The sequence below is a fragment of the Genypterus blacodes genome, unplaced genomic scaffold (assembly GCF_046128005.1).
Source record: "Genypterus blacodes isolate CSIRO-AG114 ecotype Tasmania unplaced genomic scaffold, CSIRO-AGI_Gbla_v1 ptg000030l_1, whole genome shotgun sequence".
Taxonomy (NCBI): domain Eukaryota; kingdom Metazoa; phylum Chordata; class Actinopteri; order Ophidiiformes; family Ophidiidae; genus Genypterus; species Genypterus blacodes.
This window is the reverse complement of record NW_027466843.1, coordinates 5,163,991-5,308,169: the sequence shown is the minus strand read 5'-3', so window position 1 is coordinate 5,308,169 and position 144,179 is coordinate 5,163,991. Positions and strand designations below refer to the sequence as shown.

At 44.4% G+C, this 144,179-nt stretch overlaps 6 protein-coding genes across 9 annotated transcripts in view; 3 read left to right on the top strand and 3 right to left on the bottom strand.

The window, feature by feature from the left end:
- ugt8 (UDP glycosyltransferase 8) overlaps positions 1–15,254 on the bottom strand; it is a 16,940-nt gene extending 1,686 nt beyond the window's left edge. The window contains exons 1-6 of the mRNA XM_076145449.1: positions 15,028–15,254; positions 9,367–10,199; positions 6,708–6,850; positions 3,965–4,041; positions 3,217–3,436; positions 1–1,538 (exon numbers count right to left, since the gene is read on the bottom strand). The exon at positions 1–1,538 is cut by the window's left edge and continues 1,686 nt beyond it. Coding sequence (XP_076001564.1) covers positions 1,169–1,538; positions 3,217–3,436; positions 3,965–4,041; positions 6,708–6,850; positions 9,367–10,197 — 1,641 coding nt within the window. The 5' untranslated portion in view covers positions 10,198–10,199; positions 15,028–15,254 and the 3' untranslated portion in view covers positions 1–1,168. The remainder of the gene's footprint in view (positions 1,539–3,216; positions 3,437–3,964; positions 4,042–6,707; positions 6,851–9,366; positions 10,200–15,027) is intronic.
- Positions 15,255–22,987: 7,733 nt separating this feature from the next.
- On the top strand, positions 22,988–35,684 carry spock3 (SPARC (osteonectin), cwcv and kazal like domains proteoglycan 3). 2 transcript variants are annotated; one of them, XM_076145802.1, is made up of 11 exons: positions 22,988–23,116; positions 23,329–23,451; positions 28,799–28,838; positions 29,982–30,090; positions 30,860–30,968; positions 31,192–31,300; positions 31,453–31,566; positions 31,882–32,103; positions 32,908–32,970; positions 33,089–33,226; positions 33,449–35,684. In XM_076145802.1, the coding sequence occupies exons 2-11, from the start codon at positions 23,329–23,331 to the stop codon at positions 33,625–33,627; spliced, it is 1,206 nt and encodes a 401-aa protein (XP_076001917.1). In that variant the 5' UTR covers positions 22,988–23,116; the 3' UTR covers positions 33,628–35,684. The 2 variants fall into 2 exon arrangements, with proteins under 2 accessions (XP_076001917.1, XP_076001916.1); XM_076145801.1 differs by having other exon boundaries at positions 33,089–33,247.
- Positions 35,685–39,041: 3,357 nt separating this feature from the next.
- slc44a1a (solute carrier family 44 member 1a) lies at positions 39,042–46,322 on the bottom strand. The gene is made up of 16 exons (XM_076145800.1): positions 46,054–46,322; positions 45,671–45,757; positions 45,105–45,247; positions 44,135–44,271; positions 43,546–43,639; positions 43,019–43,188; positions 42,424–42,513; positions 42,095–42,237; positions 41,726–41,912; positions 41,077–41,245; positions 40,828–40,984; positions 40,646–40,729; positions 40,401–40,538; positions 40,007–40,243; positions 39,669–39,743; positions 39,042–39,484 (listed from the first exon to the last, which is right to left on the bottom strand). The coding sequence occupies exons 1-16, from the start codon at positions 46,075–46,077 to the stop codon at positions 39,461–39,463; spliced, it is 1,959 nt and encodes a 652-aa protein (XP_076001915.1). The 5' UTR covers positions 46,078–46,322; the 3' UTR covers positions 39,042–39,460.
- Positions 46,323–52,386: 6,064 nt separating this feature from the next.
- dlc1 (DLC1 Rho GTPase activating protein) lies at positions 52,387–122,587 on the top strand. Of its 2 annotated transcripts, XM_076145200.1 has the most exons (18): positions 52,387–52,918; positions 53,755–55,680; positions 60,436–60,570; positions 60,847–60,984; positions 71,564–71,597; positions 106,280–106,351; positions 108,115–108,196; positions 109,367–109,430; positions 111,770–113,424; positions 114,072–114,251; positions 115,850–116,009; positions 116,718–116,925; positions 117,483–117,699; positions 118,120–118,234; positions 119,090–119,305; positions 120,134–120,351; positions 120,458–120,631; positions 120,761–122,587. In XM_076145200.1, exons 2-18 carry the CDS (start codon positions 53,770–53,772, stop codon positions 120,858–120,860), a joined length of 5,679 nt encoding a protein of 1,892 aa, XP_076001315.1. In that variant the 5' UTR covers positions 52,387–52,918; positions 53,755–53,769; the 3' UTR covers positions 120,861–122,587. The 2 variants fall into 2 exon arrangements, with proteins under 2 accessions (XP_076001315.1, XP_076001317.1); XM_076145202.1 differs by lacking the exons at positions 52,387–52,918; positions 53,755–55,680; positions 60,436–60,570; positions 60,847–60,984; positions 71,564–71,597 and adding an exon at positions 100,133–100,395.
- A 4,909-nt stretch (positions 122,588–127,496) lies between these two features.
- lonrf1 (LON peptidase N-terminal domain and ring finger 1) lies at positions 127,497–137,503 on the top strand. 2 transcript variants are annotated; one of them, XM_076145516.1, is made up of 12 exons: positions 127,497–128,294; positions 129,675–129,793; positions 130,411–130,533; positions 132,118–132,315; positions 132,440–132,653; positions 132,959–133,064; positions 133,268–133,382; positions 133,495–133,616; positions 133,739–133,897; positions 134,031–134,193; positions 134,323–134,475; positions 135,353–137,503. In XM_076145516.1, the coding sequence occupies exons 1-12, from the start codon at positions 127,655–127,657 to the stop codon at positions 135,509–135,511; spliced, it is 2,271 nt and encodes a 756-aa protein (XP_076001631.1). In that variant the 5' UTR covers positions 127,497–127,654; the 3' UTR covers positions 135,512–137,503. The 2 variants fall into 2 exon arrangements, with proteins under 2 accessions (XP_076001631.1, XP_076001630.1); XM_076145515.1 differs by having other exon boundaries at positions 129,672–129,793.
- A 1,260-nt stretch (positions 137,504–138,763) lies between these two features.
- cabp4 (calcium binding protein 4) overlaps positions 138,764–144,179 on the bottom strand; it is a 12,406-nt gene continuing 6,990 nt past the window's right edge. The window contains exons 3-6 of the mRNA XM_076145715.1: positions 144,026–144,169; positions 141,955–142,064; positions 140,292–140,439; positions 138,764–138,792 (exon numbers count right to left, since the gene is read on the bottom strand). Of these exons, the coding sequence (XP_076001830.1) occupies positions 138,764–138,792; positions 140,292–140,439; positions 141,955–142,064; positions 144,026–144,169 (431 nt within the window). The remainder of the gene's footprint in view (positions 138,793–140,291; positions 140,440–141,954; positions 142,065–144,025; positions 144,170–144,179) is intronic.

The window sequence follows — 144,179 nt, the reverse complement described above, 5'->3', positions numbered from 1 at the left end:
CTAAATCCTCAGGAATGTCTAAGGGAGAGGAGAGAGAGGTGCATCATTGAGGCGCGATGGTAAAGCAAGTCATCATAAATCAATAATGCTATGACTGAATCCCTGATCACCTGACAGGAGGAGGATCTCGGCCCCGTCCACAGTATCCTCCACAAGTTTCCGTCACTCTTTTAATATTGACGTGATCTCCGTTTTCACACCGACGAGCCGAACCGGAGCTGAGGCCGCTCGGACGCAGGGCGGCGGAGCGCGGGGTCGGAGCAACCGTGTGAAAAAGGGACATCAACATTACGTCAACGTGGGAAAATGTTCTCTGGTGCTGATTTGTTTAGACCACTCTGTGTGTGTGTGTGTGTGTGTGTGTGTGTGTGTGTGTGTGTGTGTGTGTGTGTGTGTGTGTGTGTGTGTGTGTGTGTGTGTGTGTGTGTGTGTGTGTGTGTGTGCGTGCGCGCTGTGGACTCCAGAAACCACAAACCATAGTTTAAAAAAAAATAAAAGAAGCCGTGGGGATTTCGTTTTTATATCTTAGAGGATGGAGTGTAACCATACGATCAGACCGCTGATACATGAAATAAATTAAAAATAAGATAAAGGTTAAAAAGGTCCATCATTTGTACAGTCATAAATAGATTTGTCCTCTATTTACATGTTGAAGCAGTGCTATAGTGTGCAGTTAAAAACATTAATGTCTAAATATTTTCAAAAGTCATTTTTCGCTGTTTTGTTCCGAGGAGGACGAGGGGTTGGCGCTCTGTGTTTCCCCTCTTCGTCATCTTCCCTCCGTTGGTGGGAAGGAGAGAACAAGCGTCTCCTCCTCCTCCGACGTGTCGTTCCTCTACTGGATCCTCTATGACTTTCCAATTTGGTGTTGTATTGCTCTAGCTGCTATTGTTAGTTTATCGTGTTTTGTTTTGTTATGTTAAATTCGCCTCAGTGCACACATACACATACACCCCACACACAGATTTTGAGCACCTCATCCCTTTTGCTCTGTCCTCACACGATGCAATGTGTATCCTCCAACAGACTCTTTGCTCGGTCGGAGTAGTAGTTGCCTCTAAGAACGGCTTTCCCTCCAAGCGACATCATTTATCAGAACCACTAAACCAAACCTAGAACCGAGTCCGTGGGGCAACTTCTTCCTCTTCCCTCTTGGCCTTTCAAAACACTAATTCATCTTCTTCTCGTTTCTCAAGGAGCCATTGCCTTTGTGCTTCCCGTTGGCCATGCTGTCACTATGGCAATGTCCGTTGGCCATGGTACCTTCATCCCTTCTCCTGCTCTGGTCCCCGACCTTTGCCCTCAGCAATCGGCCCATCCGGTAGATGGCGAAGCCGGCGAGAGCCAAGAGAGACCCGACGGCGAGGATCACGTCGAGCAGGAAGTACTGGTAGAGGGACACCTCGTATACGGAGGAGCGCAGGTGGTTGGCACCGTTGTGACGGAGGATGTAGCTGATCCAGTAGACGGCCCGCGTCACAGGGTGGCCCGGCTGGTCTTTGTGAATAGTGGAGAGGAGACGGGCCTGCTGGCGGTACCTGGGTAGGAAGGTTTGACAAAGGTAAGTCTAGAGAATACACACACACACGCAGATACACACACACATAGAACAATAAGGATGGCTGAGCAGTGTAATGGGTTCTGTGACACGAATGAAGTTTTATAATTGCACGGTAAAGCTCCTCTAGTCTCATTAAAGCCGCTGTCCTCCGCACACGTTTGAGAGAAGCACTGATCCGTTTGTCTGTCACCTCATTTGCTCTCTGACGCTCTTCTTTGCTTGTATAGAGTCGGCGCTGTGTGATCACAGTTTGGATTGGGTAACCGGCTGTGATAAAGTAAGACGAGATCGATGAAGAATCTGGAGGAAAAGCAACTCAGATTCTCCCGCTTCTTGTTTGCTGCCTGACACTCCTCCACCTTAATTGTTTGCTTTGTTGCGCCACATCACCACTGTGCAGCCGTTGGTTTCTGCCCTGCCTTCGGTTTTTCCGGCTCCTCTCTATTCTCCTCCCTCCGCTTGCCTTGTTGATCAGGCGCCGTGTCACGCCACCAGCTTCTCCCAACCCTGATACCGTCATCATATTCTCAGGTCTTGCTGTTGTTTGACATTTCCCTCCTGGGGTGGGGGGGAGGGGGGCCTCTCTCCATTTCAAAAGGGGTTTGAACCAATAATACTTTCTTAGAACACTTCCAAAATAAGTTGACTGTGGAAAGTTCTCTTTCATTTGATTCTATAAATGTGTACATTTCTAAATAGCTACATAAAACTCTGCCACCTTTAATGCTCCAGATGTTGGATTTGGGTTTGAATAGGTGGATTTTGCTGCTGTGCTCTTGAATTTCATTCTGCCACTGGTAAGAGAGAGACAGTGTGTGTGCGGCCGTACGGAGGAATCCTGCTGACCTTGGACAGGGAACAAAGTCTGCAAATTTTCATTTAGACAAATTTCCCCTCGGACTCTTTTACTGGAGTGGCTTGCGGCGCCTCACTGGAGCAGCTCACCGACTTCACAACATCATTGTGATCTTTAAGACCTCCCTGCTGGAGAATCCCTTATCCTACCATAAATCTTCTTCCATTGTCACAACTTTGTCACCTCTCTCTGTAATCTGTTTTCCCACCAGCAGCTGCCACTGCACACCTGACCACTGGAGAACAGCGGCTCCTCTCTTTGAATGGCCACTCCTGAGGTTTCTTACATGATTTCCTTATATGTTAATGCTTTGAGGGAGTTTTCCATGTCTCCTCAGAGAGCTCGCACTCAGAGAGCCAATGTTGTGTGTACCTGTCGAGCCCTTTCAGACACTGTGCGTGACACCGAGCTACACAAATAAAAGAAACACTGCCCGGCTTAATGTGAAACTTTGCGTACATCAGAGGTGTGCGTGTGAGTGTGTGAGTGTGTGAAATGAGTCAGACATGAGGCAAGAGTTTTCCTCTTTGAACATGCAAGTTATTTGATTTAATGTTTTCGTTGCTGTGGCTGTCTGTAGTGCAGTACTTCGATATTTAAAGAGATATTAGAGATAGATAGAGTACAGATAGAGTAGAGATAGAGTAACATATTTATGTGCAATCACACCACAGGCTGAAGACTTCTGGTGATGCCACAAACAGTCACCAGATGGCAGTGACAAACAATAGCACTGATACACAAAGCACTGCTGTGGTGTGTGTGTGCGTGCGTGCGTGCGTGGACTGACGAATCTAACCTGCTGTCTTTAATGACGCTGCTCAGGGCCGTGTAGAGGTCATCCTCCGTCATGCTCTTCCAGTGAATCATGATGCCCATACCTTTGGCTGCCACACGGGTCATGGTGTCATAGTGGTCCCCGAACAGAGGCACGCCCACCACCGGCACCCCGTGATACATTGCCTCGTAGATGCTGTTGAGGCCGCCGTGGCTCAGGAAGGCCCGCGTGTTGGCGTGGCCTGGGTGAGAGGAGCCATGAGGAGATTCAGTCAGAATGTATGTGAAATCGTTATTGTGCATATACCAGTGTTGTGTTCACTGGTTGCTGTTGACAGGCACTTATTCAGCTGACACTTGCATAATCAGCAGTATCGAGGGTGGGGCTTTGAGGGCTCGTACTGGAGGACTGATTACAATAACTGCACATATGAAGGTGTGTGTGTGTGTGTGTGTATACGTTGGTTGACAAGGTGACATTTGGAAAAGACATGATCTAGAGCTTTTGTAGAAGCGAATGGCAACTACTTAAGCAGGAAAGAGCCCTCAGCAAACCTTTGTAACACACGAGGTCTGCAATTATTTATGAGCTATAACTAAGTCATTATAGGTGGAAGGACATCTTTTCATAAACCTAATGGAACTTAATGCAGTGCCTGTAAATCTCTCCCTCTCAGCCAGTTGCCAAGACAATTATTTACGCAACAAACAAGTGACAAAAGAGTGGAAGGCAAAGCATCATCTATGTAGAGTCCTGGCATTGTACTCACCCAGTAGGTCATTTTGAGGCATCCATTCAACAAGTTTGGTGTTATTGCCAAGGTTACTGGGTGGAACTCCCGAGAATCTGAGGAGGGTAGAAAATGTTGAATGAATGAATGAATGAATGAATGAATGGAGAGACTGAAACATGAGACATTTTTGTCACCTGTTTCCTGTTCATGTTTGGTAAGGCAGATTTCACACTGCTCGTGTAAAATCATAACAAATCATTAACAACGAATTAACGATTGTAACAGTTTATGTTTATTTTTTTACCACTGTACAATGTACGTTTGAAATGCCAACATAAAATCGGACTCTTTATTACTGCAATAGAGGAGCACCGGTGTTATTTATGAGTAATTCAGTGATTCTTTATGTACAGCTTACAGTCGTCTTCTTTTGGAGTGTAAGCAGCTGCTTCCTGCCGTCTCTTTGTGTGTGGAGATACTACATATGCGTCCTACATTATGGCTGCCATCCTTCCTTCCTTCTATCTCTCGCTTTCTCTCTCTCTCCCCTCTCCAACCCCAACTCTTTCATCTTTCTTTCCGTCTTCAACAAAGCCGCAATTCACTGTCCTGCCAATCAAAGCCGCAATTCATGCAGCCAATTATCAATGACACGATTCATTTGCCTTTGTCCATCTATCGCTCTCAACAGAACCTCTTTCCTTTGGCTCTTCAGCCAGAGTACATCACGCATCAGTGATATTACTTTTCACTACAAATTGTGAGTTCAAGCTCTGCCTTTGCGCCAGTTTAGATTAGTTTAGACTCGTAAACTCTCAAAAAGCCTATGAGTCATACGATTGTGTGGCCCTAAATCAATGTCATTTGTTTGAGAACTGAGGAATGTTTTTCATTTGCTTTATCGTCCTCATCTTACCTCAGCGCACACTGACCACACCCTCTAGGACAAGAGCTGCAGCTATTGTTTGCTTTCAGTGACCTGAGGTGTAGTTTTCCTTCCACAACTGAAAGTCGAACATCGTTGACGTTTAGTTTGTGATTTATCTCAACGGAGATTTAATTTCAATAATCTGAAACCATGGAATTATCAGAGCGGATAATACAAGGTTTTCAGTTTTAGCTATTGAGACTAGAGTGCCAGAAACGTGAATAACAATAAACAGAAAATACTCCCAAACAGGAAACATTGAGGAGGATTTGACTCATGACCTCAGCGTGGCTCTGCACACTACTGTGTTGTTCTACCGATGTCTACTCCTCCATCATAATGAGTAATGCCCTCTGTATGCCCTCTCGTGAACCTCTCCATCTCAACTGATATCCTCCTGGTGACTCTTCGCCCAGAATGGCAACAGTGGCCGCAAGGGGCCGCCGCTCACATTGAGCAGATGCAGCAACAATATCTTAGGTGTGAACTCAGTAATCCCCACCTGTTCCCACCAGGGACTCCTGCTTTAGTCATTCCCCATCTGGACATCTCGTCACTCCCTTCTTTCTACATTTCTATATTCCTTCAACCATTATGATTCGTCATGATGAGTCTTTCGACCTCCAAAGTTCAGTCAGATAGCAGTTTGCTGCTGTTGAACCCTGCTTCCTGAATGTGGGATTGGAATGGGACCTCATGTCATTGTGCTACAGTATATTCTCCTCTCCACACAACTGAACTGAACCGAGACAGTGGATTCATTTCATTGATCTCATTTTGATGCTACTAAAGTTTTTATTATTATTATACAATTCAATCTATTGTCTCTGCGATTCCATGGTAATCACTAAATTTAAAACAGTAAAAAGTACATTTTTTAACTATAAACCTCCTGTGTAGCGGCACAACTGAATAAATGAACCCTTATGCCATGACCATGGTAACGCAAACATGAGTTGTTATTGTGACGTCAATGTAAACAGTGCAATGTATATTTGCACAATGACGACCTGCGATCCTGGAACATAGACGTCTGACAAAACATTGACAAAGAGAGACCATGAGCCTATAAAAAGTCATTTATCAGGGCCGCATGAATCCACGTGAAGTGTATCAGGATGTGAGCTTTGTAATGCTGGACATACCAGGAGAGGATTGTGTATTTGACCTATTTACACAGTCTATTGTGTGATAAAGGATGACGCAACCTCAAGGGGAAAAAGGTACCCAATTATCTTTAATGATTGGTTCAAAGCCTCTGTGTGAATCTGGTCAATGAGTCATGAACTGCTCCAGCATACCCAGATAAGAGTTAAGCATTAACTCATTAATGGAAGGTTAAAGGTTCTCAGTCAGCCTCAGTATTTCTCCTTTTCTGGTCCCACTTCTTATCTTGTTCTTGGTTCTGCTCACAGTAAATAATCATCGCTGCTGAGGTATAACTGTGGTATGTTTACCATTCAATAAGACAAGCCAAGATTTCAATCATACCCATCTGCTGACTAAGAGCGCACACAAACATTTAGATACTCCCTTATTCAGTCATTCATCCGTTAATGATTAAATAAACGTGTGCGTTCAATGTAAATGCCCGCAAGGCTTTAGTTGCCAAATCATATTGTTCCTCCCATGGCTGCTGCAAAAACCCACAATGTCATGCAATGTGGCTCATAGGTGTGTTAATGTTTGCATATATTCAGGTTTGTGTGCGAGACAAACCTCTTCAACTGAGCAATAAAATAGCTGCCCCGAGCAGAAGGCTACAAGGCCATGGGGCAGGAAATATTCCAAATAATGGAAAAGCTGAGGCCTGTGTGTGCTTAAAGACAGACATCAAAACGGATACTTTACCTCCAGACCACACGCTGGGGCAGCCTGGCGAGGGCTCCTGCAAGTTTATGAGCGATGTCATGGGAAAGATACTTGACCCCGGCTCCAAATGACACAACCACAAAGCCGTGCTCCGCTGTGTCGTTGACCCAGGCCTCAAAATCCTGCGGGAATGTAAGAGAGGCAAACAGAGCTAAAAAAAAACCACACACACAGCAGGTACAGCACAGTAATATGCTATTCAAATAGTACAAAGTGTATACAAAGTTAGGTTTGGTGCAGAAATTGTGTTCAGACTCTCCACTTTGTCAAAACTTATTTCTTCCTCCTTTTATTTTGGAAGAACTTTTTAGTCCTATGCAACCATTCCAATTTCCCAGCAGTTTAATCTTGTTTTGTTCTATATGAACGATAAGGGGCAATAAAAGCAGAACCTTCACAATACCTTTGCCTAATATTTTACAGTCTTTTAATCACTTTACAGCCGGGCAACATCGTCATTTCCTATCTCATGTCATGGCTGATGTAGAATTATTTGCTAGTTCATGAATACCTAAGAGATATACTCAGGTCAAAATTCGAGATATTTGCCAAATGAATAAGTAATGGATGAGTGAGCCAAAAGACAAAAGGACCATTCATCCCTCAGCAAGTGCAATATTCATTTACTTACCATATTTACACTACCAGTCAAAAGTTTGGACACACCTTCTCATTCCAAACTTTTGACTGGTACTGTATATTATATATGTCCACTATTGAACAAATAACAAACGAGGACATTTCACATTTGCATTGTGCTGCTAAATGTATGCAAAACCGCAGCAAATGGTGAGGTAAGCCATGCCTTCAAAGCTTGGTACACAGTGCTGCATCAGCTAGTAAATCAAACAGAAGTTGTGCTATACGTTTAGAAGAAAAGTATCTCCATGTCATTAAATGATTTGATAAAAAACACTAAACTTAGCTTTGATTCATCAGCGCCACAAACTACAGGATGACTAGCTTACATGCAAAAAGCTATTTACATCACAGTCCCTTGCTGAAAAGTCATTAGGCAGACAACTCTGGAGTATTCCCCATGTCAGCTTAATGGCTAGAAAAAGAAACGAAAGTAAGCCTGTGCTCATCAATTTCCCCCTCCAGAAATCTGGATTGAAAATGGAGTATGAGCCAGGCCTGTATGAAAATGATGACAATACTGAAACGAAGCCTCCTCCTCCTTCTGGCAGGGAATTCCGGGTATGTTAACCCAGCATGCCATTAGCTAATCAAAAAGGCTTTTCACTTGACAGATGATAGTGTCACTCTATAGACCATGAAGAGGGAAGAGGCTGGAATGGGGCCCTGTGAATGCATAAAAACATGTATACAGCAGGCAGAATGGTAACATATTCAGTCGAGATTTGCATAGGTTGAGAGTGGGTGAGGATGGATAAGGGAGCAGCCATGTTGGGAGTGATAGACGCAGAGGACAAGTAGAGGGAGGCGGCAAATGGTCCAGCTGCTGCAGCTAAGGCCTTGGCCTGGCACGGAGCAACCTAAGGGGCACACTGGCCTCTGTGTCCCAGCAGTGCAGCCCTACTGTCCCTACAACGCAGCCTCAGTGTCCCCATAAAAGAGTCTCAGTGTCCCCTGAGTTCTGCCCAGAACAATGGCCTCGTTCTCCCTCCACTTCCATTATGACTCCCTCTGCACACTGTGGCACAATGCTCCCTATTGGCTGGAGTGGCATTCCAAAACCCCCCGCAGTAGATACCGCAGGCCCGCGCTCTTGTCGTCCGAGCGCTAGACTAACCCCCATCGCCACCTGCCTCTGCACTCCATGGCTCCCCTTGCTCGCTCCTCAAACTCTACCGTGTGTCCATTCAACCCTCACCCATCCCCACCCAGAGCCAATCAAGGCAACATCCATAAAGGCGTGCTTTGTAGATGTGAGAATAACAGATACCAAGTGATAGGAGAGACACTGGAAACAAGCGCAGAGCAGAGATGAAAAACTACTGGCACTGTGAGACTGAAGACGGACAAAGAATGCAAATTGAGGGAGGAAGGAGAAAAGATATGTAAATGAAAGCAAAGAGAAGAAAGGAAAAAAACTAATTGTTACATCCAAGTAATTTAGTATGAATTTCAACTCATAATGAGCTGAACACAAATGTATTAACCGAGTCTTTGTAGTGGCTCAATTCTCCACATTAAAGCAATATTTCCGTGAAAGGAACACGAGAATTAACAACCTCATTTCCCTACAATGAATTTGAACGTGCAGGCAGAATGGTTAGCATACGCCAAGGACAAAGAGTCGTCATTGAAACTTAGCAACGCGACTTTCGGTTCAGTCCACCAAACCTTCACATTTGCATGAGGAGAACATCAAATTTGGGTGCCACGAATTAGCCATTAGAATGCAGTAACCTTCAGTGCTGTCGCTTTCCATTCCTTGATCATGGAATGACTCAGGCAAATGTGTCCATACACTGTGGACAAACGAATATATAATCATTTAACTTATTACACACAAAAATGAATATGAGTTATTCCTCATGAAAATGGGTTTGAACGAGACAGACCCTGTCACCAGGAAGCTACCTCTGTCTTGAGATCAAACACTTTCTCTTTGAGCTGAAACATTGTCTCGGCTATATTGTCTGTGCCTTGTCCGTTTCTCAGTACTGACCTGTGGCAGTGGGTTGGGGGGCTGGGTGAGGATCCCTCCGATGTATACCACATGTGGCAGGGTGGGCCTGGGGAACTCCAGAGCCAGGTCGGTGCATAACATCCACAGACGGCTGCCCTGCACCAGGTCAGCCATCGCCACTTGAGGTTTCACCCCGTACTTCTTCATAATCCTGTCGTATTTGGGCAATGCAATATAATGGACTCCAAAGCGCTGCACCAGGTAAACAGCTGTGTTGGCAATTCGTTGGAACAGAGACATGCGGTCTGTCAGCAGGGAGTTGAACTCAGGGACGTAGGAAAGTGGAGCCGGGGCACCCACCTCGGCGGGGTACCACAGGCCTGTGCTGAACACGGCATACTTGACACCCAAGATGTGAGCGATCACAAAGCCACACATCTCATTGGGGTCCACCAGCAGCAGGTCAAACTTGGCTTCCTTGAGGCGGGTCATCACCTCAACACTGCCAACCACAGCATCACAGTTTTGAGAGTAGTGATCAAGTATGTCAAAGAGTTCCAGAAATGTTAGGCGGCCTGAGAAGATGTTGCTGACTTTGGATTGCAGGAAATTGTCCGCCGTGGTGCTGTTGAAGATTCCTGGGTAGCGCTGTAAGTGGTAGTGAGGGGAGTAGGGCACCTCCCGACCCTCTGAAACTAGAAAATGGGTCTCGTGGCCCTCCTGGTGCAGAGCTGTTGCCAGCGTCTTGAAGATGTAGAGATGTGATTCAAACATGATGGGTGGGACCACGATCACTTTAGCAGCCCATGACCCACTGGGACTCCAGATGAGGAGGCCGAGGAGGAAGAGAAGTGATGGGGGTAGATGCATGGCTGAAATGACAAAGGTAGGAGCAATGTTAAGGCTGCATGACATCAGCTCATTGGGTTCATGTATTCACTTCATATCTGCAGGGTGGAGCCTCATATACAGGCATGCAAACGAAAACTCAGATTAATACCAGAGATGTGCCTGACCATGGTTTATCTATATCATCTGTATCAGACATGTTTATACACTTGGATCTTTGAAGCTTTCTCTCTCAGCCACACGATACGCTTGGACGTACATAATTGGACAACATAGGCTGCACGCTTTACATTCAAATCCTGTTAACAACATTGATTCTGTCCTCAACTAAGCTTCAGGTCTGACTTGATGGAGACAAACTCTGACTTCCTCAATAGGGATACAGGGCCATATAAATGGTGTTTGTGGTTACCTTAATGCCTCTCTTCCCCCCCCATCCCTCCTCACTCTCCACATAAGCATCACTGACATGGTGTGGGTAGCACCAACGTCATTCTAAACCTCCAGCCGCTCTATTCACAAACGCAAACACAAAGAACCATTATCATGCCGCCATGTCATAGCCTGTGTCCTATATGCCCACGCTCATTCTCTCTCATTTGAACTAATCATCCGCAATAGAAGCCACTTTCTGTAAACCCATCAATTACCAAGATTTTACTAATCTACACTGACCATCTCTCTCCTTCCACGGGGTATAGCCATACCATGAGACATGTGCTGACCGTTGGAAGAGATTGTAGAAATTATTGAGGCTTGAGCACGTTTGAGGCTTTGGGGTGGGACATAAAACTTCACAGTGACTTATACAACTGTAGCAGTAACTTATTTAAATGAGAACCACAAAGAATAAAATGAAGCGCAACACAAAGAGTGTTCTCCACACACACACCCAGTCCAAAAATTTTAACATAGACTATTTAACCAACATTGGCAGCACACTTGTGATTTTCTTTATTTGCAACAGGAGAATTGCTGTAAACCAACTGTTGGCACAGACAATTTAAGTCTCTAATTTCCCACAGTACAAATACAAGCTCTAAACTATACCTTGCCGATAAATGAGAATGTCCCCATGAATATCTTTGTCTGGTTAAAGCATGTGCGTTCAGATGAGCAATATCTCCTGATGTCACCATTACTCCTGTATGTATATCAAATGGCACGGTCCATACTGCTTCTGCATCTCAAGTGGATTTTAGAGCACATCAGCCACCTGTCAGCAACGTGGACTTGCTCCTGACAAACAGCTGGGGTCTGGTAGGCAAGGGTCAAAGTAGCCACAATTTAGCACAGTTCTGAGGATATCGTTTCAAAGACTTCTCTGCCCAGACTGTTGACTGTCGCTATAGAAACCAGCCACCGTCTACTGAGGACTGTGATGCGTCATGACTTAAGTTACTAGCGATGGAGTCGGGTTACCCTGTGTGCCGGGAGGTCTGAGGGAACAATCTGGTTTAAGAGAATTAGAGGACGAGAAATGATGGACTGACCTAGGTGAAGACAAAGAAGAGACAAAAAAGACAAAGGCACAGAGTTCCACCGCCATATCAAAGTTACGATCAACAAGTTTCCAAATAGAAATATGTTAATGCAGCACTATTTATGTTTTTAGTGCCCTCTAGCACTGTACTCTTTTATTTGTTAATGACAATGGTGCACTGCAGCCAAGAGGATTTGCATTTTAGATTGGGTAATTCCCGTTTGCTGAACATGATCGCAGCAAGATTTACCAGAAATCTTGGCATTGTGGTTGTGTCTTTAGGCGGTGAAGCCTGCCTATGCAATAGCCTTCCCGGGTTGTCGCCTGGCTGAGCCACATTTCACAAAAGCATATCACGCAACAGTCTAATCTACCGCCGTGCAGTGATCCGTCTGAAGAGATCATCCATTTTACTATCAAATCCTTGTACCTTGGACCAGAGGGTTCACGTGCCTCAGGTGGCCAGGCACCAGAGTCTTTGCTCAGTGTCTCGCCACTAGTCTCAAACTAGAGACCTGGTTGTGGTCTTGTACGGCTACTCGCTATTAAAATCCACTCTGATACCGAGTTCACTCAGATGCAAGAGTGTGTCCCGATTACTTTATATGAGCAGTACTAAACTTTATATGAGCAGTCATGAGTAGAACTAGAAAATTGCCAACAATATCAAGATGACAGTGGCTAATCTTTACAACCCGTCAATGGCAAATAATATTGTGAAACCAAGGCGCAGAAGAGCACCAAACCAATTTCCTTCACCCATAACTAAAAAGTTACGATGACGCAAATATTTTGGGCTCAAAATGTAACATACTGCCGTTTTAATATAATATTGACACTTTAGTATGAGATATACTATTAAATATATTTGGTATTACGGTGATTTAGGCAATATATCTTAAAATTACTGAAAGCTATTGTTTACTTAATTCTAATTAATCCACACCAACATTACACATTGATTTACTGCTAATTGTTTTGTTTAAAAGTACAAAAAATAAAAATGGACATAAAAGGACAAGAATTAATGTGAGAACAAGTAATACAAGTCACAAATATTCAAATATAAACCTTTAATCTACAGGATTCTCTGGGATTAGGCCTGGTTTACCACCTGTAAGGATGTTTGCGACTGTGTATTTCCAAACCAATCATAGCAACCCCAGAAAAACATCCTTATCCATTTAGGCTGAGTTAAATTGGTAATTATACAGTGATCATCGCTCCCTAATTTCATAATTTAGACAAATGTTCTCTTAATCTAACACAGTGGGAGGGGCGTCATAGCTGCTTCCACAGCGGGGGTTCATTATCTCAGTGCCTCCTGCTGGGAGGGAAGTTCTTAACTTGCTGTAAGTGATATTAACTAGATGAAGGCTAATAGCCATACAAGCATAAATCTGTCCTCGTAAACCTCGATGAAAGGTTAAGCCCAATGCATTTCTTCCTTAATCCTTCTGATGGAATTAAGAGCCTTAAGGTCTCTAATTTAGAATACAGCAAAATGAAAGTAAAGAGTATTTCAGTTGCCACGCACATGAGGTTCTGGATCAGTGCAAGTTGTGTTTGAATTTTGTGTAAAGATTTTATTGTCCCCCCAGGATATTATTGCAAACACAGATCGACGCTGGCAATGACAAATGCAAATTGGCCTAGTAGGAGTCCTTTAAGGTCTCGGCATCGTACCACAACACAGCACATAACGTCACATAACGTTGGTTTTTACGTACAAGTGACCATAGCACTGTATTGTGGTCGTGTGGTCGTGTCTCCATTCCTTCCTTCCTTCCTCCCTGACGTCCTCTCTTTCTCTCTCTCAGCCGTATTGGCAATAAAATAGAGGTGATCAACTTGGAGATAATCATATAAGAGGAACACCAATCGAATTACGTAACATTAAATTGCAATAACTATTAAAGCTCTGCAAATCATACAGTAGCTAATAAAAGGAGCTACTAACAAGAGGCACTAGACATTTCTTATGGGTTTGCCTCAGTCTCGACTTCCAAGGCCGCGGCAGTTGCAGGCCTTTTTGAGCAAACGCTTTATATAAACCAACAGGGAAACACACCTTAGTCTTACTGTGATATGAGGTTGAGATTTTGGGGCAGGGCTGATGCTTATGTAGACACCTTCTGACCGAGGAGCTCATTCCTACACACTCAGATTGAGCAAATTTGTGTCCGACTAATTATTATTATTTTATTGAAATTATCCAGCCACATCCTTTCAACCCCTATTCCACCTGTGACCATTTGATTTTACAACTCCTTTTTACTTTCATTACCTTACTCTTTGTCTGCTACTGTATAAACACAAAAACTGGTCAGACAGGCTCTGTCCTTTCCGGTGTCATTCCAGATAAGCAAATGAAGCTGGTAACAAACAGCACAGGTATCACCAGGAGAGCCATACCACCTGATGATCGCTTAAAGAGAACATGTAAATCTGACCCATCCTCAAACCTCACACAGCACAGGCATCACTTGGCCATAATTAAGCTTAATGGTGTTTATTATCAAGTTAGGCAACCCAACTTCAATATTTCACAATGTCCAATCTGGGTTATCCCTTTAATCCTGGTTTAGGTTTGTGTAAAGGCACGCCTTTCTGCAAATAGTCAATATGAGACCTATGAAAAACAAGACCAGACATAATTAATCTGGATGAGTATTAAATGACAGGGCGTTGACGTATTTGGTGGACAAATATTAACAGAACTCGAGTGGCCTTAAGCCTGTAGATTCAAATGTTAAGATTTCCTTAAACATCAGCCGATCTTGTGTGCGCCCTGAACAGGTGCCTTTAAATGCGCTCATCGGAAAAAAGAGAACTTGGGGTTTAAAGGGCAGGACAGAACCTTAGCCTGCCGGTAATACAGTACAGGTCCGGTGCCAAACGGTAAAAAACTGAAAATACTGGAGGATCCGCTACACACCATTTCATTATATCATCACATTTAAACTGATCATACAAAACGACAAAAGTCAAATATACCGGGAGCTCAGAGCCCTTTCAGGTATATAATCACGTATTTAAATTTAAGGAGTAATACAACAGCACAGCGCTAATACTGCAAACTAAATATGAGCGGGTACAAAGTACTAAATTGATTGACATTTGTTACGTTGTAAAGGAAGGGTCGCCGATAGCGATATTTCCGTTTGGCAGAGAACCTGAACGCTACACCTGTGTCTCCGGAGGTTTCCACTGTTTCACCTGAGCTCCCAAAGTAACAAACCGAGACAAATCCGCACATTTACTAACTACCAACTAAACTATCACGTTAGTCTCACCACCGAGTCGGTAAAATAGATACAAAGTACCGAACAGACCAGCTTGCACCTGTCGCACAAAACGCATCTTACCTGTGTTGGTCACTTTGTTACTTCAGTGGAGGTGCGGAATAGTCCTAACTTATTTTCTTCAACCGGAGTTTTTTTTTTAAATGATACGAAGTGGATGAAGGATAAATATTTTTTAAAAAGTGGGCAAGTGTTAGGAAAAAAATGGCTGTAAAGTAAAATGGGTCCCGCTTTTGGGAGCCGGTCGGAGGGGACGTTAACGCCGCAGTGGCTCTCTGAGAGGCGGGATCAGCGCCGTCGCAAGATGGAAGGAAGGGAGTGGCGGATAGAGAAAAGGGGGGGGGGGGGGAGGAGGAGGAGTTGTGTGTGTGCGTGTGTGTGTGCGTGTGTTTGTGCGTGTCCGCGTGTGTAAGTGTGTGTGCGCGCGTGTGTGTCTTTGTGTGTGTGGATGGTGGAGACGGAGGGGGAGAATAAAGGCCCGCACAGGTGCAACTTGGCCTCACCTGTGCTATGCTGCAGGTGGCCGCGTCCATGTTGATATCGCCAACAATCACAAAAGGTGAATGAGCCCACAGCGGCCCGACTGGTTTGGATAAGCTGCTCTAACTTCCCAACCCGTGACATCATATTTGTACTGAGAGTTGAATTCATGGTATGCAGCGTAGTAACGTATAATTAAAGGTTAATTTGAGGTTAATTAAAAGAGATCAAAACAAACAAAGCAATAAAAGGCCTGTATGAGCAAATGGTATTTCAGATTCCATTTAAATAGTGATGAATTCTTTTAGAGATGGCAACCTTTCCTCCCCTATTTCACAGATCTACAGGCTATGCCAGACCAGTGACTGAATACCAGAGCACAGATCAGTTCCTTTTTATTTTATTTTATCATTTTATTTTGCATTTCAGGCAGTCCAGGATGGGGGTGTGTGAATGCGGGGGTGTATGGGGTTGGGTGGGGTTTCAGGGTGGGATGCCATCTCTCTGTTTTTTTCCTTTCCTGTTTGTTTCTCCCCTATCTCTCTCTCTCTCTCTCTCTCTCTCTCTCTCTCTCTCTCTCTCTCTCTCTCTCTCTCTCTCTCTCTCGATTTGTACTAACCTACATTGCTGTTTGATATCATCCTGTAAGTTCTGTATGTACCCTATGACATCATTGCAACTCCAGCCCACTTGTATTCTACCTCAGGGTCTATGTATAAAGTTCAACAATAGTAGGGATATCACAACCCTCCTCCCTTCTCTCTCTATCTCTCTATCCCCTCTTTCTATTTGAAAAAATTATCTCCAAAATTCCCTACACCTGTATGCACAATGTCATGTACAATATCTGCTTCAATGAAAACAAATTGCAAAAAAATAAAGTAAATAGTGATTAAAGGACATTTGTTAGTGTTTCAGAGGGAGAGGAAAGACTAAACGTGAAAATATGAAAGCTGTAGGGAAATTGTATTTACACAAGGAAAAGGGAGTTTATAATTGACCTGTTTTCTGCTTATTCGTGCTGACTGTTTATTTCTAATGGAGCTACAGTCATTAAAGGCTGAATTAAACAACAGTTTGCTTCTACATTGAGTTCATTTGTTGGCTTAAAAGAGTGTGAAACAAAACTGACTAACTGGTTCTTTTACAAAGATAATTCCTTTAAGGCATGGCAAATATTGTAGTTATCTATCTATCTCTCTATCTATGTGTGTGTGTGTGTGTGTGTGTGTGTGTGTGTGTGTGTGTGTGTGTGTGTACGTGCGCGCGCCTTTAAAAGTTTGATGAATGAGGACCGATAACCGAGATAACGTTTCTGATGTCACTGGAGTTCAGAGCTTTGTGCTACTGAAACCATTTTGGGGGGAATGTGCTCTTATAACGTATAGATCTACAATCAGCAAGATACTGAAGCATCCACAGAACACTGTTGAGCTGCAATCTGTACCAATCCTTTCCGTGTGTGTGTGCCTATAGCCTATATGACAGAAACATCACAACTGCAATACTGCAAAAGCTCAACACACCAAATCGACGGCGTAGGAGTACTGCACAGCAGATGGGAAGTTGTGAAAAAAGTTCTCTGCCTTTAGGCAAGGCACTTTGTAATGGATGATGGGTGAACCTTCCTCCACCAAAGAGGCTAGATGATTATCAAGCAGATAAACAGTTGGAGATAACACCTTTAGGGGTGTGTGCACTGTGCTTTTGCTGACACTGAGGACTTGAGGACAAAGAAGTAAGTCTGTTTACATGGTAAACAACACACAGACACACACACACACACACACATACATATGCACACACTTAAGTTATGGGAATGCAAAGTAATGGTGGGAGAGAGAGAGAGAGCCATGATGTTTGTAGTTAAAGACAAATGGCTGATTCTTTTCTAACACTGATCCAGTTGTTTATGCATCCACCCTCCACACACACACACACACACACACACACACACACACACACACACACACACACACACACACACACACACACGCTGTTCAACCTCTTTCAACTACATTCACTGCCTTCCCCATCCCATTGCCTCAGCTATGCCCTGACTCATCACAATATACAACGACTGCTCATGGTGACTGGGTTTGTGCATCCACCCAGTCCTCCAATCCAAACAGGCACGTTGATGCATGCAGATGTCAGAGTGTGTGCATCTGCTTTCCTCACAATATCTCTGCCTTGACTCTCTCTCTCTCTCTCTCTCTCTCTCGCTCTCTCTCTCTCGCTCATAATTCGTGTCATTCCCACTTTGCCACACTCTTTCGCTTTGTCTCACTCTCTCTTTCACCCCCTCACACTCTTCCTTTGCTATTCTCTTTCTCCCTGTCCCCTGTCCCCTTCCCCCCTCTGTTCCTTTCCCCTGTCCCCCTAGATATCAGGTGTGTTACCTGAGCTCCACATCAATAGTTAATCACCCTGGGACACCCAATCTATACAACATGACAGAACTCTCCTGTGGCAGGTTGTGGTGGTGGTGGTGGTGGTTTTGTGTGTGTGTGCGTGTATGTGTGTGTGTGTAAAAGAATGAAAGAGAGAGGACGGTTGCTAAGATCTGCATATTTCAGTTAGAAGCTGCTGAGATAGCTGGGTGGAGAATAGGAATGACAAGGGGAAGAGGGCAAACAAAGGAAGGTGGCAGAAAAACAGGCGTCGACGAGGAGCCAGATGGACATTTCATTGTGCAGGGCCGGGGAGGGAAACTGACACAGTCACTTTGGGATTATCAAGTCGCCATTACCCCTCCTGCATCTCAGAGACAAGTGAAGGCGTTTGCTTGTCTTTGTGTCAAAATGGTTTTAATGTGGAATATGCAGCTCCTTGAGCAACATGGTTCCAAATTCAAAAGAGCTTGTCAAGGTAGAGAGTATAGAGAGTGTTTTGTGTTTACATTATATAGAAATTATAATCATAATTTCTGGATTATACTGAAGAGTCAGAAGTGTCAATTTTCCTGTTTCAAATGTCGCTGCTTTGGTAAAGATTCTCTTCTGCTCTCTAGTGGAGATGCGGTAGTAGTACAACAACATGAACTGAATAGGAGATCAAAGGACTATAGTTTTATGTTTTTTAAGCAAAGTACACACAATAACTTTTTTTATGAAGGTGATGAAGGTAATTGTATATTAGGCCCCTGGGAGGTGAGGTGAGGTCCACAGACTAAAAGGTCTATAATCAGTACATTTTCCTCCAAGATGCCTTTTCATATCAAAATGGGCTTTGATTTCCTCTGAGGCAGGTTTATGGTCAGTGACACACTCCTGTATTGAAATGAGATGTATTAGCTGTAGATGTGGTACAATACATCGGATGTTCTTATTATGTATCTTATTATATTGTGTTTCTAGGAGTAAAGCTACTGGCCCCTGGTAAACCTGGAATTTCATCATTCATTGGGTTCATTCAGGCCATTTTGGGGTTTAGAAACAACAAATGTTAATCCCCCTAAGCCTAAAACATATGAATTCAGATATATGCTCACCAATAACAGTGAGCTCATCCTATAAATTGCTTAGTTATGGTCCAGTATCTTAAAAGTCAAGTTGGCCTCCATGAATATATGTGTGGGGTCATTTAGGGTTAGAACCAATGATGTGTGAACCAATGCAGTTTAATGTTTAGCTGGACCACATTTGCAGACACTAAAACATAACAGACCAAACAAGGTCACATCAGACACACACACACACACACACACACACACACACACACAATTTTTGAAAGAACATGGCTCAAAATATTCCATCGTGTGCTTCCTAGTGTAATGTCAAGCAATCGCCACAAGAGGGAGAACAAACACAATAACCAAAACACTCACAGGTTCCATCTGTTTGACTTGAGGCCCAGCTGAGGACTTCAACAGAAGTGGTGCACTTCTCCTCATCATCACATCTGATCTAACTACTAAGCAACAGATGAAGCATTGTGTCCCTGACATTTATACAAGAGCATTTTGTGTACCGAGCAAGATGTGTTTAGTCCAACCAAACCCATCAGTGCTCCGACTAAACTGGCTGTGTATGCAATGCAGCACAGAGAGCAGATGGTTTGGGATGGTTCAAAGGAACAGTCGGTGTATCAGAGTAGGGCTCATAATGTCAGCTGTACTGCCTTCACGTTGTAATAAACCATAAAAGTGTCACAGATTTGGAAGTCACAGCAAAGTCATCTTCAAACACATCACTGGAAACTCCGGGGCTGTAACTCGGAGGAGTCGGTGTGTCAGACCAATCTGAGTAAAATATTATAGCTGTCTTTTATTTCTCCCTCCTCTCTATCTCTCTTCGCCCCTTTTCCTCTCTCATGCTGGCGCGCTGGCTTTGTAATCAGCCCTCTCGGCGATGGCCATTTTGTGTCTGTCTGCCTTATCTCCTGTTTGCAGTTTCCCACTCTGTCATTACTCTGCTATTAGCTTTTCATCCTGGGGCTAAAACACAGGACTCACACTGACCTTATAGTCAGCTATGCTCAAAACGGCTGCTATGTGAGATAACGCACTCACCCCCCCGCTCCCCTGTGCTCTCTCTCTTTCTCTCTCTCGCTCTCTTTCGCTTTCAAACAAACACACACACACACACACAGAAAACTATGTTCAAACCAAGCTCGGCCATAGACATGTCTGTGTATACATACACACACAGGGCGCATCCATACACACATCACTCTGTTTCTGCAGAGGGTCGTAAAATAATAAGTTTCCTGTTCCTTGTGGTGAAAACAAGCATACTGAAATGTTTCCTTTCACTGAGGAACTGCTTACATGAGGGTTTCCAATAAAAGAAGTGCACCTGATTCTCTCCACTTCAGCTTCTTCTTAATCTCCTCTCACATCCTGATAGACTGAGACACCAGGGGAGGAAGAGAGAGAGGGAGAGAGAGAGAGAGAGAGGTATTATTATCTTACCTGCTCACTTTGGGCATTGGAAATTATGAATTAAATCTTTTGAAAGTGAGTGATGCTCATACAATTTAAGTTCAATGAATGGGTCTGAATTTAGAGCGACCGGCCTCGTGTTATTATGTAACCTGTTGTGGAAATGTATGGGACGGTGCGGCAAACCTTTGGACCGGTTTGGAATCTATTGCAGGACTTTCATTGCAGTATTTTCTATCAAAGTACCACCGGCACTTCTATCTTAATTCCCTTTTGATGCATTTTTCTACTTCCTTTCCCCCCAAAGCCTTCACCTCCCACTCCTCTACTCCTTTCCTCCCTCCCGCTGCTTCAGTGAGCAGGTGCGCAGTGACATAGTCACTGAGGTGTGAAATCTCCATTCCCCCCCCAAAACCCTCCCATCCAAACACACACACACATACAGACAAGTACACACAACAATACATCCTGTTGTTTTGTTCCTATTTTTCTTATTCTCCTCCTCTCTACCTCTGCCTTCACATATTTTTCCTCTCCTTCTTTATAGCGATTACAGTCAACAATGGACAAAGCTCGTGAGTTTGCTTTGAGTGCGTAAAGAAGGGAACAAAAGCCAAACTATGCTGGAATGAAAAGTCTATGGGGACTTTCATTAACAGTCTCTCTCTCTCTCTCTCCCTCTCTCTCTCTCCCTCTCTCTCTCTCTCTCCCTCTGTAAGTGTGTGTGTGTTTGAAAGAGAGAGCAAGAGAACATTATGTGTCTCCGTGTGTCTCTCCTCCATATGCCTCTGACCACATCTACATCTTTAATGTCTGTGACTGAATAATGTATGAACCCCTGGGCTGGAAAACACACACACACACACACACACACACACACACACACACACACACACACACACTTGTGCACTTGCAAAAACAGCCTCAAATTGCACTGCTTCAGATTACACTAATTTTATAAACCACAATGAGCAGCAAACCTCCACAGACTAACAGAGTCATTACAGGAGAAGGACCCATCACTTGCATTTACAAACCACTTCCAATATAATGAAGTCCGATGTACACGACCACTTGACTACAGCCATCGAGTTCGGCGATCAATCCCATCCCATCTGACAGTGTCAACAAACCTGGACTGTGTGTGCAGATGTAGGAGTTGTAGTTGTATCGGGCCTAATGTGTTAAACATTGTATTGCACGTGCCTAATAAAGTGGTAACTCAGCGTGTGTGTGTCACCTTGTATTGATCTGAGAGAACATGCACACGGCTCAAAGTGGATCCCAACCCCCTGCTGCTGTTTTTTTCTACGACACGTTTCCTGTTGACACGCTGCACGCTTCCTGTGTAAGTGTCCTCATTACTAACAGCTTTTCACCTTATTGGCTCTTATGTGCGGTTGTGGTGGCATTTAGCACACACACGCCATGTGACACACACGTTCACGTTTCTGCAATGCAACGCTTCACACCATAATATGACTTTCAAATATCTGTGACCTGACGTTCCCACACACTTCCCCCACAAAACGCCACCCACCCATACACACACACACACACACACACACACGCTTAGATCTCATCCATAGAAGCTTGTGTGCTGTGTATGAATATGGAAAGTTGAGGTCAAGGCTGGTTTCTAAGCAACTGTGCATGATAATGTCCTGACCTACCTGACCACCAAGCTTCTCTCTAAAGAGCATCTCTGCACTCTTGGTTTGCCGTCCTTTGCTCAGTGCCTTTTCACACACGTTTCTGCAGTTTCCCTCCGTCCATCTTTCACGTTAGCCCTGGCCCTAAATTCTGTTTTGCCAAAGCTACACAACAGTCCAAGCATCCCTGAGGTATTAAGCTCAAATGGAGGGGACACAGTACACATTGTCCCTCATTTGAAACATCTTCAAAATACACACACACACACACACACACACAGACACACACACACACACGCACGCAGGAAATATGTCAACCCACTTCCACAAATCACCCAGAATTGGCCAATTAAGTGCATTTCTTATGGAAACCATAAGAAATGCACTATCTTATCTTCTCGCATCACTTTACAGTCCTGAGCTAACCTCTGCCAAGAATGTGAAGCAAACACTCTCATGAGTCACTACTGTACAAACAAGCCAGAGCAGCTCCCCATGTGATGCTTGTAATCAGATCATAAAGATGGGAGAAGTAAAGAAAAGCAACACACACACACACACACACACACACACACAGGGAAACCCACCCACATCCTTCATTTAGGCAAACAATCAGTAATCTAATCCGTTTTTGTATTAAGTGGACTTAAGGGAGGTATTGTAGTGTTTGAAGCTGCTACCGAACGTGTAACCTTCCTATTATGTCCTGGTGTCGTTTCGACCGTGAAGGCATCACATCACCGGCCTGTAACCTTTATCACCGGGCCGCCTCATTTAGTTTAACATGACGGCTTATCAGTGCCAAACACTCGGCCCCAGCGCACCGCCGCGTGTGGGTATGTGTGTGTGTGTGTGCGTGTGTGTGTGTGAGTGTGTGTGCGTGCGTGTGTGTGTGTGTGAGGCAGAATCAAAAAGACGAGAAACGAGGGGCACAGAGCACAGAGAGGGGGGGGGGGGAGGGGGGGGGGGGGGGGGGGGCGTGCACGCTGCTCTGCGCGCTCCCGATTTGCTGCGTTCAGACAGCAGAGAGAGAGAGCGAGAGAGAGAGAGAGAGAGAGAGAAACGGAGGCTATTACAAGCGACAGAACACGGCAGCGAGCACATATACCGTGTGGAGAGCGGCGGATGCGACAAGGTAAGAGACAGAAACGGGAGAAACGGGAACACGTCCGCCTCTTTTACACGCACCGACGGCGGGATTCGATCTCTGTTGTGATGGAGAATTTGGGGGACTCTGTTTTCAACGCGACCGTGCGGGATTGTGTGTGTGTAATTTGAGTGTATCCCTCTGTTGTTGTTGTTGATGATGATAATGATGTTGTTGTTGTCGTTGTCGTGTGTCCGCAGATGCTGAGAGTCGCCCTGCTGTGTGTGTGCGCCGTCGCCTTCGGACGCGTCTCCGCTCGCTCCGACAGCGGCAATTTTCTGGATGATAAGTGGCTCACCGGCAGATGGGACAAATTCCGGGATGTAAGTTATGTTTCCCGGCCGCGTTACCTATGTTTCCCCCCCTCTCATCATCCTCTCCCATCACCCCCCATCTCTCCATGCAAGCTCCCCCCCCACCCTCATCCGTGTGTGATCATGCGCTCCTCGTTCGCTGCTTATGTTCGAAGCGGCGCGTCACGGGGCCCGCTGTGTTTGTCACACGTCCATCCTCATGGCGTTTAATACAGCGAAAACACACACACACACACTCACACATATACCGTCTATATACTGTATATTTATACATTAAAATCGGAATTCGATTCGATTCGGCCTGATGAGCAGGGACGAGCCCGGCTGTGATTGTGTGGTTTGATCGAGGGAACGAAGGAGCTAGAATGGAGACCACCATGAGACCATCTATGTTTGTGCCATTCATTAGTGTGTGTGTGTGTGTGATGGCTCAGTTTTATATGTTCAATTCGTAAATAGTCACGGTTGTTCAAAATGAGACAATTATGCATTTGCACTAAACATTGATCAAATAGCATCAGACTGTAAAACAAGAGAAAGAAGAAAAAGAAGAGAGAACAAGAGAGAAGAGAGAGCACAAATTTGATTAAAATGTCTATCATTATAAGCCATATAACCGGAGTTCAGCCTGTATAGGAGCAGATATGAGCGCAGTGATCCCAGGCTGTTTGTCCAGTTATTCCTTGGTTCCTCTTCACTTCCTCTTCACGTCCTCTTCGGTCCTCACTTGGCCTTGCTGCCCCAAGGTGCTGTGAGCCACCATGGCCCTGACATGTTTACATAAGGACACTTAGCCTCTCTGTCATGGCACATACAGCCTGCTGAGCATGGAGACTAGAGCTGCCAGGGCACTGGAGAGAGGGGAGAAGTAGCTCACAGCCCTTCACTCTGATTCTCCACTCTTCTCTTCAAATCTATATTTTTAACTTTTAACAATGCGCCGGAATATTATTATCTAGTGTCAGAATATAAACAATTGAAGAGCGATGTCAGTTCTATTGTTGTGAGGGGAAAGTCTGTGTGTGTGTGTGTGTGTGTGTGTGTGTGTGTTAGTTCTGTTGTGTTTCTGGCTCTATCAGTTGACTGTGATTGTTGGTAGGATATCCTGCCTGTAACCGCAGATTAAATGGGTTCGTACAATCAGCTGTTACACACACACACACACACACACACACACACACACACACACACACACACACTCATGATGTGACATTTGTGTAGCTATTCTTTAGCACAAGGGTGTATGCAAAGTGAAATTATTTTTAAATCGCAAATGTTGCAAATGTGTGTTTCTATTTCTATCAGTTGAATGTGGCCTGCTTCTCTCTCTCTCGCTCTGTTTCCTCTGGCACACATAACGTGACGCCGTGGGCTCAGGTAGACACACGTGATGCACCTAAGGCCCAACTAGGGAGCGGGATTTGGATTATGCAAATAGGGCTGCTGGAACCAAAGGCTAGAGAGGAAACGTGATTGGCGCATGTGCTTCAGTGATGATGATGATGAGGATGATTAAGATGGGCTGAACTTGACATACAGGGAAAGAGAAATGATTGTGTGTGACAGAGAAAGAGAGAGGGAGAGAGAGGGAGGGAGAGAGAGGGAGAGAGCTGAGTGAGCTTGCTGATTGTTAATCAAATGGAAAATGTGGGAAATGAGAGAATACCTATTTAGAACAGAACCATAGGAGAGAGAGAGAGAGAGAGAGAGAGAGAGAGAGAGATAGATAGATAGATAGATAGATAGCTTGTTTGTGATGAGGTTATGTGGTCATGACTCCACCACTAAAGGCCCTCGACCTCAGTAACCACTCTATGATCTACTGCACACGCCGCCTCCCTGACTTTAACGTGCTTACTTTTCATGTCATTTACATCGGAGACTGTCAATCTCATTTCCACCATTTGAAGCGGATGCCGAACACCGACACCCCCCCCCCCCCCACCCCCCCACCCCGTCCCAGGCACCTCATGCACTTTCACTCTCGTCTTCCAGCGAGAGCCATAAGTGGGCCTCCAGCTAAGTGTGCTCGATAGGATCCTGGTCAGTGATTTAAGTCCTGTTGGAGGATGGAGGCTGGAGAGGCTGGGGGGCTTTTTCTGCTGCACTTGTGCCATGTCAGTGTTTTTAAACATTCTGTTCTGCTTACGGCGTCGGACCGGGATAAAGAAGAAATAAGATGTAGAGCAAGATAGGTTTAATGCAGAAGGAGGAGTCACAATGGACTGGACATATGATGAAGAGGGTGAGGAGGAGGGAGTATGCCAATCGCCTCTCCTCTCCTCTCCTCTCCTCTCCTCTCCTCCTCCTCTCTTTGTGTGTTTTCATTATGCCTGCCTGTCCTATTTTGTTTGTGTTGTGGAGGGTGAACGATTTAGAGAAGGTGCAGAGCTTGAGGCCCTTTCCACTTCAGAGCACTTCAGTGTCGACTTGCCTCGCATAGATGCATGCGACAAGGTTGAGGCACGACAAACGGAAACCACAACGGTCAAAACATTCATATGCTTATTGCTTCTCTCGGTCATTAGGCGTCGCAGGAGGGAGAGAGGGAAGGGAGAGAGAGGGAAGGGAGAGAGAGGGAAGGGAGAGCCATTAGGAGCGGAGATAAAATTAGATCTGTGAAAATGTGAAGCAAAGGTGAAAAAGAGAGGGTCAGAAACAGTATATGTTCTAATGAGCACATATTTATAGGCCTGCACAGCCAACACGCACTGAAAGGCACACACGTTACAATTACGACAATATACACACTCACACACACACACACACACACAACATCAGACAAGGATGACAGCCAACAAAGCTTTACAAAGATACTGTTGTGTCTGTGTGTGAAATGTTGACATGTGTGAATACGATAGCGGCGGGGAGGAGAAACACAGACGGGTTGAAATGCTTCTATATTTAGAGGACACAGGAGGCGCTCAGACCTTTGGTAGAATATAGTTTTGGAAGGTGGTTGTGTGTGCAGTGAGGTGCATTCATCCGCCTATCTGATGTTGTGTTCGCTCATATTTTTAGAGAGTTGTGCTGAAAGGTTTGTTTATGGCTTTGTGTGTGTGTGTTTGGAGCATGGATGCACGCCCGCCCGTGTGTACTTGTGTGTGTACCTGCACGTGCGTGTGTGTTGATTCCATTAAGGAAGCAGATTGCAAGCGCAGTTGTTGTCTTGACTGGTCTAGAGGGCCTTGTCGCCGCCATAATGCTCTCATGGGGAATTCGGAAATCCATCCAAAACAGCAAACAAAGTGCCTAACTGCTTGGTTTTGTCGATGCTAAATCTTTATAGCGATATGTGGGATGTCTCTGTGTGATGAAGTGCTCATGGTGCACATCCGCTGTTGACTGTTTCTGTTGTATTGTGGCGTCTTGTAGCCAACTAAGAGTCTTTAGTGCTGGTGCAGAGGCCAGAGCTTCAGCGGGATGCAGGGTTGCCTGGGTTTGACAATTGAAACCCAGCTACAATATACTTTAAGTTTGAGGCAGGGAGTGTGTTGAGAGCTAATAGAATCTAAAAATTCATTCACTGCTTTGATGCCCCAGTCACGAATCATTCAGAATCAACAGCACCGAGCGTCTGAAAGAATAAAAAAACCCTTAAAGCAGTAAAAGGCCTGTGAGCTTGTGGAGTGGGTGGAATCACAAAGGAAAAGCAAACGACTCCCTTCCTCCCCCTTCATACACACATATACACCTGCTGTGCGGTGAGGTGAGGAGAATGCCCGGAAAATCTGACAAAAAGTGTTCCAAACATTCACATACCTTCTGATTACATCGAAGATTCAATATTTTCTACAGGAAATTAACTTTATCGCACAAACCCAGGAGCTTAAATTGAGAGACTAAACTACAACGGGGCGCTAATATTTCCAGCCAAGTGTAAAAGCAACAACTCTGCATGATGACAACTCCTGCACACACAAAACACACCATCACATACTATTTTTCTGGGTTTCCTGAGCAGCGAAAGATGCAATAGACACCGGTGTCTCAAACTTGCTCACACACCCACTCACTCACACACACACTCGCTCCCTCGCTCGCCCGCCCGCTGCTTGCTCACTCTCCAGCCTGCCCACTCCCACGTACGCCGCCCACCCTGCTGCCCTGACAGTAATGGAAAGTGGAAATAGGTTCTGCCACGACGTTTATTACCGCTGCAGAGACGAAGCTGAAAGGTCAAGATCGTTCAGGGGGGACGTTATTGAGCTTCTCGCTTTTGTTTGTTTTTTTTTAAATGTGGAAAGATTTTGGATCCAGTTCAAAATATGTTGAATTCTTAGATTTATTCCAGTTTGGAAGGACACAAAAGGCACTATTTTCATAAAATATCTGTAAGATTTTCCGTATTTTTCTTTATAGAGTAAAATCAACAGTTTTGTTCACTTTGGTTCAATATTTACTAGAACACCTACAATTCCGCTCGTCTAGTTTCGCTTTTTTATGCGCATTTCCTGAACTGCAGCACCTTTAGAGTAACTCGGGGACATTTACGGTTACGACACAACGGATTTGTTTTTGCAAATGTACAAATCTACACAAGGAAAGAAGACGGATGAGATCGGAGTGACACAGAGAGAAAACAATGTGCTGCATCCTGTGTTTCGTATCGGAGAATCCAGAGGTTGTTTCTGTTGTGTTTGAACTGATGTCCAGAGGCAAAACAGAGACGGGAGCAAATGGAAGAAGGCTGGAGCTCTGAAATCAAATTGAGGAGGAAGTCAAGTAACAAAAACACATTTCTTTTGCTGGGTGTTTGTCCTGTTTTCTCTATCTGGACAGGTTTTAAACAGAGTTCCTATCATAGTTAGTTAGTTCATGTTCGTGTTATCCTGACTTTAAGTAGAATTCTATGACTCCCAACTTTTCCAAATCTGTCACTGCATGAAAATGAGTACAATTACCTTCGCAGATGTTTGAATTTCAACACCATACGTGTGTCAATACGTAAATGATGTGTTTATGTGTGACATCATCATTTTACATCTTGTAATCTGTCACTCTGTCATCCTCTCCAAATGGTGGCACAGATCTGCTCATTAAGCCACAAAGCAACGCTGCTCTAGTTAATTGAAATCACGTCCCATATGTTTGCACTTAAAGGTGTGCGATTTGTGTGTGTGTGTGTGTGTGTGTGTGTGTCTGTGTGTTCCTTCCATTTCCATCTGTTTATTCAATGATGTGTGCAAAACTTTTACTCAACAAAGTAAAAACCTAATCTGTCCCTCTGTCTCTGTAATGCTTCCTCCTGAAGGAAGTGGAGGTCTGTATGAAGGTTTTCCTCATAAATTCAGCTGCATATTATTTATTCCAGATGCATTTTGCAGACATTAATACATTCTTATCCCTCCTACAGGAGCCTGGAACGTGGACTCCATCCAAGCCCTTTGATCAAGGTGTGTGTGAGAGTCATGCTGGGAGTGTAAGCCCGTGTTGTCAGTTTCATCTTCCTTGAACCATTTAAGAACGTCTTGATTCACATCTCCCCCTGAGAGCGTAACCCACCTCAGGCTCTAACATATGAGCCCAGTCAGTCCACAGTGGCCTTTCAAAGCTCTTCATCAATGTGGACCCGGAAACTGACCAGGCTGTCATTTCCTTACATTCATAGATCCATAGATTCATACCAAAGTAGACATTTTGTTATTAATCTTGCCATAAAATAGATTTGGACTTCCAGAAAAATGTACAAATTGGTGTGTGTGTGTCCTCGATTCCTTTCATTGTACAAACAAGCTGATTAGAAACTGGATGACCTTCATAATCTTCTTCATCTGATGCTACTTAATTTTCTCATCATATAATACAGACGGAGATAAGCTCAACAGACATGAACGCATTCCCTCTTAACCTTAAACACACACACATATTTCTGAAGTCACACACAGACAGATACACACACAGACATGTCAGGGAAACAATTGCACATGGGAGGATGGGACGCAGGATAATCTGCCATATAAGCTGCTGGGGGATTACAGTAAGGTTCTTTAGAGCACAGGTCATTCACATGCCGACACCGGGGCCGCGGCTCCTCCACGCCGATGGTGGCCCGTGTGGGGGTCGGACACAGGCGGCGTGGAGGAGCCGCAGCCCCGGCGTGTTCCTCTCATCTAGAGTGACTTCTCACCTTAAAGATTCAAACATGGTTCTGACCCGCTGTGGTCGGGAGTCAACTCTCTCTGAACAGCTATGTCTGTTTTTAGCTGCAGGGATTCGTAACCGCATTACAGCTTACGTTACCAGTGTACTGTAGGGACAAAGCCAGTGAAAGGAATTAACACACACACACACACACACACACACACAAACACACACATGCACACATCCATAGCCAGAGTTCTGACATCCTGGCCAATAATAAAGAGAAAATCTAACATGGTTTTTGGATGATATTTCGATAACATGATAATTCTGCTCCTCTCTCTTTGTCTCTCTGTCTCTGTCTCTCTCTCTCTCTCTCACACACACACACACACACACACACACACACACACACACGTGCACACACACATACAAATACTTTGCGGCGTTTCCAGGCCTTGATCCAGCCAAAGACCCCTGCCTGAAGATCAAATGCAGCCGCCACAAGGTGTGTGTGGCTGAGGATTATAAGACTGCTTCTTGTGTCAGCCAGCGGGGAGTCAGGTAGGAAACACACACTCACACACACACACACACACACACACACACATAGAAACAATCATGCCGATTTGAAAGCTTTCTCTCTAATTTGTATTTTAGTGTGTCTGTGATGAAGCTAGCAACAACACATAAGTGATTGTAGATCAGTAACAAATGAAATCTCTTTATTTATATTTTCCACCTCTTTTCTGTACACGGAGAGAGAGAGAGAGAGAGAGCATGGTAAACAGTGCATCAAGAGGGATGGCTGTTTTTCTGTTTTTCCAGCTGGTTTACTGGTTGCCCGGCTCTCTGTTGACTGTTGTGTGACATTACTGTTTCGTCCAATTACCCGAGGACTGGCAGTGCTTTACAACAGACACAGAGTCCTGCCAAGTGATATGAATGGGCTCTGTATTTGTGTGTATTCGGGAGAGAGTTTCTGTGTGTGTGTGTGTGTGTGTGTGTGTGTGTGTGTGTGTGTGTGTGTGTGTGTGTGTGTGTGTGTGTGTGTCTGTGCGTGTGTGCGTGCGTGCGTGCGTTGCTGTCTGGGACACTGCAGACTGGAGAGAGGACAGTAGCACCAAAGTGACCTGGTTTTCTCATTCTTAGCAACCGACACAATCACCATTACACAAAACATCACACATGCAAATCCTAAATCCCTCTCTTAATTCTGAAACCACGTCAGTAACTGATGGGATTGGATGGAAAAAAATTCATAGAAGGCATAATTTTCTGAGTGAATGTCACTCTCAACATCCTGTTTGTTTGCGGCTTTGGTGTCTCGCAGCTTTAGAGAGCCCAGTGTGTACCAGAGTCCAGGGTCAAAGTGCAAACCCTGCCCAGTGGTTCACCCCGCCCCCGTGTGTGGAAGTGATGGACACACCTACTCCAGCCAGGTGTCTATACACACACACACACACACACACACACACCAATTTCTCTGTCTCTTCTTTGCCAAAATAGAAACAGCTGAATACACACAACTCACATTTTCATTTCCTCTTGATGGGACACACATCCTGATTTTACTGACACTTCGTCTTCTGTCTGGTCCCATCTGTCTCTTATCTCTCTCTCTCTCTCTCTCTCTCTCTCTCTCTCTCTCTCTCTCTCTGTCAGTGTAAGTTAGAGTACCAGGCATGCATCACGGGTAAGAAGATCGCTGTTAAGTGCCCTGGCATGTGTCCATGCCCCTCTCAGCCTGAGCAGAGTGCTGCAGAAAAGAAAGGTACGCACCAACACACACACACACACACGCGCACACACACCACGGTTCCTAAGGTTCCTTTTTAGAGGAATCATGCTTCTGTAAGACATCCACAGCGCTCCCGTGCTAAGCTTCTGCCCTGCTGAAGTGCCCTTTGTGTGTGCGTATCACAGTGTGCAGTGAGTCAGACCTGAAGGAGGCGGTGAGTCGCCTGAGAGACTGGTTCAGAGTGCTGCACGAGAACGGCAACCACAAGAGAGTCAAGATCCAGAAGCCGGAGAAGAATAGTAAGTCACCGGCCATTTTGTGTCACCGCTTGTACTCTCACATCTCAGAGTGACAGATTCTGCTCTTCACTCCTCTCCGTTCTTCTCTGTGTGCTGTAGACGCGTTACTTTGCAGACTGTAAGGTGTCTCAGCTGTTTAAGTTCCTCACAGAGTTTTGGTACTTCTTATGTCATTGATGCACGTACATGTTCACTCTCACACAGGCTCCAGTTCTTCAACATAAGCACTTTTACTTGAGTACATGTTAGTAGTATTGTTCTTCCTCCTCTGGGTGCAGGCAATCACCGTTTCTCCTCTTTGACCTTTGCATCCAGAGTTTGACATTGGGGCATCACCCATCTGTAAGGACCCTCTGGGCTGGATGTTCTCCCGCCTGGATATGAACTTTGACCTCCAGCTTGACCAATCAGAGATCAGGAGCCTCTACCTGGACAGGAATGAGCCGTGCTCCGACGCTTTCTTCAAATCCTGCGACACGCACACAGACAAATTCATCACCAGCTCCGAGTGGTGCACGTGCTTCCAGAGGTACACAGGTAATGTTCACACTCTCACACACACACGAACACACACAGACACACACACACACACATTTAACATCTGAATACACACAGCCTTCAATCTGTTCTTCTACTACTGAAGTTTTCTCGATTTTAATGAGACGGTTGATTCCATTTTACCTTTTTAAAATGATAGTGTGAAGATTATAATTAGAATTTTTGGACTCTTTCCAGTGTGGACGTCCTTATGGGGCCTGAGGGCATTAACATATTCAGAACAGGTTATGGCCCATTTTCATGTCTACACTGCAGAATCAGGCTGAGCCCATTTTTCTAGTCACAAACATTTTTTTGTGGGTAGTTTCTTGAACTTGAAGCGTTTTGTCATCATCCTCGTCTCACATGAAGCCAAATGGCTATTTTAGGGTGTGCTTCATCAGTGAGTTAGGAGACTGTGACGCCCTGACACAGCACTTATGGCTACTGTGTGTATGTGTGTGTGTGTGTGTGTGTTAGAGAGAGAGAGAGAGAGGGGTGATGTAACACTATTCCATCTAATCAGAAAGGTGTCGTCTCTCAAACACATCACTACATTCCATACAACAACACTGCGCTGTAACCCACATTGCCTCTAACGAGCATTGTGAGTTATCCGTCTAAAATTTTGAGTATTTTCTTAAAGGTATTTACAGAAGATTCACAAAAGAGTGCAGGGAAAACAGATAAAAAGGACAAAGGCGACAGAACACAAAGGAAGAAAGGCTTACACACACACAAACAGCTGCATTCCCACAAAAGCAAACCTCTGCAGTTTGTGAGTCCCCTGTCTCTCCCTTTCAGACTCCCCTTGTAAAGCAGAGCTGTCCAGTATCAACAAAAAGCAGGCAGGCAAGAAGCTGCTCGGTAAGACACACACACACACACACACACACACACACACGCACACACATGCACACAAAGTGTTACCAGGACTAACTGTATGTGTTTGTGTATGTGTGTTTGTTTTGTCTTGCGTGTGCAGGTCAGTATCTTCCATCCTGTGATGAAGACGGCTACTACAGGTCCCACCAGTGTCACAGCAGCAGCGGACAGTGCTGGTGTGTGGATCGCTACGGCAACGAGGTGGCCGGCTCACGCATCCACGGCCCTGCAGATTGCGGTAGGCAAAGTTGTAATCACCGTACTGTCACGTTTCTGAGATTGTGGAAGAGAGGAAATCATTTTGTGGGGCTTGTTTAGTTACCAAATCATATTCCATCAGCAGGAGGCGCTATTTTTCACAGAGCAGTCACTTTATGGATTCCTAAGAGGGTTAATAAAAAGGTTAAACACTGCAGCTTTAACACACACAGTTTCATTCTCTCTCTTCGCCGTCGTGTAGGCGTGATTCTGGAATCTTCCGGAGATCTCGGCAGCGGAGACTCCCTTTTCTCCGACGACGACGACGATGATGAGGATGAAGATTCCTTCGTCCTCAACGACCAGGCCGGGATGGACGACGAGGACGACGAGGACGAAGACGACGACGACGACAACGACAACGACGAATATCTGTCGTAATTTTAAAAAAAGATAAAGAGAAAACTGTTTGTTTGGTCAAACTGCACGTTTCTAGGTGACTCCCCAGGCAGATACTTACTCGTACTAACAGCCTATGGACTACTCTCTGTGTATTGTTTGTTCATAAGTAAAAAAACAGTATTCCTGGCAAACGTTTATGATTTCTCTTCCTGTCTAATATAAGATATGATTGGTTCATGGCTGGTCCACTTGTGTGCCAGCCGACCAAAGAATATGACAAGGACTAAACAACAGCCAATCCAGTGCTTTGGATATGGTGCGTTCAAAGACCTCTTCCTTCATTGGACAGTCCATGTCTTCTAGTGTGTCCTGTCCTTGTGCAGCACTCTGATGCCTGACTGTGTTGATGCCCGAGGCCGCCATGTTAAAGAGACACCCCCCCCCCCCCCCCCCCTCTCATCTTCATACCTCCACCCCTGCCCCCCCCTTCCCCCCCCCTATCAAATGTCCCTGTGTATAGGTGCGATGTTGATGATGTAGATAAGAAACATATTGCACTCTTTAGGTTTTCTTTTCATCCTGATTTGTAACTGTGACTGTAACTGTGTGGAAAAGCCGGCAAGATAAGAGTTAGACAAACTTTGTGGAAGGAATTCATGCAAAGACAGAGTTGGAGTTGGATAACGATCAGAGCCGACACGCTGGCTCATTTTCTCTGCTACAACGCAAATCAAGTGGAATCATCTCAAAGGCTCAGCGAGAGGGAAAATCCAAACGACTGCTAAAACATAAAACCCGTCGCGATGGTAAACTGCTATAATCTATTTTTCTAATCAATTGTAATACAGAAGATGAAACAGATTTGTGGTAGCATGGCTGTTACTGTTACTGCTGCAGTTTTACTTTGCAAAAGAGCAAAAATACAAAAGGAACCTTCGAAAAAAAAATAGAAAATAAATCCCTCAAGTGTGATGAAAGCTACACTCACATAATGAAAAACTGCTTAAGCCGCAGCTCCTTTTGTAAATGTGTGACACTGACCTTTAACACACCAGTGAGCTCAAAGGAAACCTTATCATGGTGCAGAATAAAAAGGCTGCCATTGATATGTGTTTTCAGGTGTGAGCGGAAAATCTGATATTTAAACAAAGTCTTGGACCCTTGCATGGTTTTGCGACGAGTGTAAAGGAATCGACTCTCTCTTGATATTGATAAGGCCGAGGTGAGAGGGAGGAAGGGGGAGGAGGGGGGCGGGGGGGAGGGGGGGGGGGAGAGAGAGGCGAACGTACAGTATGCGGGACCTGAGCAGACTCAGACGACGTCATAATGTCACAGCTAAGATACTGTTTGGGGTGTTTGGGTCTCTCTTCACATTTCAGATCTTCTGTTTTGATTTGTTTCATACTTGTAGAATAGCTGGAATGTAGAGAAGCAGCACAGAGATACTTAGCAGTTAAGGTTATAAACAAAACAAAAAAAGAAGAGGTTGTTCTGGATTTGAAACTGTTTTCTATGTAAGTCCACTGGTTAGAGACAGCTTTGGTTTAGACAGCTTTATATCAAATAGATCTTACAGTATTTGCTTTTGCTTTGGTTCTGAAGCTTGGTTTGTACCTGATTTGCTCTAAGTAAATACATATATATCTGTCAGGGCTAAAAAAAAGAAAAAAAGAATAGAAAATGGATCCCAGATTTGTATATTCTTGTCCTGTGACTGTAACTGTTCTGTTTCTACAGACCTGGGACTCGCTGGGCTTGTACCTCTTATTTTACTGTTGGGCTTCATTTTAAGTCAAATATCTCTTGAAATTCCATGTTAAGACCTGAACAGTGCCATCCACTTCTCTCTTTTTTTGTTCGCCCAGTCCTTTTAACTTGGAATTTCAATTCTGCTTTCGTGTCCTGGACTATATTCCGCTTCACGAGTGTGATGACATTCAAATCATTAACTGACTCCGGACACTGTAGCCACGCTCCACCCACCGCTCACTGTCACCACAGGTCTGGTGTAGTATTGTTTTTAAGGTTATGAAACAGATGCATTTTTTTTACAGTGTATGTATGATTTGCTGAAATAAAAGCTATATTGAACAGTTTGATGGACTGGATAGTCACGAGTGTTCACACGTGGCCTCTTAGTTTCAGGTCGGCTTCCATTCCATGTTGTGTTTCGGTTTGTCTCTACTAAATGTAAGAGACAAACTGTACGATTGTCTGAACAGCTGGCAGAGAGAGACATCATACATGGCTATTGAGGCAGAATTTGTTATTGAAATGACTTTGGAATTCTTAAGGTGAAGTGAGCATTTGATGCAAACAATGAGACTTCAAACTATTTTAAACTAAACTCCCTGAGGTCAACAGTGACAAACTTCACCACCCGCCTGCCCGCCTGTCTGTCTGTATAGGAACATTAATGTAATATGTAGGAGGACAAGAGGTGAATATTTCATGAGTCACCGTCATACCCACACTGCATGCATGCATACACACTGCACACACACAGACGTTCATACACACTTCATTGACCTGGAAACTGAAGTACAGCTTTTTCTCATGGCTCAGTTAGAGCTGCCTGCAGGAGCTCAACGGTGTGTGTGTGTGTGTGTGTGTGTGTGTGTGTTTGTGTTGGCAAGGTGCTGTCAGAGGCCTCAGATTGGGAAGTCACTGGGTAAATATCAAACGTTCATTTTCACACCGTTTTCCTCTTCCTGTATGTGCTGCGTGTGGAAGTGCAGAGCGATAGCATCTCTATGACGGCTTTCCACACAGACCGGCCTGATCTTGGAGGCGGTCCAGCTTTAAAAGCGATCTACCAAAGTACGGGGAGACAGTATGACTGAGCACTAGAGGGAAATGCAGGGGGAAAATTGCAGGAAGCACTTTTCATGTTCGTAAATCAGGTTTCTTGGAAAAGTAATTCGCTATTATGTACTCTGTGATCTTTTCTCTTTAATTCCATGTACTGTTGCCTGATGAGATATTCTTCCTGTGAGTTGCTATCGCCTCCTGAGCTTGGTTACATGCATATTTTTATTGACTGATGTTTCCTGTGTGTTTCACACGGCACAGACTCTAAAGCACCTTGGTGTAACGTGGGGCATCTGCAGATTGCATCTTCTCCACATGGAGTCTCTGAAGGTTTTCCCACTAAGATCACATCTTTTGGCTCGTTCCATCCTAAGGACAGATTTCGATGGACTCAGCTGTTAGATGATTCACATGATATTTGTCCGACTCTGAGTCAACTACTGACTCTCTATTTAGCAGAAAGTTTACCTCAGAGTGGGTTTTGCCATCGCGAACATTAACTAATCTTAATTCTAACGGGTATAGTTGCAACATCCCTTAGACCCGCATGTACGAGTCTAAGGGATGTTGGTTAAGCCAGAGAATGTGATCGAGCGTCAGACGTCCGGGTCACTGGATCTCCAGAAGGTGTAGCTCAAGGCAGCTAGACGCACTGTTGAGTTGTAGATCTGCAGCTCATCCAAGCTGCTCAGTAAACAGGCATTTAGTCTCTAAGGTTTCATTCTGAGGGTTCATTTCTGTGGGCCTTGTGACCTCGGGTCACATGGGATTCACATGATGGTTATTTGTGTAGATTCACATGACAGCAATGTGAAAGTGGTTAGAGTGACACGAGTGGGGGGACAAACTGCTCTGCAATTGAGGACGCTGTTAGGAGAGCATTGTAAATGGATGATCGGTGGTGCTGCAGCTCATCTCCTCTGCTGAGCTTGACATAGATGACCGCTGCTCTGTCCAATATACCTGCCAGCAGTAAAAGCCACAAGAAGAAATGTTCTCACTGTCGTCGAATACAACAGCTGATAACACTGTGTCGCCCAAGAAATCCTCTTTATTTTTATACTGCACAATATACTGGCAACACATAAAGAGATACGTGCTGATACGTGTCTGCCTCTTAAGACGCTTTGCAGGACACAAATTAAACATGGTCTATGTAGGAACGATTGGGATCTATGTCCTTGCTCTCTACTCTTTCAGCTCTACGCTCTGTTTACATGTCTACAGCAGCAGTGTGTGTTGTTTCATTGTTCAGGTGGTGTTTGTGTACAGATGCAAGCCCCCGCTGCAGAGGCAGCCCGAGCTGAGCGTACAGGGCAGCCTGCTGAGGAAGGCAGTATTGCTCACCTTAATGGTTAAGTCATTGTTGGCCAATACACACTCTGACATACACACACACTTAGCGCTCTCATGTTACTGCGGCTGAGTCAGCATAAGTAACAGACACAGTCATATAGAAGAGGCGAGGGGCCGCCTTAATGGTTGTAAGCTATTTACCAGTTGAATCAGGGATGCAGAGCCAATGATTATTTCATAACTACGCTGGAAACACAAGAGGATGACATAAACTCCTCGTGTAAATCTAGGAAGAGCATTGAACATTATTCATTATCAACATAACAATATGGATTATAAATGAACCTTAATATGAAGTCGATAGGTTTCATTTGTCAATAAAATCAAGCTATTACCTTATCATTGTCCTTTGTGCACATCAATGACTGATGTTATCGTCATAATAATTACGTGAAGGAAATACTACATTTAAGAAACAATCCCTAGCATGTTCTCACATCTTGCTGCTTCCTGCCGCAGCAGACGGCGGCCTTTTCCTGTCTTTCTGTCCAATAACAAAGTCATTTACAGCTTCCAGGAAAGGCTACTGAGCGTACTGTAAGTACTGAGGGAATCACTTAGGTGTGACTCACTGCCAGCCATCGAGCTGTTTTCCTCCAGATTCCTGTGTTTTATGGAGGCGGACAGCAGTGTGCACAGAGAGCTTTTCCCATCAATAACTGCTGACTGCTTAGTGGCTTCGTTCCTGCTGCTCACTGCTGGATTGAAAAGAAACTGGAAGGGAAGATGTAGTGATCTATACATCAGTAGACTGCAGATCCACTCATGCCGACACACTTAAGTTTGCCTCCATGGTGATCAAAATCAAAATCTATGGGATATCGTAATAAAAACTTAACTTTGGAAAGTGCCTGTTTTGCTCCTTTATTAGTGTTTACAGTATTCATGGAGATTACAAACTAGGACAATTCCGGCCCTCAAAGAGATTTTTGACCAAATCTAGCCAGTGTCCTGCATATTTCATTCATTAGTAGTTGTATAATTTTTAAAAAGGTTATACGCCGCTTCTCTAACAATCAGAGGTACATAAATATTACAAAAACGAGGTGCAGAAGACAAAACCCAATGGCCAAGTGGTTCACTTCATCTCTTGAAGGTTTGCTTTCTCTCCATTCAGTTATCCTGACTAGGGAAGAATATTTGATTCAAGTTAATTGAAATGTGCATTTGCTGCCCTCTGGTGGTTGAAACCCAGCTTTCAATTTGCACCAAAGTTTCATTTCTAGAGTTCAGTCTGTGGTTAAGACATGCATACAAGCATTCCACAAGGACAAAAGTCAAGACAATTCAACTTTGTGTTTTGATTTATTTAATTACAAAATCTAAGAAATAATTGACAACATGAACAGCCCTTGGCAAAACCTGGTTAGCTATTCATTGCAAAACGTGCACCGAAACATTCAGACTGCTGGCCAACACTGCAGCCCATATTTAAGTTAAAAAACAGCAGACATGTTAAACCAAGTTAAAATGGAACAAACATGGGGGGCAACTCTGGTACATGGGTGAAAAACACTAGTAGGGGGAAACAAAATCTCCTTTGACAACAACACAATCCAATGCAACCGATGAAAGCTTAAGCTCATGTATTAAGTGCACGGCTGTTGTGCTTGTCGTCCCTGGAGCGTATTGCTGGTAAACATAATCCACAGTGTTTGAAGCTTTGGAGCCTTGTAGTGCATTTGGCATTTGTTATTTTATTTGGTCAAGCTGAAGATCCTCCACGTGTCTGCCAAGAAAGAGGAATAGTCACTTAGTCACATCAGGGCCTCATTCACAGTTATAATTTAGAATACCAGGTTGTTTTTATTGCCACTTGAGGCAGGGGTTTGTGGGTTGTTGTCCATGTGCTTTCCAGCTGTACTAAAACAGTTTACACAACATCAGCAGAGGAGACTCGCCGCTCAACTCACCATGGACTTCATTTCTCGTCTGTCTCCCTGGCCTTCCTTAAGCCATCCCATTTTCTTACTGTTCTCAACAAACTCCTGTAAAGGAAAGAATGGAAAGGTGAGCATTTAGAGGGACATGGAATTTAAAAAAAGCACCAAAACAGAAAGAATAAATGGATAGGAAAACAAAACACAACGGAAACTGTGACACAGTTTCACACAGTTTTTAAGTTCCATATTAGCATAAATCATCATGGAGAATCAATCAAGGAAACCCACGTATTTCTTTTCAGCATTGTTAGTGTTTTTGTTTATCATATTTAAAGTCTTTATGTATTATGTAAAGCCTCTTCTCTCACCATTAGAGCCTTGTCCATGTAGAACTCCTTCCCGGGACTTCCATCATTGTACTTTGAGTCAATGGCGAAGCAGAGGAAGAGAACGTCGACCACATTCTCAAAGACGGAGAGGAAGCAGTGGGCCACCAGGAAGGCGAATATACAGACGATGAAGAGAGGTAGGACCCATACGGTGTAGTCTCTCTGATAGTTCAGTGCCAGGATGCCGGCAAAAGCTGTACAAGACACTACAAGCACCTGAGAGGAAAGATCAAATACAGGTGAGAGAAGATAGTAAATCTACCTCCAGACCAGCACGTGTCAAGGCCAGGAAGTTATTCACCCATTAAATCTCTAAAATGATTACAGTGCACAAACTCCGGATGTCCTACGGTGTCTTTATGATGTAATGTACCTTCCCCAGAAAGAGGACAAAGTCGCCCATAGTGTTAATGGCGGCCACTCGTAGGGCGTTCTCCACCAGGATCATGAAGGCATCACGGGCTGAGGTGCAGAAACTTGTGCTGTTGATGGCTGTGGCGGTGTAGGCGTTCTGAAAGAGCACAACATAGACAGATCCATCATCTCATCATCTCAATCACTGCATCTTATACGGAACCAATGTTGGATTTTCTTCAATGAAAACCTGAGATTTCTTACTTGGTTCAAGTATGCCAGACACTTCTCAAGGCACCACAAGCAGCACACGCAGGTTTTCAGCATACAGCGAGCACAGGCGTTTTCCTGGGCAAAAATAAGGAAATTGAAGACACAAACAAATCAAATATAGGAGACAAACAAAACTGCAGCTACATGAAGTTTTGTGCCGTTCCACTAGTCACCTTTCCCTTGAGCTGGGTGTGGATGTATGTCAGGATGAGACGAGGGATCTTAACAAGTGTGATAATGAAGGCTCCTTTGGCCAGAGTACCCATGTGGTAGCGGAGTGTTCGCAACATAGATGACAGGATGGGGGTCAACGGCATCTGAGACTTGTTCCTACAGTCGACCACAAACACAAGACATTAAACCAGAGCCCAGTGTGTTTATGAAACACTGGACTTCTCTCAGGATAGGACGTCTTCCTGTACCTTGTGAAATAATAGGTGACCACAGCTCCGGCGATGGTCATCTGCTGGAAGGCCAGTATGAACTCGCTGATCCAGATGAGTCCCACGGCGTGATACCACACCATGTATTGAAGGGGCTCTTTCATCTTATACTCAACCAGACCTGTAGAATTGTTTCTTATTGGTGACCCTATGAGGAGATACAAGCTCGAGTCAAGGTTGGACATGAAGCAAGTAAAGAGTGAGTGAGTGAGAGCTAAGACTCAACAATGGGTTGAGTTCACCAAGCTCCAAACGGTATTTTCACTCTAGAACACTTACAGCAGAAACTTGTTTGACATTTTTAAAGTAAATGTTTTAATTCACTTGAGGTGCAGTGTACTTTCTAATTTAGAATAGAGAAGTGGGAGCTGAAGAGAGAAGTGTCCCTTTGACAACATCCCACATCATGTGACTGGCACGAGATCTAAATATACGTGGGAGTGAAATCACGCCACCAATCTGGACTAAATGTCACAACAGACAAACTTTGCATTTGTCCTTGAGGTTTGGAGATGACGTCACCGACATTTTATCCGTCAGATCTGCGCTGCATTGAATGAATTTTGATCCGCCCAACGTTTTGTGACAGGCGCAAGTGTCAGAGCGCTCTACTAGTCTTCCTACTAACCTGCAGTCCCGAGGAAGAGGAGCACGGCGATCCAGTAGACCCAGAAGAGCATGAGGCTGATGAAGGTCCAGAAAGGCTGCAGGGCCAGCAGGGGGAGATGGGTGAACACCTTACCAGCCACATGGAAGAGGGCGATGGTGAGAGCCACACGCTTCCTCATGAAGAACATGATGAGCAGGATAATCACCTGGATAGTTGGATGAAGATTTTTCTTTACAATAAAACCATTGAATATGAGTTTGGGTTAAGTTCAAACCAGATCTGCTGCTTATCTTTTCTGCCATACTGTTTGTTTTACATTCCTGATTGAGAGCACATGAATACATTGTGAAACCGTGAATAACAGATATTACCCCCCTGAAGAATTACCGTAAAAATAGTAGCGCCGATTGCAAACACAAGCAGGGCCTTTACGTTGTCTGCGGCCACTTCTTTCCCAAACACTGACTGGGTGTTACTACTAAGAGCATTCTTGTGGTCCACGTACAGCCACCAGAGGACGCCTGTCCCACCTACAAATGACCAGAGCTCTACGTTAACACCATTAACACGCAAATGTTCACACATAACATGAATACAAAGCTTCCAGAACTGTATTGCGTTGTGCCAGGACGATTTAAAAGAGTTAAACGTCAGTTGGGGAGAGGCGTGTTATGCAAATATCAAGGGTGCTGGAAAAGCTGCTTGTTTAAAGTCACCTATGGAGCCGATAACGACCAGAGCGGTAAGGATCCAGACCAGTACGGTGGAGATGTAACGTATGACAATCATCAGGATGAGGGAGAGAGCTGGATCAGAGATAAAGCAGAGTTGACATTACATTAAAATCTCATAACATAAAGGAAAAGAACATGAAGTATCAAAGCACAAACATAAGTCTTGATTTCACTAAATGATGTATACACACAATACGGCTAAGTTTGTGTGTATTAGACCCACTTGCCATGAGTCATCTGGCCTGGACAAACCCCCACCAACCAAAGAGGTTAAATAACTGAGATGTCACGTGAAAAAGAGTGTGATCACTTCTGTTGGTTCTTTGCTACACCAGTGGGAGGAGGTAGAGTGCCCTGACGCCCTTGGGCCAAACTTCAGTCGATACAATGGCTGTAACCACTCAGGCATTTCCTGTTGTAATTTCCTGACGTAAATAACTTCCTAAACTTATCTTCTTCCGAAATCCCCATGAGCAAATAATGCCCAGTAGCTCAATGAGAGTAGTACAGAGTAAAGTCAGAGTCAGTCCACCAGACACCATGTTGTTGTGTTATCAGATGTGATCGTGTTTTATACCTAATGCCAGCAAACAGAGGCCCATGATGATCTCCTTGCTGGCCATAACGCCAGCGATGACACGATGTAGGACGCTGTTGTCGCTGACGAATGTGACGAAGCCCTGGGCAAACTCGGCGATGCAGGTGGTGTCCATAGGGAAGCAACGATGGAACACCGGCACAGATTTACTAGCAACAGGAAAAAGATTAAGAACATTACTTCAGCTCAATGACAGCACTGGATTTCTGTTTTATACACAGTTGAAGACTTGTGACCTTGTGTCCTACAATGTTGTCTCTCTGTTTACATTCAGAATTGCCTGGCAACAGTAAAATTAGACCTAAAATACTATAAATATCCTCATCATAGTTTGAACAAACCCTTATTTAGCCTTTAGTGCTCATGGCTTCAATGCATCTTTTAGTAGGACTGTTTTCAGAAATCCCTAACTACTGTATTATGACTTGATGTTTGTCATGGCGCACATTGCACAGGTCACTGAGTATTGTTTTAATCAGTTAAATAACAGATTTAGGTTGAACTACCTTGGTGGGACAGGGAGTTTGGGGCATTTCGTGAATCTGTCAGAATGACTTGTGTATCTTGTAGGAGTGATGTCATAGGAGCAGAGTTCAGATCCTGTTAATAAGAAGGAGAAGTAATCATTAGAAAGGCATTTCCCTAAGAAAATGATTCCAAAAGCTGAAAATGTTGTGCCTGAAAGAATGAAGGCCTGAAAAACATCTGAATGGTGTGTGTGCCTGAATGAATGAAGAAGTCACAAGCAGTTTAAGTGACAGCTAAAGCTCAAATCCTTTGAAGCAACCAATTGTTTGTAAACAACAGGTGCAGCCAATTAAGCAGAGACACAGAGCTGAGAAGGCAGAAGATCCCTTAATACCACATGTGGAACAACTGGCCCTCACACAAATACCCTAAATCCTGGTATAATGGAGTCATGTAGTAGTCTAACAATTACATTGCAGGGTCTGACCAACCAATAACAAGTCTGAAATATCATTCAGTTGATAGATGCAACATATATCCAGTATATTTCCAACAAATATTACAGATATGTCATTTTTAACATACACAACACATACTCACACACAATTTGGCACATTTTTTTCTCACCATTATTCAGAGCAAAACTCTTTAAATCATTGTAGGTCTTGAGCTCAGTAGCCGGGCACATGGAAACACACAGGGCAATGGACCTGAACTTCCTGTTAATAACGTCGATGTTACACGGGTCTATAAAGAAGACATACCTGATGGAAAAAAACAAAAAATGGGTTCAGTATTGTTCCTCCATACAGTTCCTTTGATCAAAACATCTGCATATTCAGTTACTCCTATGCCAGCTGGATTGTTCTGTCTGGGCAGAAAATGAAAGATGGTGACATTTGCCAACTTGATGAACAGATCCCCCTTTGTGACAGAAACGCCTCTTATACAAAGCCTCCATGGGCAATCGGCCCATCAATAAAGCGTGACCCATTGTTTCAGTTCAAACTGGCAAACGGGCAGAGCGCTGGTGGGAAGCCACTGCCTGGAAAGACGAATATATAATGTGAATACATTTGGTTATATACGACAATTAAGAAAGACAAAACTAAGGAATGAACCTAGTAATGCCTCATGGGATATATTTCTAAAATAGCTTTGAGTAACACAATCAGCAACGCGCAATGTGGCAAGTCCCTTGGAATTGACAACTTCTTCTGACATAGAAATGTGGATCTTACTTCTTATTTCTTGACCGACTCATCCTCTGTCGATTAATAAATCCCCTTCTTTATCAGGGGGAAATGTCACTGTGCTATTTTTCATGTATAATCTTAATATGTAGTCTTCAACTAAATGCAAACCAGTCACAAACACCAAAACATCCATCCATCCATTAAGTAATGAGCCACAACAGTCAGACAGATGTCTGTGTTTGCGTCCTCTACAGGTGCAGTCAGGGATTGTACATAGTAAATCAGATTAGTATTACATGGTGCAATCCTTGCGTCCCTGCATGCAAACAAACATGGCTTGTTTTCTGCTACAACAAATCTGGCGTCTGGTGTAAATATGGCCTCTAATGCCTTTGACTTACTTGTTCTCCATCTGGTCCCGGCCACTTAGATCTACTCCTTCAATTTTGGTGTTCTTCTGACCGCAGGTGTTGCCATAGCTGTCATATCCTGAGATAAGCCTAGAGGCGGCTCCTGTGGCGATGGCAAAGCCGCAGATACACATCTGCAAATGACACAGCTTGGGTGAGATATATTCTCCATTTGTTATGAAAATGTCTGAGTGGTTTGTAGGTGGACGGACATCTAATGCTGCTGGTTATCATCTGTACATATTATATCTTGTTTGAACTGGCTGGTGTGTGCTTGTGGTTCTTGCTGAAGTTGAGTCAAATGTAACTTTCTTCTGCTGTGCTCCTGAACACATTCTGACTTCCTATGTCTAGTTCCCTGTAAATAGTCATAACAATAGTATTTTCAGCACTTTGTTACATACAATGACACAAAGACAGTGCAGTGTTTGCACTACCATAACTTGCATTAATTCTGTAACGCAAATTTTGAGGTAGGTTCTAGTTTTGTAAGTTTCTATCCAGCCATCTACCTGTCTATCTATCTATATATCGATCATCCAAAGATGAAAACTTACCATCCCCACAGAAAACAGAGAGAATATGATGAGCCATGGGATGTCCGTGCAGCAGCGCTCCTCCAGCGGTTTCCAATCTTGTTTGCCCTGTCCAGGCATAAATCATAAAAAGTTATGGCTCACTTTAGATGAAATTATTCACGTTTTCTGCACTGTGATGTTCAAAATTGCTGCAGCAAACTAGGTGTCGAGTGAGCAGGCAAGTAAGTGACCGAGCAGGGCACTCTTGCGCCCCGCCTGGAGCACAGACAAACACGCCCGTTACGCACTTCACAAGCCCACTCTGTGAATCACAAACACGCTCAGGGACGCTTCAGTTTGCAAGTAGCCATTTTAGCTGTTTACACAGGGTAATATGTGAGCAGAGTTCGAATCTAACTCACCTCTGTGCTGCTGCAACATCCCATAATGAAAAGAAAACACGGGACAACTTCAGGCTAGACGAAAACTCAACTTAAACGGCCGTTCTTCGGTTAAACTTTTTCAGCTCTCAGTCATTTGTCTTTGTGCGAGCAGAGTAGTCTCCTCTATCGAAATTTCAACAAATAACCTTTGTCTATGCGCGTTTTAGGTCGCTAACACACAAACACACACACGCAGACATTTGTCAACACCGCGATTTGGAAGGTAAGTAAACGCGGAAGAGGTGGTAAATGTTGCGTTGACGTGCAGAAAGAAACGTCGGAAATGTGAAAGATCGAAGTTACCTGAGGTTATGAATACAACAATCACACGCATATACAATACACAGTCACAACAATTATATTATGTCTCTCTATTAAAGACTTATATATACGAAGTCTTTACTTGGGTTATGAGTGTTTGTTATTTAAAGGCGAATTGTATAAAACTGCTCATTGACAACATTAACCTTCTAGTTCACACCTTTACAAATGTTGCCAATTTAAACAGGTATTTATTAACATTAAAACAACGCAATGTTATTCTTAATATATATTTCCCTTTTTACCAACAACGTGCTGCTAATTATGTTTACTGAAACACTTATAATGCACGTCATAACGTCATATACACGTTTCTGTAGGTTTGAGAGTGAAAAGCAGTGAGCATTTTATTGTTGTCATTCCACTCAAACGTAATAACGTAATTTTCAAATGTAAAGAAAATGATAGCGTAGAGCGGTGTAGGAAGGAAAAATTACGACGAGCCCTAAATGTAACATTGCAGCCCTGGGAAAAGTCTCCGCGGAGAATTTGGCGCTATCCAGTGGAGGGATGAAGGAACTGGAGAAATGGAGTTAATCTCCAAACACACTTCATGTTGTTTAAACGAAAACAAACGATCTAAAAACGGTAAGCCAAACTTAGCAAAAGCTAGCCTCATTGAAAGTAGTTCTTACTTTTAATGCTAGCTCACTGGCTCCTGTCCCAAATGGAACAGAGCTTTTGTTAATGTTATTAATTACACCCGTGCAGTGGTGAAATGCAAGTTTTGGGTCCCTCACGATGGACACATATTTATAAATCCAAGCAAAGAAGTTACAAAGGTAAGACCATCTCTGAATGAAATCCTTCGATTTTTTTGTCAAAGTAATAGACTGCTACTCTGCTTGTCCTTCTTGGTCCCGTCTTCGTCAATGCTAGCAGTACTATTCCTTGTCAAATCCTTGAGGTGTGTTCTATGTGTCATGCTCCCATGTTGGTCGGACATATCATGTAACTCCTAACCAGGTTCAGATGTTTGTAGACACATCTTTTTCATGCAGGCCAGGCTTGTTGTTTCTACTGGGGTCTCTTTACATTTCCTGGCCGGTACATTTCCTTCATGGGTTGGAATGGCAAACAGTCTCTCAAAGAAGTTGTGATTTGCTTCTTTTTTAACCTCCTTCTACTATTGCACTATAATCGTTTCTCCTCCTACTCGCTCTCTTTTTACTCTTCGCTAATGCACATGCACAGTTTCACAAAGAGGCACCTTTCCTGCCTAATAGCAGCTCTTATTGTGTCAATATGGAATAAAATAAAGAATAACAAAAAGTTACTACAGACAAGACAGGACCACAAGACATGATAAGTTACTCCTCAGTCTAATGTGCATGTGGTTAAGAGGACAAGGGCAGATGTTGGGAGGTTACATTTGGAACTGAAATGCAAACGCACAGTGGGTGGAAAAGTTACCGTCCAGAGGTCTCTCATCTTATGATGAAACAGCTCGCCGTCCCTCATCTCCTGACTCTTAGACTCAAGTATTTCCGGCTGATGCTGCTGTGGCAACCGTGTCCAAGGACAACACATTTTTCCTGGATGTCTCCTGGAAGAGGCCATGCGAGTAGAACATATGCTGAACAGAGTGCTGGAGGGGAGTGGGGCGGTACGTCACTGGGCTGGCCTTCACATCATCTGGTCCAAGCTCAAGATTCATTCCCCATAAACAAAAGGACAAGAGAATAAATATTATTTGTTTAAGTCCGCAGATCCACGGGTGGGACCCTGTAAAAAGTGTTTTTCTGCTTGGTAAATGGCTCTGCTTTCATTCTGAGAGCCTGCACTTGGTTTGTTCTGAGTCAGTTGACCTTTGTTAACACAAACAAGAAGAGCCGCTACAGCAGATGCCAATGATATCAAATATTTCCAACTATCTTTGTATTTGTGTGCTCAGCAGAAGTACTTTTACATTGACTTCAAACTAACATACAATTGAGTCTGTCAAGCAAAATACTTAACCCTTTCCATATTAAAAAAGTCCAAAAGGACAGCGTTAACAAATCCATCTCCCTCCTAAGCATATTAGAGCACCATATACATACTCTTTGTAGCTGTCAATGTCGATCTGCGATACAATTTCCATGTTTAATGCTGATGCATAAGAGGGTTATGCATATGCGTAGGTATAGTGCATTCCTGCACATACTTCAAGGCTACAGTGTGTGAGAATGTGCTTTGGTGCAGGTGGTAAATGTTATAGGCCTGTGTTTGAGTCAGAGAGCACAAATGGAGTCCATCTGTTGTTGCCACCTCGCCATACTCTGACCCATATGGACCTGCCTCGAATGCAAACCTCTTGGCTTCTCAAAATTGGAATAAGGCCTCATCCAGATTTTTATACGCAGTATAATATGTTTCTAAATGGCAACATAGGGGTTTTTCCAACTTGGACCTGCTGTCTCTCCCAAACTGATGGAACTTAAACTGGAAAACAGAACGTTATACATTTTTCTGATACTCTTTGTGGGCCAAAGAAGTGTACCGCAAGTCTGTTGGTTGGTTTGTTGATTGCTTGGCAGTGTGAAAACATGGACCATATGGGCAGGATGTGTGTATTTCCTTAATGGGATATTGGCATGGATGCATACCGAAATACTAGACATATAAACACTAGACAATACTAGAAATGTCCATATTGTGATTTTTGGAATGACACTATTGTTATCTCAGACAATGGTGTCCGTCCACAGTTAAGCGGTCACAGTGTTGTGTACTTATATGGAGTTTGCAGCAGTTTCTTATGTGTTGGCGATTGTGTCATCCACGAAAAGCAAAGGCCAGATGCCCCAGAACTGAAATCCTTTAGGTCACGTGATATTTGTTTTGTGATAATAACATACTTTTAAAATGGAAATGTCCCTTTCACCGATCCACCGCTGCTCAGCCAGAAGCTTTTAACCGTGTAAGTCCTCCACAAAGACCAGATGGTACACAGCAAACAGTGGGACTTTCCCAGTGTGTGACACAGCATTATTATCGTCATAAAGATGGTGCTCACGGGTGTGTTTGTGTGTGTGTGTCATTTAAATTAATGAAACGGAATACAAAGAACACACACACACACACACACACACACACACACACACACACACAGAGGAGGCATTTGGTCCTCCCTTGTCTAATACACAGACCCCCTCACAAGAAGATTAGTTAGATTATTTTAGCCTGGAGACTGTAATGGTCTGTATCCTCAATAACTTCAACTTCCTGTTCCCACGGTAACAGTCACACTATAACCCATGATCACTGGCCAAGTCCCCCTAAGTTCTTCCCACAGCTCCACACTCATGGACGGCCACTTCCACACAAGCAAAGTGGGCTGTAATCCACACATGATTAACAGCCCTCTAGTTTATTTTTTATACGCTCTTAAACTGCATCATCACTTCACATGTCTACAGACGTTTCATTCAAGCAGTAGTGATTGTTCCCACCCAGGGTTTCAAACACACGGAAACCGCCATGACGCTGGGTTTTGTAAACCACAGGGCATCGCAAGTGACAGGAAAGCATTGCCAGGATCTCAGTGTGGTTCCTTGATGTTATTTTTAGATGTCCAGATGAGATTCTGAGATTGTTTAGTTTTCTTTTTGAGTGTAAATCAACCCTCAGCTGTGTTTTTATAACTTCATATAAGTAGTAGGCAAGGAGAGTCAAATGGTTATTTGAAGAAGCCTTAAAAGGGTGCAGCAGAGTGTTGTCAAAGCATTCTCTGTGTGAGCAATAACTCAAAATGACTCAGTTATGGGAGGGACATGCTCTACAAGCATCACCTACATTTTCCACCATGGGCAAACACTCTGTGTCCTCCAATGCCCATGATTTAGACTGGCTTTTTTCCAATAATAAACTATATCAGTGAGGAATGTGAGGCCTGTTTCCTTTGGACCCTCACTGCTCCACTTAAGAGACCGAGGGGTTGAACAGTGGGGGATTATGGGTGAATCATGAATAGGTCTTTCTCATCATGTATTTGACCGCTGCAGACATGTGAGCAGTGATGCTTCTTATCAGAGTGTTTATCCCCATCGTCTGCGATGGAGGAAACAGTCGCAGTCTGGCGGAGGACAGAGATCAACTCTCACGTATTCATTTACACAGATTACCAATAGTCTGCACTCATTAATACAAATCACCACAAAATACTGCTAAATATGGAAAATGTTTCTGTTTACATGTGACCTCAGACAGTCTTGTGATGTCATCGTCTGAGGCTCAAGGCTTGCAATAATCAAGAGGAAAGCTGGTCTGAGAGTAAATCAAGTTTCAAGGTACATTTTGTTTTCATGCTCCAATTTGAATGCTTCACTACTGTTGCAGCCCCTCAAGCTCCTGTGCCCACACACACACACACGCGTACAGACACACACATAGCCCACTGACATCTAGACTCACACGTGTTGTTGATTTAACATGTGTTTGCACAGCGTCGCCTCCTACCGATGGATCAAATCGTGACGCAGCCCGGTTGCCCTGTGACCACGCAAAGCATTCTGATTGGGGGAACTGTAGCCTCTTAAATTATAGGCCCATGTTGGAAGTCCACAGGAGGTAATGAGTGGATAGCCTGGCCCCTGCACTTCAATCATCAGCCCAATCCACATGGAAGCTACCATGACCAACAGGATCTGCATTCTGTTACACTGCACTTGGCGTGACCACAGCACATGTGACACGCTACAGAGGAGTCTTGTCTCACTCGGTTCCTCCCCCTTGAGTACGACCATCTGTGTCCCTGGAGAGCCAGCATGGACAGCAGAGTGCACATTCCCATCACAGCCCCTAAGAAAAGACTCATCCACAGCTTCTCCTCACATCTGGTTGACCTAGAGGGTAGAGTTGGGGGTCAGAGGATAGTCGGAGGGGGCTTCATTCCAGTCCTCATTTCTGTGTTTGTCTTCTCTCTGTTGCTTTGACCCACTGCAGATCTGAAAAATCCGCCCCAGCTTCAGTTTGAGAGAAATTTGACCACATAACCTTTTGGAAAGCAAAACAAGACAATAGACAGTGATGTTGTCAGGACATTAATGCATATTGTGCATATTTGTGCCAATGTGAAACCCGAGCCAACAATATGGAGCTCTGTGTTTTCAGGTTTGAATGTGTGATGCACTGTGTTGTATGTGGCCTCAGCTTTATTTGAAATTTAAAGTCAAATTTTGCTGATTGCTTTTGTCCTCAAAGTTCTCAGTGACATTTCATGCAAATATCACTGGCTTTGCTTTTTTCCTTTTCTGCTCAGCGCCTCTGACAAATGACTATATTAGGAAATGAATGGCTGGCATTTGGGTGCTTAAATGTGTTCTTTTTTCTCTGAGGTCTCCTTTAAAACAAAGATATCATGCAGTACTTTGTGAAAAGGTCTATGTTCGTACATTGCAGATGAAATGAAGGCTTCTTATGTTGTCTTCTTCATTATGACCACAGAATATCTCCCTTTCCAGGTTTATTTGTTTTATTTTTTTAAACTTTTTCTCAATATGTTTGGATACTTCTTGTGTTACACGATGACAATTTTTTCTAAGCATGCCTGAGATATATAACTGCCAAAACATAAGAACAATCTCACTTGGCTCACAGCCAGGGGTCTTACGAAGCAGCATGTCTGTTACTAATCAAAATCAACTGGTGGGAGCCTTTCCCAGCTCGGTGAAATAGCGAGCTGAAGAAGAATGAAGGAAAGAGTCCAGTGAGAAGAGGAAAGAAAACAGTTTGGAGAGGGAAGGTTTGCTGAGAAGGAGTTTCTAAGATGGTGAGGAAACAACGTGAATTAGAGGAGGAGTGAATAAATGGGTATAGTGTGCTTGGAGAGTTGTGAGAAGGGGGATGGGGCTCCAAGGATGTGACTCAGACTCCTGTCAAAACCAGGAGGGAGGGGACCTGATGAGAAAGGGATAGAACGGAGGAGAGCAGGGGTGGAGTGGGGGAAAGAAAACCCGGCCCCTCTTACGGCACCTCAGCTCTCGGCATTCAGCGTCAGCAAAAAGCCTAATGTGATCAAGATGGAAGTTGTTTCTGGACTTTTCACTGCTCCCCGGCGCTCTGCTTGCGTTTGGGGGCTGCTCTGTTTTTCCCACCGGTTTACAACGGACACACTGACTGGGATCCAGAAAAAGGCTTACAGAAAGTTACAATAAGGGCTGCTTACAATAAAGGAATACGTCAAGTCACTTGGAAAGAGATGGATGCTTGTGTCCGACACTCGGACGGACGGCTTTAGGATACCTTTTTAACATCTCCGGATAACGACTTGGAGCGAAAACTGGAAATGCTGCCTGGTTTTTATTGCAGAATATCCTATTTCTGGATTACATTGTAAACATTAAGTACATATTGTTGTTACAATATGAATTATCACAAGCGTGGAGGTGCTGTTGTTGGTTCCATGGCATCTTGAAGGAGCAACTTCTTTGGGACGTCGTTACGGATCTTTGATGTTTGGGTCATAAGCGGGAGCAGGTTGATGTCAGAGGTTGCAGATGGCAGCTGGTACCATCCTGCTGTTTTCCTGAGGAAACCAAAGGTGCAAAACGGAGGAAAACACAATTTAATATTATTTTCACTGTTAGAAAATGATTCATTAAGGAGTGTATGATTGGCATGAGATGTAATGTGCAAAATAACAGCATCTATGAATGTTCATTTATTTGGTGTTTAAATCATGAATCACACTTGTAGGTCTTTGAGTGATTGAAGAATAACTGAAATTATAGTTCAAAGTTATATCTAGTTTTCTTATAAGCAGATGCTCAGCAAGAATTGAGTCGTTCTTGTGTTTCAAATAGAACAACTGAGAATAAGTGCAGTTCAGAGGAATATAATGAAATAATGTTTGCTCTATAAGTAGTTTTTTTTAGTGTGAAATGACATATACAGTCTAGAGACCTTCAGTAACGTAAGGGTTAAAGATTGTTGATGTTATTCATGCTTCCAATGTCATTATTAGAGATCATCACTCAGTGTTCTCATTTCTGTGGTGCCATGGGTGGGTTCAGTTACAGTTATTGTTTTCAGAATGCAAGCCGCTCTGTTGGCTTTACTCCTCAAGGTTTCCCAACGCTTAAGACCGGAAATAGTTCTCCACCAAAGTCGTTAAATACAGCTAAGTGTGTTATGTTGTGAATCTGAAATATCCATATTGATGAGATATTTTTTTTCCTGGTGCCAGATTAGCAGAAACCTTTACAGACCATGCAGAATACAGTTCACACTTTCCAGGAGAATCCTAATAGAATTAGGATGCTGTTAATTCTGAAACGGAAACAGAAGTTATCCCATTGCCATCTGCAAGTTCAGTTAAACCCATTGCATCAGGACATTAATCGGTTTCCTGTTCTTTTCTCCTCTCTTCTCTTCTAGCATTAGCTGTCCACCATGCCAGTAGCAATACGCAAACGAAGTTGGGAGGAGCATGTGACTCACCCATCAGGATTACAGTACAGCTATGACGATCTGGACTTGGTCTGCTGTCATGGGGTTGATAGCGAGGGACGGTGGACAAGTTTGGCCGGTTCCAAACAAGGACGACGGACGAGGTGTGCATCTATGCCAGAGTGCTGCCACCAACCCCCCTCAGAGGACCTGCCTCAGACGTTTGAGGTGGAAACTTCAGTTGTGGAACACGAGGCAGATGAGTCAGAACAGTTGGAGCTAGATGGACCACCTGTGTCTCGGGATTTACAAAAAGAACTGTTGCATAACGCTGACAAGTTGGTTGATGCTGACATTCCCCAAAGACCCCCTGAATCTGAGCATCTCCACACAGGAGACACTGCAGATTGCGGAGGGTCATACTGTATGTTGAGCAGTGAGATGTGCGACGGAAATAGTTCTTGTGCAATTGATAGCAGTAATTGTAATAGCTCAACTAGCAATGGCAAAGGTGAGTTTGGCACAACGACTAATCAGGATCATGACATCTGCGAGGATGATAATGTCTTTAGAAGTATAGGATATATCTCTGCTGAAGAGCAACAATGCATCTCTATCTGTTCAAACAATGGGCCCATGCTGTCTGAAACTGCTGGTGAACCGTTTGGCAAACTTCCAGATGACAAGGAAACAAAGGAGAGTCATACAGAGGATCACATCTGCTCCCCTGAAATCTCTGAAGCCACACTAACCCAGTCCTCTGCTACTGAACTAGAACCTAAAGCTGACCTGCCAGATGTTGAGGAAGAAAAGATTTCCAGCAAGAGCCAAGCTGGTGCAAATGCAGCTTCACCTCCTGGTGTGCTGCTGTGCCCGCTTAGTATCAAGGAGAGTGGTGATGTAATATCAAGACCTGACAAGACTGTGGAGGCAACAGCAGAATGTGATGGTGCAGTGAGGAAACTCTGCGACATAGAAGCTGACGAGCTGGAAGATCCAAAACCTCTCAATGAAAGATCGGGATCAGACCTTCACTCACAAGCCACTGAGGGACGTTCACACCAAGGAGAGAAAGATCATCCTGCATGTACGAGAATATTGGATCAAGCTTGTGATTCTAAGGTATCCTACCAGACATTGCCTGAACAGCACAATGTTGAAGTGACAGCAGTGAACGCGGCTCAGGGAGAGGAAAGGCTGCAAGAGGACAGCAGAGGAAAAGCAGCAGAAGTCATGTACGGGGGAAATTCATCGTCTGATATTTGTATCAATAGCAATATGTCCTCTGAACAGTCGGCTTTTGAGTGTTTGAAAGGAGACCACCCAACACTAACAGACACTACTCAATGTGCAGACCAGCATATGGCAATAAAGAGCTCTGTATGTGGAGAAAACACTGATGGAAGCACGGCATTCAAAGAATCAACGTTTTGTGAGGAGCAAACTATCACGGATCAGTTACAGCTCGACAACAGCTGTACAAAACTGGACACTATCCACGAGGTCAGGCTCACCGAGGCAGATGACAGCGTTGTACCGTACACTCAAGAGAACGTTGCATTGGATGTCACCCACAGTCCAAAGGTTCCATCATCCCATACGAGCGATGACCATACAGCTGAGCAACACACCCAAAACCTGCCATCATGTTCTACAGTGGTCAGTGAGGAACTCTCACCAGAAGGACTCCATGGCAACCAAGCCCAGGCTAGTTACTTTAGTGAGTCACCTGCCTGTGAGGTGGCAGATGGTCAGAGTGAACGCCACAGGCCTGGAGTCACATTCTCTGCAATGGAGGAGGCAGCACAGACGATCATTTACAGTGGCACACAACTAGCCAATCCAGTTTTAGATCAGATGTGTGAGGATGGAGATCAGAAGGAGGACAACGTGGTGAAAGTGCGTACCAGAAAGGTAAGACTCAATACATCAGAGGCAGATTATGTAAATACATGTAAGTTTGTATGGGTGCCATTTGCCGTCAGAGGTGAGAGAAGATGTTTTCTGCTTGCTTTCTGTGAAGTAGTCACACTTCTGGCGCCGTAAACCAAAATGCAGCTCTGTTTTACATGGACGGACACTTACTGGTCATTACACAGCCTACAAATAATTTCTGTCCCACTCTCTGGCAAGACGGTTGGAAAACAATGACTTCACTCTCACATGCTTACAGATCTGTGAGTGGGGGGATCTGTGAAATGTTTTACTCTTTCTCAATCGCTCACAGCAAAACAAGGTCCTATAAGGGCATGGAGATTACCAACGAAGGGGCTTTGAGAGCTCACAGGACATATGGACCCTGCGCTGGACAGCAAAATGATCTCTGGGGCGAAAAGCGTAAATCGCAATCTCCAAATGTCCAGTAGTGTTTACACAGTGTGAGCCAGCATGCGTGTTGGGTACAGCAATGTGCCAAAAATGTCACAGTATTAATAAGCAGCTCACGAATTTTGGCTTTTTGTAACACAGCAAAGGCCAGAGCACTGACACAGAATTTATGAACTATTAGCAACTGCAGTGTTCGTCATTCGGAAATAAAAACAAGCGATTCTTTATTTAGGCAAGTTGTTTGGACACGCACCATATTGAGGGGAAGTTTAACTCTTGTTACACTTGATAGTTGACGATGATCATCCAGTTGTAAATAACAAAGCTCACAGTGTTTAATTTGGAAAAAATCCCCACGTCAGTTAATTTTAGTAATGTAGCTTTAGACAGATGCGGCGAAATCTCAGCCAACAAATGAGTGAAGGGTGGAGTTTGTGTTGGCGCGCAGATGTCAGAGGGAAAATTGTGTTCCTGCATGAAAAGTATCATCAAAATGCAGTTGGCATGCAATGTACACATCGATAAGATAAACACGTTTGCATTTTATCTATGGTGTATCTGTAGAAGGTAAATAGGTGAGTCAGCTATGCGGTGCGGTTGATGCTTTCCTCTGCTGTCATATTGTGTACTGTGCACTTTTACTACACTGGAGTGTGTAATGTGAGGGCCTGTGGGAAGTTAGCCGGTCCATGGTGTAAATATTGTGACAGCGTATGGTTTTGTAGCCAATTCTGTGGTTTGGCGAGGTTCTGTTGTACTTGCTGTAATATTTTCAGTGTATTTGCTAATGTTCAGTGCCATTTAGTCATAAGTACTGATTTCTCCACTATTTTCCTAAAGTAGAATTTAATAAATGTTGCGCAACATTTGCTGCAACGCTTGGAACCAGCGACGGTACTGAGTGCGTAACATATGAGCCCACTCACTCGCTGACATGCTTTGGTGGTATCCGCGGTTGCCAGAGACTCGTTCTGTAATCCCTGAAGTTGTCCAGTATTATCATTGCATTATTTGAAAATAAATTCTGTGTTTTGCACGTTGGAGGCCCCTCTTAGTCAGAGCAGCATGTTGACGTCACCTCATCAGCTGCCAAAGATGAGAGCGGCCTCTGAGATCATAACCCAGTGTAGGGACATGGAAAACCTATGCCACATTTATTACTGCTGGCTTTTGTTTGAATCTCGGGAAGACCTAAAACCTTTGTATTTCATATCCAAAAACCTGGCTCCTGGAACTTGAAAAGATGAATCCAGCCATAAAACTGGAAGGCGCCAAGGCAATTCATCCACCATATGGTAATGGCTTGAATTCTCTTTGAGAGCACCACAGCGTTTCCACCACAGGGTGTATTTTCATACTGTATGCTCCCAGTTTACCCAGAAAATGTGCTTTGAAGAAGTTACTGTAATGACATACTGGATCAATCTTATTATACTCTTAATGCAATCATACACTATGAGCATGCATAGCATTTATTGATGCATCGGCTCATATCAGGTACACAGAGATGGATGCCATGGTGACAAAATATGAATTAACATTGTCATTATCTTCCAGGGAGGTCATATATCTTCAAAGGAAATCACAAAACATTAATTTCTTTAGTGGACAATGGCAGCAGCAGCTAGGAATTATCTCTGACAAAATGAGTACAAGGCACGAGTTACATCCATTGTAACTAATGATAATGTCTCCATTGGACCGTGTTGTTGCAGGATCACTCTGTAAATTGAAGCCATCTGGTTTACATAATGGCCTGAGATTAACCCGATATCGGGCTTTGTTTCTCTGTTTATTTGTTTTAGCAACAGGACCTTATCTTGACCTCAGGGCCAAACTGGCTCAAGTCTCTTTATCTGCTACCAGACAACTTGGCAACATCACTGTTATACTGATCCCTCTCTCTTTCTCTCTTTCTCTCTTTCTCGCCCTCTCTCACTCTCGCCATTTGTTAAATCTTGTAAATGCAATAGTCTGATATGAAATTGCACACAATGCAGAGGTCATCAGAGAAAGAGGCCCCCGGTTCAGTGGACAGGTCTGACAAATGGGATGCAGGCCACTGTGAGTGTGAGACGGGCATGAAAAAGAGAGTAAGGCAAAGGGAAGGAGGGGTCTAGCAGTTCAGACAGTGTGGGAACTGTCTCCCATCTCAAAAAACAGGAAGTTGAGAGGAATGTAATACAAACCTCAAAGGATGGGGATGGGAAAAAGAGAAAAGAAACCTTCTGAGAGCATCCGGACCACCAGAATGCCCCCTAAAAGCATGGCTCCTCTGCTGTGCCTGACATTGCAGTGCACTTGTTTTTTACTTGGCTTCTTTTTACAGTTGTTGTTGCCATCTCCATCCAGCTGCTATTGTTCATTCACTGTGGCCTCGTAAAGATGTCATTGTTTTACCACGACACAATGAGTCATTGTGATAGTTTGCCAAGGAGACAGAAAGTAGTCATGTGCGCTGCGACTGGCTAAGAATGCCAATGAATGCATCAATGTGAGAGGCATTTCCATGGCACACATGGCCTACGTGTCTATTTGCTCCCTCAGCAAATCCAATAGGAAAGGCTTTTGACAGGCTAATTGGGCTCTAACTGGAAAATAAATGTAAGCACCAGTCATAAGACATTATTAGGGTTGGAGCTTGGAGCCAGGCACAGGGCTGGAGCTGTAGCCTGATTGCCATGGCGCAGATTCTATCCAGAATCCACGAGCTTGTCATCCACACAAGCATTAGCGTTAGTCACAACACGGCTCATATGAATGCTGCCATATGTACACACCCACTGTAAACTTAACACACACACCATCAAAACAGATCAGCCTCCTAACATGTAATGTTTATGATATCTGTCAGGAAATGATCCATCGACATAATCCAATATCAAATTTCAATGTTGCACACCTACATATTGACAAAATCCATCAAAACAAGGTCAACTTCAGGTAAATATGTTAACATGCCTCCGTACGTTTGCACAGACATGCAGTCAGAGTGTCAATGTGTCGTATGAGCTCACTGTCATAAAATCTTTAACAAGAAACAAGTGTGTTTGTGCAGATTGTAACATCTGTTTGGGACCAGTGATGTCAATTCTCGGGGTGCTTCTTCAATCTCAGACAGAGAGCCACACCCGGAGCCAGAGTAAGAGACGAGACGGCGAAAATGAAAACAAAATGCTCTCAGGACAGCGTTTACAAGTTGTCGGATGATTGCTTGTATCCCATTAAACAAAATGGAGATAGCAGAGAGTGCAAGGATGAGAGAGTAGCTCAGCTCAGCATGTCTTACTGGACTCGTGCCACTTGAGGTCAGTATAAGTTAGTAAGTCCTGTTATCAGACAGTGTTGGGTTTGCTAATTAACAGGACAGATTGGAGGAATGAGGGGCAAATATAGGAAGTAAGTCCAAGACATGGCCACATGGTTGAAAAAAGATATGCAAAGAATGTAAAGGATGAAGATGGAATAAAAGCTCATGTAGGATTGCAGATGGTGACACACTGTGGATATACATGTATGTTATCACCAGGAAATCTTGGAAAAGGAGGTGAAAGAGTAGAGAAAGGCAGTGAAAGAAAGATGCCGTTTGTTTGGCATGAAAGGCCAAAGTGTGTGTATGTGTGTGTCATGGTCAAGATGAATCAGGATCGCCTTCATGTTGATTGATATAAAGGACAGCGTGGATGAGCTATGTCTAGGCCAATGTATTAGCCATTCTGCTTCATCTTGTTGTTCTTTATTGAACAAGAGCCTGTAGCGATGACCTTTATCATCTGAAATGTCACTTCTCGGTCCAGGCTAGGGTCCATTTGTCAAAATAGAACAAACTGCACCCTTGGTCCAGCTGGCAGTGCTTTGTCCTGCCACGCTGATGGGCAAAGGGAGCGACAGGCTGATGAATTGCCACAGTGTGTGACCAGTGTCACCTCATGCCTCATGACTGATGAAATGATGGAGATCAGATGAGGACAAGTGCGATGCCTTCCATTTAACGCAAATAGTAAATGTTTCCAGTTGTCTAGATGTTAAAGAATGACCAGTAGAATGCAGTAGAATGTTTGCTTCACTTCTCCATCGTTATGTTGCTTACCAGTGCTTATTGGATCCTTGATATAGTTCATATTAATATACCATACACTATTTTAATCCTATTTTTATGTTAACACGCTTCATCGTATCATGCAGCAGCAGCAGAGTGACATGCTATGAACCCTTGTGTAGGTAAACATATACCCTGCTGTAGTGCCCTTAAGCAAACCACTGTACCCCATTGTCGTTGCGCCCGCCATTGCATTTTATCTCCAGTATTTGTGTTTTGAACTTGCTTGTCTCTTTCTTCAGCGTGAGCATGCTCGTCTGGACTCCATGGTGCTACTGCTGATGAAGCTGGACCAGTTAGACCAGGAGATTGAGAACGCCCTCAGCGCCACCTCCTCCATGGACACCACCCCTATCCTCCGCAGACGCCAACTCCTGGTACCTGGTCCTGGTTTCTATATGATGCAATGTTGCATTCGCGCACCCACTTACTGGCCACTAGAGGGCTCTATAACTCCTGGGGTCTTGTAGGAGACGTCTGAAGCTTCAGATACAGCTTTCATTCATTCACTTTCTCTCTGTAACGCCTCCGAGCTGCTTTGCATGTCACTATGTTCATATAATGTTGGAAAAGATTTACAAAAGCACACTGTTTATCCCAATAATTTAACCCCCACATTATGCTGTAGTCATCTGTGTGTATTCTCTGTGCAGGAGGTGGATTTAGGATCTGTACCAGGAGTCGCAACGTTGCAAAGCTCAAACCCTCTACATTCACACCTGCATGTTCCTGCTGCAGTGGCTCCAACCTCAGAAGCTGCACCAGTCCTCGGAGCAAAACCGAAGAATCGAGTAAGTCAGGAAATGTTCTCTATTAAATCTTTAAATGTGAATACCAAAATCAGCAGGACATTAAGTGAAATTGAACAAAAAAGAAAGATGTCCTGGCTGAGGTTGAAACAGGTGGCTCAGCTCCCCACAGCCTCTTTGAATGAGCAAATACCAGCTGCATCATTTGAAGAAAGGCCATGGGTTTACTGAATATTTTATTTTTCCCCTCACTCACAGACTTTTCTACCTGCTGTGTTTCTTTTTCTCTGAGCCGTTTTGTGTCGTCACATAATTTGAGATAAGTTTGCCAAGTTTAGTGATGAGGCATATTCTATTCTTCTTATTTTCGTTTTGTTTGCACAGGGACAGACTTTCTCCAACATTACAAGGTTTAAAAAGACCAACAGCCAACACAAAGGGAACAAACATATACTGGCACACTCATAGTGACGCTGCCAATTGCAGGAATGTCCTCCAGCGCTTAGGGCTTAGCCAAGCAGACGTTAAACTCTATAATTAGCTGGTTCCAGGGATCTAGACCCCTTCGCCCTAACAAAAGGGTCATAAGAGGGGTCTAAGAGGTGAAAAGCCAGGGCAGGGGGGTCAGGGGGGGACATGGTTTAAGGGAGACTTGGGTCTTGAGACCCCTTGCTTGCACACTTAATGACTTCGTCAGCCCTGCTTTGCCATTTCCTTCAGTGCAGGACACGTTCGACGAGGTGGATTGTTACAGAAGCAATAGTTTGTTACAATCTGAACAGAGAAATGCCAGATACTGACATTAGCAGTTCCAATGATGTAGTAATGAATACTGGGGATATCCTAAATCCAAAACACGATGTTTCTGTTAAACTATCTTCTCATCTTGGTAGAAGATAACATTGCAACCTGAAGACATTTCAGAATTCATAGACAAAAGGGGGCATCTCACATTCCTGAATGATCTGTTATTGTTCACGTTCACATTATTTGAGCCTCTTGCGTGCCATAACTCTACTGCTGTATCAAAAGCAGGCTGTATTTCTTTATTTTGTTCCTACCACTTTACATGGCACTGAGTAACGTACGCCATGATGGGCTATTTATTATGGCCGCTGTTCACAAACTCCACCCTGAAGTAGTCAAAGCTTGAGTAAACAGTGCTTTCACTGAGCCTAATGGGAGACGTTTTACAGTGGAGGCCCAGCAGGGTGATTGATTGAAGCCAATGAGACAATGACTTCATGAAAAGGATTCTCAGTGCTTCATAGCTGTAGAGGGCTGTTGAGTCCTTTCAGACGCGGGTCGTGACGCCCACTTAATCTTTTCACGTAGACAATACAGATCCTTTAAATGATGTAAACAAGTGGCAGATGGGACGTAGATGTAACAGGTTTGAGATTGAATTGAACCACATTTGTTCATTTTACAAGGTTTGAAGTTGCTGGAAACAATCAATTATCCAACCTCAGTAATTACTAGAGACAGATGAATTAAATCAAATTATTACTCTAAGCGTTGGTTGAGAAAATTCAAATGGAACTAGTTGTAAAATGGTAAAACAGATCCTCATATTGTAACAAACCTAATACATTAATAAGTGTTGCAAAAGTCAGCCAATCACCAGTGTGTTCAGTGGCATGTTCAGCCTTATACATGTCCCGACAACCGCTCGCTCTTATTTGACAAGTTCACACAAGTTAGGAAGCAACATATATCTTTTAAGCAAGTAAATGTGAAGAGCAATCATTTAAGGACTAACGTTAACACACAAACCGCTACTGTACACACTCTCAAATAAATGGGAATTCCAAGCAGTTGAGTGTAAAGGGGTCGTATGTAGGACGATTACCACACAAACCTGACAAATAACGTACAAAGATAAGCAGCTCCGTGTTGAAGGTCAGTCAGAGTTCAAACATGGAATTCTGGGAAGAAGTAAGATAAACTGATGCCAGCACCACCAAAAATAAATATTTTTCACTCTGACTTTGTAATACTTTTTCTGTCAGCAGATGTTCAATGGAATCTCATTCTTGAAAACTTGAAAATGTGTAATCATGTCTTATCATGCTGGTGGCATGGTTTGGTGTGTGTAGCTTGTGTGTGTGTAGATTCATGTTCTAGAGGCTGTCAGGACATTTGCTTTTGCATTCCGTCCATCTTCTGCCACATTAAGGATCCCAGGTACCATTTCTGTTACTACTGTAGATCGAACAAGTAAAGATATGCACACACACACACACACGCACACACATACATGTTTCTGAAGAATTCATACAAGAGCTTGACAGCTGTAGCCTTTGGGGATGATTGTACCAGGCACATAAACAACATACTGTTCTGTCTTTTATGTAACCCTGATAAGTGTTAAGTGGTGCTACGTGGATTTGCACACTGGCGATGAGTGAACATGAGTACAGTATCACTCTCTCGCTGTTACACACACGGCTCAGGGGTGAAGTGAATAGATTCTTGGCTATTGTTAGCCTTCAGCAGGTGGCTGTTATTCTCGCGTGGAGTGTAGGACCAGCTTCTAGCGGATGTTGTGCCACAGCAGGTGTTTATTTCTCATGGTAATTTGCCATTCTTTGCCCAAAGTGTTTTTGTTGGCAGGTTTCTGTTACTTAGAGTAGCAGGTGTCATATAATGTTGTTTTCCTTTGGCATTGTTGTGTTGCAACAGGTGGGTATTGTTTGGAATGTACATTGATCCATCTACGGTTTGGCTCGCTCGCTCAAACTTCATTTCAGAACATGTATTACTGGTACTCAGTGATGAATTTAGTGCAGTTAAGTGTAATATGTAGTGGCATTCCACAAATATGTTCTGTTGTGTGTGTGTGTGTGTGGTGTGGCAGCCATTTGTTATGTGGATCTATTTTTAGTGGTGTGTGGCCACAGAGGATGTGCCAAGTCAGAGCGTCGGGTGGAGGTCTGACCGACACTGACCTCTGTCCACCTTCCTCTAAATGTTACAGTCGGAAACAACATATCAGTCACCTTCAGTCCTGAACGTTCCCACCAGCAAGACACAGTTAGAATCCCCCAAAGACTTCTACTAGTTTACGAGGCCGAGGCCATGACAGTGTGTTAAATTTAGCACGGGAGTGTTTTACATGTTATGTATGGTGACAGGGAATGTGCTGCCCGATACCAGCGCTCATCCTTTCCATCTTTAGGTAAACATTCCATAACAGGGCAACCTTTGACCTTTTCATTTGTATCTGTATTCCATCTCCTGGGCAACAGTGCTACAAACAAAACTTCTGTTATCTCCTTTGGTTTTGTCGGGTTGATGGTAATGTTGGAGCCGCTGGAGTTTCCATAACTGTGGATTTACCGAGCTGATTCATAGATGAGACATAGAGGCCTTTTTTTAAACTTTGAAATGATGGAAATACTTCATTTGTTATCAGCTGGTTATATTTGCACGTGGTTATTTATCTGTCTGTGATTTGGGGGACAATAGCAGCGCTGTGGTGTGCGTGCTAAGGTCACTAGCAGATCTGTGCTCTGTCCTTCCTCTGTGTTCCGCTTTGGCAGCCTCACAGTCCCCAAACATCCTTTATCACAGCCGCACCTTGTCACTGTCTCACTCAGATAAAAGATTTACTTTGCTACTTTCCCTGTTTCACCTTGATTTTTCCTGCGATCTCCTGTCTTTACGTTTGCTCTCACTTACCGCCGTCCTTGGTCCGTTGTCAAATACCACTTGTAGCAGCCATAATTGCATCACATTCCACCCACATATGCAGCCTAAAGACCGCAGTAGGCCGTAATGAGTCAGCGAGCTGTGAAACCAACCGCCATTAAGGCTGACAAGAGGTGCCAGTAATGGTTCTGTCCCTGGTCATGGCTAAACTAACTGCTTTGTGTGGTGTCATTGTCCTCAGGGTCACTGCTCTGCTGAGCACAGCTGCAACAGTGAGGCAAACACAGCAGTTGTGGTTAAAAAAAAAGAGGGTAAGAAAAAAAGAAGACGTGTGTTTGGGACAGGATGTGGAAAATTAAGTTCTCCTCACTACCCCACAAGGAAATCTTGTTCTTCCTGTCAAATCCAAGAACAAAGATATAGAACAAAGATCCAATCCAAGAACAAAGATATAGAACAAAGATCCAATCCAAGAACAAAGATTTAACAATCATTTAATGTATATTGTGTCTGTTTTTGGTTGTTATTAGAGAAGCATCATGAAGCAAAAACCAAACAAGAAGTGGAGCAATAGTGCGGCACCTTGGGACCAACCCACAAAAACACAGACGAGAACATGGAACTCCCACACAGACCCTTTTTTTTTTTTTTTTTTTTTTTTTTTTAAATATATCCAAATCTAATATAAATGGCATATCTTCGTGTTTGAGTTTGGTGTATGGCAGCATTAAGAAATAAAATACTTTCACCCCTGGCTCCACACATCCACCAACTGTAGTCAGACCCTTAGGTTGTGCGGTTGTGCTCACACTGTGGAATGACAGTTTTCTCCTCCAGGTGTTTTGTCTACCTGACTGTACCGAGTCAGTGAAGCCCAACACCAATATATTACGTAAAGGAGACAGTAAAAAATTTGCAGAGAATATTTTTGGGATGATGCACTCGTTGACAATAAATCTTAGGGATGACTGGAGAGCGCAGCCATCTGGGAACACCCCTGCAGCCTGCTGATAATGAAGCGCCATAAATCACAGAACCAACAAACAAACTGATTGATGCACAGACAAATATACATACATACACTGTCTGTGCACAGTTCATAGATGCTGAAACATGTATACACAGGAATGTAGTTCACTTGCGGCAACGGTTATTCCAGACAACAACTTTCCCTCAGGTTGGAGCACGACATTGAGAGGCAGATCGGTGTAGCGTCTGCAGTGATTTGGATGCTGTAATCGATTTGAGTTCCAACATTTACCTACAGAAGCGAGCTATAGAATGAGGAAAGCAGGTGGTTGGTTTTCAAGGAGTTCGCTGCAATGAGGAGGTTGGAGTGTCTAAGCAGGTTGCTTCCTGGGAAGGTTCCTGGTATGTTTACCTGGTTAGAGACCAGAGGGTATAGACCCAGAATATGATGGAGGGATTATGTGTCCCTCCAGGTCTGGAAACATCTTGGAATCCCCTTTAGCTCCTTTGCTTTGCCTGCTGCCCAGTTAAGTGATGGATTGATGGATGAATGGATGGATGGATCAGGTGGATGGGCAGCAAAGACATCCTGTCTCCCTGAGGGACAATTTGGATGCAGGATGTTTTGGTTGCCCTTTATTAGTCCCTGCCCCCTGAATTACAGAGTCTTGTGTGCATTTAGTGGTAAGTCAGTCTGGCGATATCACAGAGCTGCGATAGGACCACCCCAGCCTCGCACAGAAGACGGCATAATCTCTCTGTGTTGTTAGGCGACTCTGTTTTCTCTCATTGTCGATGGTTAATCCACAGCCAAGCATTGTTAGTACAGTTCAGGGTTCAGGGTTCATAGAGCTTATTATCCCTATTACCTCTGGTCCAGAAGTCAAATTCAATCGACTGGGAAGAACAGTCGACCCAGATATCACATCATTTGTTTTTATATAATATTACACCACACTTGCTTAATTGTTATCATACTAACTGTTATTACACTCATGCTTAGACCCAATATCCCTTTGTTACATTATTCCTTTAATACATTTTTTAAGCCCTAACATGACATCTTGTTGTAATTGATGATTTTTGCTTTTGGTATGATTCATAGACAGGAACAAAATCCAAAGCAGATTTGATTGAGTGCATGAAAACACAGTATGATTCAGAGAGACTTAACTCCTACATATATGAGAGCAGACCTCCTGTTTTGCTTCAAAACAGAGACCACCTCTGGTTATACATGGCTACCTGCGCAAGATGTGGTGATTATTTTGCCTTTTCGGAGGAAGAGGCTTATAGTCAGACAAGTTAAGAGTTATTGTCTTGTCTGGTGATGGATTCCAAGGGCCGGCCGACAGTTCACAGCTTATGCTCCAGGGGCCCCAGCACTAAATCCCACCAGACACTGCCTGAAACCAGAAGCCTGTTGCTTTGGCTTGCTCTAGTAAACAAAGGCAAATGTGTGTGTGTGCTTGTATAGGGGGGGTCCCATTTTTACTCTTTTTCAGCGTCCCCCTCCTGCCCCGACACAGATCATATCTCATGACTCAAGGTTGCGTCAAGAGGACCAAGTCTCAGCTGGCGGCTACCGTGGAGATGAGTGTGTGTCTACATGGAGTGTGTGTCTGCATGGCGTGTTAAAATCATTAAACTCTGAAACACTTAACAAACCAAGATTCCCAGTGTTATGAAATAATCTCTCTCTTTTTTCTGTCAATCCACACTCACTGAGACCTTTTTGTCACCACGTTGGGCTGAGAGCCGTTCTGGATCCAAATGGCCGTTAAAGCGAACATCTGGACACTTCTGCAGGAAATGTTTCAACACATCATTTCACAGAATCTTTCACAGAATCACTTCCTGTTGACACACTTCATGTGTAACATATGGAAACTATTAAAATGTGGAAAAGGGATGCGAGGGAGAATGTTGGGGGGGGGGGGTTCCTCAAGGAGAAGGGTGAAATGGAATTGTTTCCCACGTTCCCCTGCACACGTGCACTCGGGGGTCGATAGAGCATGAAGAATAAATTCCTATATAAGTGCAGGGCAGAAAGAGCACATTCATGCCAGTCAAAAAACATAAATGAGGTCCAGATAACATCTCCTGGGGCTCTGGACACAAACACATGGACACACATACACACACACACACACACACAATGCCTCTCTCACACACAATTACCTTTTACATCTAGTGCCGGAGCCGCCAGCTTACCTGACCATAAGCCATCTGCACCAATTTAGCCATTTGCGCTAAGTGGTGGAGAAAAAGGTTTGGGTTAGACTGAGCCCCCTAATCCTTGGCCAGCAGAGACCATGGGTGGTCACACACACATACACACATACATACTGCAGCTGCATTGCAGAGGGTGAGTGGGTGGGGGGGCTTGGGGAAGAGAGGGTGGCGGGGGTCGAGAGAGGCATGGTGGACTGGTTGGTGTTGTTGTGCAAGAGCCACATGCCAATGCCTTGCTCAACATCTCCTGTTATCTCACACAGAGAGGCTTGTGCGTGTAACCACAAACAATGTGGGTTTCATTCTTCACATGTTACCGATCCGTTGCCTAACAGTAGCTGTGACATGTGCCTGACCAGTATAAACATATTGTTGATGTTACGCTTTATAATAGTGATTGTGGTTGGAGTTTCTCCATCCAGAGAGAGTAAACTCTTCTTATTTATATTGGTAACTGCACTATTATTACTGAAATCAAATGGCTTGTGGTAAAACTACTCCTTCAATAGAAATGATAATAACCATCCAGACAAGCCAGCCACCAAATAAATCACATCCAGACACACACACACACACACACACACACACACACACACACACACACACACACACACACACACACACACACACAGCAAAGCAAACACATACCATACCCCCCTGTGCCCTTCCACAAGCCATTTCCAGTAAATTAGTGGCAGTAAATGAGGCAGCTGACGCTTGTGTGCTCTGCAGCCTACAGCTCCCCAGTGGACACCTGACACGACCTGTGCAACCCCACACTGGGACAACCTGCACTGTGGCGTGCCAGGGACAACGCAGGGAAAATATGTGACCGTGGTGCTATGAAAACACTGGTACTTACTGGTACCCAGTCATTCACATTCTTGTTCGGCTCTGTGCTCCGTTGCTCGTATTTATTCAACTAGAATCGGTATTATGACGGAAAACACGGCATTGTGCGAGGGTGAGATTTACATGGTGTGTAAGTGACTTCATGGGTCATTGACAGGAACCAGTGGTGTGGTGTTTACACAATAGGGAGGGCGCCCACTGGTGAAGTGAAATGTCTTGTTAGTGGAGAAGGCACATGGACCTCCCATAATGAATCCGTTATGTTCTGCACATTCTCGCTGCAGGTTCAGGTTTGTAGATGAGAATTGAACCTGAGGGGTGTTAGTGAGGTTTTTGTTTGACGGCTTGTTTGTGTTATTGAATCAAATAATAAGCTCTGGGACAAATCCACACACAGACTGATGCAGCACACAGGGAACTGTGACAAAGGTGCAATACTTACACATACTTCACATTGATGATCTTTAACAATTGTCGTAGAAAGATTGGAGCCAGTTTATGGAGCCATCTTAAATTGGACTGATGAAAAGCAAAAAAGGCAAACGGCTGTAACTGTGATCATGATGAAGACTGAATCATCCTCCTGCACACACACACACACACACACACACACACACACACACTGGGGAATGCAATGAGGACACTGTTGTGGCTGAAAAAGCAAAGCTAATATTACTTCTGGCCAACAGCTGAAACAGCACAGAACACATCTATCCCTGATTCCAGCTCACTTGTTGTTGTTGTATTTGTGCAGGTGATTTAGTAACACTGGAGTGTGTAGGAGTCTTTGACTGGCGCTTCTCTCTTGTTTTGTTTTGGGTCATTATTTGGCAATAAATTGTAAAGCAATCTGTCCTCGGAGGGAATTTTACCCACTATTTTTACGTCTGAAATATGACCCATGAAGTGATTAAATGCTGGCATGAGTCTGGCTGTGCACACATGAACACACACACACACACCCACAGAGGCCCTACCACAGGTGAAGGAGCTGTTTGGAATTCAGATTAAGCGTTTAAGGTATTTATGCCAGCTCACCCAAAAGGTTTCTGAAAGATCTGAGTGGGACAGATTGGGACCAAGACAACGCCTTATCCGGCCTGAATCAGCCAACATGTTGACTATTGCAATCACAAGTATGAGCCCGAGCATTGCAGTCACGCTCCACGCTCTCCTGCCACGTGAAATGCTCATTCGCAGTTGTACTTTTTATGATTCAGTGAGTGAAGAATTTTTAAATCTACATAACAACAGGAATATTCTCTTATCAAACAAAGACCTTTGCTCTTATAGAGTTTTGTTCTAAGCTCTTGGATGGGGAAAAGGTGCTTGGTAGTCCTTGGGGGCCCAGGTCAGATGTTAGGGCTAAGGTTAAGTCAGCCGTAGGATCACTTAAAAACTCTCAAAGGTCTAAATGTGAGTTTGGCAAGCATGAGGTGTGCTTTAGAGATGTAGTGCTAACGGCCTGATAAACACAATGTTGTAAATTCATAAAAGGTTAAACAGAGATAACGTTCATTTGGAACTGAGCTAGATCGACTTTATGTTGCTTGTTAAGTTGGTGCCAAAGTGTAAAGAGGCTTGAAAGCATTCACTAATGACTTTAATGAGTCTGCACAGGAAAATAAGAGACGGGGAGAGAGTTTAAGCTTCATAGTGGACAAATATGAGTGAGAATGTCGCTCGTCCTCGTCTCTCTCTCTCTCTGATCTATTCCAGGGCAGCGTGGATTAAAACAGGTCAGGGTGTGGAGGTCAGTCATGTAACCTGGGGTCAAAAGTCAGAGGCAAGAAAGACCTCTGCATTCCAAATGACTGATGCCCTACACACACACATGCAAGCACAAACACACACACACACACACTCGCGCGTTCCTAATGAAATAACACAAGGCTACTGTTTTTTCCAGAAACCCTTCACTGATGCTGCAGTATTTCCTCGAATCCAAAACAAATCCAAAGAAGGAAATATAATATGCACAGAATGATGACATTCACCTATGACTCCACGCTGTGATTTCACCAGGAATGTCTGACGTTAACGAGCTCTGAGTCAACATTGGATCAGAGGCGAGACACGTTGCTGTGACCTCCAGTGTTATATTTGTTCAAAAGTCTCTGGTGGGCTCACTATCATTTGTGACCATTTATTTAGCCATTTGCACATTGGAAAACTATGCATGGACGCTCGGTGTGTTGCTATGATTAGACTCCTAGGACTCGCTGCATATTTTCAACGTATTTAGTGTTGGTCATCATGCTTAAAAGAACAGAACAGCACAGAAAACGATACGTGGGACCTTTTGGACTCATACATGCACATTCTGTACATGGAAGCGTGGTCACATGCTGTATGCAGAACCTCTGTGTTCTTGTCTGTAGAATCGGATGTTCTTCCGTCATATCTCTCTACACTAATCGTATTCATTTGTACCGTCTGCAGAGATGTTATCCTCACTCAGAGAACACAAGTTACCGTTGATAAATCAGCAGATAAATTCCGCACTAACGTCATTCTGTTCTATTACACAAACACACTCTTACATGTTTGTTTAGGAGTTGGATGTTGCAGTTGGGGAGCATTACTCAGCATGTGAAAACAACTTGATGAAGGTTCTCATGACAGCTTTGACGTTGCGCAAAGGGGAAATGATTTGTATTTGTATTGTATTTGTATGTGTAATGAAGAATACAAAATTAAAAAGCTAAAAAAGAATCAGTTAAGTCTGGATGGGCTGCGTCGGAGGAAGCAAACTTAACGTCTTCAGCACCAACAGGTAGTAAGTAACGCCTGTGATGTCATAAGAGTCAGATTCCCTGACATTCACAGTTTCCTCTTTGCGTTTGCTCTCACATGCTGAATCCTGCTGAATTGATTTGATTATAAAATCATGTTTTCTTCTCTTTCACAGAGCTCGACTGCCTTTCCTGAGAAAGAAAAAGCAGGTGAGTCCTTGACTTTCCTTTCATTGTGTCCTCACACACATGCTGGGTTTGGTTTAAGCTTTGTTTGAGCCTCTGCACACCTAAAGCAAAGATAATGCCATATCTTATTTTTCATGGTTTTACAAAGGCAATTTAGGACAAGAGAGGAGCGAGGCAAAAAGGTGGCAGGAGAAAGAGGGAGGGAGGGAGTGTGTGAGAGGAGGACAGGAACTATGAAACACACGATGCAAGTCCAGATAAGCTCCTAGACTCATCTGTTAAACCATCCAGCCTGTCGCCTTTCCAAGATAACAGCCAGACTGGGTGTCTTGTCTGATCCCCGAAACTTTTGACCCTGTGTTTATTTAACTTTTCACCTCAGCTCTTAGTCTTGGTCAATTTTCAGTTACATTGCTGACGTTTCTACCTGCCACTTTGGTCGGAAATGAGTTAAGCGCATGTGCTTAGTTCATAAAGGATGCTGGTTGTCGTGGCGTTGTCTTTGTATCAGATGCTCCATGACCAAATGTATTCCCTTTATCGCACACACATTTAACTTTAAACACTCCAGACAGCTTTTTAGCGATAAGAGAATAGCTTCTCTGCACTGTGTGACATCGTCCACATTCTGCACTCCTGATGAACCAGCTCAATCTGTGGTGACCATTTGCGCCATTCTGGCTCCGAAACCTCTTTGCCAGCCGTCTGCCGTTAATGCCCGGGGTCATCAGGAAGCTATGGATGGACAGAGCCGCATTCAGACAATCAGCAGGGGGGCAGTGTTCATTAAACACCCCCCTGTGTCGTCCGTCCACTGGTAAACAATAACCAGAGGGGCGGAGAGACGTGGGGAGGATGCTGTCATATTACCCCCTGTTGTCTCCCAGCCTGCTGGGAGTCCTCACTCTCTCTCTCTCTCCCTCTCTCTCCCGCTCTCTAATTACAACCACTCGCTGAAATCCTTTCATGGGAAATGTGCAGGCTGTCAGTATGTTTGTCCGTGTGTGTGTGTGTGTGTGTGCACGCCTACCTTTTGGCCAATGCTCCCTCCTAAATGTTTTTTTTTACAGGGGGACTAAAGCTGCAAAAATGTGCAGCGTCAACTTCAAAGAGGTCAAAGGCTCTCTGCCATTTTTCTTCAATTAAATCACTTCGACTTCCTGTAAGCAAGTTATGTAACAGCCTATGTGATGGAACCCAGGTCTTTTGGGGGTGGGGGGGCGGGGGGGATATGAGTTTTGGGGGGGGGACTTGACTGAGCACAAAGCCCAGTGTTCATTGTGACACTTCAAAGCCCCGTCTGTATGTCCACCATTTAAGCCCCCGGGAATGGCACATTTGTGACAGTGTAACATGGCATGCAACGCCCTGGAGGCTCCCGCTGCTCGGCCATGAAAGGCGGCTCATTCATGGTTAATTTTACTATCTCTGCCACAACACAAGCGCACCACTGATCAACAAGAAGTTTCCAGAGACCGGGCTCTTTAACGGCACAGTCGATCTGACCTTCCTCCGGCACTCAGTGTACCTTCGTGAGCAGTCAGTGTCGCGGCTTCCCGATCACAAAGAGGATGTTTCTAGTTGCAAGCGGTTGTTTAGAGGCGTTGTTAATGTGTCAAGAAGCTCTTAAAAAGCTGAAAATGGATATCTGAAGCTTTAAGTGTCATTGCCATAATTTTCAACCATCACACTTTTCTCATCTTTCGCATTCTTACTTTGATGCTGTTGGTATCTTCTGTACAATCAGCTTGTACATTATCGCTCCTATAGGCCCAAACAATGGAGCCGGTTCACTCCCGCCCTCCTCTTCCTCAGCCTGTTACAGGAGCCCCCCGGAATTATTAGGGTCAAGAATTAAGTATTATTGGAGCTTTGTGTACCGGTTGAGTGGAATGAAAGCATCTACTGTTGAGGGAGTTTAAAAGTGTCAGGATCATCACCAGGCAGATTATAGGTTTCTTTCATTTCAATAGGTTTTCATGAAATTTTCCTTCTGGATGTTCTTGTGCCTGACTGCACGTGTATACCAGTATATATTTGTGTTCATGTTATCCTTTTATCCCCCCCTCCTTACATTACATTACATTACGATCATTTGGCAGACGCTTTTATCCAAAGCGACTTACATTACATTACCACCCTTCGCAGAGGGGGGAGCAATTGAGGGTTCGGTGCCTTGCTCAGGGGCACCTCGGCAGGGGCTCGAACTGGCGACCCTCCGGTTTCCAAGCAGAAGCACTACCCACTGAGCCACTGCCTCCCCTCCTCTCTCTCTTTCTCACACACACACAGACACACTCTCTCCTCACACCAGCATTTTAAAGCCTGTTGACACCACACTTAAAAATTCCTGGTTCCAAGAGTGAGGGGCCATCTTTTTTTCCTTGATTGTAGCTGAGGTTAGAGGCACCGTGCTGGGAGTGCCTTCCTGATCTAAATATAAACTATTGGGAATATATAAACAGAACACAATGACGGGCATCCACCCAACAGCTTGACCTTTTACCTGGACTCCTTTTCTTTCAGACTTAAAGCACATTTGCAGCACAGGAGGAGGGTGGATAGAGGCGGAGGAAGAGAAAACCCAAGGAAAGAGGAAGTGGTTTAGCACCCTGGGTCGGGTCCTAGGCAGGGCAGAGCGGAGTTGGCGGTTCCTGTGATTAACTGGCCCGGCCTCATCTCTTCTCCTCTGTCTGTCTGGCTCTTCTTACTCTGTTTCCGTTTCTCTGTTCTCCCAAATTTCCTGTCTGCCCACTGTTCTTAGGAATTAGGTGACAAACTGGTGTTACTGGTATTGAAAGTTGTGTTATGTGGAAAGTGTGGACTGGGAATTGACCTTGGGGGATCCCACTGTGAATCATAATGTTACACACTTTCAGAAGTCCCCCTTGATGCCTCCTGACCATTGTTCAGTGCAAGCAATACAGACCTATGTAGACTAATGACACAGCCTCTGTTCCAACACTTGGCCCAGTTCTGTGAATGAGATGTGGTGGTATGTTAACAAGTAGTGGCAAATTGAAACATGGTTGAAAATCTGCTTCATCAGATCTGATAAAGGAAATCATTTTGCTGTGGGGATTATCCGCTACATTTGACTCTCAGGGTAAACAACTGTCTAAGTCATTTCAGAACATATGGTATCTGAGAGTCACTGGTCGCCCACGGATCTCGTGACTGACTTTTCGGCTTCCTCAGACCATCACTGCATTCCTCAAAGCCGGCAGAATTCCACAGCAATTTTCACTTATTAGAGGCTGTTAGTGTAATCAGTTACAGCCGACGCGGGATGACTTGCCTTTCCTCTTTGTGACCCGTGCTACTCTTGTCTTGTGTTTGAACCCTGCAGCTACATGGACGTTTTTTTACTGCCACCTCAAAAGGTTCTTTGACAGATTTCCCTGAAGCTCCTTCAGCCTGCAGTCACGTCAATAACAGCTCATGACTGATGTTTGTCTCTGTGTTTTTGTCTTTCTTGTTCCTTTTGCTGCTTTGATTGAATCTGCTTCATCCCACTTTTCTTGCCACCCCTCCATGCACAGTATAGGAGGCGCTGTGTTTGTGCAAGGTCACATTCCTGGCCTCCTCGCCAGTCTACGCCAGCCTCAACACTCCCCCCCCCCTCCCTCCCTCCCTGAACCAGCCCCTCCTCTCCTCTCCCCTCCCATCTGACACACTTTCTCCTGTGTTTCCTGTGTGGCAACTTGTCCTGTACTGTACCTTAGAAGGAGTTCATTCCATTTATATTTCTCACTTCCTCACGTTGCTGTGTGAATTAATAGATGTGAGGTTCACCATCAACACAGAGGATTTTCAAATGATATATATGTATATAACATCTTTATCTTAAATGTGAAAACCTCCTGCATTGTATTTTATATAGGTGTCACACAATTTGGCAACGGAAATCAGATTATTTTTTCTATATTTGGTCTCATGTTTACAATTTTCCAGAAAAAACTATGACTAAGTTACTGACGTCGAAGTTCATAAACTCAACTTTCAAGAGCTGTTTCTTTGGGCATCCGCCTCCTTGGCCGTGGCGCTCTGAACAGGAAACCACTGCATAAAGGGGAATTTATGACAGGAAGTCAGCCTGCCTGACTGCCAGAGTCACAACAACAAACGTCTCCCCTGTACCGAGGACAAGAAGCTTTAAACGGCCTGTGTCATGATTCTTACTTCAGCTAATACCTTCAGTTAATGAATTAGAACATTCTAATCTCGCTTGCTGAGCACCCTTTATAGGCACAATGAGCCGATTACAAATGAGGAATTATTTCTCTGTATTTGGATCGCCAACCGCTGTGTCAGAGCTGATCCAGCACGTTCTTCCAGTGGTAACCAGGGGACTGTAAATCTCACAGTGTTGATGGTGTGAGATGCCCGTGCTGTCCCCAGGCTAATGAATCAGCCAAGGCCCAGCAGCCTCTGTCACTCCCTGGCTGGTTGTATTCCCTGTGTCTGGAGGGGGGGGGAAGTAATGTGGAGCACGGAGGGGACAGAGGTATCGTCTGTATGGATGTATTACATGTGGGATATTCTGTGTTTTGGTATCTTGAGGTGTCTGGTCTTCTGATATCTTGCTATCCGATTCAGCTTGTGTCTGTTGCGGGGCGTACTGTATGTTTACGCACTTGTGTTTGTGTTTGGGTAGGAGAATAGAGTTGTATGGGAAAATGGGGCAGACAGCGCGGCCAGGGACGGCATCTTTGATAGCAGAGTACGACCTGGAGCAGATGGTCACATCAAAGGGACTCTCACACTCAATTACAGTCACGCACGGGCACTCCCACACATACATGCTTCAACGTACCGACACATTTTTGGCATTGCTGAAAAGAATAGACTATAGTGCATTGTTTTTCAAAGACATTTTGATGATAGACTTTCATGCCGTGTTTATATTCGGTGTTTGAAGTCCTCCCAGAAACGCCCTCACCCTTGTTTTTCATCTCCGCTGTCTCTTCCTCCGTTTCTAGGTCAGTATTTTGGCAGGTAACTCTCCCCTGACTCTGTTCTGGAGAAGTTGTAGATACACACTCCTGGCACGCTGCACAGTTGTTTGACAGAGGGGCATTTGGCAAAGCTTTCCTTCCTGAGGCATGAGAACCCCATTGTTTCATACGGACTGCCCTCCCTGCTCCCCCCCCTGTGGGACATTTCTCCTCAAATCCAGGTTACAGTATGTGTTTTGCCCCCCTATCACACATTTCAGGTATAAGAGACACTGAAGGTACAGTGATATGTTGTATACGCGTGGTGTTGTGATGGGAACCCTGACCCAGTTGTGTGTCTCCATACGCACACATATACTTGCATGCAGGAAAGTGATCATTCGATTCAGATTTCACGAAAATTCAAACAGCCAGATAGATCAAATCCCAAACCTTTTCAGGATGTTTGTTTTTCAGTATAGCGTGTTAATCCTATTTTACAACGCCATTAGAGGGGTCATTCCAGATTTGTACAAGTTTATTGGCAGACTAACGGTCCTGAAAAAGCAAAAACGCGGGATTCCACCCTTATCAGTCTCAGCAAACCTCGGGAAAGCCATAAAGTCAATTGGGCGTGATGAGTACAATAGTCTCAACAGGCTGCAATAACACAGCGCTGGGTACATTACCTTCACTGGCTGTGGTAATCTGCACGATTAGCTGATTCTTGTTTGAGCTTAGTGTGGAATTTAATGAAGGGCAATCTGAACAGCACATACTGCCAACATAGAAGGCTTATCTCATACACCCGAGGTATCAAGGTGAGAACACTGAGAAACACACGGAAACATCTTTGTAAGCTCAGTACATTTTCAGAAATTTAAGAATGTGGAATTACGGGAAGGAGCTCTCTTAGCCAATCAATATGTTAACATGCACTCAATAATAATGATTTGACCTCGCTGTGACTAAAGGCAATCACAGTATGAGTCTGCCCATTGAGGAAATGCATGCAGAGCGGCCATGCTACACTTAAAACAGGTCTAGGTCTTGTACTGCTGAATTCAATAACAACAATGTGCAGGCGACATTTGACAGACTCCATTTGTAGAGTCAATTGCATTGTAATCAATAGTGCATCGAAACATATGACTGAACTTCATCACAGACCCAGAGAGGCCTGCTTGCCTAATAGAGGCTAAATCATTGTTATCCGATCAGCTCAGCGGGGAATGGATGTAATGGGTTGGATTGTGTTGTTTTTGTTATAGCTTAACTTGTTACATAAGGTTTACTGCAATGCCTGTTTCTTCATAGCTGACAGCTGTGTGTGTGTGTGTGTGTGTGTGTGTGTGTGTGTGTGTGTGTGTGTGTGTGTGTGTTGGAATACTCTGTTCCTACTGTATTTATAATAAAGTAATGTCATGGGTCGGGTCACTGTTTGACTGAACGGACCGCTAGCTGTGGGAAACACATGTGGACCCAGTGGGAGCAGAGCGTTAAAGCCTGTCAGCTCTTTCTCCTTCACTGGTTCCTGTTCACTCCTCTGACATGAACTAGATCAAGGCTCACTGAATTAGTCGGCAAATGTAATTGTCGACAGCGTATTTGAAAAATGAATGAAGTCTCCATTAAATGCATGCTGGGAAATTTTGCCTGGTAAGGACCAATAAATGTTTTGTAGCTCTTCATACGAGTAAGAGACCGGAAGTTCATTCAGTCAGACAACACACAGGGTTATTGCAACAAAGTGTGTTCTTTTCAAGACATTTCATTGTAGTTTGAACCCTGCAGCTCATTATCCCCAAGAAAATTTAAGACCCTCATGTCTTCTCTCATGAATTTGACATTTTTAAAGGTGTTTTTTTCAACAAGACGGGGAAAAAAGCAAAAATGGAAAATGCACCATTCTATTCAATTCAACGTGCCAAAACTTGCAAATTCCATATCTAAAAGAATGTTCTATGTCCTTTTGGTGCGCCCCTCTATGTAATCTATACCTCTACATCTGTAATATATTCACTATTGACCATTTTTAGGCTTCAATTGCTAAAGTACTTGTACTTGAAAGGACGTGAATGTTGTCCATGATCATCTCACATCATCTCCTGTATGCATTCAGTTATGTGATGCAGACAGACAGGTGACACTCACTTACCTGTTATATAACTGATGATGATTGATGCTGTCTTTGTCGAGTAAACAGATAAGATGAGAGGAGGAAGGTGAAGGAGAAGGGAGCTGAACACAAGAAGGGAGAGATGGTCGTGATGCTAAACCACTCAGATATTCACAGAGAGCTGAAGCTTGTGTCAGAAAGCACTTACTCACACACACGCACGCACACACGCACGTTCACACACACACACACACACACACACACACACACACACACACACACACACACACACACACACACACTGGCAGAATAGAATATGAGTGCATTGCAGCACTGGCTGGATGTGTTCTAGCTGCTACCGCACTGATGCTCGCTGCAGCAGATGGGAGTGTGCAGTCCAGACCAGAAAACAACAGAGTGAGGAAGAGAGGGATGCAGATCACAGCCCGGTGCAGAGCTCAGAATCATCCAGACACAGAGAGGAGCAGAAACGGCTTATGTTTGCCTTCTTCAAACAGATGTAGACCAAGCTAAACCTGAACTCAGCCACATCGCAGCCGTGGAAAGATACTGGATGGACAAAACTGAGAAACACTAGAATAGTAGTTGATAATAGCGGGAACAGCTCTGGGAACAAGTGGGAGCCATAGTACAGTGTCCGTCAGGTCTGTATTGGATTTTGAGCCAGCATGTCTCGCTCCATGAGGCTGTTGCTGCTGCAGAGGTCCTTCAGTGACCACATAAGGTTTTCAACCTCTAAAGCCCTTGATATGCTCAGCAAGAGTACACGAGAGAGTCGACTGGCAGGTGAGTGACAGAACCATAGAGAGAGCAAACAGGTTAACGTACTGTATGTGTCAGCACTTACTGTGTGTGCGTACGCGTGTGTGTTTATGCATACGTGTGTATGTATGTTACTCTACCTTGGATATGTCAGTATGTTTGTGTTGCTTGTACGGGACGCGCTGCACAGCTGCAGTTACTAAGACAATGCAAGATGTGAAACTGCATTGTCATCCTGGTGTGAAAAGAAGCTCCACCACAGGCTTCAGTGAAGGGGAGGTGTTATTGGAATCAATAAAGGGGATTAGATGGATGTGTGAGGATGCTGACTCTTCAACTCGTTAAAGCCACTTAATAGCTGAGGTGTTAGGCTGCGTCGTGCGTCTGGGATGTAAATTGATGGGATGGATGTGCAGACATGTGCAGTATGCTGAACATGCCTGGATTTCTCCGTGCATGCAAGACTTGAGATTGAAGCGTTGGCATTTCCAGAATCAGAATCCAGAGTTTATTTGGACAAGTATGTTCTCACACAGGAGGTATTTGTCCTGGCTTGACAGCAGCTGTGGGTACACATCACACGTTCAAACACACACAAACGAAAAGCAGCATCAATTAGATTGAAATGAAATGAGGATAAAAGGTCAGATAGAATAAATAGAATGGGATGATGTATCCTGTTTGATTCAGGCTGTATTCAAGAGGTAGATGTGTGTGTGACATGGAATCCATTCAGATTATTCTTGATGGATTTTGTGTTGATATTGCTACGTTATAGTGGTAGATTCTCCATCCTACCTGCTTCTGCCACTGTGGTTAGAGTACTGGTCCATGTATTACTCATGAGGTGGATGTCCATTAGAATACACACACCAACTCCCTGGCTAGCTACTCTAGCAGCTTACTTCTAAATAATACAGACAGCAGCAAAGAAAATGGAGGAGCGTTGGCTGTCAAACGGCTGATATCTTCGACAGGTCAAGGCTACTTCAAAGGGTTTTACAGCTGTGATCATCCTTAATGTCTGTAAGGGAGTTTGACCTGCTCCATGATTGAAATCGCTCAATCTTCCAAGTCAGTACAGGTCCTGATGTACTCAAAGAAAACATCAGTGGGAACAATTTTCCCACAGAAAATGAGGGTCAGTGCCCCGTGGCCTAATGTCTCTACTGAAGAACAGTAAGTGATGAATATCCACTGACAAACTCCTGTCAGGCTGTTGCCAAATAGCTCGCTGTCCTACATGAAAGAGGGAAGAGCTGAAAAGTGGGTCAAAGATGATATGACAGGCTCTAATTACTGCTCTTTCACCTACAACAGGGGCCCTCAAACCTTTTCACCTAGATGGACCTTCATGCTGCCCAATGCCCACAAATCCAGCAAATATTGTCTTGACTTTGGTCTTAAACAGCAACCATCAGCTTCTAGAGAGTCCAAACAGTACGAACACATTTCAACACTTGTATGTTGTTTTTCTTAATTCAGTGGAAAATATTGGACAAATCAACCATTCCAAGAGGTGCAATGTTGTCTTGCTGTCTGAGTGAGTAACGTTTGAAATGAAGCCCTGATGTGAAAGCGCTCAAAGCCACAGATGAGGGCTGCACCACATACTTTGAGAACCGCTCTTCAACAAGATTTCGCCAGGATTTTGTGGCTTTGACAGAAATGCACATTTAATGAGAAACATGTCAAGTATGAATTCATGCCTGTGTGTTCCAGCACTCTGTGGGCTGGAACACACTGTACTGTACTGAGAGGGTGTTAGAAATTCTTATTCAGCGTGTGTATAACCGCTTGGATATAGCACTTTATGAACCTCTGAAGGAGTTGGATCGTAAAACACTTAACCATAAATTACAAATCATAAACTGTCCACAACCTTTTCATCTGTACCATATACTTTATGGCTTTGCTATGACATAGTTTAACAGTATATCCCAGTTGAATATGGCTTTAATCTGGATAGTTAGCACCCTGTGTAAAATAGGCTCCATCCCTTTGACTAATTCCGAGGTAAAATGAGCTGTTTCAGAAAAATCAGCGAGGTGTTACCTTGGCGATTATTCACTTTAACATGTGAAGGTGTCATGAGTGTAGTGTGTGATCATGGATGACGCGTGTGCATGGTATAATGCCACACGTTCTCAATGACAGCTTGTCTGTTCTGAGCTGCCTCACGCGTCCTGAAAGCCGATCATCCTGTTGACATTTCCCACCCTCGTCATCTCTATGATCACATCACATATTTAAGCAAGTGTACAGCTCAGGGGGGGAACATGTGCCAGAGAACATAGGATTAATACACTGACCAAACCCTGCAGTCAGAATAGAATGGGATAGATCACCGTTTCGTCAGGCTTTTGTCCCTGGAAGCCCCCTTAAATCAATCCTCTTTTTCAAGAGAAAGGTGTATGAGTGGAGTCTAATGCCTGAGGTTTGAAATCCCAACAAAGCAGAAACCACCAAGGCTGAAAACGAGTGAGTCAAAGAGCTCTCATGATATATAGCTGTGAGAATTCTATTGCACTTTTGCTCAAACTAAAACCTTCTTAAATATCTAAACAGCCCCATCATTCATCTCGTGCTGTAACGCACGTTTAAATGCTTCACAACTGCGTGAAAAAGATGAAAGAAAGGTTTGACCTCTCGATTTTTGCGAGGTGTAAGTCTAACGATGTCTCCGGAAAACACTCAGGAAGAGAGGTGAGCCTGGAATGAGCGGCATGTCTTCTGCGCCGTTTTAACTGGTTGTTGGTAATGACCAGAGAGGTCAAAGGGTGTCAGGAAGTATGAGGCCAGTATGAGAATAGGAGACATCTCACACAAGTACCTGCCTATGAATCTCTCCCAGTTTGTCCCATTCAAGATCAGAATATACATTTTGTGTAATGGTTCATATGAACAATGAAGATTCTAAGTGATTTTAGTTTTACTTGGGATATTCACTGGGTAGTTTTCAGCCACTGTGTCATGATTCTCCCCTGTATCGGGTGACAACCGTGAGTGTTTCGCTGTGCTGCAAGTCGGCTACGAGGCTTTAGTTTGGGTTTCTCCCGACTCCACATGTTGCTTTTGACATGTGATACACCTGAAGTCATCAGTAGCCCTCAGTGGCTCTGCTATGTCTGTCAATGAAAATCAAAGACTGGTTTTGCAGGTCTCCACTTTTGTCACATAATATCTGTGTTTCTCTGCACGTTATGTGTTTAGAAAGCAGTGACGTAAATAAGTAATAACGCAGAGAGATGCTCGTATACTGAATTGTAAACTTGTGCACAAATAAGCTTCACAAATTGTGCATTTAAGCTTTGCAAGATTGATGTTTAATGTCAACACACAAATGCTGAATTTCAAAAAACAAACAGCAAAATATTTGATCAGAACAATCTCAGGGTGTGGCTAGATGAGCTGCCCTGATTGGTTGCTGATCCACAGCAGTAGCATCCGGCGAGTAAGTACAACAAATGTTTTCTCAGAATGTCTCGAGGCCTGATTTCTTCTTTCCATGCCGCGTTTTGCTGACATATTCTCATTTGTTTTGATTATGTATTGGTTCACCGTCCTGTTCTCGCACTGAATATCAAGTTGACCCGAATGTTGCGTAACCTTCGGTTTACCATCTTGTTATCTGCCAGTTCCGGTGTTGTTGAAAAATGTATCTGCCACTGCCCGTGTGATGTAACCATGGATTGCATAAAAGTGAAGGTCATTGCTTTTCCCTCTGTACACTTGTGCTGGCTGGTTACCTGAGAGGCCGACACCGTTTATTATGTCTATCATAATGCCAACTGGCTAATACTGTAATTTAACAACCAGAGCTTTGACAGCCAAGGTCAAGGGAAACTGTAGATTCAGTTTATTTCCTTTAGATTTAGAATGTTTCAGTAAATGTTTAAATATATTGTCGTCTTTTATGTGGCTGCAGATAAATGTTAGCTCAGCTTTTCTGGGCTTCTCAGTTTGAAGGATATTGTGCACAAGCATTCTCATAATGTTTTTTTTTAAAGTATTTCTTAAGTTAATATATTTTTGATTACAATGGATACAAATATGGTTTAAATGAAATGATCTTATTAGATTTCTTTCTCTTTACTCGAAGGCTTTATTAATGTTTAGTGAGCTTCGTCCTGCTGCTGCTGCTGCTTTTACATAACACAGTGTTCCTCCACACTGAGTCACTGAGTTTGCACTTTGCTCTGGTTAGAACACACCAGAGTGGAAAAGGCTGCTGAGGGATTTTCTCTTTTCATGTTTTGTCAATACTTAAATATACAGTATTCCTCAAATATTCACTGGTTAGATAGAGAGAGAGAGAGAAAATAGTTTGGATTATACATTTGTCAACCTGTTTTGTTAGTAACAGTAGCAGTTTTATTTTCCAAAATCTTCCTGTAAAATGACAGAAAGTGTTTCCTGTTTTAAAGGAAGTAATTAGTCATGGAAATCTGAAAACCAGATGTACTTACCCTTTTGCACTTTGTAGCGGGTGCATTCTGAGACCTAGAGACACGCATGTTATTTATTATACAGACACACTTACCTGGAGGCTCAGTTTGCCTGTTATCTGAAGCACGATCTCCGTGTAATCAGTGAGGTTCACCTCACTCCTTAAGCATTTAAGTGAGGATCATGCAAATGACAGGATGGGACATAATGACTGTGGATGGTTGTGCATTCTTTTGACTTTGTTCATGCAATGTGCACAGGTCAGCATTACATGGAAAATATGTGTAAGAATAAAGTCATATACTGTATATTACAGGACTTTTGGGGTAAGCAGAAAAATGTTTTACATAAATGTAATGAGTAATGGTAGAAATGTTATTTTGTTTAGGATTGAATGAAGGCACCCTTGCTGTGTTGGGTGTGTCATTATGCAGTTCTTTTGAAATGCACGTTACTTCCCTCCAATTAAAGACTGTAGATGAACTCTCATGCCGTGTCAATCCCTCTTCAACAAAAAGAGATTTAATCTAGTTAAAAAAATGAGGACATTGGAGAGAATCATCTGTAAATTTGACTTAATTTGGCATTTAATAGAATTTAAATGTGTGTAGACCTATTTATATGAGAGTGAACTGTGGTGTGTATCTGCCAGTTCTTCTTGGGCCACAAAATCCCTACACATGTCCATGCAAACTTGTATTTGACGAAATTGGAAATTCGCCAACATTTTCATCACAGATTCTTTGCTTTGGCTTTGCGCCACAATGAAAAAAAGAACTATGAGATCATGTTGTTCAGTTTGTCTCTGTGTCGTTTTTTGCAGCTAAAGTTTGTATTTACCAAACACCAGTAGCCGTGCTTGTGTAGCATTGGATGTGCATTTTTTCTGCGAGCACAAGGTCTTTGTGTGCAGCTGAAAGGACGGGTCAGTGGGAGGTTCATAGACCTGTTCCTGTTTGAGTCAGGCCTTACTCACTGCTAAACCCACACAGATGTCCAGAGCCTATTGTGGCCCTAGAGAACTCTACAGGGACCCTGCAGGGCCATTTCACGCCTCAAGGATGCCCAAAGAGGAAGTCAAAAGGGGTGTGCCAGTGTGAGATTTCTTTGAATAACAACGCAGCAGGAAACATGTAGCAAATTAGCAACTACAAGATACTTTCACTTTAGGAATGGACTTTTGTATAGGGATGTTTCTTCTTTAAGCTTCAACCCAAAACCTCAGCATATGTTGGGATAAAGTAGTTCCAAGAATTGTTTTTAAAAAGTATCTAACCGTTGACATGGAGCCTCCTTTGCTTTGCTGCTTTAACTACTCATCCCTCTCATCATCCTTCGCTCTTTGTTGGTTTGCAGCATACGGCCATGGTCTTAAACTGTTTGTGGTTTTGTTCCATGCGTGTATTTCAAGCATTGTTAGATTGTGTAAGTTCTTGCAGCTGTCTCTCTCCCTTTAAGACCGCCATTATCTTATCCTAGCACATCTTGATCTGAAAGAGACTTCAGACCACAACACACCAGGCTTTAATTGGTGAATCTTCAAGAATCAGCTTCTGATGTTTTACTATGCGGTTGCCCCCAGTGGCTTTATCTGAGCATTCTCCTCCTCCATTGTGTTGTGAAGCGTTCGCGCTCAATCAGTGGTTGTCACGTTTTAGTACGCCGGTACATTTAGGTCAAGCCGCTGAATTTGCGTGTCTTTGAATAGCAGCTCCTTATTATTTCATCAAGGCTCATGAACAGCACTACTGTGTTCTCCGGCAGGTCAGGAGCATAAAGAGCAAACGGAACATCACAGTGTCTCTGTTTGTCTCCCTTTGAAGCCTACGTGTGTGTCTCTTCAGTGAATCGTGCCACACTTTAAGTATATACAGTATTATCTGATCACCCCTACTGGATCTGTGTGTGTGCCTTTGTGTGTGTGTGTGAGTGTGTGAGTGTGTGTGTGTGTGTTAAGTGACTGCCTCATACCTAAAAGCATGCATGGGCTATGTTTATGTGTTAGCACATGTACTGTATGTGCGCCCTGTAAGATTACCGACAATCTCGACGAGACACGACTATGGGACATGTGCCAGGGACATATTTTCTTTCTGTGCCTCATCCTCCACCTTTTCCTATCACTCTGTATTTTCTTTTTTGTTCCGCAATCTGTACTTCTGGACTGAGAGCTTAGTTCCAAAACATGTCAGTCAAGTGCTCTTTATACTCCCTGACTTTCAGCTATGTGCGTTATGGACCAGGTGCACTGTGACTTTTTTATCCAGGATGTTGTGATAACTTTGTCCTCATTTTTCATCTTTTGGTTGGAATTGTTTTGTCAGGTGGACTTGATGCACACAAACACACATCTTTGAGTAAACACATGTTGATGGTGTTGTTATTGGATATTTCATATCAAGCCACTGGTGTAAACACTGCGTCTGGTATCAACCTGTGTGAGGAGATATATTGGGTTGAATACATTGATTTTTCTCTGCTCCAGTCGGCTTTTACCAGTGAACCAAATTGTCCTTGTACTTGCAGCTTTTTGGGTTGACTGCCTGCTGTGATACATAGATGACGTGTCAGTGTGTGAGGGTGAACCCACTTGAGAAATTTATGATTGAATTAGAGTCCTTCAATGATGTTCCTGTTCAGTGATTTAAAGCCCCCTTCTTTCTGCCCCTGTGCACTCACAAGGACGCTTGTTACGAAGTCTCTGGAATGTTTTGCTAAACCCAGTGACTCCACCAAGCTCACGCCAAACTTATTTACTTTGCATGTTCTGCTCTACGTGCTCTCTCTCTCTCTCTCACTCTCTCTCTCTCACCTTCTCTCTTTAACACCTTGCTTCACTCAATGCTTCTTTTCACTCTCTCATTATAAGACCTCTCACACTTTCATTGAAATACCGATATCTGATTTAAAAAATAAAGACCTTTCAATATTGGCCGTTCACTTCCCATCCACACTTTTCTCAGATTTTTGTCTGAGCTGCAATTAAGACAAAGTGAACCATGTACATATACAAATGAATGTGTTTGTTGCCTGAATTACAGTGTAATCAAAGTTTCAACATGTATGTAAACACACTGAGACAACATCTCCAGACTGCTGTCATCTCACATACTCGTTTTTATCTTAGCAAGTCAGTTTCAGCCTTACAAAATGCAATCATTTTCCGTTTTTCAATATAACAATTTTTTAACTTAATTTGCTCAACCTTGAAAAATCCTGGGCTGGTATGTGGCAAAGCAGGTGGGATCAACCAATCCATCATATACATATCGATAAATGCACTTAAGGTATTTATAAGATTTGAAAACGAACCTCCCAGTGTGTTTCTGCTCTTTCAGTTCTGTTCATTGAAGAGGGACTTGAATCTACACTTCTCAGATCAGATCTCCCACAAATTTCGGGCAGTGGCGGCAAAACTTGCTCCATAAAAAAAGCTGATCAGGCCGAATTATTGTTCCAGGCTTTGCAAAGAGTAAACCTCTTGATTCAAGTTCCCAACTTCTCGTTCATTTCCCTTCGCTTGAAGGTGATGTTATTGTTCAGCGCTGTTTTGGACAGACGCTCCCTTCCCTCACCTACTCAAACAGCCACATATAACTGAGCTGGAACCACACGCCTGCTATTTCAAGTGTCCATTGACATTGTGCTGAGATGGGGCGCAGATCCTTACAGAACCGACACTCGCAGAATCCCTGATCTGGCACAGCGAGGGATTCCCAAAGTGGTGCGCGCAAATATTTGCACACACAGTGGAATTTGTTCCTGCCCCGGTGCTTGAGAATGTCGGATTTCACACCACAGACTTTCAGGCCTGTCCACTCCTACACCTTTCCTCCCTCCGTCAGCAGAAACGGTTTGAGTGCTGCGGTGACTAATGTTGCTTTGTTGGCAGACAGAGCGCTTCTTTCTTAGCTTGGGTTACCGTGTGAGGTCTGCCTCCCCGGCCTTAATCAATACCGCTGTGTAGAATAAGGAGTCGAGTTCTGGCTTTGAGAGAAGGAGACGACAGATCAGAACAAGGAGCTGAATCCAGGATAGAGAACAAGGGGGAGAAATTACAAATGGGGGGCAAGTGTTGTGACTGTGTGCGGCTGAATAGTGCAGAATGATAAAGATGCTATTATGCTGATGTTGGTTATATGGAGGAAGACGACAGATCAAAACACTATGAACTATGGAGGTGAAGATGTGAAGATGTGAGAACCATATGAGGGAGAACATAGCATCTTCTTCAAAATTGGACTTTTGGGTGTGTGAATGACATCTTTTGGAAATCTGGAAAGTTCAGTACCTGCCGTACGCTGCACATGCTAACAAGACTCGTGACCAGTGAGACGATGGCGTGACGACTCGTTGCTGGTCATTAGCCACATTCCGGAAGAATCTATTCCAGATGGGTACTTAGAACATGTTTTAGTACCCCATTAAAACAGTCTCATCTCTGGTGACTTAACTGCTTCTCGGGGTGCCTGATCTCCTGGTATGTTGTTTGTTTACTCTCCAGTGGGCCTTCATTTCCTGTGTCTGCCGCGTTTGTGGCTTATGCAGTCCTCAGCGGGGTTACTAATCTTTAATTTAGTCCAGCAATCCTCAGGAGATTTGGGCCTTAATCCTGTTGCTCTTGTTGGTATTTTTTGACCAAACTAATACAATTGATTAAGGCGCATACATCATGACTCGCTGTTCTGAGTCATGATGGACTCTGACTGTCCTTGTCAATATGATTTAGTGGAAGGAGACAAACTCAGAATCTGAATGAATCCGACCCTGAGATGGAATTTGCTAATTTACCTTTTTTGGAAAGTTTTACATTGTTGTTTTGTCATTTTGTTTATCCTTTAATGTGTCCACAACTATGATGATAAATCCTAACACAGATCCGATAAACACAGCAAGGAATGCTAATGTCTACCTGGATATCCATTTGTTTGAAACAATGCCGTGTCATTCATTAACACAGATGTCTTTCAGTGTGTAGGTGTGTGTGTGTGTGTGTGTGTGTGTGTGTGTGCACTCTGGTCAGAGGACTACAACTCATACTGCTAAAGCTAAGGATTCACTCTAAGACTGACCTACTGACCCATTTTTTCCAGGTGTGATTGACATCTTCTAACTGTCCTTCCAGATTCCTAGTGTCCTGCCAGTAAAGCAAGATGTTATCATCAAGACAACCCCCCCCCCCCCCCCCCCCCCCCCCACACACACACACACAGACACACATACACGAGTACATTTAATTTCCTCAAGCACAGAGAAGTCATTTGCAGACAGAATTCTTCACTAATCACAACATTCTTTACTCCTCACAGCTGTCAAAGCTTATTGTTAAATTTGTAAGGATATTAATAAATCATATTCAGATTAGATCTCTGTCTTTCCAAGCAGGTCACAAGCTACAGAAGCTGTTGTTTGGGGTGGATAATTACATTATTATATTATTATATGAATAGTGGGCAAAAAAAAAAGATAAAATGTCTCAGTTTGGTCTCCAGTTGAAGAAAGGCACTAATGGAGAATTCAGATGAGGCAATCAGAGCCGATTGGACATCATGTCTTCTTGGCGTCAGTGGTTCAGAGAATGCTGGCAGCATCTCTTTAACCACTAAACCTTGATTGCAAAGACAATGAAACGTCTCAGTGTATTCATGAGGTCAACACAAACTCTGCAAACCTTGTGTGTTGAGAACCTTGACCAATGGATGTGAGTGGTTGCTGTGATTTGTCTTAAATGAAGTAATTGTAAGGTGGTGTATAATGTGTCAGCCCATATTCTGTGCTGCGTTACAATGTCAAGGCCCTCTTTGCATGCCTGGGCCTCTCCACACATGTTCCTAACAGCACCGTGGCTTGTATTTGGAGAATGGCTCAAACATCTGTCATCATGATTGGTTCATGCAACAAAACATGCAACCAATCAGTGTGGTGCTCTAAACTGTTTTATGTGATGAATGTGGATTTGTCTCTATATTAAACATTTATTTGCACATGGCTGCATCCACTAGAGAAATTGGACTAAAGGTAAGCAAGATACAAACAGCGTGTAGATGTGCCAAGGACATAGCAGGGCTGAATGAATAACAGATGGCAGGGAGGTAGATAGAGGAGGAAGGTAATAGGTCTCGCATCACATCACCACCCTCATCTCACATCTGACCTGGTTTTTGAATTATTTCTTCCATTTTCCGGAGTGACTGGCATATTTTATTTATGAGGAGGCTCTTCCGACTAGGACGTCTTCCCCTTTTCCGTCTCCTCACATTTTCCACTCTGCATTTGTCATTGTGTTCGCGAGGATCAGAAGATCCCTGACGGTCAAGTGACTTGAAAAATTGAGGACCGTTTTTAAAGCGGCCCCTGAACCTGTAAACTCTCCTCCAGGCACTTTGTTAGATCTGAGGAACAGCGTTGTAAATATGTTTGTTGTCAGATAGAGATGTTTAAGTTGTCCGTATTGGGAAGAATCGAAGGTTAACACAGACAAAAATGCATCAGAGTTATGGGTGCCTTCAGGCTTCGGTTGGACCTTCCAAAGCTTTTTTCCGAGGAGCTCAAAGGAAGAGTTTGTGTCAAGGCAAAATTACGATCAATCACGAGCTGTTTAGTGCAACAAAGGCGGCTATGTTGGCCCTGTATCATCTAAGCTCCCAGCTCCTGTGGGCTTTCTTTAAAAGACCTCTGTTGTCCATTTCATCCCCTGTCATGTGTTTGGTCAGATGTTGAGACGGCCTTCACCCCTGTTCCTTGCTCATCCGTACGGGGACCTTCACAGACCTTTAACATAATCTCTATGTAGTCTGACCACCCACTTCATGTGTCCTTCTCCCGCTCATCAAGAGGTGTTGCTGATGATCTTTCACCTTGTAGTCACTCAGGGATCGTGACCCCTTTGCCACCATGAACGAGTGAACACGGGGCCATTGACTGTTTGTTGTCACCCTCTGTGTCATTCTAGGCCAAACTCCACGTTAACTCCTTACAGCTGGCAATAATGCAAGCACTGGAGCGCTTAGCATTAGCATTTTGGCTAAGTGACACTCTGACAACTTAATGTGTGTGTGTGTGGTTGGGGTCAGGGTCAGTGAAGATGGTGTGTGTTCAGCATTTCTTGGGTTAAAATGCTTTGTCGGGTCACAAAGCGGCTCTCTGCTTTCTTGAACACAATATTGTGCATTCAGTGGAGACCGGGGTTCAAAACAAAATGGCCGATCCATAACATTTTGAACGAGGCATTCTGGGAATGTTATGAAACTGAGTGTTTGTTTGAATTTGCCTGAGGTGATGAGGCAGCTATCAGCCGACCTCTAGCATGTTTGTGACTGTGTGTGTGGTGTTGCCTTTCTCAAATAGCTTTCATTTGAAACGTAATGAATAGTTAACAGGTTCTGTTTCTTCTTCTTCTTCTGTCTGAAGCTTCACAATAGTTTGAGGATTGAGTTCTGTGGGTGAACAACAACATTGGAACCCAGCAGCTTGCAGCTTAAGTTGCTTGTCCTTTGCTTACTGCCTGAAGGCCGTTGGACAAGAAAGGGTTTTTGTTAATGTTTTATGGTTCTGGAGGCAAAGGTTTTTTTTTCCACAGTGATGTTTGTCCCTTGTGACACACTGTCTCAAAACAAGAATCATAATGACTTTGTTGTCCGTTGAGAAAACAGGGATGATTGTTTGTGGTGAGACCTCGTGTCTTGTGATGTCCCGTTGAACTTAATGCGTTCAAGTAAGACATCATAGATTTTCATGTACACAAATAGACGATCATGTGTGCTCATGTTCAACAACCCCAGTCTACGGTTTTTAATCAATAGAGAAAATACTTGTCCTGTAAGTTGGAGGATTTCTGGGATATTTTGTTGTTCACTTAATCAGATCAGAACTTCCAAACTCCCAACTTCCAACAAAACCCAACAACAACAAAACAACAATGTCAATGACCAAGTTCTGACATTATTTTTGTGAGAGTCATTGAATTTTGTAAAATCTTCAGCTTGTGTTTCTTGTGTTTCTATATAACTGTCTAGTGTCTCTGTTTCAAGTTTCCTATTCACCTCCCTGAGGGACGAGGGGGAAATGCGTAAACAGAGAGGGGTCAGCGAACTGAGCCGCAGCCCAATCTGTTGGGCATATGGAGGTTCTGTCATTGCTGCCAACCTCCAGCTGGACAGTATTAGTCTCCCTCAATCCTCCAGAGTTTAGCTCCGGCTCCCCAGGGACGGATGAGCAGCAGCGGCATGAGGTGGGAGGCACAGGACTGACTGCTGCTCCTGTTCATCACCCAACCTCCAAACCCGCAAGCACATCACTGGTGTCCATTAAGTCCTGACGCAAATAAACCAAGTGTGTGTGTCTATGTGTAAGACAGATAGTGAGACAGAGAGTTTGGTCTTTGCTGTGAAAGCCTGCAGACCTCAAATCACAGTCACACAGCTTGTAAATCTTTACTTAATTATTTTTATTTAGCAGATGGCTGTTTGATCCTTAACCCTGAGTCAAGCTTTTCTCCTTTTTAGAAGGGAAAGAAGCCTTAGGGTCTTGATCCAAACACAACAAGTTTGTCTCTGCATACGTAGATAGATGCTGCTGCCTCCTTAACACAGCTAATCTAATAAACTCTCTTCCTTGTGTTTATTTGTGTTAACCTCCATACACCAGATTCCCTGGATTCCCGTGCGCCGGATGTGGGTCAGCTATGCATTAAGACAAACATTTAGATTCTCCAACTGAAGTCAGTCCTTCATAATCCTATCAATAACAGGCCGTGTTGATCACTGCTTATTTTCCAAGTGCGTCACACACATACCACAGTGTGACACGTCCAAGTACCTGAACCTCCTTACGTCCGACATGTGCGTAGGGAGAGTCTGTCTTGTGAATCTCACATCCGTCCCTGGTTTAGTAGGTCAAGATTGTCGCTGGAAAAATGATCTAATGCCGAACGACTGATGCTTTATCTGCCCAGAGTTGAAGGGCGGAAAATTGCGAGCGCACAGCAAGAGAAAAGAAACGTTTTTAATCATACATACACCTGCATCTGGAATTTTAAAGGCTAAGTATTTGAATTATCTGCAAGTAGCCAAAAGGAGTTGCTGAGTAGTTCTGATTAGGTACGAATTAAATGTCAGCTCTCGTCTTCATTTGCATAGCGAGCAGCCATGAGCGATGGATGACTGAAAGCAACTCTAATTACTGAGAGCGTTGTGTCAAAATATTGAGGAGGGATTAGTTCATATTTTTATAAGAGACTTTCTATTTTCTGCAGCATCAAAGAGATAAATGTGATTTGATTTCAGGCCCTTGTCATCTGCTTGATTTCAGCCTTTATCCCACCTCCCTCTTTCATCTCTGATCTGTCAATCAACCAGAGGCGCTCACTCTCATCTTATCTGTTAGTAATGACACAGGACTCAGCAGCCATAAGAGGTTTTGGAGCAGGCAGACATCACTCTGAAATTCTGCCTTTATTCTCCGGGCTGCTCACGGCACATTCACAAAGCAAACTCTGGCTCAGTGATAATCTCCCGGCTGAACCTGGTTTGTGTTTGTCGTGACAGCCTAGATGTCTCACGTGGCTCACCCGAGGTCAGGGTTCAGAGAAGGTCATGGGTCAGAACACAGAAGAGTGAAGAATCAACTTCCTGTGTTACTCGCTGGATGGTTTTGGACTGAGTTAGAGTGGAGGTTTGGTACTTTGGAATTTCAGAAGACAAACCGCCAAAACATGATAGAACATCAGCGAAGGAACGCAGGTCTGCATGTCGGGGAGAGACAGTCACACACAAACAACACATGCACACCTGTTTTTCCTTCCTATAACCTGCAGCACATCATAATCAATCTGCTCCTGTCTCATTCCTGATTCAAACAACTTAACACAAATTAGACTGCAGGGTTTGCAAAGTAAACCCAGCTGCCACGGCCCTGTGATTCATTGCTGCTGAAAAGCGGTTGGCATGTCTTTGGCACCCGTTCCAACTACCCCAGCCATATGCCAACTCTGTCTTATCCACTATAGTTCATCATGATGTCAGACACCATCAGCACAGCTCACATTCTTACAGACTCTTGTCACTGCTTTGGCTCTGGAACAATGGTTATTTTAACCCTGTCGTCACTTTGATAAGCCAAAAGCCACAGAACAGCAACTACACTCACACACGTGGTGACTATCTGACTGAAGATGACGTTTAAATGTTGTTTGCATTGTGTGGGCTGAAGAGATTGTCTATGCAGAATCACAGCTTTGACTAATTGCAAAGTAAAATGATACAAAAAGCTCAAGCATGAAGATTTGGCGAAAAGTTGGACGTGTGCAAAGTTTACAACAGTATAGTAATTCAGAATGAGGAAGACCATTTTATCCAGTTGATTACCTCGTGTGTTCAATTTGGAAAATCAGGGATCCAAGAAAACAAATGATTCCCGACTGTAATTATGATACCCCACTTGGTTTGGAAGAGGAATCCTAGAAATGTCCAGGCGTTACAGCGCGGGCCAGAATATTCCTGTGTTCACCTCACAGCCATATGGCTGGCATCATTAATCACTCCCCAACTATTCTGCTGGTTCCCCCCGAGCAGACCTCCACTTCTTGTTATTCTCAGAAAATGTGCTCTCACGCACACACAGTGATCCTTTACATGTTGAAATGTGGTTTCTCCCGTATTTGAGCTTGTAAAAATAAATCACACCAAAGCCCAACCTTGTTCCTGTTATTTAGATTTCTCAGTCCAATAATAACTGCATCATAAAACACTAGTTTGAGTCTTAGCAAAGACTCTGGGATACAAGACCTATCCTACAGTGGTGAAGCTTTTTAGTCAGTTAGAATGTGTAATACTTGATCAGAAAGATGAAGGTTGGTTGCTTTGGTTTGTTGTGTGTCATCTCATTCATTGTTTCTCATCTTTTTCTGCTTTTACTGGTCAAACACAGTGATTCTTACTCCTCAAAGTCTCTTTCTAAGCGCCCCTAACAAACCCCCTCACCCCGCTTCCTCCTCTCGCCCCTCTGTCCCTCCGTCTCTCACACTGTAAAGCAAACCGTCGCTAATCCGCTTTCCCTTGCATGACTAATGTGAAAAATATGAGCGACACATAGGGCTGCCTGCATGCCAACATACGTGTGTGTGTGTGTGTTCTTTGTCCGAGTTCCTTTATCGTGATCAGCAGGACATCAGAACAGTTTGCTGATAAGTGGATTTTCTGGCGATTCTGCACCTCCCTTTGTTGATGTCTTCATTATCCTGATGACCTCATTTTATAAAGATGTGTCTGAAGTTAGATTGTCAGCGAATCAATGAATAACACCTGATTTAACATATTTTTAGGAGTTGTTTTACGCAGACACACACACATGCACATTGAACACACACACATACACATGCATTAACTTACACATTGTTTGCTTTAGCATTTACACATTAGCGGCAGCTAATAATCCACTCTGCCTTTTGTCCCAAACCCGAGGTTGAGCAGAAGCCACATATGGTTGTGTTTTACAGGCTAACTGTGTTTAAACTCCTTTAAGATGTCGGCGGCGGTGCTCAAAGCGCAGGATTTACAGTCAATTGGTTAACAAAATTAACCTTTTCAGCAGATTCTGGGTACTAATGGCCCCCAGTTCACATCACACCAGCTTACAGAAGTAAAACAACCGTGTGCAACTAAATGGAAAACTGCTGTTTAAACACGTCCAGTGTGTTGACATGCATCCTCTACTGAGTTTTCTCTGTCCTGCAATTAAAGCAAACATGTGGGGTAAACAGATATGTAGATGCATTTAATAGGATTCCTTCATTTGCTGGATATGCGACTTGTTGCTTCATCGCTGATAGGAAGCCAATACATGATTATGGAGCTATATGAGTATAAAAGTTGTTTAATCGGATTGCAATCTAACAGGCTCGCATAAAAATGAAGGTTTATAGCAGGCTAATATATAACCTGCCACTTCATTAAGGACACTACCAGGAGCAACACTGTGGCCTAGTTGTTTGCTCTCCACGCACAGTCCTGCATGTTACTGTAGAGTTTTCCGACATTTTTATCACATAGTAAAAAGGGAAATGAGTCAGTAAGTGTGTATGTGCCTGTGTGTGTGAATATGTATGTGTCTGGTGCATGAATCACCTTGCACAGCTGAACAAATACAAAGTTTGTACCGTCTGCAACACAATGGTTGATTCAGACTTTAAGGCGAACACGTTTATGTCACACATGCAGCAGCAAATGTTCATTTAAAACCCATCTTGTTTGTGTTATTCAAGCAGAATCAACTGTCAGGTTTCACACTTGAGATGCTGTCTGTGCCTTTTCATTCACCTTGAAGAAAGTGCGTGTGCCTGTACGCACATCTGTGTGTAGACACGACCGAACACAGTGGCAAGACTCCACCACTTTAAAGCCCATTATTCTTGCACAATGCGAGTCTTCAGCGGCTCGGCCTCTGCGGCTCATTTTTCTCGGGTTTTTCATGCTTCTGCCATAATAACAAAGGAGCTTTATTGCTGTGGTGGACATGTGAACCCTCATAGATAAACTGAGCCAACATAAAGAATCTTACACCAGCAGAGGAGCATGTTGTAGGCTTCCAGAAGAAAAATGTGCGGTAGTACAACTCCGATCCATTGTGTGTGTGTGTGTGTGTGTGTGTATGTGCGTGCGTGCGTGCGTGTGTGTGTGCGTGTGAGCGTCAACCTCCTGCCTCTATTGTGATCATGGTCAGTCCATCAAAGCCCGGAGAGGGTGTCGGCAAGGCATTTGGTCCACTGTCTGCTTCACACTTCCTTTGTTTGTGTGCGTGTTTGTGTGTGTGCTGGTCCAGGCCTCTGTCTCCCTCCACTTCCTCCTCACCATTGTGTGTAAGGAGGCATGTGCTCTCTCTCTCTCTCTCTCTCTCTCTCTCTCTCTCTCTCTCTCTCTCTCTTCTGTTCTGTTTTTAATCAGTGTCTTATTGGGCTGAACCCCTCAAACCATGGATGAGTTATTTTTGGAGATTCCTGTTTTGTAAAGACTCTCTCTCTCTCTCTCTCTCTCTCTCTCTCTCTCTCTCTCTCTCTCTCTCTCTCACTCTCTCGCTCACACACACATACACACACACACTCAGTGGATAAATCATTATCTGTCCAACTGCATCAATGACAGACTCAAACTTGTCGCGCACACACAAACTAAACAGTAAATTAATGAGGTTGCATTGTCATAAACACACACGCGCTCTTTTCTCTTTGATCACTTCAGGACTAAAAGCAGCGTTACAGAGTTTGCCACACACACACACACACACACACACACACACACATACACACACACACACTTATGAGCATGTTCTCTGTGTTACAGGAGGGCTGCCATGACCTCTTGCGGACCCATTATCTCTTTGGTGTGTCTTTGTTGACGCGGCCTTGGGTGTTTGGTGTGTGTGTGTGTGTGTGTATACTGGACTGACACGTCCATCCGCTGACCCTCACCTGGCCCTGCTGTTTGGGGTCACGGGTGGCAGTAGTGGCGAGTGTTGACCCCCAAGGCGAGGCCAGAGGACGGCTCTCCTCTGTGGACGTGTGGAAGGAAAACGCTTTCATCTTGCTTCATCCTCTACCCCCTCTGGATTTGTCCCTCTCTGTCCACCTCTCTGCGTCTTCGTCGTCTCATTCGGTCGCCATGTTTTGTGTCTTCTTCATGCCCCCTTTCTCTGTTTTTCAACCCCTCCCTGTCTGACTCGGGGTCAGAGGTCACACAGTAAAGTTTACAACCCACAACAGTGAACAAGTCACCACAGCATACAGGACATTTGTATGAACATTAAACCTCTATGTTTTGTCTTTACCGCTTATGTTTAGTTTAGTTAGTAACATACCTCCTCCATAGCTGCAAAGGCTCTGATTTGAGGCTGTGATTATATTGCATATCCTGTCCCCAGATCCTGATCCGGATCTAAAAATTTGCCGATAAACTGAAATACAGACTTAACAGACGATTAAACACAGCTGAGATCAAAACCTCTGAGACAGAAGTAATGAACTCCATTTGTCCCCCCTTCAGTGTTATTCTGGTTTTTGGAAGGTGGACAGTTAATCCAGACTCTAATCCCCCGATGTGTCTCCACGTTTCCTTCCCTTTTGTCCAAAACCCTGATTAAACACGTGTGTATATTTGATCTGCATCTGAATCACAAAACAAACAAGCATCTCAGGCTGATGAATGAAAATTGTAGACACACACACATTTGCCCCTGAGCAACTGGCAGCACTGTTAGTTGCTAGTCTGCCAGTCTAATCTCTGGCGCTGTACCACACACATTCATCAACAATCAGGGGCATTATTGTGTATTTATCAGCAGTCGCAGACGGAGCGCTCGACGCCCTACTCGTCTCTGCGCGGCGCTCTGAACCTGAAGTCTCATCGGCGGGGCTGCGGTGGGTTTGGGGTTACGCTTACAGGATCTGGGTGGTCGGGTTTCGTGGCTGTGGGATTTGGCCTTGTTGGGTAATCTCTCACTCATCTCTGCTTCCTCTCATGCTTTTCCCTGCATCTTTATCCTTCTTTATCACTCTCTTTCCCACACAAACACACACATACGATCTTTCTCCAGCCCTTCTGCTCACAGACTTAGAAGAGAAACCTCCAGAGGTTTCTCTAATCCTTCCTCGTAAATGGCAGGAGTTCTTTCGCGCAAATGCTTTCAATTAACTCACTTGATGTGCTGACATTACATTGCATTACGTCATAGACATGCAGTTTGAAACGCTCAGTCCACCCAAGTCCCTCAAAGTTCTGGCTTTAGATATACGGCGATGAGAAATCAGTCTAATAAATCAGTCAAAACTCACAAGTGTGTTTGTGGAAAGTTGATTTGAGGCGTTTCCTTTGAGCCGCACGGTCACAAGTCTTCCTCCCTCGTTGTGTTTGGGTGACAGCCTCATTAAGTCTCATTAATGGGAACCAAGTCTTGCCAATTCAGGCCACATACACACATTTAGACCCTGGCTTTATACTTCATGTTGGTATAAGACACTGATGAATTACTGAAGATGCTGATGGCCTTGCCTTCGCTCCGTGTCACAGCTGGGCGTGTTAGAGTATTGATGGATGAATCAGCGGCTCCACAGAGGAGCCAGGAGTTTCTGCATCATTGTTTTTCCTCCCTAGCGCTGCCTGAAGTTTGCATTACACGTTTCCCTGCCACTTTGTAACAGAGCTGGATTTCCCTTTTCTTGCATGACTTCAGAGCCTGTGCGTTCGTTGCTATAGAGATCAGACCAAACCGGCTGCTGGCGACAAACGGTGATGTCATCGAGAGGTTCTTGGAAAACAAAGGGCGCAACAGGCTGTTATGAAATGGCACAGTAAATGAATTATGAGTATCCTTCACGCACGCACACGCGTGCGCACACACACACACACACACACACACATTGATTGTAGAAAATATCAGCAAGTCCTTGTTACTACTTAGAGACAGAATAAAATGTAAGGTGTTCCAAATTTCTTTTTTGTTAATGTGTAGTTTATTTTATCTCGCACAGACTTCTTGTGTTGCATAGGAGCCTGAAGTTGATGTAAACAAACCGGCTTGACTCCTCGGGTCTTACAGCACTATCTGTTATTCAGACATACAGGCGGTGGCGATCACGTCCAAATGGTCTCTGTATGTGCGTGTGTGTGCGTGCGTGTGTGTGTGTCTCAGATCTGGCGGAGGGCCGGCGGAGGCCATTACCATACGTGGAACACTTTCCTTTCAGACTAATCTCTGCTCACAATGGAGCGTCTCTCAGTTGTCTCCACTATTTTCTAATGATAATGCGAAGCAACCTGCAGAGGAGGAGGAGGAGGAGGAGGGGGGGAGGGGGGGGGGGGTGTGAAGAGCGAGGGGGAGTCCTGTGGAGTTAATCACTTTCGATTTTGTGAGCTGTAACATGTGTAAACACGGGGCGATTTAGGGTGAATTAAATAAGAATGAAACACAATAAATAAATGAAAGGAGAGAAGAACAGAAACAAGAAAAAGAGAGAGGAAGGGGAGCTGTACTCGCTCTTCTTCACTGCTCTCACTTCTCCCGCGTTTTCTTAAACTAAATAAGATTTATTATAATGTATGTTCTCCTATTCTCTCCGCCTTGAGCGCTATAAGCCGCCGGGTCTGTGTGTGTGTTTGTCCGTGTGTGTGATCAGGTAGGCCGGAGCGGGCGGGGGGGGGGGGGGGGGGGGGGGGGGGGGGGCGGGGGGAGGAGGCGGAGTCTCCCGGTCCCAGAGGCTGAATCACTCTCCGCTCCATTCACATTCCTCATTCAGCCGCTCGCTGCCGTTGGAAGGATTTGAAAACCGTGGAATTCCGTCCATCGCTCAGCCTAAATCACATTAGAACCATGGATTTACTGTCTTGCGCAATGGTCAGTGGACATATGCAAGCCGCACTTTGAGCCCGAGCAGGTTTGGCCTCATGCTGGATCTCTAACGGCGGACACACTTTACCGGACGGGCGCAACCGGGAGATTGGCTTATGCTGCTGACAGAAGAGACTTTAAATAATGATATTGACCCGTAAGTACATTTAATAAGAGTGATTAATATCAACGTTTAAAGTGTCATTTATAGAAACAGAACGCAACCTTGTGTTTATCTGGTTTCCTGTATGGAGAGCAAACTGTAGAATCCTTCTGTAATTTTAAACATCATCCGTTCACATTTTTACTTCATAAAAGTTTATTAAAGTCTAATAGATGTGTTTGGGTCGTAGCTTGAGTGAATCGCTTGTTTCAGTCCCTTGGAGCGCATCAGCGCTGCGGGCTGTCAGATAAGCGACCTCCCGCTTTACGCATCAGAACTCCGCGTCTCCACTTTCTCACTCCAGCTCACAAGACCTCAGAAGCCCAGAATATGTCGATGTGTGTGTCCGCACCCATCACCCGGCTATGAGTGATCCCCGGGGTGCGAGCGTGCGTGTTTTTTAACCATTAAAATCGATGAATCTTCCCCTTTACGCACGCAAATCTCGTTTCAAGCGAATTTAAATGGAACTTTGCTTTGTGGTAGTTAACGGAGCGGTGATGCAGAATGTGAAACCTCATTTGGTCGTTAATTGCCTCACTTCACTCTGCCTGTACAGTTTGTGTGCCTTTTGCCTTCTCCTTGACCTTTTGCTCACCCATTTTTAGGGCATGCAGCCTTCTGTGGATGGTGGCTGTGTAAAGTTTGTCGGTTGTGTTGACAGGTTTTACTCGGTTTGTGTGCTTTGCTCTTCTGTCCCAACTGTTTTAACTGTTTTTCCCTCCGTACACACAACACATGGCCCTTTATCAGCTTCCTAAAGCACAGGACAGATAAGAGCACTGTGAGGTTCCATCACATGTAGAATTCTAAGATCAAACTCACTAGTCGAGTCACCATGGATGAGCGTGACTTGACTGAGCCCTGAAGGCCACATTAGTGTCTCATCGTACCCCCATGTCAGCGTTGGCCTCCTTCTCGGCCACAGAGGATTGAATGTTTAATCGCTGCACCCCAACACGGCAGTTTCTTCTTCTCTGGCTGCGAAAGGTCTTGGTGGTTTCCGGTTTTCTGAAAGGGAAGAAAACGAAGGGAAGCACATTTCATCTGCGCTCTTTGTGAAACAGGAAGTAACCCAGGCCCTTATCTGAAGGATTTACATCCAGCTGAAAGACAAACGGGTTCTTTCTGTCGTGTGAAGAAACACAGATATTTCCATGTTTGCTCTCACCTTCCCTGTGCTGAATATTTGACACCGCGATGACTAACAGACTGTCCTAAGATCTATTTATGAAAAGATCAAAGGTCACGGCAGGTAGGCAGTCATCTGGCTTTGGAAGCTTATCAGAGCCTTTGAGTATACCTGGTCACCTGACCCACAGCTCTGGCCCCTCTGTGTGAGTATAAATCTGTCAGCGGGGGCCATTGGGGTTGGCTTTGTGATGATCCATCTGGGACAGCTGTGGGTTTTCGCATGCAAGTCCACGCCGGCTGATGTCCAGGATGGGCCACAGCGGTAACTTCATTATTCTTGAGTGTGTGTGTATATGTGTGTTTGTGTCAGTGAGGCTGGTTTGAGGGCAGCCAGATGGGGATATTCGTGGCAATGTCTCACTTACCGACCAGCCGGACCCTCTCAGGGAACGCCAGCTGTCTCAGCCGTGCAATCGCTAAACATGATACCCATCAGATGGAAAGCTGTTATCGCCCGTCTTGGCATTCCAGTAGAGCACCGAAGGGATTTCATTTTGCTCACATTTAAAAGGCTATCATTGTGACTCATTGTTCAGGATGATGTCAAGCTGATCTGAGCTCTGATGGACACCGTGATCAGCCATGAAATAGCTTCACCAAGTGTCAGATCGTAAAGCAACCAGAAACTTGAGGTTCATGTCCGCAGCAGAAGTTTGTGAATGTCATCGTGAAGGTGACAGAAGAACATTGCACGGTCTAGTTCTTCTTAGTTTGCTTATTGTAGATTTGTATTGAGCCACGGAGTCTGGCCTGCTTTATCTGTCACCTGTCTAGACCCACTTTGCAGCTCCTTCAAAATGACCCTCTCAGACCTGGAGTTGATAAGAACCTTCTGATTGCCTTTCGGGTTGTTTTACAGTGGGCTCCCTGAGACGTGGAGATGATCGGCTAATTCCAGATAAGCCACCTCAATTCACAGCAGTTGTTAGTCAAGCATTCTTCTTCAACCTGCCTACTTCAAAGACCCATTGCCGGCGATAACTGTATTCAGACTCTTGACCTCCAGCTTGCCGTGTATGCAGCAGAGCCTTTGAGGTGGGGAGCAGATTGCTTTGTTTGCTGGCTGCTAACAAACTCCCAGTGGAGCTGAGCATTCAGACTGGGCCAAGCCAGACCCCACTGCCTCCTGCGCTGGAGGGAAGCTTTGGCCAGCAATTGTGAGAATTTCCTGCCACAGGAAAGGAGAGAAGAGAAGGGGCCAGCAGAGTCGAGCGGAGCAGAGCGAGCGGAGCAGATGAGGGTGAGAGCAGGGAAAAGGAAAGGAGGGGAAGACCATAGGGCGCTGCTGGGTAATTTTAGAAGTCAACAGTGCTGCGCTGAGGGAGAAGCTTAAGCCTGCCTGGCTGCACAACGCTCCAGCTTTGGCAGAACTACACAAGAAAAGCTACTTGTGATCCATATAAAATCTCTATTAGCATCTTCTTAGTCATCTACCCTAAATCACTCGCTCACTCTCCTGCTGAGAATGTTTCTGCTCATTCATATTCACCTGAACCTACATGGCTCTAAAGTTTCACCGTCATCGGTCCACACATTTAATCATAAAAGACAGAACACTTTTATTTCATATAACTGTTATACAGATGTATCCATTTTAACCACATACCCATCTGTGTCTGTGTCCTGTCTGATGAACGTGTTTCAGACATCCTGTGTGGCTCCCAACAACAGGACCAGAAGTTCTGGCCTGGCCAGGACTTCACAGATTAATCTGTGTGTTTGTTGGTGTGTCTCTTAGCCAGACAGGCAGCATCCAAACAGGGGACCGGTTTAGTGGATGTCCTTACCATAGGTTGCTTTCTGCCATCTGCCAGAGAGATGTTGTAGATTCCTTATCATGTGCCACAACAGATGAGTCCTAATCGGAAGTCGCTTGACGTACGTGTCGACTGGTTCATACTGTGTTTGAGACTAACTAGCTGCATCTGTGATTGAGGGCTTTCTCTTTAAACAGCTTGTAAGCAAAGGACGAACTACTGTAGAGCTCAGTCACACACACCCAATACATTCATTATGAAGGTGTTGAACTTGAGTTTGTTCCATGATCATCTTTCTTCTTGTCACATTTAAGAGTCGCTGCCGGTAAACACTTGTCCAACACGACCGTGGCTCTCCCAAACCATGAGGACCTAGGCGAGTACATACAATCGCCGGAGTGATTGTTTGTCTTGGCTGCCTCCCCACCTATTATCTAGCCAGGAACAAACGAAGGCAGGGCCTTATTGCCGGGCGGTTGGCGGCCACTGCAGCGCCGCTCGACTCTCTTCCTGTGAGGGAAGCAGGAAGAGGAAGTGAGGTAGTTCCCTTGCGAGAGCTGAGGAATTTGGATGGACAGTGGGGAAGGCAAAAGATAAAAAAAACGCCCATAAATCCTGAGTTGTCAAACTAAACCTGCCAAAAAGAAGCCAAGTTAAGGAATCTGTAGGGTTCCGATGATTGCAGGAAGTTATTTTTATAATCTTTGTTTTGTCCATCAGTTTTTACATATCACTGTGTGTGTGTGTGTGTGTGTGTGTGTGCAGGGCTCTATTGTTAGGTTGTTTGTGCCAGATGCTCCATGCCCCTGTCCACTTCCTGAAGGCAAACAAAAGACAAGAAAAATATTCTTGTTTCGCTTCCATGAATGAATGGAGACACAATGTGGTCCGCTGGCAAACCATGTACATTTTGCTCCAGTTCCATGTTAGTCACTGTGAAGCCGATTTGACACGACTTCCCAGTGTCGCCTCCAAAAGCTCTTTTCAGAACCCGCAGCTCTTGTGGGCTTTGGGGGCAGAAAGTTAACTATGTGTTTGTATGTCTAATTTGCATTTCAATAGCTTTACAATCTACCGAGTGGTTTGTCTGTTAGCATAAGTTTGGTCTTTGCAAACACACACACGTTTGCATGTGCACACACAAGAATCTTTAACCCTATGCAGTGCCTGCTTTCAAGAACGCTGTATAATTATCCTTTGGTTTCTGCGTTCCTTTGGGTTCACTACACTCCAAAAATACTCGGCCCAGCACGCACACACACACATAAACACACAGGCTCTCCTGCATTCTAGCTCACATCCGGAGGACAAAATAGGCCTCAATTGTCGAAACGGTGGTAAAACATAATCATTCAGGTGTTATTTAACCCTGGCGGCGCATGTTGGTGTCATGCTGGCCCCTGCAGTGGCAGAGTGGACACCCTGTCTTGTCGTGTCACACCTTGTTGTCAGGCGTTGTGTCTGCCGTCTAGGCTTGTATTTGGTATGTAAATGCTGGTATATGGTGCAGCCCAGAAGCTTTACAGCAGCAGTCCTCCTCTGACCTCCCTGACTGGTCGGCTCTGTCTTTACTGGGTTCTTTTCATGCAGGGTTTAATCTCCTTTTTTATCCCGTTCCTGAGCTGTAGTAAAATGTTTGGTGTAATTTTTAAATGTAGCTTTAAATGTAGCCCTGAGGTGTAACAGCTAACCTGACTGTCCACTTTCATCCATGTTTCATTAGTGTCTTTTCCTGTCTTTATTCCTTTGGTTTTGTTTACAGGTTTTTCTCAGGGTTGTGCTACATTTGTACTCGCTTCCACTAGAGACATTGTAAAGTCAAGGAGACACACTTTCTGTCTGTCCCCTTGCTAAAACCCGTTGGCTGTAGAAGGGGGTGGGGGGTGATAGAACAATTGAGGAGGCAGGGGTGTGGACAACCATTTGGCGTATGTCATCTAAAGGGCTTTCGCAGATAATTGGGAGACATCCCCGCGGCTCCTGGCACACACAGTGGACCTCAGCATTCACCCAGACCACTTAGCATGACAAGCACAGATCTCACGCCCAACGTCTAAGAAGAGTTATGTAACAATTTGTGGGGTTGTCTTGCCGAAGCATTCCGTAAACATTTCTTAAGTGGATTGTGACCCACAGATGTTTTGACAGTTTTATCTTTTGGTATTGTGTGGGAACAGGAACCGGAGATGATTTTCGCTTAAAGACCTTCCAGCAGATCGAGTGAGCTATCTGGAAATCTTCTGCCGTGGATCTCACAGGAACAAAAACACCAATATTCCAGGCTAAACTTCCAGGCGTCTCAATGTAATTTGTTAACCCAGCGCATTAACTTCAAACTGGGCTCACAAACTTTATTAGGCGATCAAATCCATGAGAAAAACACCCAGCAATCACGAAAAGACCGCAGTGGTGATTAATGTGAATTTGATAGTATCTTCAAAAGCATTTTGCCTTACCACAAAGTGTACATTCATAGCCAGTCTTTTCTAGTCTTGACTCAAGTCATGTGGGAACCAACCCTTTACTGAAATCCTTGGTTGGAAACCAAATGTGTGAAAGATGTAAACAGTGACCTTACCTGGATAAGGAGCTTAAGCGGCACACACACATGACGTGTGAGGGGGTTAACACAATTTGCGGGCCAACGCTTTGAGCTGTAGCTTTAGGAGCATGTGAGAGGAGAGTGACCGAGTGTGAGATAGATAATAAGGTCAAAGGGTTCACAAGCACATATAGGTCCTCAGATTCAAAGTATACTTGGTCTTTATCTGATATTTTAAAGAGATAAAAAGGCTCAAAAGCTCAATCTTCACTTTATGGGGAGAAAGCCTATGTTGTTCCTGTGCCGATGTGTGATTTCACTTCTGTACTTTGTGTTTGAAGTAAACCTTCAGCTCCTAACGAGCCTCTGTGCTTCTTCTTTGCAGAGATTGAAGCCAAAGAGGCCTGTACCTGGCTCCGAGCTGCAGGCTTTCCACAGTACGCACAGCTTTACGAAGGTAAGCACCCCTATAGGACAGCCCCCTCCACCCCCTCCCTCACACCCTCCCCCACCACATCTAGCTATAATCAAAGCAGAACAAATTCCATTCAAACAAGCGCTGTGTCCCAAAGACATAGGTACATTGGGACCATTGGTAAAGTCAGATTTTCCAAGATGTGCCTTTGGAAAGTTTCTATTTCACCAAACACCATTCTAAATTAAAACTGTATGTCTCAAAGCTTAGTTTAGAGGGAAGGCAGGGAAACTGGGGCTAATTAGTGGAAAGAAAGAATGAGGACAGGAGCCAGGAATAGATGGAATAAATGTCATCATCCTATTCGATCAGTTTTTCAAATGTACTCAAGCTAGGTGGCAAATCCAGAATGTTTGGTTAACATCACCATGGTTACTATCCAAACAGACAATATCCTTTTTTCCACCGAAGTTGATAGCAATACCTTAATCTCATGAACTGGTGTAGCACTAAATCGGATCCATACCCAAATTTTCAAATGACCAAAGTGCACAGCGAAACCTTCCTTTGGTAGGGGTGCGTCTTTGGTTTATGCTTGAGCAAAGTCATCATCTTGCACACACACACACACACACCTTACCGTTTATCTTCTATCATGTAAATATGCGTTTTCTACATGTACATTTTTCTCGGCCGCACACTGACAGATGTTCTGGAGAGAGCGCTTTGCCAGGACTGTTGAGTTTTAAATACACACTCACCAACACACACTAAACATTCCTTACACTCCGTATATAACTACACAATGGCACACCGTATGGATATCTATTGACCTTTTGTAGCTGTAGGAAGCTTGACAGCGGGACCGAGCCGCGGCTGTCAACAATCCATTTCTCATTGTCAGTGAACTGTGCAGGGTTTCCTATTGGAAGAGGAAATGCATTGTGTTTTTGCACAGGTGATGAGTCGTTTTTTTAACACACACACGCGCACACACACACGCACATGGACATGCACACGCACACAGAACATGGAAGCCTTCTGTAGTCTTCAATCAGTCACAGTAGTTGCAGTTTCGCAGGTCGCTCTCTTGTCGCCGCCCTCACACGAGCCGGAATTCATGCCGATGTGCGACACATTTTTCCTTCCCCTGTGTGTGCGTGCGGCCTCCATTGTCTGCGCCGTCAGGACTATTGCCCCACTAAAGATAAGCCCTCTGATAGGCTGAAGACGCAGGCCTCGTTGAATAGAATGCCGGTTTCTTATCATCCTCACCCCCCAAGGGTTTAGATGGAAGATTCCCTTTTCGGGTTGGGTCCACACATTCCATCGTGCGTCTCTCCGTCTGTCGGTCCAGCCTCGCGCTGAGCGGGGTGTAAGAACGGGAAGATTTTAACGCGAAGGGAATTAAATAGAGAAACGGCAGAGAAAAGGAGAGAAGGAAGTGGGACCTCTGAGGAACTGTGGAGTACCTATTGTCATTCTTCAATCAATCCCCTGCCCCCCTTTCACCCCCCGTGCTCCACATCCCCCCTGCCTGCCAGGTTTGAAAGCTGCAGCTGTGTTTGTTTGGTCGGCTAAGACGCTACTTCCTCTTTTAGCTTTTCATCAAGGCTGTGTGGGGGAGAAGGTGGGACGGAAAGGCCTTGGTGGGTGTCATGGGGCAGGGGGTGTATCTTCAGTTATATCCCAACATGCTGATCCAATCAATGTGTCTCTCTCTCCCTCTCTCATCCACTTTTGCTCCTTCTCTCCTCCCTCATTCTTTCTCTCTCTCTCTCTCTCTCTGTTTGCCACATCTCCAGATTCCCTGTTTCCCATTGACATCTCTTCAGTCACCAAAGACCATGACTTCCTGGATCGGGACGCCATTGAGGCGCTCTGCAGGTGAGACGTCTTCCAAAGTCATTCCTCTCCTAAATGTTATCTCCCTTTTCTGACTTTCAGTTCCATTCTGTTCCTTATCCTATCTCTGTGAAACCACGAGGGCAGAACTTCAAATGGTGGCACGCTTCGGAAAGTTGCAGATTAAGATGAAAGAACGTCTTGATAAGCACCTCGGAGCCATGTACCCTTCTCTCTCCCCTTGTCCACCCTGTCTTCATCTCTTCACTCTTGAATTCTTTTTTTTTTTCTGTGGCTGATAGCGTTTGCCTCAAACATTAGAGTCTTTTGTCCTGCGTTATCTCGCCCCTACCCGCTACTGCTGCATGCCACGGTCACGCAATGTTCTCTTCATGCAGTGCGCCATTATACCTCTTTGCTGCCCACAACTGGGGCGAGCAGGGGTTCACACGATTGTTAATTTGAAGCCGCAGGCGTCTGTTGCACTGGTGACATGAGACAGTTTATGTCTGTACAATTCCACCACCATGTGGCAAACACCATCGGCTGAAAAATCTGCGGCCTGTCCTCTGCTCTGCCATTGAGTTATGAATTAGCATATGAATTAGAGGTTAATGGCTCTTTAATGGAGTCGACCCCTTTATATAAATTCGGCCTCTCAGTCATAAACCACAGCAGGTGTCCCCTCAATGCATCTGGAAACCATCATCTCAGTGTCTCAGTGTCCCTCAGCCTTTAACCCCCACCAGACTATCTCTCAGTTCTCATCTCTTCATCTCTCTATTGTTACATGATCTGCTCTAAGAGCTCTCCAGAGGGTGGACCCCGGCACCCTCCTCGCTCCCCTTGTCCAGGTGGCTGGGTGGGGGGTGTGTGGGGGGGTGTGAGGGGTATAAGCTTTCGGTCCCCTCCCCAAGTTTTCGTCGCCCACTCCAGCAGATTTCATTCCGCTCTTTCCTTTTTCTTTCTTCCTCTCATTCTCTTCCTCCTCATGTGGGGATTATCCTTCAGCAGCTCATTACCCAGCCCGGGTGCACCAAGCTCTCCTCTGTCGCTCTCTCCCTCTCCATCGTGTCTCTTCCACTCTTCTAGCTTACATCCCACTTGGGCCACGGCAGAGGGGTTTGGTTTGAGTTCTGCAGTAATTTTGGGGGGTGAATGGCCATTTTAAAAGCGCCCTTTTTCATATGTGTGCATGTTCTGTATTTGCAGGAGACTGAACACCCTCAACAAGTGCGCTCTAATGAGACTGGAGATATCGCCGCAAAGAAAGAGGGTCAGTATAAGTGCACACAAACACTCAACGCCTTTCTGAAAACCCCCTTTTCACATCTCCTTAACCACAATTGCTCTTCCCCAACACAACCATCAGTTCCCTCTTGGCCACGGGGCGAAGCTGTATGTTCATATTTAATGAGAAGGCACCTGTTGGGTTTGCTTCTATATCAAATGGGATGTGAGCACCCTAGGGGTAAGGAGGATAGCTTTAAAGTCTAAATGAAGGGGTTGCATTCACAGACACCTCCCCCTACCCATGGTATACTCCCTTCCCTCCTCAAATACTTCCTCATACTTCTGCCTCAACACAAAAGGAATCAGTATGCTGCTTTCACGGCGCTCTTACAGAACACAACACCATATATCTCTCGTCTGTGAACGGGCTTGTAATGGTGTCTGAGCGTGTCAGATGTCATGTGGTACCTGGAGAACTTAAGTCTCTTTCCCAAATCAAATTTAGATTTCGAGGAAAGGAGAATAGTTCTCCAAATTGTCCCAGTTTTAGACCGTGTCACATTCACAGCTCCCAGGCATTGTCGGAGACTGTCGCTTTTATTTCAAATCGGCCTAAATTCCTTAATAGCCTTAAGTGGTACATAGTGACGTCCTTGTTCTGTGTGTAGTGGTATTCATTAGGATGACCCTTTCTGTGTCACCTTTCATTTCAGGAGTCAACAGAGAAGAGTAGAGGAGTCAAAGAGGTTATTTACCATGTTGTGGGCCAACAACCCCCCTTAGACAGCTTAGGAATGCATTGATCTCCTCAGGTTTTGACATTCTCCCCCTTAAACCTGCTTTTCCTCATCTCCCTTGCTCTTTTTGCTCTCTAGTTTAATTTTTTTCAATTATTCAGACTTTGCAGTGTCCTAGTCGCATTCAAAGCCCTCACCACTGCATAGTGAGTGAATGCTCGATGGGTTTTGACGATAAGGTATCTCCAGAATGTTGACAAATGGCTGAATCTCTTTTGGCCAATCAGCGCGTTCTATTCAAAACAAAACGCATACTAGTGTTATCTCACATTCCAGCATACATAGAGCGAGACACAAGTCATAGCGGAATCCAACAAAGTCACGAGAAACCAGTGGATCTCTTGTCCTCTATGAATTATTAACCCCTGCTCGAAATGACGCGTACACAATAGAGCCAATTACTGGACACTTTTCTTTGCAAATGCATCCTATTCAAACAAAAAAAACTTATAATTACCAACATAATCTGTATTTAAAGCCCATGTGATTGATAAAAATGGAACAAATGGATTATGGACTTGAATGCACTAGAATTTGTATTCAACTTGCAAATTTTCTGACGTGTTCTCAGTAAAGTAATTGTTTTCTTAAGAATTGTCTCAAGTCAAGAATTTTTCCAAAAGTCTAGTTGGACATATGTGAGATTTAGCTCTTATTGGTTTAGATCAAAGAGTCGGGGCCATAGAAAGGTGAGATGATGCAAAAGGGTTGATTACGTTCTGGCCTGTAGTTTGGTTTTACGGACTTTGCTCCAATATTGTGATTGAAAACTGAAACAAAATCAACGCTGCAGTCTTTGAACTCCCGTTCCAACTGCCCAGCTTGTGTGTGTGTGTATGTGTGTGTCAGCAGTTCAGTAATGCATAGGAGTGAGGATCGACAGTATACGTGTAGTAGTGAGACAGTCTCACACCCCCGTCTGTGTGAGTGAGACACAGAGACAGAGGAGGATAAAGACTGTAGGGGGGGAATGACCCAAGTCTGGCCGGCTGCACTGTGAACTACGGGGGTCATGGTGGAATTTCCTGCTCTCCCTCCAGGGCCTGAGATAGATTAACCAGACTGGGGGGAGGTGTGTTGTGAAGGTGCATATGTGTAAATAATCTATACTGTGTCTGTGTACTCTGTATACATTGTCCATATGGATTGATTTACCATAAGCAGGTTTACGTCATACGCTCAACCACAAGACCTCAGTTAGTAATGGTTCAAAGTTAATTGTTGTTATGCATAATTGCCAGGTTCTTTTACATTCAAGAAATATCCATCTTATTAGATTGTGTGTGTTGTGTAAGATTTGCTCCTCTCACTGCACTCATCAGGGACAGGGACGTCTTTGGGCTTTTATAAAGCTTCTCAATGCATTTCATATGACTGCCATCGTTTCATATGGTGAACAATTACAACAATTATAAAAAAATCATAACTCCAAAAAGTTTCCTGGATCAAGGTGAGGAATGCTGGGAAAGGAATGGAAAACTCAGCAGTGCATAATGTTCTCTGTTCCTCTCCCTCCCCTCTCTATTTTCCCCTCCTTTTCTCTATTTCTTTTTCTCTCTCTCCCTTATGTGCTCCACTTCTACAGAGTGAGGACTCAGATGAAGACGAGCCTTGTGCCATCAGTGGCCGCTGGACCTTTCAGAGGGACAGCAAGCGCTGGTCTCGCATGGAGGAGCTGGAGGTTTTCTCTACATTATCCTCAGAAGCCGCTCAGCCCGCTTTCTCAAAGGACCAGGGCTCCCATGCTGGCAAGTGCAATCTCCTTGAAGGTAATAGCTCAGAAAGCGTGCTGACGGATCTGAGTGAGCAGCCTGAGGTGGGCTCCATCCACAGCAGTGGGAGTGGAGGAAGAGAAGAGAAAAGTCATGGTGGTTCCCTTGCAACTGAGACGGTACCTGCCGGTGCGACCCGTGCCAGCTCTGTAGCGAGCATGTGTTCGTCTTCGGGCACAGGCGGGTCAGGATGCGCTAACGAGGATTCCCTGTCCGATGGCTTGCCTCCGTCACCCCTGGAGACACTTGGACAGTTCACGTTCGATGTGAAAACCGGGATGGGAGGAAGTCTGGACAGGGGAGGCGGTAGCGGCAAAAGCACACGCTCGAGAGCTAAGAGTTTCCTCAAGAGGATGGAAAGTCTTCGGCTTCGGACAGGCACGTCCTCCAAGAGAAAGAAGAAGTCTAGCACCAGCGGAGCGAAGATAGAAATCAGTGGCCCTGTCATCAAAGAGGGGCTAGATGATGACAAACTGAGGAGGCTCAACTGTGTGGACATCCCGAGCATCAACCTCAATCAGAACCTCAATTACCAACGCAACCCCTGTCAGACTATGACCCTCAACAGGAATCGCTCCGTGTCCTACTCCACTCAGACCAGCAACGGCAGCACGGGCAGCACGGGCAGCAGCCAGTCTGAAGCCAGCAGTGGGAGTGCGGTGAGTACACCCAGCCCAGTGACTCGCGCTCGCAGCCACAGCACAGCGGCAGGCTCCAGTAAGAGAGGGGGGATGTACTTGGAGGGGTTTGATCCCTTCAGCATTCTCCAACAAGCTTCAGATGGACAGCCAGCAGCTCAGCCCAAGCCTTCCCCGTCCACCCCGCGGCAGCCAACGAACGGGATGACGTTTGATGAGCAGAACCACCGGAACAACTGCAGTGCGCAAGATACTAGCAGACAAGTGGAGGAAGAAGAGGAACAGGAGGGCATGATCTTTTTCTACCTACCAGAGGGTCACAAGCCTGGAACCTTTCCCAAGGCGCTGCAGGATGGGAGCTCACGCAACAATAATGGCAATGATAACGGGAACTCTGTGATCCTCAGGGGAAGGCAGAGTAGACGTCATCTTCGTGGCTCCTCAGGGTCTGTGGACAGCCGGCTGAGTTTCTATGACAACGTCCCCTACACAGAGAGAGAGGAGGAAGCAGAGGAGGAAGACAGGGACGAGCGTAAACTGGAGGAGGTGCTGCAGCACGTGAGCGGCCTGCAGCGCTTTGTGAACGCCTGGTCTGAGGCCGTGGCTGCCGAAGAGGAAGAAGAGGATGAAGATGAAGAGGAAGAAGGAGACTCTGACTCCGCACTGGACTCTGCCTCCCCGTGCCCGTCGTCTCCTCTGCAGAACCGTCTGGAGGAGACAGAGAACGGAAGTGACCAAGACAGCACCGGAAACCCCCTGGGCGAGGGAGAGGAGGGGATGAGAGAGAGGAGAGACTCTGGTGTCGGAGCGTCCCTGACACGCACCAACAGGTTAGTGACCAGAATGCAAAATGTCTAATCCTGTATCACCGTAAAGACGAAAGGAAGTACATTTCCAAACAGCATTCAAACAAGCTAATGTAAAATATGACCAAACATGACCTCAGTGCACGAATGACTCCAGAAAGAGAAACACTGAGATTTCTATAGAAAATGACAGCAGAGTAAAGGGGGAACACACACACACACGCTGAGACTGCTCTCCCTACGTAATGGTGCTGAATACCCAGGAATGCTTTTTGGTTTCCAAGGGGACTGTTGCCGCTCCCTCAGGAATCCACAGACAGAATTACATTGGGGGGGTTTGGAGTCCCAGTCTTAGAGACAATCTCTTGATTGATGTGTACATAAATCCCACGTAATCCCAAACCTGATCGCTTGGCACGTATGTATAGGAATACTCGGCACTGCTGCTTATGAAGTGGTAGAGGGAGAGTAAAAGAGAGAGTAGAACTATAAACTCATTGGACCTTGGTCGACTTGTGACAGTTAGCATGGATGCATATTTCTTCACGTGTGTCTTGTGTGTAAGCTTTTTAGCACATGTGTGCACGTGTGCATGACTCAGTCCAAGAATTAAATTCATCCAGCGTTCTCCTCCTCCTCTCTCCTTTTGTACCCTCTCCTCCACTTTCCAGACCACAGAAACTCCGCTGGCCGAGCTTCCAGAACTCGCATCGGCCCAGTTTGGCCTCGGCCCAGCTCCAGATTAGCTGCCAGTCTGTGCTGCAGATGAATCTATTACAGAAACTCTCCCTGCTGCAGCTCACCGCCCTCCTGGAGAAACACACCCCGACTAACAAACACGGCTTCAGCTGGTGAGTGGCACTGGAAGAATCTGGGGGGGCTTATGTAAGGGACACACTATGTCATTTGTTTGTACCGTTATCGGACCCGGGCAGCCATTGATTTTTACGTTTTGCTCTTTGTGTAAAACTACCATCGCTTCAGACGAGTTGTCCCTTGTTATCGACCACACTGAATCTATTTATCCACCCGCTTAGTGCCCCTCCATGCCTCCATCTCCCCGTCCCCTCCATCTGCAGGTTGTTGTGTAGCGTGGTGACGGCTGTCTGGAGGTTGGGTTTCACATTCTTTTCCCAGGCCTGTAATTGCTGGGAAGGGGTGTACATTGTCTTTTTCTCTACGGGGCAATCATGGCAGTTCACACGCTCAGTGTTATAAGAGCTGGAGGCTGGAAAGATCGGCTCTCCACAATTACCCATCCACCATTAGCGTCTCGCCCACTTCTGGCCCGACCTCTTGTTACATTGCAGCTCACCAAGTCTCAATGCAACTGAATATCCTGCTTGTTACTGTTTCTCCTTTAGAGGTCTCACCATCACTCCGTCCGCCTTCATTCATTTTTCTGACATTTCTAAATCATTATTTTGCTCCAAGATTGAAACAATTATTAGCAAAATATGAAAAACTTTATCCACTTAGCCATAAAAATCAGTATAATCCAATAATGGTGCATTTTTTGTGATAAATGTAATCATGAGAATTGCACATGGAGTGGACATTTGTTTCTTTCATTGTGGAAAACACGCATAAATTCTAAAATTACATAATTTCCTCTGCCCCGCCCTCCCTGGTTTGCTCTACCCAAAGGCCTTTCTTGTACAGGAATAGCAGCCATTATGATGGTCTTATGACTCCATGAAGGACAGAGGCCGCTTGTTGGCCGCTGGAGGCCTACACATATTCAGAATTCCGGGCCGGGATCATAATATGCTCTTTTTCCAGTTTTCCATACCGTGGTTCTGTGAAGCACATTAGGTCGTGCGGACGCCTGCTCTTTACAAAGACGCGCTTGTCCCGGGTCACACATGTCATCTCTTTCCTCAACAGCCATGCAGATATCACCACGGCCATAAATCTGCAAGCACATTCTTGTGAAACGGTCAGCGTAGCATGTGTCGACCCAGCGTTAGTGGTTATTGAGCTGCTGTTCACTTGGCTCACACACACACACACTCACACACACACACACACACACACACACACACACACACACACACACACACACACACACACACACGCACACGCACACAGAGTTACAGGTAGTGAAACAGACTCAGTGCGGATGTGTAAACCTGTGTGCCCCTCCCCTTTTGACACCCCTGTTTACATCGCACTGCCCTCCTGTGTGCTCCTCTAAGCCTCTGTTTATCCACCCTCATAAACCTGGAGACGGGCTTCTGCAGCCCCCCCACCCCGGTTTCCTCCTTGCTCACAAACACACACACACACACACATCTTAGTAGTCAGCTAGCCAGGTAGGTACCTCTGTAACTCTGCTGCTAATACCTTCTTTTAGACATCTGAACTGCTGGGGTTAGGGTTAGTTTGTGTCTGAATGAAGGTCTGTGGCTGTATCCTAAACGCTTATCACTCTTTGTGTATGTTGCAGGGCTGTGCCAAAGTTTATGAAGCGGATCAAGGTGCGGGACTATAAGGACAGGAATGTGTTCGGTGTGCCACTACAAGTCATCGTCCAGAGGACGGGCCAGCCGCTCCCTCAAGGAATTCAGCAAGCAATGCGCTACTTACGTAATCAGTGCCTAGATCAGGTAAAGTACAGTTACACCAACACATAAATACATAACACATGTAACACATGAGTACACATGATCCTCTAAAGTCTCGCCAGCTTGTCATTTAGCCTCAAGCGCCACATGCAGGGTCAATGACTTCAAGAGCAATTTTCCACATTATAGGATTGGAGGATGAGTTCTTAGATTATGTAATGTATTTAAAGACAGCTGCAATCAGTTAAATATTCATCCATGATTCTATCCTCAGCTGTTACATAAGTTGTTGCAGTGACTCCGAAAAAGGCTTTACTTCCATTGTGTGTGTGTGTGTAAAGAAAGAAAGAAAGCTAGCTATTAATGTTTTGATAAATAGATTGAGAAGCGACGTTCTCTCTGCTGGACAAGGAGCCTCTGTTTGGAAGTGGTGAAAGCTCATGGAAAGTATTCAGTCTGAGGCCTTTTCTCTGTTCCTCACCAAAGTTGCCATTATGTGCAGCCATAAAAGTCCACTGATGAGGTTCTGTGCAACCTTCACCACAGGAATCCCTGCTGGGCGTCACGAGCACTTGTAAATAGTCATCAGGACTTATAGTGACGTCACCATGTTGACTGTAAGCATTGGATTTAGGAGTTGCATCATAAGATCAAATGTTGAGGTCATAGTTATGGAATAAGGGAATTATAATGGCTGACCCGTGACGTCTCTACGTATTAACCTAACTCTCTTCACTCCTCTCTGTTCAGGTGGGACTCTTCAGAAAATCGGGAGTTAAATCCCGCATCCAAGCTCTTCGCCAGATGAACGAGGCGTGCGGCGCCGACGGAGGAGGAGTCAACTACGAGAGCCAGTCGGCCTACGACGTGGCTGACATGTTGAAGCAGTACTTCAGAGATCTGCCTGAGCCGCTGCTCACCAGCAAGCTGTCGGAGACCTTCCTCCAGATCTATCTGTGTAAGTTCACAACACAAGCCTTCCATCGCCCGGTCTGATGGGGGGGATTTAAGATGTACACATGGTGGTGTTGTTGCTTTCTTTGCCGACCATGGAGTGAGAAATCCCGAAGCGGTAGAGGGAAAACAAGACAAGAACAGGAAATACCTGTGCGATGAGATTATATATATATGTACATATGTATATATGGAACCATAAATCACAGTGACAGCTTTGGTTCGTCCCTCCCATGATTTACCATTAGATCATCGTGTATTGTTACGTAATACTTGTGAATTGTAAAAGCAGCATCAGGGCCTGTTTATACAAGTGGAAAGAAAACAGGTCCTGCATGGAGCATCCAGCACACACTACACACACACACTACACACACACATAAGCTTACATAACCCACTTAACATGACATGGAGCCCGTCGTAGCTCATTCCAGTCAGGCTCTGGGAAAGCAGCGCAGCAGCCAGATCCCCTCTGTGGGCTAAGCAACGGAAAAACACACAGCGAGACAGCGCATGCTATACATGTATACATAATGCATCATGCCTCCTCTTCCTCCACAGACATGCCCAAGGAGCTCCGCCTGCAGGCAGCGCGCGCCGCCGTGCTGCTGCTGCCCGACGAGAACCGCGAGGCCCTGCGGACGCTGCTGTGTCTGCTGAGCGACGTGACGGCCAGCGTGTCGGAAAACCAGATGACCCCCACCAACCTGGCCGTCTGCCTGGCCCCCTCCCTCTTCCACCTCAACACACTGCGCCGCAAGGAGAGCTCCTCGCCCAGGTGTGTGTATGTGCCATTGTTGTCGCTTCATTTTATTTTAATCCTTGACTTTATTTTGATTGCCTTCACTGACACAGTTATTGTATTAGCAGCTTGTGTGACTTGTAGTCGGCTGTAAACTGTGAAAACAGGAAAAGGTCACAGTAAAGAAACAAAAGAGCAGGATACTGGAGGTGGAGGGAGGAGGGAAGAGGAAGAGTAAAGTAAAAAAGCAAAGCAACAGTAGAGGATGTGTGAAGCCGTATCTGATCAGGAAATCAAACTTGATACCAAAGGCGTCATCAGGTGCAAAAGGCCAAACAGCTCACCGTCTCACTGCTCTCCTCTACCTCACACACCTTCTGTCTGGACGCTGTATGCTAAGGCTAATGTTGCTGTAGCCACATTTCTCTTCAATGTTTTCCTTTTCCTGGGTTAAAGGGTGATGAACAGGAAGCAGACGCTGGGAAAGCCGGACCAGAGGGACCTGAACGAGAACCTGGCTGCCACTCACGGCCTGGCACACATGATCCAGGAGTGCAGGAAGCTCTTTAGGGTGAGTAGCTGACTAAGCATCATTCTCCTCTTTTAAAATAGGTGTGAAGGTTAAGGGCCACAGACAAATTCAGAACAACCTGTAATGAACCTCAGAAAGGTGTTTTGAAAGAATGAACTGTACCACATCCTGTGTTTTGTCCTGTAAACAAACTTAACCCTGATCTCATCGACTACACAACCTAATCTGACCAAAGTATGTTGTACTGAACTTGTAGAGCACCTGTTCATACATAACGTCAAAGAGTTAGAAGACATTCAGAGAAACAGATCAAGTATAAAACAGAAATCATCTCAGTCCGTGTTTTTTGTTTGTGGGAAATCCTTTAAATCCATAAACCGTCGGCTCCATCTCAGCCTTTGAGACTCTGTGTATCCACAAAAAAGAGCATTGAACTGAGAAAACAGGAATAATTAGCAGATTACACGATCTCTAATCCAATTTCAATGCCGTTCAGGCCGTAATGCGTTCCTGCCCAGTGCGTCCTTCCGTGACATGGTGCCAACGAAGCTGAAAAGGCTGCGGACGGCATGTCGTTATCGTTGTTATTGGATCGCCCCAGCGCTTCTTGTCATTGCCACATCACACAACAAGTAAACTGAATTATTTCATGTTAATCAGATCCCCTCTTGGCTGCAGCGGTTCATGAAAGGGTGGTGACCAGTTAGAGACGTCCATCTAATTTGCCTCCTTTTAATTCAATCTGCGGAATGACAGAGAGGGAACGTTCACAAGTTTGATTCATATTTGTTTCCATCCTTTGTGAAAGTATGGTTGAAGAACCAGATGTGGAGATAAACTGACAACAGTTCGTCTGACCTTCGCTCTCTCTCTCTCTTTCTCTCTCTCCTTCAGATCCCAGAGGAGATGAATCGCTGCAGGAACTCCTACGTGGAGCAGGCGCTGTTGCCGCTGCGCCTGGAGGAGTTGGGCGGCGCGGAGGGCGGACAGGGAGGATACAGGTCCTATCTGAGGGACAGCTTGGATGCCCTCCTCAAAGAGGCCAAGGACAAGTTCAGAGGTTACGACAGCTGCTCCACCCCGGAGCACGCCGAGCTGGCCTGTAGGAAGGTACGACCCCTTCCTTCTTCTTCTTCATGTTCTCCACCGCCTGATGTTTAAACCGTGAGATCATCGACATGTGCAGCAAACACCAGAGATCTCTTTGTGTAGGAGTGAAGAAGCTCCATAGTGAAAGTAATGCGATTCATGAATGAGACTAAGGGTCAGTCTATCTTTAGTGTGAGCACTCTGTCATTCTTGAGGCGCGCTCTGTCACTTCTACTATCTGTTTCCTGTCCTCTCCTTCCGTCCTTTTCTCCGTCTCTCCGCCTTCCTGAAATATCTGTTGGAAAAGCAGCGGTTAGCGTTTCCTGTACAGAAAAGCATCCGTGTGAATCTGGACGGGCCCTCGGCTTCTCATTCCCATGGCAGCACTGGCCTCGATCCCAGGATGACATCAGCTTGACATAGACACTCACATACACACACACACACACGTACACAGCCTCACCATTATCCTGAGCCTACATTTCCTGACTCCAGTGTGCAAGGGCCCCTGTCTGATGTTATCTTACTCTACAGTTTGAGAGTCACAAGGCCTAGTGTGTGTGTGTGTGTGTGTGTGTGTCTGTGTGTGTGGTTTATCATCTGATGGCAGAAAGAAGCAGCTGACTTAACTCAAGGGCATCAGGAGGTTTTGAAGTACAGCTCTACTGTTTGCATAAGAACTTCATATCGAGATAAACAAAGTGTGTTCCTAAGTCCTAGATCGTAATGATTTAGGAAAAACAACATTTATTCAAAAGAACTTTGACTTATTGTTGTTGTCTGTTGACTTAGAGTTGTTGATGTTTCTCTGATCTCCGTTTAACAAAGTCTTTCCATCTGAATCTCCAGGTGCATGATGGTTTCCCTCTGCGGTTGTGGAAGGTGACCGTGGAGGTTCCCGCAAGCCCCGAGGAGATCCTGATGCGGTTGCTACGGGAGCAGGGTCACTGGGACGAGGACCTGCTGGAGAGCCGGGTGGTGGAGACCCTGGACGAGAGGACAGAGATCTACCAGTACGTCAGGAACACCATGGCCCCGCATCCCACCAGAGACCACCTGGTGCTCAGGTATGCCGCTGACATTTCTTCCGTCTCCATGTCTGTTTGCGTCATCATTCAGTGATGAGACAAACACATCAGACCCTAACTTGGCTATTCTGCTCTTTTCTATCAGAACGTGGGCCACCGACCTGCCAAAGGGAGCTTGTGCGCTGGTGTGTATGTCTGTGGACCACGAAGGGGCGCAAGTGGTGGGCGTGCGAGCTAACGTGCTCACCTCGCGCTACTACGTCGAGCCGTGCGGATCGAGCAAATCCCGGCTCACACACATTTCCAGGATTGACTGCAGGTGAGCAGATGACTGACAGAAACAAGAGCAATTAGGGGATTATAGCAGATACTCTGAGTGTAAACAGGATTAGATATAAGATCATTTACACACGATGACTAAAATGTGCTTCTCTCCTTTCTTGTTTAGGGGTCGATTCCCAGAGTGGTACAACAAACTGTATGGACACTTGTGTGCTGCTGAGGTAGCACGGATACGCGACTCTTTCACTGTGCCCCTGGACAAGTGAGAGAGGGACATTTGGGCGGCAAGGGCCTCATTTGCTTCTATGAACCCTGGACGGTTGAACCACACTTGGTTGGATAACTCCACCCATTCCACCAGAGACGCGTCCAAACCTCTTCATGTACAGATTTAATGGACACACCTTTGATCGAGAGTGGAAGGACTTTGTTTGTTCGATCACTTTAGACCGGTATTATTGTTTGGATCTGTTCAGTTGAGACTTTCAGCGTCTTGCCAACAGGACTCCTGTCACGGAAACATTGATCTGGGCCAAAGGACACGACGTCGCTCATACAAGGATGTGAGGTTGAAACTTTATCCAAAGGGTGCTATTGCTTCTGAGAAGCAAAGGGATTCAGCGAGTGTGTGCTCACGTGTGGGTGTGTGCATGAGTGTGTGCATGTGTTCTAAGCAACAAAGGGTTAATAAATGCCCATTCCACGCACTGGTTTCCAGCTGCAAAATAATGTGTACATACAGTATTCTGAGCGTTGTCACAGTAACGGTTCGTGTCTGTCTCTCTCTCTGTCTGTGTGTGTGTGTGTCTGTCTCGTGTTGCGTCCTCTTTTCTGTTACAGCAAAGCACAAAAGGAACAGTAGACTATGTGAGATTGTTGGTTGATTGATCCAAGGGTGAAGAAAGACGAAGGTGAAGGTGCTGCAACGTGCAGTCTGAGTGGAAACAATAGACGGGATGGTGTGAGATGACAGGTGGATAAATGGCAGAGTAGTTTGTAACGGTAACAGATGTGTGTATGGGTGCTGGCTCACCAAATAGGGAAAGGAACGATCAAAGGACGGCATCAGTTTCTTATTCATGCCCTTTAAAATAAATCTATCCCCAATATTTCCAGAGTTTGATGTCGCTAATAAATATTGGCGAGGGTAGTTTGTGTTGCTCATCATTTTAGTTACTTTGTAATTCTGTAACAGCACCAAAAAAAGGTAATTATTCAACTAAGGGTTTGATTTTGCATGCTCAAACGATCACACTGACAAATTCAAATGAAAGATCAGAAGGACCAAATGCGTGAAAAGCCAAAAGAAGCCTCGTTGAGCTTTAACTTCTTATTCAGAAAAGCAGAAATGGAGTCGTGGAGCGCACAGTTTTTGTTCACATCGGGTTGAAAATGTTGTCCAGAGGTCGTATAGATACAATAAGATATCAGTCTGCTTGATGTACCCGCGAACAGAAAAAGTAATTCACTGTTTCAAAGTAGCTTTAGAAACCTCTGGCTCGTCCTTTCAGAGAGAACGCGAGGAGCAAGCGGTCCTTTTATAAAGGTGGAGATTTTACAGGTTTTACTGTAAAGGGCGGAGCGAGTGTTTGTGCCATTTCAACAGAAGGAGAATCTGATCTGTGTGTAGGCTTTCTTTCTCCGCGCCGTCATGTTTAAATGAAGAAGTTCAAGTCGTCGCGGTAACAAAGCTGACCTTGGTTCACCCCTTCGCTCGCCTTTTTTTCTCCGTGTCGATTTAATTCACTAAGCCACCGCTCGTATCCTAGATGTTTGTACCTTAACTCTGCCAAATAATAACGCATGACAATGACAGTTAATTTAAAACAAATATATTTATACCTCAGATATATGTTTGTTTTGTATTATACCATCCTATTTTATTGTAAATGTTAAGCTTTATGTTACAGAAATGAACAAATGTTTTATCTTTTTTATTAATATTATTTCTGTACAGGTTAATCAAAATGCACTATTAAATGTATTAAAATAATCATGTTTGTCCGAGTTGAGTTATATGACAAAGTTTACGTCCGTCAGTCTGTGTTTGGGGTTTTGCTTCTCATCTACCTCATCTTCCTCCCCGGTCATCTGTGTGTTCTGAGTGTTTACGCCCGTTCAGACCCGACAGGCCTCAGACGTGACTCCCGGTTTTCCCTCCTCACGTCCCCTCGCCGCCGCCGCCCTCCACCTCAGTGCGCCTCATTCCACACCAGCAGGTCTGATTGGGCGGCGAAGGCTCAGAGCTGCAGGCAGGCGGGTATCAACTGGTCTGCAGCTAGATGGTGATCTCACTTCTTATTTTTTTCTTACATAACTGTTTCATAGGGCAGAAGACAATGGGGTCTCTTGTGCCACAGCTGGCCTGGTTCAGATCCTGGGGGGGGTGGAGGGAGGGAGGAGGTGCGGGCAGTCACAAGAGGAGGGGGGGCAGGGGGGAGGGGGGGTTACCAAGGGGTCAGAAAAGGCGGCATTGCACCTCTTTTTGTTTGTAATCTCTCGACAACAAGACCGGTGTCCGTCTGTTTCCCTCACCGGGGCGCACACGTGCACACGACGCACATACAGACGTCACAGGCCGCACTTGTTGTGTTCACACGTTACTTCAATCTAAACAGGAATTATTATGATCCATAAACTCAGAGTGCATATTTACAGAGCTCAGAGTCTGGTACTTTCCACACACACGCACGGTGACAGCAGAGACAAGTGTTGACTTGACTGTGAGAGCCTTCAGCCCATAGCAAAGACAATACATTTACATTTCACGTTGGCATACTCACACTTCTTCTTCTCGTGGACCGTTAACACTTTATGTACTTGTGGGTGCGAGTCAGTTGAGATAAACCAGACACACACACACACACATACACACACACTTGAGTCCACAAGTGTTATCACATCTTACACAACATATACAGAGACATGATGGATTTCTCTCTTCTTCCCTTCTGTCCTCTCCTGCATGCTTGTGTGTTCCTGTATGTACACGCGTATGTGCTGTAGTTTTTTGCTCTGAACCCAACCAACTCCGGGAGATTGTTGGCGACCTGATAAGACCGGCCAAGAGTCAGCAACAGGGCGACATTCCTACAGCGCTCTTTGAGAAACCAGCAGAGAAGGTTTCCCACATTGATAAATGAATACAAATGCCTGTGTGTATGTGTGTGAGTGTATGAGTGAGTGAGTGTATGCAGGTCTTCTGTCAGTTGTTAAAGCATTTATGAAACAATTTATGCTTAATTTATAGTAGCAGATGTTATGGTTGAAACAATACCAGGACTTTTTACACTTTTAAGACATAAGATAAGAGAAGATATAAGTATATATATAGAAATCGGTTTCTACACATTCATGTAGGAATGCTTTGTTCCGTAAAATGTACGTAAAATGTAAAAAATACAAGTCAAAATTACAATGGAAAGAAATAATACAAATAATACAATTTTAATCAATCTTAAAATTGAAACATAAGTGGGTTTTTTTTTTTATCTTCCAGGCCACTTCAATGATGACATACACTCTCACACACACACACACACACACACACACACACACACACACACACACACACACACACACACACAACTATATTTGAACATATTGGGAAGTTACAGCTGACCTCTGGCTTTAAGTCAACATGATCAATGAGCAGTGGAGTTTGGTCACAGAAAATCCCACCGGCGTGCCAAATATCCAACAGGAACCACGGGTCACATTGCTCCATGTGGACCGGAATGCTCTGATGGATCACATGTGGAATTGTTGTGGCAACAGCAGCAGTATGTCATAATGATAACACTGTATTGTAAGTGTCAACATGGAAAAGAACAGCAGTATATTGTCGTACAATGTTCCTACAGTTTCCTCACGGTGTCTCTGTATTCCAGAAATTCCAGAGGCTCATGGTAAAGATCTGGAGAGGATGAAAACAGCGTGTGTGTGTGTGTGTGTGTGTGTGTGTGTGTGTGTGTGTGTGTGTGTGTGTGTGTGTGTGTGTGTATGTGTGATTGAGAGAGAGAGTCAGAGAGGGAGAGCACGGCAGTGATCAAATAAATGATGAATTTGAATGAAATGTAACTAGAAAGTAACAAAAGTGTACACTTTTTGCTGGGGCAGCTGGGGGGGATCCGTATCTTGCTCAAAGGCACCTCAGCAGTGGTATTGAGCGCCTTCTCTACATTTAAGTAGATCACTTCTCTCACCTTTACACCACTGCTGCCTGTGTTTCTGTGTCCTTCTCCCACAAATATGTTTTTTTTTTTAAATCCTTTACCACGAAAATCATCCTGTTGATGTTTCGTTGACTCGCCTCTAGAGGTCGCTGTACTGGGAGAGAGACGAGACACAAAATAGTGTGTTTTCACGAACCAACACTGCCCCCTTGTGGTGGTTATGATGAGTGTCAATGTCCAGAACAGAACTGTGATTGATCGGCACGCTTCTTATCCATGTCGTCTCCTCAACAACATATGTGTGTGTTGTTTAATTTAGTTCATTAAGATGAAATCACAGCGATCAGGAGATTCACTCTACTAGGCAGACATTTAGAAGAAGTAAGAGGGGAATAAGGAAGTTGTAGGTGAAGTAGTAACTCTGTTGACATAAGTTATATAACGTACTCTCTCTCGCGGGCCGGATACAATTGTACCGCGGGGCGGATGTGGCCCACTGTCTTACATCGTCGTTGTTTGAAATAGACGTTTAATCAAAAAATGTATTTGAACATTTTTCAAAAGATGTGCGTTACTTTCCTATGTGAAACAACGCATGCGCATTTGTGGGGTGTGTTGCTTAAAAAATCCTCTCCAGCTTGGCTCAGTGGGTTAGGGGTAAGTAGTTAAGTCCCAAACGAAATGTATAGCCATCTTCCTAGATGTTTAAAATATTGAGCTCTAGAGGCCTACAGCAATGAGTAATCTTGGCCGTTAGATGGCGGTGTCGCTCACTGGACTCCATCAGGTTGGTTTGCCTCAGAGCCAACATAGACAATTATTCTCATGAGCTATAATTCCCTTTTTGAAGCCATCACTCCAAAATTCAAGGCTCCAAATTCTATTCTATTCCAAAGTCTATGCCAGAAGGGGTTAACTTATGATATTGGCAACATTTTATTCCTGCAATTTCTTCCAAATGAGTGACAAATCTGAGGTTGGAGCAGATTATGTTTGTCTTGATCATTTAAAGCAACAAGTTTGATATATGAAAATACAGCCCACCCCTGTAACATGTTTATTGATTAAATGTTTGTCTAAAATGTGGTCTGTTTAAAAAATAGAAAATGAAAAATCATAATTGGATGATTCATCCCCGTCTTTCTGAAGTCCTGAATCATTCCAAAGAATACAGCCATGTAGAAATATCAATCAGATGAAATGGCAACAACACTGGCGGCAACATTGCTCATTTTCCCTTGTGGATTTCGTAATCACACATTGTGCTTGGCTGGAGGTGATGACTCATCACAAACCCAGCGACTCAACCAATAGGAGCATTGCAACCCTTAAGGCACCAGTGCAGATGTTATGGCAAAAGCCAGATGACAGATTAAGACAGTGTTTGCAAAACATCAACAATTTGTCTTATTCAGCAGCTTCCAGGTAAGCAAAATAAACTATAAATCTGAGCTCTGCGACACAACAGGCAAGCTTAATAGTTCAATGTTGTTGCAACCACACCTCATGTAACGGCAGAGTACAATGACAAACATGAGTGCTTTCATTTACTGTAAAGAAAACATGTATAAATTCACTCTCCAGTGTACCTGAAATCAAGGTCTGTAATTCCATCATGCATAAGTGCTGTAGGCAGATTTGTTGACTCGCATTCCACCACCTCTGATTGAGATCTGGTAACTATGGTGGCAGCCTCCGTCATGGCAGGAGCTCAGGATGACCTGTGTGTTTGTTATCTCGCTCGAAAAGGTAGCAACAGAATTCATGTAGTACGTGGCATTTCAACGATAGTTATGGATCCTCACCTTTAATCCACCACCGCTAACCTCAAGCACTGACGCAATACAGAATCCATGTTTAAAAGGAATCCTGTTTGTCGCCTGTGCACTGAAACTCACTGGAATCATTCTTCCATTCTTAATTTATTCAATATTGCCTGTTACCGTTACAAACATGCAAACATGCAAACATGCAATAAGCCATATGTACCTAATAAAGTGCCAGCTATGTGTGTTATCTATTAGATCTGTTTTTATCTGATTTGGTTATTCATGTCAGTATGCAGATCAGGAGTGATGATTGGATGTGACAGACAACAATGGGCCATGTTTCTGCTGATGCACCAGAAATAATGAATATGTTCTACAACTGATGACCCAGTGGAGAAAATTCTGCAACGGTTGAATATGGTTTCAACTTTCAAACAGTGCACGAGTTTGTTCTGCCTCTGTAAACATGAATCCGACAGCAACATCACATCCAGAACCAATGCAACCCGTGGCTCTAAAATGGAACTTTAATATAAGGACACACACATTTACTTCAATAAGATAAGACTTTCTTAGAATGATTTAAAACAGTATTGCATACAGGATCTGATAATGTACAGTTTTCTAAAAACACGTTTTAATATAATAATTTCGATTTACCATCTTGGAAATAACATTAAACAATCTTACACAACCATATTGTGAAATGGTTACGCTTCCAATTACGCAACCTCATTGTTAACTATTTGACAAAAAAAGAGACACACTATTCCGCTCCAGTGTGACGTCACAGCGCGTCGCGTCCTCAGGCATGTGCGCAGTGACAATGATGAAGCTATTTCCTGACCGCGTTAACGTAAACCGGCGTCCGCTACGTCTCTTCCGTAGTTATGAAACTTTGTAACGGAGGTTTGGTAACCCTGGCCTTCTGACCAATCAGAGCCTCGGTCGGAGCGTCACGTGGCTATGTTTTTTTATTTTACGTAACGAACGGGCGTCTGATGAGAAGAAGCTGGTTTACTATTCGTAGAACTCCCGCGGCGGCGACTGCGATGCATAAACCCGCAGACAGAAAGAGACTTCAACACACGTAAGGTTTCCTCATCTTACGCCACAATGTCGCTCCAAATGCGGACGAAGGAGCCATTGACCGAGAGAAGCGCCTTCTTCATTGACCCTGACAATGACTGTGGAAAGGAAGAGGAGGACGAGGAGGAAGAAGACCATGACCATGAGGATCACCAAAAACTTATATTACAGAAAGCTAACGCGCTAGCATCAGAGAACTGTTTGAAAGAAGCCATTGACTGGTTTGCTACGGCGATGCGCTACGGCCCCGTGCATCCCGAGCAGCTAAGCACTTTCGTGGACTGCATCCTCCGCAACTTCAAGACGAAAGCCGCGGGGATGGTGAACCTGGCGGGGCAGGTTGAGGATGCGGGTGGCAGCACGAAGCACGACATGTTTGACTGCCCCGGCTGTGGTGGGTTTCTGGGCGAAGCTATGACCGTAGCTTGCGGACACTCGTACTGTAAGAGGTGCCTACAACAAAGGCTGCTGCCTAAGTGCAACCTCTGCGGCGAAGCTGTTAGGCACCAACCGGAGCCGAGAGCGACTGTAATTCTTGGCGGACTTTTAGATAAATGGTTCCCAGATGAGATGAAGACGTCTAAAGCGGTGTGCGGAGTTGGGGAGCTGTGTAGAAGCAAACAGTACGAAGAGGCTGTGTCACTAGCAACCGACGTCATCCACTCTGGTAGGTGTTGTGAAAAGATGTGTTTCCTGGTTCATCGGCTTCTCTGCTACTCTCACTGGGCACGTTTGGGTGTTTTGTTGATGTTTTGCGCAAACAAATCTCGAAAAGTACCCAGCTGTTACCGTGTCAGTGATGCAATCTGTTACCAATGAGTCCACATGGCTCTATTGACTTATGTTCTGCTGACCGACATTTAAAAGTGTTGTATTTGAAAGTAGGTAAACACCGCCCCCTAGTGGATGCCCGCGCACTGACACAGTCTGCTTATGAAATTTCACAACCGAGCATGCGCAGTTGTGCCAGTTGCGTAAGGATATGTCGCGACACTTAAGTGCGGGTTTTGTAACTTGTGACGGGGCGGCCTGAGGAATGTTCTCCTGGTTTCATAAACGTTACGTATGTGTGCACAGTCTCGTCTGGGTCTGTGGTCCATAATAACTCTCAGGTTATGCAATGACAGGAATCAGGCTGTAACTGTCTTAGATGGATTGTTGACATCTCACTGCTGATAAAGCTGCAGGAGGTTGGCACATGGCTCAATCCAGCCAGTTTCCATTGTAGTAGATGCACCTTCATGTGCTGTATGAGGGTTCATGGAAACATCCTCACTCTGTGGGTCAAATGATGTAATGCGGTGCATAACCCTGTTGACCCCGGTTACTCGGACACTGCCCTCAGGATTTACTGTCTTGGACTAAACATAACCTACTCCACCACATTGACCCTGATCCTGTTAGACTGACACTTAAAAGTATAGGGCTTGTCAGTTTTTCTCTGCACAATGTTGTATGATCATCCTGCATTGTGTGTCACACTGAGCTGCAAACATTATTTTTAGACTTTCAAAGAGAAAACTGACGTGGCCCTTGCTGAGCAGAAAGACCATCACTGTCACTTGACTTTGATTTGAGGGTGCAGACTGAGAACACAGCAGTCACACCACCTGCTTTTGAAAGCATCTGCTGTCAGTGCTGCAGAGAGCCCAACAAACAGGCACAGAACCACCATGTGCACAGATTATCTGTTGAAATTGTGAAGCGCTCTTAAAGCATTTCAACGTGCACTCTTTTTTAATTACACACTTTAACAAGAGGTAACAGAAGGCATGGACTGATTGTGTGTCGATGTGTGTGGAAATTTAAACTCAATAAACGGTAAATTGATGGTTGAAAGCTGCAGAATGTCATCATTACTGTAATAGACTTCATTTGGCAATAATGCTTGGTCACTGCTTCACATGGTTGAGACATAGCTGCACAGTAGTTGAATTTTTCTTCCCATGGTTTGCAGCCATCCCGAGCTTGTTATGTCTGGTCAAGTGTTTTTTGTTGTTTGTTTGTGCCATTCCTCACTTTCTGTGTCCTCTGTCATCTCCAGCAGATCCAGAGACGGCAGCAGTTGTGCGATTGTCACGTGCAGAGGCGTACGTGGCGCTGAAACAGTACCATCTGGCCCTGCAGGACACAGAACGCAGTCCAAGGTCCAGCTGCTCTGCTGAAGTAGGTCACCCACTGTGAGCTAAACAAAATGAAAAGCTTTGATAGGAAATGATGTAAATATTTGGAATGATGGCAACAGCAAATGTGAATGATTACTTCTGTGGTGTTAACAGTGTGATTATGGGTATGACCTGACCTTACACTGTCATGCGTCCAGTCAGTGTGAAACAGTGTTTGTTAGTTAGCTAGCTATTACTTCGAAAATGTATATTTAAAGACTGTGCCACCTGACAAATGGCAACACTGTCCTGTGTCGAGAGCTCATTTGTTTCCAGAGGCATGAATAAGTTACGATAGAGTATCATGGTCAGTACTATTAATAACTATTAGCGTGGATTAAACCTGAGACATCATTTCTTTGTAGTGGTGCAGTTTGAAATGTGTTACCAAGGTGATACTGTGAAGTAACCTGAATAGTTTAAAGGCACTCCATTCTCTTCACCTGACAGTTACAATTGCGAATGATTTATTATATTGGTGAATATAACTGTATGATAATCAGTCTGAGGTATTGACCAATGGCACAAGGAAAAGATAGTGAAAATCTTGATTATTACTATTTTTAAATGATGGAACAGGATCCTCATTTCTCTCGCTCTTCTCTCTGCTCCCTACAGGCTTTGTTTTGGAAGGCCATGGTACTTTATGAGATGGGCGAGGTGGACGAGTCTCTCCAAGTCTTCCTTCGCTGCCTGGCTGTCGATGAAGAATTCCCCTGTGCTAAGAGACAAGTGGAGAAGGTTAGTGAGTTTAAAGATTAGCCCATTGATTTGGTATTTAAACCTTATTTTGGTGGTTCCTCAGTTTGACTTCCTCTTCAAATTCTGTTTCGAGCCACTTGTTCCATATTCATGATGATAACTGTTATTAAACCGCCCAAGTGATTTGATCCTTTTCAATTATGACTTTTTTGACTTGGCTTAAACGTACTAGAGACATCAGTGGAGACTCGGGTCATTTCTGAAGGGCGTTGACATCATCAGGCCACACATTTTTTAGATTTCCTAGTTAATCGTGTTCATCAGGAATGATAATGATAATTATTCACAGCCCTGCGATGTCTAAAGCAAAACAAATCAGTAGGAGGTGTTGTCGGTCACATAAGAGGTCCACATTTTTCACTTGGATCATTCGTCCTGGTATTGCATAAGTTGTATTAGTGTGTCTGTCTGTCTTGTGACTCTGCCTGTAATGACGTTAGTGCCACTTCTCAGACGGAACCTTAAAGTCACATTATGGACTCATAGTGTTTCGTGATGCAGCATAAATTGTAGTAATAACACAAAGACTCTCCTCACCATTTTGTGATCAAATGTTCACTTCACTCTCTCTCTTGCTGTTCCAAGATTGAATTGTCTTTCTGCATAAGTGGTTATCATATTAGGTCAGGCTTGTTTTTACGGTTGCTGATAGTGTGATATTATTATCCAACTGCCTCAGCCTTCTAGTCCTGAGTGGTGAGGGGAAGGCTGCACATCAGTCTGAACAGTGTGTGAGGCCAGATAGAGAATGCCAATGTCACCTCAAATGACTTCCCCAGCGTGGCTGTGTCGCTCTGAGCTGGTGCTCTGCTTCTTTTTACACTGAGTTGAGACCCCTCCCAGATGTGTACTGCAGAGGATGGACCCAAACTCTGAGACTCTGGGTGCTCAGTGCTCATTTCTCTAAACCAGTATGAGCCTGTTTGTCATCCAGCATACACATGATTCATCAAGCCGTTTGTAGTCAGACAGAATTCCACTTTAATCATCATCTGGACTCTGCTGAAACAAACCACGGAGCGATTCTCAATGATTGAAAAGTAATGAGCTTCCCCACAGTAGAGCACAGTGGATTGTGTGTGTATTCAAAATTAAATTGTAGTTGTCGGTAAAAAGGATTAATGCATCGGTCTGACCGCCTCCTCTAACACTTCATTGACTTGACCAACAGAAGAGAATAGGAATACACATGACAAGAATGAAGAAACCAACAATAGATGTAATATAAACATTTGTGTGGAATAGTGTGAGGAGAAGAGGAAGGCGGCGTAGGAAGTTAATGAAATGATTCAGCACTGCTGGCTCCATGCGAGTGTTCAAATGGATTTCCAGTCAGCGATCCAAGTTCGATTCCAAGTTGAGCGTGAACTGAATAAGAGTTAATGTCTCAGCCATGGGAGCAAATACACCAAGGCCAAATTGATACGCAGATTTAAGTATTCTCTCTTATCCTTCATGTTCAAGAGCATTCTGTTCCCTCATACCTGCTGGTCTTTATGTCCGTACTCTTGTTTATCTATCCAGTCTCTTTGCTACATTAAGCAGCTTTTACGGTGTTTACAGATTCTGTGTGACCTGCTGTCTCCGGCTGACGAGAACGTCAAGGTCGGTCTGAGGGAGACGACACAGAACGCGTCGCCTCTCAGTCGCATTAAAGCTCAACAACAGAGCCCAGTTCAGAGACAACAACAGCAGCAGCAGCAGGTCCGTGCTGCCTCAGCGCACCAGCATCTCCACAGCCAGGAGGCACAAGCACACTGGGTAATGATTCACAATATTACTTGGTGCAATATTGGATTAATTCATAGCATTGATTTTCATATTGCTCATTAAGTAGAATAAGATTTGATTTGATTTTTTTTAAACTCTGCCTTCTGTTACCCAGAAACGCTGGGAAAGCCTGGAGCGGCCCGGTCTGAGCCGAGCGCATTCACTGCGACTCCACGGATCTGGCTGTGGCGAGGAGGGACTGAAGAGGGTTTGCTCCGCTCCCCAGCTAGGGGACCAGGAGAAGGGGAGCCTGCTGAAGAGGAAGCTGTCGGTGTCGGACATTGAGCCCTGCTTTGTGGATAGTGGAAGCAGCAAGTATAAAAAACAAGGTACGTCACCTCTCTGTCTGTTAGTGAACTGAAGCTGTGAACTGTAAACCGCACCGGGTTTCAGTGAGCTGGATGAAGTTTGAACGAAGGTAAAAAGTGGAGATGATGATTTCTAAATCTCTGATATAAGCAGATTCTGACATCTCAGTCTCATAGGTAATGGCCTCATTTGCATATTGAGTGAATCAATATTTCACGGGGAACACGAGACATTATGCAGCACAAGTGCGTGCGTGTGTGTGTGTGTGTGTGTGTCTGATGTGTGATCTCACACCTTTGTCGTCTTCTTCCTGTTTGGACTTAAGGTTTAGCAAAGGTCACCAAACATAAGGCCCCCAAAACCAAAGCGTGCCGATCTGTTCCTCTGGACCTGCTGGACCCCACAGACCTGGAGTGTTCTCTATGCATGAGGTAAGGACATACACACAAATGCAAACATGCACACACACACACACACACACACACACACACACACACACACACACACACACACACACACACACACACACACACACACACACACACACACACACACACACACACACACACACACACCGATCAATGATTTGCATAGATTTGCAAACCTCCACCAACTGCTCCTCTGACCCGTCCAGGCTGCTGTATGAGCCTGTAACCACACCATGTGGCCACACCTTCTGTAAGAACTGTTTGGAGCGCTGCTTGGACCACACACCCCAGTGTCCCCTCTGCAAAGAGAGCCTGAAAGAGGTGAGAGGCCAGTTAGGTTTTTCAGTGCGCTGCCCTTCAAGAGCAATGCTTGAGTAAATGTGCCCCCGATACATCTTGAATTAACCCTTTCCTTGCCCTCTGCTCTCTTTAGTATTTAGCATCCAGGAAGTACACAGTAACAAGTGTGCTGAACACGCTGATCAAGCAGTATTTGAGTGAGGAGTATGCAGAGAGGACAAAAACCCACCTGGAGGAGAGCAGCGAGCTTTCTGAGTGAGTGATCTTTCCATTCATCCATCTCTGTTGGCCTCCCCACCCTCTCTTTGGTTTTGGTGTCATCTGAGGTGATAAGGTTTCACATTCAAATATGTTATTCTCTCCTTCTCTCTGTATAGCCTGACAAAGAATGTGCCTATCTTTGTGTGTACCATGGCGTACCCCACCGTGCCTTGCCCTCTGCATGTCTTTGAGCCTCGTTATCGCCTCATGATTCGCCGCTGCATGGATGCAGGAACTCGGCAGTTTGGGATGTGCATCAACGATCCCAAGAAAGGGTAAACAAGCACACATGCGTTCATGATGTACCGCTCTTTGATTTCTTACAACCCTTTAAAGTTCTCCTTTAATGTGGTGATTGTTGTGGAAAGTCTATTTTCTTATTAACCGGTCGCTGGATCCTCAATGCAGGTTTGCAGATCATGGCTGCATGCTGATCATCAGGAGTGTCCACTTCCTCCCTGATGGGAGATCAGTGGTGGACACCATTGGAGGAAAGCGCTTCCGGGTGTTGTCCAGAGGAATGAAGGACGGCTACAGTATAGCTGACATTGAACACTTGGAGGATACAAGGGTAAGAACCACAATGAACTTCATTTTCCTGAGATTATCAGTGTTGAGCTTTTCTCTGACAGAGTTCATTCCTCCAAAGATTTAGACAATTGTCACTCAGTATAATAACTGATGGAGTCTTGTTGCTTAGGTGGAAGACGTGGAGGAGCTTGTGAGGCTGCAGGAGCTGCATGATGCTGTGTACGATCAGGCAAGAGTCTGGTTCCAGAACCTCAAGATCCGCTTCCACAACCAGATCCTGCAGCACTTTGGAGCCATGCCTGAGCGAGAGGCTGACATCCAGGTACACCACAGACAGGCAGGGTCTCTCCATAGCAACTGTAGGAGTTAGTCCCTAAATCTGATGGCGCCTATGTGAGGAGCAGATTGACATTTCTGAGGAGCCTAGGAAGCATATTTATAAATTCCACCGCTCTAACGTTTGACCAATGCCCCAATTCCAGAAAAGCAGTGTAAAAGTAGATTGTGACACAGTTTCCTTACGGGGAAACCCAAATAATCTATGCGTCCATTTCCCACAAGGTCTTAACACGGGTTATAGTGGTTTGTCTGTGTGTGTGCGTGTGTGTGTGCGTGCACACTTGACTCTGGTTTCCTGCTGTGTAAAAGGATTGAAGCTCTGCAGTTAGGACAACCAACACTGACAATATAGGCTAAACATCACTTAAGCTTGGTGCTTAATCCCTCCGGCTGAGTTGCGTCATAAGGGTGTCATGAAGAGAATCCCAACCTCCAGTGTGCACACACTTACACACATCAGAGGAAGAACAAGGGGCCATGATTATTGCTGGTCTTATGTAAGAGCTAATCATGTTCCAGAGCAGCTCTCATTAATGGCCAATAGACTTTAAAACGGGACATTGGCCAGGCAGTACATTAGATTTGCCTGAGATCCTTAAGCGTTCCCCACATTTTTGTGAATGACTCTTGATCCTTAAAATGGAGAAATGAGGAAGAAACTCTGAGGCAGATCTTCATTCCTCCAGCTGACTACTATTGAACCTAACTTATCTTTATCTTAAATTATAGGTTAGGTCGTTAAAGAGATTGATGGGTTTTTTTTAATCCAATCAACCACTATATTTAACTACAAGACATTGAGTGGCCCCAGACTTTCCTTTTTTGTGTTGTTGATGTATTTCTCCTCTCATCTCTATTAGGCAACTCCTAATGGTCCTGCTTGCTGCTGGTGGCTGCTCGCTGTTCTACCCATCGATCCCCTGTACCAGCTCTCAGTTCTCTCCATGTCCAGCCTCAGAGAACGCTTGGTTAAGATCCAGCAAATCCTGACGTACCTGCAGAGCATCCCCAGCAACTAGAGCTTCCACCACCCTAACACTACAAACATCCATACGACCCTAAAAACGACTTTCATGCTTGTTTCTCTCAACCCTGGTGAACTTTTATTTTATTGCTGTCTGATAACCCACATCTAGCTGTTTGTGCCGTGCATGGCTCTCCCACTGTGTGTCAGATGTTGGAAAGACATCAAGACAATTTAAAGCAAAGCTAGCGCGTCCTTTAAGGGCTAATAACTGGAACAAGAGAGAAGCGTAAAGACTGTCCCTTGCCCAGTGGCGGATATCAGTGACTCGCCAAAGGTGGAGAGAGCCTACTCTCTCTTCCAAGAGACATGTTAATCATTAACAGTTTGTCAACCTCTGTGATCTGACAGAGAGGCGTGCTGCACATAATTCTATTGTATCTAGGATGATTTTACTAGCCGCTGTGACGTCACTTAAACGTCACATAAGAACAATTTGATATCATTTGGATTTATGTAAAAGGAAAAACAATCCAGAAGACCTCTTTTGATTGAACCCTCAGGAATCAGATAATGAGAGAAGTGTAGTGGTGACATCTGGTCACCAGGAGGGGCCGCCTAAGGGTGAAGGAATGTTATTCCATTAGCCTTAAGTGAACCTTGAAGGAGAAATGAGGAACAGAATATGGTAATTAGTACCATAAACAGGGGTCCTAAATGTGACCACACACCCACAATCACCACCACAAGCAATAATGGCAGCTTCATTTACATCTTCCAGATCCCCCCGTGAGCCCTTGGGGCAGCTAGGTACATTAGGATCCTTCAGGGGTCACCGCTAACCTGATCTGACCTTAATGTGTAATGAGATAAAGCAAACCAGAAAAGAGAAGAAGGGCAGGAAAGAGTTAAAACATCATCTGATCTTAAATGTTGAGGTTAAGATTACTTTCACTGTAAAAACACTAATGAGAAACATGACAACAGACCCGAGAACAATTACATAATGCAGCGCTCTACCTTCCAGAAGGGTATACCACCAATGAGGTGTAATGAGTGTAAAACAACCGAGTCAGCGGTCCATAAAGTAAATGTGTTTCATGGAGGACTGTGTATCTGTGGAGGAAGGGCTGATGTGAACAAGGGGAGCAAAATCCCCAATGCTGGAAGTCCTACAAAGGCAGAGTGAAGGAGAAATGTGGAGCCAATTAGGTCGAGAGATTTTTGTAGAATCAAGTTAAACAAAAGGCTGGTGTGTGTATGAGTGATGAAACGTTATCAATCAGACTCTTCCAACCATCCCAAGGTTTGCAATTTAAATCTCTCCTGAGTTTTCAAGGAGATACCAGCCATGTCACAATTGTTGGAAGAGCACTTAAAGAAGTGTGAATCCCTCTTGATGTTTTGTTTTCCAAAAGTATTCAGACCTTTCGCCCTCCTTGACCTTTCAAATATTGTTTGTCTTGATTGTATAATGTTTGAGTTCCTGGTGGAGTAAGAGGACTTTGCCTTGAAGGTCTCTGAGAGTCAAGAGTTCAGCTCTTGACTTACTTGTCTTGTCAATGAAACCAAACGTTTCAGCTACCAATTACATTCATGTTAACTTAATTAATTTATAAGTTAGAATATATACTGTATTTGTGCATTCTCACCATGTGTTTGTATGAAATGGGGGCTGCAATATAATTGACAAATCAAACGGCATGCATACATTAACTAATGAAATCTCTGGGCTGGTGTCACTCTGCAGTCCGTCTTCCTGACAAGACAGAAATGCAGTGCTTCGGTCACGTCACTACGTTTGCCTTACGCCGTTATGTTTTGTCATTTGAGTCCAGCTGTGCATTGGCTTGGCTACTGTTACTATTGCCATAGTAATAAGTTCTTAGTTTCTCTTATCTGCTTCAAGGCACTTATTGTCCATAATGTGTACAGATAAATGTAAAACTCAACTCAAGGCTGTTGTATGTTCATCATTTGGACAGTTTTGCTTTTTTCTCAAGTTTGAAGTTATCAATTTTCAATAATAAAACCACTTCCTTTTCTACTTCAGCTTCAGTGTCCACTGTCTGACATATTTAATAAAGGATGTTGACAATAAAAGCCTGAATTTCCTGTTCCTGACAATTTGCTTAACACTGGAAAGATATCCACTCCCCGAAGAGGGAAGAAGATTTGCAACACGACGATGTACTGAGGTACTGTAACTATGCAGGTCAATGAGCTTGAAATACAGTTTTTCTGAATTACCTCAATCACTAAACCCCAGTTTTTGAATGAAGTGCTCAGGGGCCTACATCTATTTCTCAAGTCAATCACTGCTTTATCAAAACCATAAACAAGTTCTAGTTCTGCAAATCTCCCCAAAAACGTTTTGCAGATCAATTTTAAGATTTTATTTTACGCCTGAAGGTCTGGAAAATGTTACGATGCTTTTCCTAAGTAATGAAGTTTGAAGCGCCTGAGAGCATGAAGAGCCTAAAGGAAATGTAAGTGTACTTTAATAGGGAATGGCTGAAAACCACTGACAGAATAACCATGAAATATGTGAAAAAGTCTGAAAAACATCCGAATGGTTTCTGTACCTGAAAGAATGATAAAGTTAAACACAGTTTGAATGACAGCTCAAGCTAAAATCCTTTGATGTTGCCGATTGTTTACAAACAACAGGTGCAGCCAATTAAGCAGAGAGAGCTGAGTCAGTGTGAGAGAAAACACCTGGCACTCAAGCAGAAACTCCTTGTCCTATCTGAAAAGGGATTAAACTGGAGAAGCAGGAGAACTTTCTGAATGCAGGGATGTATTATGATCCAAAAAGGTCAGGAATTATGTGGTGATGTGTGATGTGGTGATCAGTCTGTGTGTTTGATATGGAAGCATTGTCTGATTTTGAACACAGATCAATTGGTTTTGTGGTGAGTGTTTTGCAGTTGAGTGTTCAACATTTTGCCAGGGGGATTTCGTGAACGTAGTTTGAGGATTTGGTTTTCTGTTGTGGAAAACTGTCAACCAGCTTTACTTTGAAGCAGTAAATCCTCCTGTATGGGGTTCAACCACTAGGGGGCGATAGTACAGCACTGGTACCACATGTATGTTGTCATAACTCACCCAATACACTTTGCACTTTCTCATGTTCAAATTTTATTGTGAAAATATAAACGGATATCTTACACTTGCTTCTTTTTGTATAGATCCTTAAATCACATAATGTCCCAGGAGATTTATTGCAAAAACAGAGAAGAGGACGGTGGCGATGAGTAATAGCCCATAATCCAGAAGTGCATGCTTCATCGTCTTCCATCAGAGGTCATGGTGCAGAAAGCATCATAACAAATTCTGCAGAGGGAGACAGAGAGACAGCTGCAGATCCACGGATAAGGACTAATGATAGTCTAATATAAAAGAGACGGCATCAGATGCAACCGCACCATTATCAGCTCGCACTGAGCGGCATTGGAAACCTATATAGCACACAGTGTGATGTAATGACAAAACGTTAATGAAAAATGGAAAAGGTGAGGGGTTGATATGTGAAAGAAAAGATAGGAACATTTCATTGTCATTCATTGTTGCTTAGGAAAGATAAAAAGCCATTTTTTTCTAGACCGGGATCAAGTCCAGTCCTAACAACTGTGCCACATGATATTATGCATGGTGTTTATGTGAACAGCATGTCTAAAATAACACACACAGCCTGTTGTGTTGATGCTTACTTTGATCAATAGCCAGTGTGATCTCCAGTTGCCTTGGCTTGGCCTTGCTGTACCTTAACATGCTTCTACTAGTCTATCAGAAGAAGTATTGATGCATTGTGTCAATCAAAGCAAAGTGCAGATCGCTTGTGGCCGGTTTCATTAAGTCCACCCAATCAATCATGACTTCCATTTTGCCAAGATGTTCTGAAAGACTACTGATTGGAGGCGTGAATCTATTGATCGATTTAGGATTGAAGGCTTAACTGTAGATTAAACTGTTAATACTGTGTTTTCGGGTAACTCCAACCACTTTCCCGAACAATTTGTAAACCAAGCGAAACAGCAATTCCATCTTAGCCATCCGGATATTTGACCTATCTCTGGAATATGTCTCCCTGTGATGCTGTGAACCAGGTGCTGTGTTGGGCATTCTGCCCGCGTAACTAAACTGGATGGATGCACTCAAAAGATGCCCCAGGGGCTAATTGATGATAATGAGGAGCGCCTGCTTATTGATCCCTTCTGAGACTGACACGCCTACTCATATGTTCCCAATAATTGTGACTGAATAACTGATTGAAGCGCTGAGACAAGACAAACAGGCTCATACCACTATGCATGCATGTGATGTTGATGGTACCTAGGTGTGATATGTGTGTAGAGTGTTTCCTGTTGTGTGTGTGTAGCTGTTGTATTGTTTATTTCCCTGTGCGGTTACACATGGTAATGCAATTTCTGCAAAGTCCTTGGGCTGTCCATCTGTGTGTGCTCTTTGTGTGTAACATGTGACAGGTGTACGTGCATGTGTATTGATTGTCTTAATGCACTGCTGATTAGATTGGATTGGCCCATTCAACCATGCCACCTTGACTTACCACCCCTCCTTCTCGTCTTTCCATCCTCATTTTTAACTCATTTTCACCCTCTCTCTCCTTCATCTTCCCATTTCCGGCTAGATTTTATGACCTCTCCTTTTCTTTATGACCTACTCATCCTTTCTCAGGTCCACTCCTCTTTCTAACTCGTCCTCACCTCTGTACACCTCCCACTCATTTGTCTCCCGGCTTCTAATTCCTTCTTCTGAATTGTGTCCTGTCACACCTTGACTAAAACGTTTAGCCTCAGTGTCTAACCCCTCACCGTCAAAGTCAATGTTGCCATCTTTGTTGAGATCAATGTCGCTAAGGATCTCCTCCAGCTCGCCTTTCTTCAGCTTCTCCCCTAAGAGGGTCTTCATGCCCTCCTTCAGCTCATCCAATGTGATCTTCCCATCACGATCACAGTCAAACTGCAACGCGTAGGGATGGTGAAGAGCAAAGAGGTGGGGACAGGGACAAGAGCAGGGGGGGGGCACCATAGTGGAGACATGAGAGGGAAGAAGTGATTAAAGAGCGACAAATAAACAGAACAAAGGCAAACAAGACTAGAGGTGACAGAGAGGACAAAGACCAACAATGCACAAGTCTGGGCTAATGAGAATGATGAGCGAGCAGAGGTGGGGGGAAAGACGGAAATAGAATTAAAGGGTACAGACAAAGGAGTTCAAAGATAGAGATGTTTAGAGATATGTAATTATCAAATGAGATTTTCACATTGGTACACGAGGTACAACCAAGACGTCTTAGAAAACAGCTTCATAGTCTTCAGATAAGGATGACTCATGGGGTGTTGGTGCGGAGGGGAGGAAGAAGTGAGCATGAGGCAGAGGTTAGATGAGATGGAAATTCATTTTTTGTGTGTGTGTGTGTGTGTGTGTGTGTGTGTGTGTCTGTGTGTCTGTCTGTGTGGGGGGTGATAGAGTTGCAGAAGTGATGTTGTTTTCAGTGGAGTATGACGCTTTGTGCACTGCACTGCATCTAACACAATCGTTCTCCAAAAGTACATGGACTGCTCTGAATGGATTTGCTGTTTGTTTGAGAGTAGGAGTCACAGTCTTAGTGCTCTCTTAAAATGAACTCTTGCACACTTAACAGCCAACCAAAAGAAGCAAATATATATGTCAATGAAATCTGATTTGCTTTATGCTGTCGTGGTCTAAGATACTGGCATTCATTTGTAGAAAATCCGGAGAGATGTTGATTTGAATTAGAAACTGTAGGAAGGCTCAACGTTGGAATGCATACCTCTGCCAAGGCTTATAGGTCTTCCAGGGCTCTGTGGCTGTATTATGAAATTGAATAAGTTATTACCTCGTCCTCCTTGGCTCCCTGACCTTGATAAACCACAATCTCTATCATCAATAGTTAATGAGCTATCTGAGAAAATCAATTTTACGTAATGGCAGATATTCTGGATATAGTCCCATTCATTGATCACAAAGACAGAGAAAATATCACTGTCTGAATACCCAATGATTAATTACTGAATAATCAAGTGTTAAGACTGCAATTTGATAGCATACTTGGCCTGTGACGTAAAGATCAATCACATATTGCAGCCATTATCTACGTCTAGATCCATAACCATAGAAGATGCACGTGTCAAAATTGTTTCCACCTCAGTGAGTCGCTATCATCTCGCTACATGATGGTGGAAGTTGAAAGTTTCTGTCCCTATTTGGGACTTCACACACAGTGTGTGACCCCTGTCTGAAAATATATTTCGGTCCACCAAATACAGATCCTTATCCCGAACACGTCTATAGCGAGATCACGCTGGAGTGAATAATTCTTTGAAAGCCTTTTTTCTGCCGGAAATGAGCCAAAATAAGAAGGATTTGTCCAATTACTGAAGAGACAAAATCTTATGATCTTCCCAAATTCACTGCATTCACTTGTTTACACGTTTGGCTCTGTTGCCTCACCTGGTTGAAGGCACAGCGGAGCTCCTTCAGCCCGACCATATTAGCGGTCTCAGCGACCATCCTCGGACCCATTAGATCACAAAAATCTTCAAAGTCTACGTGACCGCCCCCTGCAGTGGAACACACACACACACACACACACACACACACACACGCACACGCACACGCACACGCACACAACAAGACAACAACAACAGTGTTCATTTGTCCTCTTTCATCCCAGCCAGAACAATACATATTTTTGTTTGATCACCACTGTAATAATTAACAGACGGATACAGCATACTTTCATGAGTTTAGGCCCAATAAGTCTAGTCTTTTTCTATTAGCAACTGTAGACACTGGTGGATGTGAAAGTCTACTTCAATAAAGCATATAATGAATAATGCAGTCAAGCTGTGGTTCTAAATTTGAATATGTGCTCTGAGTCACATGGATGTTGAGGCTGAGAATCAAACTATGTCAAACTCTGCTTGCACTGCGAGCATACTGCTGAATCCTGACACTAATGGCGGAATCTGTCAACCACTTCTTACAGCAGCAGCTAAAGGAGGCATGGACACAAGCCCATTCTTGGCATTTAATAATACATGTTTGTGTTGGAAAAAGGTTTTTGGAAATATCATATTTTCTGATTTGCCCTAAAAGTGAGATGTTTTTCTTTTGGGCTGACTCGTTTTGCCTTTGTGGAAGTGAAGTCTAGGGGGATGCCTGTTGTTGCATTGATGAATTTCCTGTGCAGTAAGTGGGTCGATCTTAAGTAATCAGTAAGTGGAAATGTCCCACAGAGGTCTTGGGATTTTATTTAATTGATGATGCCGATTCTACTCATTATACCAGAATACGGAATCTCACACCGGTAAATGGCTCTATGGGGATTCTGCTACATCTAAAAATGTCGGTGCTGCCTTATGGGTCAGACTAGAGGAGTGGGCAGAGAAATAGTTCATAAATCATGGTTTGGAACATAAAATATAAGATCTGCTGTTCATATTCTACTTAAATTACATATCTTGTATATCATGTATATATTTCTGTTAATTTGGCGGCTCATTGCTGCTCTATCATGCTTGTTCTTATACATTTACTGCACCATTGTATGAAATGAAAAGCTCTCAAAGTCACATGCATCACTGTGCATTTATATTCAGCGTGACATCTGTGGTATCTTGGGAAGTCTTGGCATATTGACTTGAGTTTAAGGTTTTGTCAGCTGAAACATGGCCGTCCATACAACATAAATTCGCAGGGATGAGGCCAAGGCTAAGGGTTTGCCGAGTCGAAAGGCTAATTGTCTTCTGTTATATTAATAGTCGGCTATTTGCAATGGTGAACATCTGCTAAGGGCACTTCAGGTTGCTGCTTTACAGTTGCGGCTCTCAATCCAGGCTCTCCATCCAGGTTGATCCAGAGTGGGTTTTCATTCTAACCAGGTCATCAATAACACTTGAGACACCAGCTGAAGGCAGTTAACTAGTTAATACGACAGGAATCTAGCTTCTCTGCTCCCTGAGGGTTTGAATGGAGAACCAGTTTACAACATGATGTAAGTGTTTGTCAGTAAATATTTACTGTGTTGTCCCAAAATCCAATATTTAGCTCATTATCTGTGTTGGTTTAGTTGTTGGCTCAATTCTGTGTTACACTTGTGAGTAAATTCCTCCGGTGTTCTGGCTACTTTTACATTCACCTGAAGGTTTAACACAAACCACATAAAGATTAATACTGGATCATTCACACATACATTGAAAAATAAACACATCCTCATCTTCATCAGTGGTTTCCATCTAGCTGAACCGAATCAAAACACGTACAGTAAGTGCTTCCTCAGCAACAACTCAGCAACTCTGAGAGTCACTGGAAAGTGTTTTCATGGTGCAAACATTTCCCATCTTCTGACATACCAGCAAGGGGCACTTCAAGTAGCAGCATATCACAGTTTAAGAACCGCTGACCTAGACCATAAAGAATGGTCTGATGCCAAGTAAACACATACACATTCACACACGCTATGACCAATGAGGAGGAAACAAAAGCTGCAGTCTCACGACTTGGATGCACAAATACACACATCTCATCTTGACTTGCTGGATGATCTCAATGAGCTCCATCTCTGTCGGCATGTAGCCCATAGTCCTCATGCAGTCTGCTAGGTCTTTGTAATGGATGAAGCCATCTGCATCGTAGTCAAATTCCTTAAAGGCCCCCTGCAGCTCTGACAGGCA

Bases quoted from the DNA above. Each gene is read 5' to 3' on its own strand.
- spock3 (XM_076145801.1), top strand. From the start codon at position 23,329: ATGCTGAGAGTCGCCCTGCTGTGTGTGTGCGCCGTCGCCTTCGGACGC. The intron at 31,301-31,452 runs GTACGCACCAAC...TGCGTATCACAG, and splicing joins GAGTGCTGCAGAAAAGAAAG to TGTGCAGTGAGTCAGACCTG. The intron at 32,971-33,088 runs GTAAGACACACA...TTGCGTGTGCAG, and splicing joins GGCAGGCAAGAAGCTGCTCG to GTCAGTATCTTCCATCCTGT.
- slc44a1a (XM_076145800.1), bottom strand. From the start codon at position 46,077: ATGGGATGTTGCAGCAGCACAGAG. The intron at 40,985-41,076 runs GTACAGGAAGAC...GGTCGACTGTAG, and splicing joins GTCACCTATTATTTCACAAG to GAACAAGTCTCAGATGCCGT. The intron at 40,539-40,645 runs GTAAGAAATCTC...GTGCTCTTTCAG, and splicing joins GTCTGGCATACTTGAACCAA to AACGCCTACACCGCCACAGC.
- dlc1 (XM_076145200.1), top strand. From the start codon at position 53,770: ATGCCAGTAGCAATACGCAAACGAAGTTGGGAGGAGCATGTGACTCAC. The intron at 116,010-116,717 runs GTAAAGTACAGT...CTCTCTGTTCAG, and splicing joins GTAATCAGTGCCTAGATCAG to GTGGGACTCTTCAGAAAATC. The intron at 118,235-119,089 runs GTGAGTAGCTGA...TCTCTCCTTCAG, and splicing joins AGTGCAGGAAGCTCTTTAGG to ATCCCAGAGGAGATGAATCG.
- lonrf1 (XM_076145515.1), top strand. From the start codon at position 127,655: ATGTCGCTCCAAATGCGGACGAAGGAGCCATTGACCGAGAGAAGCGCC. The intron at 132,316-132,439 runs GTAATGATTCAC...TCTGTTACCCAG, and splicing joins AGGAGGCACAAGCACACTGG to AAACGCTGGGAAAGCCTGGA. The intron at 133,383-133,494 runs GTGAGAGGCCAG...TGCTCTCTTTAG, and splicing joins GCAAAGAGAGCCTGAAAGAG to TATTTAGCATCCAGGAAGTA.